The following is a 144,179-nucleotide window of genomic DNA, read 5'->3' as shown; positions in this document are numbered from 1 at the left end:
AATCACATAAAACCACTTAGAACACAGTGAGCTCATTAGAAATCCTCTCACTCTGTAACCCTCATGGCCCTGAAATTTCCTCTGACTTAACAAATAAGGCTAGAAAATAATAAATAAATTATGTTATACAGTACAAAGCAACAAAAAAGCTGTTAAAATATATATACACTAATACACTCAGATATATATTTATATTTTAAAATATATTACATACATATTTGCAATTCAGAGACGAAGAGGTATATCCAGGTTTTTAGGTCCTGGAACTTACACAATTTTTCAGGCTCTGTTAAAAAAATATATTATAACAATAAAATGTCCTCACATGATCACTCACCACCACCCTACATAAAGGAAAGTATATGTGTGTTGGGTTGGGGGGATGGGGCAGAGTGGAAAGATGTAGCAGTCTTAACCAATTGTGATTCACGTTTTATCTTATTTTTGCAAAAATGTATGACCATCTGAACATTTTGTAGAACCCTTCTCAGGGCCTTGGAGAGGGCCCTGATGCCTCCACTTTGCCAGGATTGCAGCCCTATATGAAGAGCAGAGAAGAAAGGAGTGTTGATTCTTTTAAGAAATTTTGGATATAAATATAAGTTATCGGGAGACAGAAGTTATCGGGCCCTTCACACACATGTTAGTACTGAAAACAAAAAGGATCTGCACAGAGGGAATTGCCTATTGATGTATATCATCTTCAATGTGTCTGGCACCCCCAGGCACTGGTCACTCCCTGCCAGGACCCGAATCCAACCACACGACACTCTCACGAGCCTTTTGCACACTCAGGATATAGTTGCATCTGATTTCTCTGAGAACCTGTCACTCGGAGCAGGGAGCTGAATGACAATAATAAGCAAGGCACATTATTTTTGTTGCGAAAGGAAATGGATTTGACTTGGTGAAAATATGGTTATATAGCATATGATCACAACCACTTTTTTAAATACCCTGAAAGAAAATATAGGGAAGTACACTCAAATGTGCTAACTACAGATGCCTTTGGGTGTTAGAACTATGGGTACTTTTTTTGAACTTCCCCCTTACATTTTCTTTAATAAGCATATATTGTCTTTAAAATGGAAAATAAATTTCAAAAAAAATTTTTAGAAAAAAATGCATTAACTTTGTATATATAGATATATACAGGTATATGTGTTAATTAATGCAAGCAATGTACAAGAATCTAGAGAGACTTAAAACTTCCCAAGGCTTCCAGTAAGAATATTTCACATGGAAGCTATTACCAGTGTGGTGTGAGAATCAGAGAATCAATTAATCTTATTTTTGAAAGGAACTTTGTATTAGTTATCTATAGTTACATCACAAATTACCCCAAACTTTAGCAGCTTAAAACAATAAACATTTATTATTTCACACAGTTTCTGTAGGTTAGGAACCTAGAAGTGACTTAGCTGAGTGTCTCAGGCTTAGGGTCTCTGAAGGGATTACAGTCAAGCTATGAGCAGGGGCTTCAGTCATCCGAAGGTTTATCCAGGGCTGGAGCATCTACTTCCAAGATGGTCATCCACATAGCTATTGGGAGAAGTCCTCAATGCCTTGCCACATGGTCCTCTCCATGGGGCTGCCTGATTGCCCTCACAACACAGCGTCTGGCTTCCCCTAGATGTAATGATGTGCATGTGTATAAGAAAGAGAAAGGAGCCACAATACCTTTTGTGATCTAGTCCAGGAAAAGTCATACTATCATTTCTGCTGTATTCACAGACCAATCCTGCAGAGTGGGAGAGGACTAGTTATAGCCGAGGCAGGGATCATTATAGGCCCTTCGACACCATCATGTCCAATACCCATGGGATCCTGGAGAAACTAAAATTTTTCCATAAAGCAAGAAATTGAGATTGTTAGTCAAAGTCATTTAAACCTATCAAGGAAATAAGTATTTGAATTCTATTTTATATGCTGACTTGGCAGAAATGTCTCTTCTGAAAACAATGTTTTAAAGATTGTTAAGTGTAATGTGACTTTAAAATGTTAATTGGTTTTCATTTCTTGGAAAGTTACACAATTTTATTTCCCTCCTTTTAGAGAGATTTAGATAGGCAAAACAGATTTTTTTTAAACAAGACTTTATACTTTTTACCCCCCCCAATAAGTCAATTGTCTTTGTAATACACTCCATGGATTTCAACACATGGAAAATGAGGCTCATGAAGTCAACATAGAAATCATATTGTTAAAAAACAACAATTAGTCTAGGCTCAGTGACTCATTAATCCCAGCACTTTAGGAGGCCGAGTTGAGGGGTTCAAGACCAACCAGGGCAATATAGTGAGACCTTGTCTCTACCAAAACAACAACAACAAAATCTGAATGAAAATTCTGTCTGACTTGGGGGAGTTTCTTTTCTAACAAATGAATTTATTCAGGTTATTTGAAGCCTTTCAAATAACATCTTACATATTTAATGAACTGCTTTTATTAAAAAGAATAAAATTATATGAAATTTGAAATGTCTTTAAATTAGAGACGTAAGATTATAGAAATATAGGGCAATGCATCTTCCAGGCTGCTCCTCCTAATAATAGGACGAGGAAATTTGTCAGTGCTTAAAATTACCTCCAGACTCTTAAAGAGATGAATTCTCCTGTATTCATCTTTGAATCTCAAATGCCAGCAGAGTGCCAGGCACAGAGAGGTCATGAAATATTTGCTGAATGAATGAAGAGGGGAAAAGGGTTGGATGTTTTGGATAAATGATACCACTACAAAGCCCATTCTCACCCTAATTTCCATTCCTCTCCTCACCCCCTGTGTTCCTAACATCCCCTGACTTCAAAGAGAGTCCCCAGGAAAAGAGTTGGCCTTGGCATCAGTAAATCACCAGATTCCCTAATGGCTCATGACCCGTCACCCCAGCAAGTCCAATTAATTCCCTGTTAAAACTGACATTTTAAATTCTGGTCCATAATACAAAAGGAATATGAATCTGCCCAACATCTTGTTTGGGCATCGATTATATTTTCAACACCATCTCATAAATTCTATGCATTCACTCTTTCCCCCAGTGCAAGAATTAAACATGGATCTGCAACCGAATGGATTCTGTCTCCTGCCTTTTGTCCAGCTGGAAAGCTACTTACTAGTTCTCTCATGTCTTTCAGTCCCAGGAATCTGCACTCTGGCTGTTAAACTTCCCAGCAAGTTCAAAGGGGCTCTCATCTCTCCAAGATCTGCTAGTTAACTTACTGCTGCTACATGGCATTGTCTTTGATAATTTAGCCTCTCCTGAAGACGGATTTCTCTCCATCTCAGGATAAAATAAGGTTTTTTGTTTTTTTTGTTTTTTGAGACCAAGTTTCACTCTTGTTGCCCAGGCTGGAGTACAATGGCACAGTCTCAGCTCAGTGCAATCTCTGCCTCCTGGATTCAATACTCTCCTGCCTCAGCCTCCCGAATAGTTGGGATTACAGGCATGCACCACCACCACGCCCGGCTAATTTTGCATTTTCAGCAGAGACAGGGTTTCACCATGTTGGTCAGGCTGGTCTTGAACCCCTGACCTCAGGTGATCCACCTGCCTCGGCCTCCCAAAGTTCTGGGATTACAGACCTGAGCTATTGCGCCCAGTCTAAAATAAGGTTTTATCAAGTTGTCAAAGCCCTGGACTTTGGCACTGTTTCCAAAGGGTGTTAAAACATTCCCAAAGGATGAGCCCTCTTGAACTAAGGAATCACTGAAGGGAAAGGAATGCAAGCAGGTCTGACAGGATCTGCAGCTTTCCCCTGATTTATTGCACCTTGCTTTAGAGGAACTAAATGCTCATTCTGGTGAGTTTAGTGAATATGAGACACTCTCTGTGAATCCAGGATTTCACCATATGCTATTGGGTCATACGTCTCAAAACTCAGGTGTGCTCATCATTGAACTAATAACCTCAATTATTCATTTGGTTTCAAAATGCTTATCCCCAGCACGTACAGTACTGTTTTCTTTTAGGGCTGAGATTTTATCTTACACAATTACAGTTTCTGACAAGCTATTCTGTGTTTAAAGCACATATTTGTTAAAAATTAGAGGTCTGCATCTCCCAGCATGGGGCAGTTTAGGATAAATCAGACCCATAAAAATATAAGGACTATAGCTGATCTTTCTATTATGGTTGTTAGAAAGGTAATTTTTCCAAATTGCAGAAAGAATGAAAATAGAAAAAAGAAAAATATAACAAGTAATGCTAGGCTATTCTTTTGATGTGATTCTTTTTGGTCTTTTTTTAAATAAAATTTTGAATTTTTTCACTTAACTTATTATGACAGATATTTTGCCTTTATTTTGCTACAGAGTCTGCTTCACAACTATGGCTTTCAGAGATCACTTTTCACAGGGACATGTTTTATGAACACTATTAGGCTGGGAATTTTTAAAAGCAAGAAATCCAGATCACACATTTTTCATTAAATTATTTTTTAATTATCAAATGATTTTTTATCTGTATTTCAGAAGATTTTTCTCCCCAGAAATACTCTATAATACATTGTATGTATTTGAGAGAAAACTCTGAACTTGTTTTTAAAGTTTGTATATTCAACCAAGTATCAATGACACTTTTTCATCTTTTTTTTTAATTATTAAAGAATCCAGCCACATCAAGGATCTCGAGCTTCCAGAATTCTGAGTTCTATAGGAAACCACTTAGTTTGAACATCTTCCCCAAGGTATAAAAATATTTCGCCAATCCCAATACAGGGTGAGAAGAGCTTATGAGAATCAAATGAGTGAAACAATGCAGATAGTATCTCACCAATGTCCCCCATGCCCTCACAATTCAAATGCAGCATTCCACTTGCTCGGCTTTAAATTTAATAAAGAAAAGTAAAGCGATGGGTTGGAAGATTTTGGAAATTAAGCAAAGATGAAAAAGGCAATATTGTACATTTGTGTTTCTTTTATATTTGATGTCCTTCCATGTTAGAAAAAGAAAATATGCAAGAGTATGAAGGACAATGTTTTTAATAAAACCTTGGCTGCTTTTCTGTAAGAATCATTGCAAGTAATTTTATCTCTTTAGGGGTCATTTTCAAAGCAAAGGGAAGAAACAAATTGACAGGATCTCATAAGATACTTGGGAAACGCACTCTTTTTGTGCTTTATTTAACTCAGCTAGGGGGAAAAAAACTAGGTGAAAAGGCAAGATTTCACTCATTTATAGTTCTGCTTCACATTACTTTTAAAAAGAAAGGAAAAAGGAAAGGAAAGAAGAAAAAAAAATCCCTCTCAAACCTTATGCCCTGTATCACAGCACTGTGCAGATGACTTTTAAAAGGGTAATAACATGTTTCAGTATTTTTTCAACTGAAATTTGATTAACTGTACAAGTTTTGGTTATGGGTTCTTTAATGAAGGAAGATAATTATATTTATGTTTTTCTGACATGATATCAAAATTTAAGTCAGCATAGAGCCCCTGCTGTCAAGCTAGGCTGCCATTTGAGCAGAAAATTTTGGGGAAAGATTGTATTTTATAGTCCTGCCCTCAGCATTTCAGCTGTGCTTCATTCCACGATACATTTTTGCTTTATGCGCCGTAATAAAAGCAAACCTTCTTGCTCCTTAGAGGGGCACATTTGGTAGATCAAGAGGAGAATGTACTTGGGCCACATTCTCTCCTAGGACGGCTGCAAGGCGAGCTGCCATAGAAACCGAAACGGCACATTCAACCGGTTCTGGGTTTTCTCCTGAAGGCAGGATGTAGACCAGGCTTTTTGCAAGGGTCACTGAAGTTTGCAAAACTTTTTCTGCTCCTGGCTGATTGAGCGAGCCAGAGCCAGCTCATAGCTTGGATTGGAAATCATGTGAAACTTATTTATGCCATTTTTTATTTTTTCTCTTTAACTCACTCTCAGATATCAAGACGAATTTGCACCCAAGTCTGGGGTTAGTTTACAAGCATACTGTAGGCAAAATTCAATTGGGAGTAAGAATCCACGTGAACCAAAGTAAACGTGAACTCTGTGAATCAAATACTACTGTACACCCCTCTTCGAAGCCTACAGGCGCCTGAAAATCTCCCATAAATCCAAGCTGCATTGAAAGGATTTGCTCCAAGCCTTCTACCAGTAGCTTGCATCCACATGCATCAGATTCAGCTGTCTCCTAAATCTGCAAAGTTTTATCTGCCTCACTGTGCACAAACTACTGTCCCAAACTGTATTCAATCCAGATGGGAGGCTTTGTCACTTCCTGACTTCCCTTCAGTTGTAAGGATGGATATTTTGAAACCAGGCAACTAGGAGAACCATACACCACTAAATGGGAAGCATATACTATTTAGGGCAAACTTCCTAGTGGTCCCCAGAAAATGAAGAAATTATGTTCTTCTTGTACCCTGAGTGTAGAAAATGTTCAACTCCCTGGGATATGCACCAGATCACATTCACAAGACAACCTACCATGGGTGTGGCCAGGATCACGCACAATTCTCAGTGAAACAGCTTGATCTCCACACCTTTCTGTCTCACTTATAAGCAAATTAGAATGTAAGTGAGGGTGATTATCACAGGAATACATGTTATCCTATTTTTAAAAATAATTTTCAAATGCTGGTACTTCACTAGTAATAACAACAATTTACTTGTGACAGCTAATAAGACGCATTGATATTTCAACCCTGATCTGCTCAGACCACCACCACTCCTATAAGTACCTCCAATCAGGGAACTTGTCAATCATAAGGTAGAAATTGGTTTATGTGTCTATTTCCTCCTCAGGGACAGGGCCCAAGTCTTGATCATTACTTTACATAAACCAGTGCCCAAGCTATTGCAGGGATGCGATAACACTTATGTAAACCAAGGGAAAGGCACATGTATGCCTAGAATATGTCTAGAAGGATCCCCCAAGAAACTGCCAGCAGTGATTGTCCCTTAACAGAGAAACTAGGGGATCGAGGTGAGACACTTGCTTTTCACTGTTTATTATTTTTTTATGAATTAAACTTTTTATCCAGTATTTTATATTTTCTTGGCTATATTAGAATATTTATTGAATGAATAAACAAATAGATGAATGAATAAGCTATATCCAGGAACACAAGAGTTGACGCCCAAATATTTTTATCTGCACCAACAGCAGTGGCTTTTTCCAACCCTAAGTTTCAAATCCTTCTAGTGACTCACGTCAAGTTGTGTGCCAAGTCAAGAGAGTGCTGACACTCTGACTCAGTGTGTACAGACATTCTTGGCCAAGGAGGAGACAAAGAACTGTCACAAAGGCTAGACTTCACTGGTCCAGTTTTGATTCATTAATCAGAAATGGAAATGCTCACAGTTTTTCTCAGTATTAGACGTTATTCTATCTTGTCTGTGAAGAGCAACCATGGTTACTTCTCAAGATAAAGCTCTATCCAAGATCAAGAAAAATGGCAATTCTCTTTTTTTTTTTTTTTTTTTTTTGAGATGCAGTTTCGCTGTTGTTACCCAGACTGGAGTGCAATGGCATGATCTCGGCTCACCGCAACCTCCGCCTTCTGGGTTCAAGCAATTCTCCTGCCTCACCCTCCCGAGTAGCTGGGACTACAGGCACGCACCACCATGCCCAGCTAATTTTTGTATTTTTAGTAGAGACGGGGTTTCACCTTGTTGACCAGGATGGTCTCGATCTCTTGACCTCGTGATCCACCCGCCTCGGCCTCCCAAAGTGCTGGGATTATAGGCGTAAGCCACCGTGCCCGGACAAAAAATGGCAATTCTTCAGGGAAAAAAAAAAAATCCATTTATCTCAAGTCCCTAGGTTTGTGTCTCCTTTCAGCTCCAGAGAGGTGGCTTACTGTAGTGAATCGAAGAGCACTGGCTTTGGGATCAAGCAGGACTTTCTAACTGTCCTGAATCTCAGAATTTGCAGTTGTATATAAATTGGGGACAAAGGTACCTATCTGACAAGGCTGCCATTAGGCTTAAATTAGCTAATATATTTTAAATCCCTGTAACATAGTGTTCAAAAAGCAGTAGCTATTATTGTTATCATAAAATAGTCTCACAGCCCTTTTCACCCTTTCAACTGACTGAGAATCAACACCAGTCTTTGCTTTGAAACAAAGCTTTGAGGCTTTGGGGCTTACCTATGAGGTGCCACTACATTATGAGCTTAAGAATGTTTTGCTTCCTCCCATAATAAAAATATTCTATGATGTTTTTGACACATTATTTCTATTGCCTACAGTATATAGATTAGAAATAAGCTGCTATTAATACTTTCAATATTCACCGTGTCATCTCCCTGACTGTCATAATCCTCAATCAATCATGTTTGTGCTAGCATCACTTTTTATCCAACCAGGTCAAGATCATGTAATTTGATGGCTGCTTGGGAATTTGTCAGCACTGTCATTTGAAGGGTGTTAGAAAGACGTTGACACTACAATCAGACTCTGTAGAGATTTGCCATGCCAAAAGAATTTTTAATGAGGTGGACTTTTTTTTTTTTGAGTTGGGGGATCCCTTGTCCCTACTCAAATTCATGCTTCAGTCTGGTTCCAAAAGAGTCTAGACTTTTGGAACCACAATCCCCAGATTCCTCAACCTTTGGCAAGTTTCCCAAGAGGGGCAAGCTGCCCTCTAGCTCATCTGGCTGCTGCTATTGCCCAGGCTGTCTGATGACTTGCTGGGCCACCAGGGGCCCTGCCTTTCCCAGCATGGAAGTATGTGACTCTCCCCACACTCCCTGATCCAACAATGCCAAGAATCAGAAACAAGGGCTGGGAGTGTTAGCAGGCCCTGCATGAGTGGCAGCTTAAAGGGCTTGCATTGTGCTTGGTGCACCAAGAGCAGATTGTTATTCTGCAGGCATGAATTAGAGCCTAGACAGAAAGTGCCACGGTCTTGCCCCGGCGGTGTCTTGCTGCTGCTGGGGAAGTGAGAGGGCTGTGGTTGTGCAGAATTCCTGTGGGCCATGTTCCAGGAACTGTCCTTAGAGGGCTCATCAGAAGTGAGAAACATTTGCTTTTTGAATTTCCAATGCCCTGAAATTCCATTAGTTTATTATTTTCCCCCTACCTTCCCCAATTCTCCTGCTGTGAAATGGCATCAATTCATTAATTCTGCTCAAAGACGATTGTATTCTCACAACTTCAATTTATCATCATTTAAAAATTTTTATATTTTGCACAGGCTTTACTAAATATATATCTAGGTTGGAATGATTATCCCCACCGTCTGTTCAGTTGTCAGTCAGACAATACTTCCTGGCAGGTTAGCTACTATAGATTTAGTACAGTTACTGAAAGAATGCAGATAGTCTGATTTTATAGACCTTATTCTATATGATCTAGATCATATAGATCTAGATTCTATAGATCTCATTCAGATGCCACAGGGCTCTGAGGCATCAATCCATGCAATGACTGCCTCTTTCCTCCAGGTATTGAAAAATACAATTCTTCGTGCTTTCTCATTGGCATGAATCCATAACAACTAGATTTAATTGTGTAAAATATCTCAACTTCAAAGTCAGCCAGAAAGGCCTACAAAACCATCCATCATACTGCAAAGTTAAACGATCACTGTTTTTCAACGTCTTCCTGATTTCTCTGCCAACAGAGATGTGCTAGAATCAATATCACACTGTTCTGGTGGTGGGGCGCTAAAATGGCTTTGCAACAACAGAAAATAAATACATCTGGGCAAACTGAATGGTAGGAAATGGTAACCAATGAGATTTGCAGAAACCATTTGGGGGAAAGTTTTTAAAGGACTAAACATGCATATATCATCTCCGCTACCTCACTCTTCCTACTCCCCCCACCCTCACACCACAAAAGTAGAATTCAGTAGCTTAGAAGGAATAGAAAATATCAAGTACAGAGGGTTTCTTTTCTTTTCTTTTTTTTTTTTTGAGACAGTTATGCTCTGTTGCCCAGGCTGGAGTGCAATGGCGCAATCCTGTCTCACTGCAACCTCTGCCTCCCGGGTTCAAGCGATGCTCCTGTCTCAGCCTCCCAAGTAGCTGGGATTACAGACATGTACCACCACGCCCAGGTAATTTTTGTATTTTTAGTAGAGATGGGATTTCAACATGTTGGTCAGGTTGGTTTTGAACTCCTGACCTCAGGTAATACACCCGCCTCGGCCACCCAAAGTGCTCTGATTATAGGCATAAGCCACCGTGTCCAGCATTGCAGAGGATTTTCTAAAGTAGAGTCTGTAGCATTTTCCTGAGGGGGTCATTTACTCACTCCTGCCTCCCCAACCCCTATTCCGAGTCTAGAGTATCAAAGATACCAAAGGTATTGAAACTCTCCTTACACTGACTTATACATCATGCTTCAGCCTCACCATTGCTGGGTGGGGATGGCAGGGAAGTATGCATGAATTTCTCTGAACCGTTTTTCTGGTTCAAGCAAAAAGCAAAGGAAATGAAGGAATCTATCTCGTGTACAGACTATGATTCTCCTCTAAAACATGTGCCCACAAGACTATCATTATTTGAGGTAACCTTGAGCATAATTAAAAACCTTTCAGCACTCTAGTCATATTTCCTGTCACAAGGACAAGATGATACACTGAGAACTGATCAGGCTTAACTGTATTAGTAATGAAAGTAAATAGGACATCGTATGAACATACTCCCCTGTATATACCAGTGTGTATTGGCAAAAATTAACATCCTTCAACCATTCTTGAAAAATATATTTTATTCGAATGATTTCTAGAAGGAACAGAATTAGGGAGATGTAGAAATCTTTCACTCATGCCTTTGTGATAAATACTTTTTGAATATATAATACAGGATACATACACATTATTAAGTAAATGAATGAATGATTTCTATAACTCCCCAGGTCTACTCCTAAACTCATAGACTTTAGTGGCCCAGTATCTTAGAGTAACATTGACAATTAGGCTCAATCAAAGGGAATGTAGTCATAGGCTGTAGTAGATTTTATTCTCTCTTTCTTTCTTACACAATACAAGAAAAAAAATGTGAAGACTGGGGAAAAAAACTGCTTCATGTAGCTTTTGTCCAGGAAGCCTGATGTGCATTTCTGATGGCCTTCCCTCCCCTATTTAAGTTGGATAAAACAGCCTCTTTTGAGAAAATTCACTCACCAAAGCTCTAATGCCTGAGCTTATAAAAAGAGATCCATATCACAAGTGGAAGATGACAGAAGAATGTTAGTAAGAGCATCACAGAGTTTCAAAACTTCGTCCTTCCTCTGCCAGTCTGGAATCCAAATCTAGATCAACATGCTTTTACTTGCAATGTCTTCTCTTCAAAGTAGGAAATTAAATTTTAAAAACAAGGGAACTACTCAAATGTGGGATTTACTTGTCTACTTTCAAACTAAGAGATAATAATGATTCCCTCTCCCATATAGCATTTGAAAAATTGCGGACAATTAAAAAGTCCATGTATTTACCACTTTTGTACTTTAATAGTTAATGCGAAAAGATATTAGATCTGATAGCAATGACTAGTACTGTATTATTCTGTAATATTCACTGCACATTCAGTATTTTACTAGTTGGAAATATTAATAACATTTTAAAAGCATGGTCTCTACCTTGATGGAGTTCACCTGATTGGAGAAAAAGAGGTATTATTTGGTGGCTAGATGTGTGACTACTTACAATTACTCATATTTTCTATTCTGAGCTCTGCCACCCTACTCTAGGTAGCCCTAACCAAATCATTTAAATCTCTCCAATGCCTCAGTATTCTAATTTGTAAAATGGAACTAAGAATACCAGCCTTCCTCAGCTATTCAGTGAAAATTAATGTTTGAAATCTTTAGCTGAAAAACTCTCTGGATGTGCAGAGGGCTACTACACAAACAATAAACCCACATTTGTACACCACTTGGCGTGATTCATACGAGAAGAGACAACTTCCAGTAAGCTCTGCATTCTAAGACCAGGAGGTACATCTGTCCATTGATGATGTTAAGCCCCAGACTCTGTCCAACAGAAGTATAATGTAACTCACATATGTAATCTTAAATTTTCAGGTTACCAAATTAAAAAAGGAATCAGTAAATATATTTTAATAACATATTTCAGCTTAATATATACAAAATATTATTTCAACATTTAATTAATAAGCAATTATTAATGAGTTATTTTACCTTCTTTTAACTGTTGAAATCTAGTATATATTTTACATTGACATCTCAATCTCAATTTGGACTGGCCAACTTTCAAGTACTCAGAGCGCATTGTGGTTCTAGTGGCTCAGCTATTGGAAAGCACAAGTCTAAGAGTCTGCTCCAGGCTGTGCCATCCATTCATCCAAGTGCTGGTTTCTCTTAGGTGGATCGGTTGGTAGAGTCAACTTTAGTCCATTTTCATCCTCTGTACTGTTGGGCTTTAGCACTGATGATACTAGAAAGTCCCTGTTTCCAGTAGCGCTCAGGAGATTAGCAAGATGGCAATGAAAGACGCTCCAGAGAAAACAAATAAATAAATCTCCCCCACTTCTTCCATTCTTTGCCACTTGTGGCAAAGTCCCTCTCTGTTTCCTACCATGATCCCCAGATCACACTTGGCATCCACAGAAAATACACAGAATCACAGCCTCACCCTGAGTCTCCTCTTAAGAACATTATGTCAATTTTAAGTGGTTCCCAATAAAATTAACTAGAATTCAAAGTGTAATAAACAAAATTTTTTTGTTTGGCTTGTTTCGTTTCATTTCATTTCTTTTGGTGGGTGGGGGACAGTGGCTGCCATTGTTGGATTTTTGGATTTCTAGTTGATTGGTTGTTCTTTTAAAAATATTTTTTCATACATGAAATTATTATGGACATGACACATTCTCAATTATAGCCTCTAAACTCATTTGCTTTAGACAAACCCTAACTCAAAAACAATATGTTTTTTTAAAGTCAATTTGAAGTAGCCAAGCCAAAACATAATTTTACATAATGGCTTGCATAGTATACAATACTTAAAAAATAATATGCCTTACATGGAGACATGTTTTACTCTTCTCACTCATCACTGTTGAGAACCTCTGTCCTTTCTAATCTCCAAATTCTGCATTGAAATCCTATATCTTCTCTGCTTCTACAACAAGTCTTGAATGCTGCCTAATCTCCTGCCGTAAGCTTATTATCTGTAACTTTCTTCACAGAACTTGCTGCATTATCTTGAGGTCATCAAATGTTTATTGAACATCTACTTTGGGCAAGCCCATATACAGGGCACTGCAGGGAATGCTAACATAAGTATGAGGAAAGACCTACCTTCAAGCTGCCTATAATCTGGAAGGAGTGGTAAGAAACATGTACCAATAAAGAGAGTGAAACAAAAGACCAACCCAAAGGAGAGATACAAAGAACCCCTCATACAAGGATATACTAGTCAGCTCAGGTTGCCATAAAAAAATATCAGACTGCATGGCTTAAAAAACAGAAAGTTTTTTCAGAGTTCTGGAAGCTAGAAGACCCAGATCAAGATCTGGCAGAGTCATTTCTCTGAGGGTTCTCTTTTGGCTTGTAGACAACCGCCTTCTTCTCACGCATGTGGCTTTCCCTTGTATATTTGCAAGGCTTGTAGACAACCGCCTTCTTCTCACTCATGTATACTCATGTGGCCTTCCCTTGTGTATTTGCAAGTAAAGAAAGTAGTGACTCTTCTTATAAGGGCAGTGATTCCATCAGATCAGGGGCCCACTCTCAAGACCTCATTTAATCTTAATTACCTCCCACAGGCCCTATCTCTAAATACTATAGCATTGGGGATTAGGTCTTCAACATATAAATTTGATGGGGCAGGGGAAACATAAATATTCAGTCCATAACAAAGAGTGTAAGAGTAAAGAAACCCTTCCCAGTTGGGTTGATAAGCAAAGCTTTTACGGTGGAGAATGCACCTAAGAAAGCTATTAAGGTGCCCTCTCTTCTGAGTACTAACAGAAGTCATGCATCAAGAGCCAAATATGTGAAATAGCATTTGTACATCAGTGCAGCTATTTCTGATTAATCTCTTACCCTGGCATTTTGCTTATGTGGCCTTCACCTCTCTACTGAGCTGCAGGCCTACATATCAATCTGCTCACTGGATATCTCTACCTTTATGTCCCAAAAGTATCTAAAACTCACCATGCCCAAAACAAAATTCATTATCTTCCACCATCCCACTTGTTCTTGCTCCTGTCTTCCCAAATTGCTCCTTCCTCATCTTGAATCTAGTCACCAAAAAGGCCTGTCAATCCACTCCTTATCTTTCTCATTCCCACACCCTCCTCCACTGTCTGTCCGTCCATCATTATCTTCCTTTTGAACTCCAAAATATAATAATTATATTATATTTTAATAACAGCTAGCATGTATTAAGAGCTTTCTATATGGCAGGCTCTTGCCTGAGCACTTTATATGCATTGCGTCTTTTAATCTTCACAGCTATTATTATTTATATTTTTCAGATGAGGAAACCAGAGTTGCCCACACACACATTTGCTAAGTGATAGAAGCAGTTTTGAATCTCAACACTCTGAATCCAGAATTTGCCCTTATCATGACCATTGTGGATGCTTGCCTTCTCAGCAGTAAACTCCCTTCTTCCAGACTACTCCCCTTCAATTCATACTTCATTCCATTGCCAGCATGGTCTGTCTAAAATGCAATCTGATGTTCTCACTTCCTGGCTTTGAATCCTTCAATGGCTTCCATTTCCTATTGGATAAAACTCCATGGAACCCAGGACCACAAAACCCTCCAGGTTGTAGCCCTGTCTTTCTCTCCAATTTTATCTCCTTTTGCTTCCTCACCTCAGTCCTTCTACTCTAGCACTTTTAACCACCTACTGTTCTCCATGCTGTGCCTCCAAGCTGACAGATGTGCTGTTCCATCTTCACAGAATATCTTTTCTCATCAACTCACCACATTCCTTCCCATTCAAACTCATGTGTGTATTTTTGTTGTGTTTTGTTTTTGAGAAGGAGTTTCACTCTTCTTCCCCAAGCTGGAGTGCAATGGCGCAATCTCGGCTCACTGCAATCTCTGCCTCCCAGGTTCAAGTGATTCCCCAGGCTGGAGTGCAATGGTGCAATCTCGGCTCACTGCAATCTCTGCCTCCCAGGTTCAAGTGATTATCCTGCCTCAGCCTCCCAACTAGGTCTTCAACATATGAATTTGATGGGGCAGGGGAGACATAAATATTCAGTTCATTACAAAGAGTGTAAGAGTAAAGAAACCCTACCCGGCTGGGTTGATAAGCAAAGCTTTTATGGTGGAGAATGCACCTAAGAAAGCTATTAAGGTGCCCTCTCTTCTGAGTACTAATAGAAGTCATGCATCTGGGATTACAGATGTGTACCACTACACCCAGCTAATTTTGTATTTTTAGTAGAGCCAGGGTTTCACCATGTTGGTCAGACTGGTCTCAAACTCCTGGCCTCAGGGGATCCACCTGCACCGGCCTCCCAGACTGCTGGGATTAGAGACCTGAGCCAACACACCTGTCCTTCCTATGTGTTTTTTAAATCCCAATATGGACAGAGTTTCTATGAATGCACCTTGAAATCAGTTCCTCAAGGAAAACTGCTGATCAGGTGAAAATCACCTACTGAAAGTGAATTCCTGAATGATCAGTTTGTCAAATGACCAACTTATCAAATTTATCAAAAATGTAAAATGTTCAACTATTTCAAAGGTTTACAATAATTCATCTTGGATGGAATGGTTTATACAGCTTTTTGAAGATTTCTGTGAGGCTGTAGTTGTCCAGCTAAATTAATTGATCCCAGGGTCCTGACCCTGAAGTTGCCCATTCTTTTCTCTTTGTGGCTCTGTACCATGTTCACACTTGTCTGATGCACTATCACTCTGTGGGGTAATTATTTCACATGTCTGAGGCCCCCAGAAGATTGGGAGTCCCATAAGGGTCTGGCCAATGTATTTTTGCCTCTCATCCTGTACCCAGCAGAATATGGTATATGGTGAAGTTTCAATAAATATCATATTAAATTGAACCTTAGCCAGTCAATAAATGAGCACTCATGTAATACTCCTTTTCATTCATATAGAAAGGTAAATTATTATATAAAACAATTATTATACATTCTAGAAATTTACAAAGTATATATGTGTATTCGGGCCTGCTCCTGACGTTTTTAGGGCCTGTCTCAAGTACAAATGACAATGCACCTGTCATGTGCCAAAATGTTTTAAAGTTTTGAAAGCAAACTATTAAATAAAAAAATATTGCTGGGTGCGGTGGCTCACACCTGTTAATCCCAGCACTTTGGGAGGCTGAGGCAGGTGGATCACCTGAGGTCAGGAGTTCGAGACCAGCCTGACCAACATGAAGAAACCCTATCTCCACTAAAAATGCAAACTTATCCAGGCATGGTGGTACATGCCTGTAATCCCAGCTATCGGGAGTCTGAGGCAGGAGAATCGCTTGAACCCAGGAGGAGGAGGTTGCAGTGAGCTGAGATCGCATCATTACACTCCATCCTGAACAACAAGAGCTAAAACTCTGTCTCAAAAAAAAAGTCTTTATTCCTTAAAAAATTTAAGCTTCAAAATTATCTGGAAGAAGGGATTAAATTTAGAATTCTCAGCAGCAATGTGGGTCTATCCAACCCCAGACACTGGCCTTTGGTTCCTGGCCCAGGGCTGTAGTTCACACCTCTTTCTATCCCCAGCTCAATTCCACACTGTGAAGTACCATACACACACGCACACACTCACATGGATGCCCAGCTACCTTAAATAGTGCCCCTTGGCTACCTTTTGATGCCACAGTAGTACAACCTATCCTCAGGAGCAGGCCCTGGGATGATTAAGTTTCAATTTAATATAAGATCTTTGGAGCAAAGAAATCCTGGTCCTGTGCAGCTAAAATATTCTTGGCTTACAGCCATTAAATATTATGTTGGAAATGGAAAGGTATTTATGGCATATTAAATTTTAAAAGCAGGGTTTGAAGGTTTTAAGACATCTATATGTTTTATTTTTGTGAAAAATTACATGCATGTATATAAGTGCATAGAAAAAAAAGCCTAAATCAGGTATACATCACATTTATTATAGCTGCTATTATCTCCACATGGGGGGATCAGGTATATTTTTCTTTTTACTTATCTGCATTTTATCTTTCCATTATAAATATACATTATGTTTGTTAATTTAAAAATAATAAAAGTTAAAAATCAAAAACATAAAAATAGTAATGTACTTATACTGGGATAATTTCTACACTGCCTAAGTGAAACATGGTATTTGTTAAAACCTCAGAAATTTAGTACTTCCCATCCAGGAATAGTAGAGGATTGATTAAATATGCCAAAGAACTCACTGACTAGTGAGGAAAATGCATGAAGCTATTGAGACCCCATATTTACAGACATGCACTCATGAGGCTATGAATGTATACATTTATACTGAGTCATATAAAAATACTCAAAGTCTACAGTGCATATGTGTTCATCCTGGTGCCCAGAATTCTGTGGACAGAGAAGTGTTCTGTTCTCTGCAGAGCCTGTCACTAACCCACTGTTTGAGTGTCAGTAAGCTACTGTGGCCTCAAACAGTGGTGTCAGAGGATAAAACTAGTTACCAGCAAGGTGCTTGGAAGGTCTCAGAGAATAACCTTCTCTTTCTAATATTATTGCACAAACATAGGATGTGAAGATATTATTTGTTAATATTCCAGGTAATTTTAAGGATTTTGTGCAAGTGCAGACACACACACACCCTACCCACATACATATGCAAATTGAAAATGGAGGCAGAATGCTTATATGCATGGCATTTCAATAACCTCAGCTGTAGCTGAGTTTTTATCCACTGAGAGTAACCTGTGCTTTGAGATGGAATCAGAATAGTCATGATATAAATTTTCAACAAACTTAGTGAATAATAAATTGATCTAAATATTACCTAAAAGTATTCACGCCATAAATTACTTCGAACTAAACTTCTCTGAACTATTTGGTGTGTGTTTGTGTTGTGACAGTCTTGCTTTGTTACCCATTAAAGTTCTCAGCTCACTGCAACCTCCCCATTCCAGGTTTAAGTGATTCTCATGCCTCAGCTTCCCAAGAAGCTGGAATTACAGACATACGCCACCATGCCCAGCTAATTTTTTTTTTTTTAGTAGAGATGGGGTTTTGCCATGTTGGCCAGACTGGTCTCCAACTCCTGACCTCAAGTGATCCATGTGCCTCAGCCTCCCAAAGTGCTGGGATTACAGGCATGAGCCACTGTACCTCTCCTAAACTCATTTTTTAAAGTTAGTTTTAAATGATCATTTCTTGTCATTTGTAGCAAATGTTACATATAAACAAGGATGTTACATGTCTATTTTCAAGAAATTCTAGCCCATAAATATTCACTCCAGATAAACATCTGAAAAAATATATAGCTCAGTGGAAATTGAGCTGCTTATTTCCTCCATATCCTAATAAATTGATCCATTCAGAAGTGAGAAAGTATTATACATTCAGGAGGTTAAAGCACTGTTATCAATTTTGTTTCTCACAATGCTAAGTTAAATATGTAACTGTCTTTATAAGCTACACAAATAAGCAAACGAGAAATCAGAAAAATATTCTATGATGAAAGAGAATTAAAAATTAAAAATATTGAACATAATACCAGAACATGCCACATTCACACTCAAAATCCTTCATTTATTCATTATAGTTACTTGTCTAAGCAGTTCCCTACTGATTGTAAGGATGCATCCCAAAAGTTGGAGATTAGAACATATACAGTATTATATGTATTGTATATATTATTATATATAATATTAATTATATTAAATTTATATATAATATTAAATTTGGTAGTTGAGTTTATAAGATACGCCTTAGAAGCCTGTACCTAACCTATGATAGAACTGGGCTAGCCTTGGAACCTCAGCACTGGTTTATAACATTGTTATTAAAGAGAAATGCATTTCAAAATACAGCTCAGAAAGTCATTTAACCCCCTCCCTCCACACTTTCATTCCATTTGGAACACAAAAGGAAGGGAACATATGGCTGAAGAATGCTCTTGTACTCTAGAGGTGAGCTGGCCTGTCTCTCTTGCTTGTTTTTTTTTTTTTTTTTTCAATTAACTGTATTTTGTTTTTCTGATTATAAAAGAAACATATGCTTGTTGCTTTAAAAATTAGCTTTCTTTTGTCTCATTTTTCAAAACCTTCCTAGCGTCACCTCTTTTTGTTTTTTCTTTTAGATGAACAAACTTTCTATTCATCTTATTGATTTTCTAAATATATCTTATGGGGATTATAATTGAGATTGCATTTGATTTCTAAAATATTTCAGGAAAAAATAACGTTTATATAATACTGAGTCCTCCTGTAAGATCTCAACATACATCTTTCCTTTTATTTTTTTCAAAGTTTTTTAATGCCCCTCAGAAGAATTTCCAACGCTTGTTCTTACAGAAACTGTACATTCTTGACTGGGTGTGGTAGCTCATGCCTGCAATCCCAGCCCTTTGGGAGGCCGAGGTGGGTGGATCACAAGGTCAGAAGTTCAAGACCAGCTTGGCCAAGATGGTGAAACCCTATCTCTACTAATACAAAAATTAACCGTGGTGGCAGCGCCTATAAGCCCAGCTACTCGGGAGGCTGAGGCAGAGAATTGCTTGAACCCAGGAGGTGGAGGTTGCAGTGAGCCAAGGTCATGCCACTGCACTCCAGCCTGGGTGACAGAGCGAGACTCTGTCTCAAAAAAAAAAAAAAAAAAAGAAAAGAAAAGAAACTGTGCATTCTTTATTAAATGTATGTCCAGGTATTCTAAGGCTTTGTTGCTGTTATTGTTTCGTTGCTACTATGATGGGGAAATCTTCACCATCACATTTCCTAGCTAATTATTTTTGTGGGAGAAGATAATTTTTATATAACTAATCTAGTCACATTGCTGAAATTGCATATTGCTTATATTAATTCTACATCAATGACTTTAGATTTTTCTACATATATAATTACGTCTTCTGTAACTAGTGATCATTTCATTTTCTTTTATGTGCAAAGACATTTGTAATTCAAAAAGCGCCTTACTGAATTTATGAAATTGGTGTGTTGGAGCTGGCTCAGGCTCATACTGTTCACAAGAGCTGATTGTTATATTTTCAGGATTTCTCCAAGCTGGCTGACAGACATCAAGTTGGTAGCTTGAAATCGGTAATGGGTGGGAGTATTCACAACATGGTGATAAGCAACGGCTACAAATCGGAGCTTCCCCTGCTACCCCCACCCCACTGCAGCACCCCTAATTGGTTGTCAACCATTTACTGGCACATCACTGAATTTAGTCCTATTATATCCTAGATTAAAAATAAAACCAGGCTGGGTGCGGTGACTCACTCCTGTAATCCTAGCACTTTGGGAGACTGAGGCAAGCAGATCATTTGAGGTCAGGAGCTCAAGACCAGCCTGGCCAACATGGTAAAACCCCATCTGTACTAAAAATATAAAAATTATCTGGGTGTGGTGGCACACACCTGTAATCCCAGCTGCTTGGGAGGCTGAGGCACAAGAACTGCTTGAACCTGAGAGGTGGAGGTGGCAGCGAACCTAGATCACACCACTGCACTACAGCCTGAGCCACAGAGCCAGACTCTGTCTCCAAACAACAACAACAACAAAACCGTTGTTTTTAAAAGCTTCTAGAGTTGAATACCCAGATGATAATTAAAATTCAATTCAGTGCTTAACAATCTTATCAAAATATTCTTCCTTACTTCTAAGAGCATGAAAGGGATGATACTGCACAGTGGCTAAAACTCTGGCGTTGGACCTAAACTTGAATCTGAATTTCACAAATTTTAGCTGTGAGGAAATACAAATCAAAACCACAATGAGATACCACATCACACTCACTATGATAGCTTAAATAATGCTAACAAGAATCTATAGAAATGGGAACCCTTATACATTGCTGATAGATTATAAAATGATGCAGCCACTTTGGAAAACAGTTTGGCAGTTCTCAAAATGTTAAACATAGAGTTACCGGATGATCTAGCATTTCTTCTCCTAGAAGTAAACCCAAGAGATCTGAAAACATGTGTCTACACAAAAACTTGTACATAAATGTTTGTAACAGCGTTACTTATTATAGCCAAAAAGTGGAGACAACTCAAATGTTCATCAGCTGATGAGCGAATAAACAAAATGTGGTTATTCATTCAATGGAATATTACTCAGCAACAAGGAGAAATGAAGTATTGATATACACTATAACACGAATCTTGAAAACTGGACGTTAGTGAAATATCCAGAATAGGCAAATCCATACAGAAAGAAAGTAGATTTGTGGTTACCAGGGACTGGCAGGGGTGAGGAGAAATGAAAGGTAAGAGCTAACGTGTACAGGATTTCTTTGGGGGTGATGAACATGTTCTAAAATTAGATAGTGGTAATTTACAAGTATATGAATATGCTAAAACCCACTGAATTTTATATTTTAAAAGGTTGAATTTTATGGTATGTGAATTATATATCACTAAAGCTGTTATTAAATATATATATGCTGAGTGACCTGGAACAGATTATCTAACAGCTCTAAGTATTGATTTTTTATCTCTATAGGGTTCTGTGAGGCTTTATCAATAGTTAATAAGTGATAATATATAATCACTATTTCATTAAAAATAAAAACATATGTAAATATTTATATTTATTTAAATATTTATATATATAAAATAACACTGGGCCAGGTGCAGTGACTCATGCCTGTAATCCCAGCACTTTGGGAGGCCCAGGCAAGTGGATCACTTGAGGTCAGGAGTTCGAGACCATCCTGGCTAACATGAAACCCCCTCACTACTAAAGATACAAAAATTAGCTAGGCGTGGTGGTGCATGCCTGTAGACCCAGCTACTCAGGAGGCTGAGGTAGGAGAATCACTTGAGCCCAGGAGGTGGAAGTTATGGTGAGCCGAGATCGCACCATTGCACTCCAGCCTGGGGAACAAAGCAAGACTCAGTCTCAAAAATAAAAAAAAATTAACACCATGCTTGGCGCAGAGCAGGTCCTCTGACTATGGTAGCCATTACCTTAAATTCTTTATGCTACAGCAGACTTCCTTTTTTATGTCTTTTTTACAGTGTATAATAGCTAGCTATTCTCCTCTGCATAATTTATTCATCTTATATTTGAAAATCATAATTATTAAGCTGCCTCTCAGTTCACCTGTCTTCATGAGTAAACCCAGATTTACGACACTTACTTGACTGATAACTTTACATTTATCTGCTTGACTTGATTAATGTGTGTCCTGCACTAAACCATGCATGGCCTATGTCTGTTTTTGTTCAATCCTGAGTCACGAGTGCTAGCCCATAGCCAGACACAGTTAGAGCTCAAGAAATAGTTGTTTAATGAATAAATAAATAGATATATCTGCTTATGAGTAGCCTTCCTGTAAAAGATGGTTCTCATTGAGAGACAGGGTGTGGAGAGAAGGCAGGACGTCATACAGGATATAGGTTGTCATATCTGAATCACCTGGAGTAATTTTTAAGTTAGCTGACACCTTCTCCCCAGGGCATACCATACCAGGGCTTGAAAGGCGCTATCCCAGGGGCAGCAAGGCCCACCTCACCGAAAATACACCTCAAATAACCAGTCACTGGTGATGAAGATTTCCTTAATACAACCTAAAACCTTTCATTCATAATCAGAGATCAAGGTTAAGGTACAAATACCTTCAGCCAGTGTGATATGATAGAAACATCCCTGACTGAAATAGGAGTCAACAAAGCAGAACTTTAGACCTGCCTTTGGAAATGGGTAGATGACAGGAAGGGAAGGGGGATAAGTACACAAGTACACAGGCTGCTGAGAATCCAAAGGTATAGAAAAGCAATAAGCTGCTGAGAATCCAAAGGCATAGAGAAGCAGAGCTGGGGGCAAGCACAAACGGGATAAGGTATTTAAGGCTTCATCTTCATAATTTTGCTACCATCAAGCCTACCCTCTCTTGGGCCCATCTGCTTTCTCCTATCAAGGTGAAAAATGTGCAGGTTTAGGAACTGCCTTGGCAATCAGGTTCAGACTACTGACCTACCCAGTGATGTTTCAAAAAAATAAGCTGAGAGACAGTTTATTATATGCTACCCTAATTCTTATGTCCCAACACATATTAGCTGCTTTTGAACAGAACCCTAATTGCTAGTTCATGTTCACCTTTTGATCCAGTCTGATTCTCAAGACCTTATGCTATATTTATACTCTACTTTCCTTTTTCCTTTCTGTGGAGAATGGGATCTTGCTCTGTTGCCCAGTCAGCTCTTGAACTCCTAAGCTCAAGCTATCCTGCTGCCTCTGCCTCCCTAAGTGCTGGGATTACAGGCATGAACCACTGTGCCTGGCTATACTCTACTGTTGACCTTTTAAACTGTAAAATATAACAAACAGTGCATAGAATGCAAATGTATGGTTCAATGAACTTTATTTGTAAAGTTAACACCTGTGTAACTGATACACAGGTTACATTATATATTACATACATATATGATGCATTATATATTATATATAAGCATATATAATATATAAAATAAATATATATAAGATGTTACATTAGTTTTCTTACATGTAAGTTAAACCTCAACAGGTATGATTTTTTTGTTGTTGCTTTTGTTTTTGACTTTTTTTCCAAGACAGAGTCTCTCTCTGTCACTGAGGCTGGAGTGCAGTGGCGCAATCTCAGCTCACTGCAACCTCCTCCTCCCAGGTTCAAGCAATTTTTGTACCTCAGCTTCCTGGGTAGCTGGGATTACAGGCATGTATCACCACGCCCAGCTACCTTTTGTATTTTTAGTAGAGACAGGCTTTCGCCATGTTGGCCAGGCTAGTCTTGAACTCCTGGGTTCAAGTGATCCACCCACCTCAGCTTCCCAAAGTGCTGACATTACAGGAGTGAGCCACCATGCCTGGCCAATAGGAAATGATTTTTAAAGGAAAAAAAAAAAGAAATGATAAGTTGTAAACACTTCCAAAAGCCCCTACTCGTAGTTCGTTTCCAATCACAACCTCTATATTCATCCCTAAAGAAGTCATTATTCTGACATTTATGATACTCATTTTTCTTACTTTTATTTATGGATTTACCTCCTAAGTAATCATCCCTAAAATAAATAGTTTAACTCTCCCTCCCTGTGAACTTTACATAAATAGATTCATACAATATATATTCCTTTGTGTGGGATCTTTTCTACTCAACCTTGTTTTTAAGCTTCATCCACATTATTGCCTGTAGCTGTAGTTTCTTGATTTTCATTTATGTACAGTATTCTAGTGAATGAATATTCCACAATTTTCTTATACACTTTAGTGTTAAGGGATGCTTGTTTCTGATTTCAGGTTTTTATGAGTACTAGTGCTATGAACATTCACGTACATGTCTTTTGATGTACATGTGCACTTATTTCTGTTGTGTGCATATATAAGAGTAGGATGTTGATAATCTATGTGGTGGTATGTGTAACTTCACCTTTGCTAAATAATGTTAAACTGTTTTCTGAAAATGATTATCCCAGTTTATGTTCTGACAGCAGTGTATGGGATACTTGGTACTATCAGACTTCAATTTTAGCTGATCTCATGAAAAGTAGAATATTATTCTAATTTTAAAAAGCATTTTTTTTTTGAGACAGAGTCTCACTCTTGTTGCCCAGGCTGGAGTGCAATGACATGATCTCAGCTCACCGCAACCTCTGCCTCCCAGGTTCATGCCATTCTTCGGCCTCAGCATCCTGAGTAGCTGGGATTATAAGCATGCACCACCATGCCTGGCTAATTTTGTGTTTTAGTAGACAGGGTTTCTCCACGTTGGCCAGGCTGGTCTTAAACTCCCACCCTCAGGTGATCCGCCCGCCTCGACCTCCCAAAGTGCTGGGATTACAGGTGTGAACCACCGCATCCAGCCTAAAATGCATTTTTAAATACATTTTAAAAATCCATGTTTTTTGGGGGGATGGGGGTACACTTTCTTTCCTAGTATTAATTCCTTCTGAACGTGTCTCTGATGATTTCTTTCCTACTTGCCAGAATTAATTCATTATCTATTTCTACATGACAAATTATAGCAAAACTTGGTGGCTTAACACATTAACCATTATCTCACACCCCCATGTGTGTAGGTCAGGAATAGGGCAGTGTCTTAGCTGGTTGGTTCTAGCTCAGGGTCTCTCATGAGGTTGCAGTCAAGATGTCTGCCAGGGCTACAGCCACCTGAAGGCTTATCTGGGGCCCAAGGATTCTCTTCTAAGGTAGCTCATGTACGTGTCTTGCAGGTTATGGCTGATTGTTGGCAGAAGGACTCAATTTCTGCTCACATAGACATCTCATAGGGCTACTCAAGTGTCTTTATGACATGGCAGCTGACTTCTCCCAAAGTGAGTCATCCAAGAGAAAGATCAAAAAGTAAACCACAATGCCACTTCCTACGTTGCTTGGGCTCATCTCTTAACTCCTGGCCTCAAGTGTTTCTCCCACCTTGACCTCCCAAAGTGCTGAGATTACAGGTGTGAGCCACTGGCCCAGTCAATGTCCTGATTTTAAAAATTATATTGCGGTTATATAACATGTTAACATTTGAGGGAGCTGGATAAAGAGTATGTAAGAATGCCTTACACTTTTCCTGCAATTTTTTTTCATAAATCTGAAATCATTTCAAAGTGAAAACAAAAATAAAACTATTGTGTCTGGATATGAAATAAAATATAATAAATATGTCTTGGCCAAGCACGGTAGTTCATGCTTGTAATCCCAGCACTTTGGGAGGCCAAGGCAGGCAGACCATCTGAGGTCAGGAGACTGAGACCAGCCTGCTCAACATGGCGAAACCCATCTCTACTAAAAATGCAAAAATTAACCTGGTGTGGTGTACACACCAGTAATCCCAGCTATTTGGGGAGCTGAGGCATGAGAATCGCTGAACCCAAGAGGTGGACGTTGTAGTAAGCCTAGATTGCACCACTATACTGCAGACTGGGTGACAGAATGAGATTCCATCTCAGAAAAAATATACATATGATCAGTGAAAAAAAATGAGTAATATAATCACATCAGAAGCTCATTAGTCTCTAAACAGAATAGCTACTGTGAGGAACTACAGTAGTTTTCTACATGGCCTCCATCCCTCCTTGCCTCTAATTCTACCGGGCCCTTCTTAAGCCCCAACACCAGCTATCCATCTAAAACATATACCTGATTCTGTCAATCTCCTTATTAAAATGTGTCAATGGCTTCACATATCTTACAATACATTGATCTTCCCTAGCAGGGAATCCTCATATGAATCCTTAGCCGTAGCTATATTTTGCATATTCTATTCTCTCTTTTTTGCCTGGAAAAGTCCTGATTTTTCTTAGAGACTAATCTCCAATGTCTACTTGTGAAGTTCTTCTGTACCCCTTCTCTCTCCAAATATTATATATCTCCTGTCTCCTACAGCACTTGTAGGGATTTCCCTCGCAGCATTTGTTGTACTGTGTTGTAAGTAGGTGCTTATACACCTGGGTCTTGTTTTGGTTTGTTTAGTTTTGATTTTTTTCCCCATGAGTACTGTTCACTTCTAGAAGGCAACTTCTTAAGCTATATTCATTCTCAGTATCTGGCACAGGAACAGACAAATGGTAGGTCTATTAGTTACTTATTTGTTGCTATGTTAACAAAATACCCCAAATATTAGCAGCTTAAAGCAACCAACATTAATTGTGTCACGTAGTTTCTGAGTCAGGAATCTAGGAGCAGGGTCTTTCACAAGGCTCAGTTCAAGGTGCCAGCCAGGGCTGCATCATCCAAAGACTTGGCTGAGGCTGCTGAATCTGCTTCTAATCTGGCTTACTCACAAAACTGTTGAGAAAAGCCTTGGATTCTCCTCAGCTGTTGGCAGAGGGCCTCAGTTCCACATGGCCCTGTCTATAGGTCACTGAATGTCTTCATGGAATGGCAGCTGGCTTCCTCCAGAGAAAGTGACCCAAGAGAGAACGAGGCAGAAGCCACAATTTCTCCAATCATCTATCTCAGAAGTGACATACCATCACTTTTGTCATATTCTATTGGACCCACAGAACACCACTGACAAATGAGCAAGGGCGCTATAGCCAGCATGTGTACCAGGAAAGAGCCATCTTGGAGGCTGACTACCACAGTCAGCACTCATTCAATGTCTGAATGAGTGAATGAAGTGATCTCCTCGGGACCACATCCCAAAGCACTTGTCAGCGAAGAACCAAAGTGAACTCATTTATCTTACAGCATTCTTGGGTATAAAAATCCATGCCCCCAAGACACTGATTAGGATTACAAACAGCACTTGAGAGAAGTTCCCACACATTATTTACTGATTCTGAATAGAATAACCTTGTCATTTTGCAGGAATATAAACTCAGAGCAGGGAAGATGGGATGATTCACCTGAGGTCACTGAGAAGATCAGATGACCCAGGAGTAGACACTGTCTACTGAGAGTTATCAGAATGAATTTTAGAGGAACACACCTTCTGGAGGCTGTTGAGTTGCTTATAATGCTGAGTCTATGTCCATCTTCTTTAAAGGGAGATGCATGGGTCCAGGGCATGGCCAGCTCATAACACATCAATATATTAAACTTTTCCCCTTTCAAATTTTAAAATGAGACACGTTTTTCCACTACTTCCTATTCTCTGGTATAAAAGCAAACAAATAACTGACTATCCCTGCATATTTTTATAAAATAGGGGATTCTAATATTACTTAATAGCTATTTACCCTCAAGAAGGATTCATGGCCTCATCCCTTATTCTTGTCTTTTTATCTCACACCAGTTCCCTGTATGGGCTGTCCTTTCCTAACTTCTAATATCAACTTATTGTTATTCTACCAGTTCTCTTAGTTACAGCCAAGTCTCTCCTCCTTCAAGAAGATTTCCTGATCCTTTGCTTCAGGGTTTTGCTTCCTTATTGGAACTACCCTATCTTATCATTTGTTTCACTCTTAGAACATTTGACTTGACCTTTAAAGTATTTAGGTACATGCTGGATGTCTCATACATATTTTTATTCTCTATGTCCCCAAAAAATAAATGAATACATTTGATTTCCTTTAATAGAATAAGAATTTAAATAAACCACAGGGGGTCTTTATACTCAAAAACTCTGGGGTAAATTCTCTTGTAATATTCAAACTGTTTTTCAATCTTTGTCTGTTTTGTTTTTTATTGTGATTTCAGATTTTAAAATTATTACACTTTTGAATGCAGGATGCCCATACTGTGAAATTAACAGGTTACATATGTGCAGTATTGATACACTTCCCCCTTAACAAAATTTAATTCACTAATCACATGCATTTCTAAAGCCCTTTGAAAATGTGTGTCATGCTTATGGGTGGCCGCATTCCAGAGGGCTGAATATGTGCTAGAAAAGGAGAGGAGGCTTGGGGGTGGGGAGGAAGCCCTTACAAGGCAAGAGAACTGAGCATGTGCAAGACTCTGTACTAACCGAAGGAGGGCAGAGGAATGCTGTTTTGGAAATATCAAAGGGAATGAAAAGAGAAAGAGAATTGATAGGAGAGAGAGGAGTCTGCCCACACTCAAGGAATCACCCAGAATTCACAGAGGAACAGGGTGTGCTCAAGCAAGGCTGCCCCTCCCTCAGAGCACCACCCTTCAGTGACTGCTGTAAGACACTTCCAGTATCTTTTTACCAGGCCTCACCCTTGGGGATGCCCAGACTAAGATATCACTCTTTGCAGTAAGTGACTTCTGAGATACCAGCTGTTTACCAGATTTACATTCTATCACACTGTTTTTAGAGGTAGTGTGGTATAGGGGTGTTCGATGAACTTGGAAGAATTCTGGCTCTGCCACTTGGAAACTGGCAAGTTACCTGATTTTTTGGAACCTCCTTTTTCTCATCTATAAATTAGGACTAATAATACCTACAATGCAGGATATTTGTGAGGATTATACATTAGTTGGTACTAAAGAAATAGTATCCATTGAAAAGCAGTATAGCATAGTGGTTAAAAGCGTAGAGTCTGGATCTAGACAGGGGTTGAATCCTTGCATCATTACCTACTGCCTGTGTGACTGATTTTCTATGCGTCTCATTTTCCTAATCTATCAAGTGAGGATAATAATAGTACAGTTTCTATCTCATAAAGTTGATGAAGAGATATGATGGTTATAATTCAGAGTCTTCCACTCAGTAGATGGAAGTAGCAGTGATGGTATCAACAGCAGTAGCAGTAATAATTGTTATTATTATTACAAAAGATTCAGTGGAAGGCAACAGTTAAGACTGTGTGCTCTGGTGCTGAATCACTCGGGTTCACACCCTGGTTCTACTCTTTTCCAGCTTTGTGATCTCACAGACTCCATTCCCCCATCCTTAACCTGAGAATAATAATAGTATCTCCTTCATAGGATTTAATGGATATATGAAAATTACCTAGGACAGTGATGATAAACAATAAATATTAAATAATAAAAGTTAGCCAGAACAGTGATGGTAAACAATAAATAGTAAACAATAAATTTTAGCCAGAGGTGATGGTAAACAATAAATAGTAAACAATAAATGTTAGCCATTATATTCTCAAATTTCAATTAGCCATAGCTCCAGTTTTTAGGCATTTCTGTGGGCAGTTTTAAAGCTTGATATTTTATACAATTAAATCAACTTAAAATTTATGTATTATGCAGTGAGTAATCTGTCCTACCAGCTCCCTGGGAAATAAACAGGCTTTCAGCCACAAAAGGTTTTCAGCTGGGTCCCAGCTGACCATCTCTTCAGTCTCGATGTGTATAGCAGATGGTGGACTGCATTTTTTAAAGCACTGCTTCTAAAGGGAAGACTATAAAGCTCTTAGAGAAATAAAATACTCTAATTACAAGAGAATGCCATTGTCTCAGCTGTCTCACCCCACACCTTAATGACCAATACTGTAGAATATCACACAGAGGGAAGAGAGCTCATAATTAGGCACATTGGAGAATCTCCCCGTGTGCTACAGACTGTGGTTTTCAATGACACACCCACTATAAATCCCTTTTTACTTTTCTCTCTGGCTGTACTGCAGTAACACAAGTCGTTCGTTCAGATACCGGAAAGGCTTACAGTCCAGGAAACTTTTTTTCTTGTCTACAGCCAATAATCTTGTAGCACGGTGATATCATCCCACAGTTATGCAATATGACTTAACTGTTGGATAGGTGACAGGAACTCTACTGACACCAAGATCACAATGAAATTGCTTAGCTGCTAAATTAGTCATATTGTACATTACAGATAAGTCACTTTTAAGCTGTGATTAACTGCCAGTTCAAATAGTACTATTGTTTGGATAGGGAAGTCAGGACCCCATCACTCATGGTTTAAATGATCACATCCAGTTTTTCCAGCATCTGAATAATACAAACAAGGTAGTTATCAAACTTCATAATATTACAGGCCACTTGAAAAAGGACTCAGTATGAAAAGGAAACACTTTCTATCCTCTATATTTAGGAGGAATTTTGTACAAAATTTCCTCGATTGTCTTCCAAAATTAATCATTTTAATCTCTTGACAACTTTCCTAATCTAAATAGGATGAAATAAGGATCCTGTTCCTCAATGATGACAAGGATTGTTTAGTGTTGCTTTCTTTTTCTTACACAAACTGGCCTCTGTCCTACAAGTCAACTACACTGTGAAAGGGGACTTTTTACTTTTTACTGATCACAAGCCATGATGAGGTAGATGTCACTTATTCTATAATAGCAATTGTTAAAATAATCCTTAAATCTTCCCATTTTTAGCACGAGTTAGAAAAACTTCAAAAATACTGAAAAGTACAAAAATAAGCAAACTCTCCACAGTCCCACCCTTCCCAAAAGAACCATAACTAAAACTTGGTTATAATTTCTTCTAGCCTCAATAAAGACTGAATAAATACAACAGACTAACAAACTCCTTGCCTGGCAGTGTGCTGAGTGCTGGGCATAGAGAGATAAATAAGACTCCATCCCTGCCCTTCAGGAAGTACACAGCTTACTGTACTGGGGTATGTAAACACAAAAGAGGCATTTAGTAGAGGCTGCAGAGAGCAGAATGTGGGGTGGAAGAGAAGCAGGGAATTATCAGAGCAGATTAGAGAAATCCTAGAGTGGGACTATTCAAAGCATGGTCCACTAGGTGACTGCAGATTTTATAAGCAACCAATAGAAACTAAGAGTCCTTATTTAAAATCTTCAGAGAAATTTGATAGAGTAATTGTAATTCTGCTGAATCTAATAATTTTGAAAATTGGGCTTGTCTTTTATATCTTTTTTATTTCATTTTGGTTGTATTTATTTTATTGTATTTTCAAAAATATCAGTCCACAATGGATTGGAGATTTAAAAATATATAAAACTCTGCTCTCATGATAAATAGTTTGTCCTCAGAGATTCAATAGCTTAGCCAAATGTAAGGTGACAAAACTGGGAAAGCTGCAAGAAAATCAGGTGAACTGGCCACCTTAAAAGTATTTCTTTCCAAGAAATAATTATCTTCAGGAGAGAGTAGATCAGATGAAGGTGAAGCAATCATCATCAAAGAAATAATAGAAGAAAACTTCTCTGAACTGAAAAGAGGTCAGAGTCATTAGGTCTAAAGAGTTCACTAAGGGGCAGCCAAGATTAAAGAGTGCTGTAGCTAGCTCTACTTTCTAAATTTTAAGGGTCAAGACAAAACTCCTGTAAGACTACACAAACTGAGGTAAACAAAATAATCAGGTGGTAAAACAGTATTTTCATTTCTAATAAAATGAAATTCTAATGAAATGAAATTTCTAATGAAAATATATTTCTTTAACAAAAAAAGATGTTTGCTTTCATTTTCTAAATTGAGAGAAAAGAAATGAGGAAAAATCATCCTTTATATACAAATGTAACAATGAAGGTAATAAAATGAAAATAGAAAACAATACCAGGAAAGAGTAACATGGGAACATGTTAATATTAAGAATTTACATACTCTTTTTGATTTGGCCTCAAATTTGGCTCTAAGCTTCCTGGTTGGGGAAGAAGAGATTAGGAATCATAATCATTAAAATTGCTGCTAGGATGAAGGAAGAAGCATATATGTTTCTCAGCAAGACATGTTTTCCTGGAACGGAAATCAAAAACAAATTCAAAGGGTTTACTATTGGGGGCATTAAGTGGTGTGGTAGCACTACCTTCAATAGCATTTCTATAGTAAATGTAGGAGTAAATTTCACATACCTGCTTTTTGCAGGGATCCTCAAATCAGTAAAATCAAGACGTCTAAACATAGTATAGCCTACAGACCTTATTTGATTCAAGTACAGAACTTAAGAGTACCCCTAGAGGAGTAGATAAATGGCATGTCACTTAGTATTCTCTGATTATTTCTCTCAGCCAAGCTTGTATAATAATAGGTAATCTGAGGTCTCATAATGTCTGAAAGTAAGTTACTCTGGTGCTCTCTATTGCTGATTGAGAGTATACAAAACTTCCAGTTTCAAAGGAGATACAGTTGGACTTTGTTTACTTTCAGTACTGATATTAGCATTGGACATCAAATTTGTATGAGATTAGGCTATTAGGCTTCACATAATGAATATTATTTTAGTATGTATCAAAAGCTTTTAACATTCTTATTGGTTTTACTCCTCTTCTGGTGTGCTTGATAAATTTAATAAATATCACAGCACTTTTATTAATGGAAATGGCATTGTTTATCAAAATATTGTTATAATATCCAGTTCTCATAATTATGTTAGAAAAACTTTCTTCATATGTAATCTGTTTGAATGAGCAAAAATCAGTTTGCAAATTAAGTATGTGCATTATGAACTCTTCATAAAGTATATATTTGTAGGTATATATTTTATAAATGATATAATATCTACAAATATATAAGCACCAAAAAAGCATTAGAGAGATATCTAATGTTAACCTTGATTATCTCTGGGTGACAAGATTTAGATGACCTATTTTTTTCTTTTTACTTTTCCATGTGTTTAAGTGTTCTACAATTAAACTGATATTATCTTTGCAAGAAGAAAAATAATATTACTATTTACTTAAAGGCATGTAGGAGTGAAAGCAATTAATGTCTCTATATCATCCCTAAGGCAAATCAGTCAGGTGATCATGATGCCCTTTCAGGGCTTATATGATGACTTTAAGAATTGGATAGTTTAAGAAAGAGCACAATTTGGGCCAGAGACAGAGAGCAACTTGGCCACTTTCACAGCTATTTGACTTTGGGCAAATTTTTAAATTTTTGATTCTCTGGTTCTTCATCTTCAAAATGGAAACTGGATTGTTTTAAACATAAATGAAATATCTGATATAAAGTGACTGGAATGAAAGAGGTGCTCAACAAATATTATATGTGTATTTGCTTGCCCCATTCCTAAAAGGGTTAGACCTGGTTCTATAAATGTTAGTGCTCTTCCCTACAGTGGCTTTATGCAACCTGGCTTCAGTTCAATACTGAAGGAATAGGAGGCTTGGTCTTATTTTTCCCATGTTCACTACTTTAGAGATGAGAAAGGGAGGAAAAGGAAGATTTATTGCAAATCTACTAAATATCAGGCACTATGTTATGTGTGTTACTTTGCTTAAGGAAAGTTTCATATTTTTCCCAAACACTTAAACATCTGTGAAGTGTCTCAAGTTTCTACCTTATTAATACATTTATCTCTTGAGAACTATCTTAAATTATATCACCACTCACACTAAAGCAGTTTCATTATTACTGTTTTTATCCTCAAAGACTCTTAGTTGTGACATAGAAGTTTGGTGGGTTAGGTCAGCATCACAGTTAGGTCACATTTCTAGAACGTCATCTCATAGCATTTGGGACCCTAGAAGTGCACATCTTCTTTTTTTATCCCTTTATTTGCACATCAGTATGTGCCCAATCTTTATTTTTTACATTAATTGGGCAGTATTCTGTCTCTTTAATATATGTTAAATATATTAAATGAACCTCATTCAGTGTGGAAAAAGTCAGACAGAAAGCTAATGAAATGGGTATCTCTAATCACCAGTCCTAGTTTTGAAAATTTGACTAAATTAACCCTATTAAAAAGAATTGAATCTCACCAAATTTACAACACTGGAAAGCATTCCAGTACAAGAATATTTCTGGGTCTGTGACAACTCATTTTCTTTATAACTTTGCCTCAATATTTCAGACAGAGACAGTTAAGCAATTGTAGAGAGGCCTGCAGTGTTTGGGAATGGGGCCTCCCTTCCTAATGATCTATTGCAGTTGTATTGCACATGGATTGCACAACAAAGGTTTCTATTTTCCTACTTTTTTTTTCTTTATCATGTGCCAAGTAAGCCTTTTTTTCTACACTCCCTTAAAACCTGACCCATTCTCATCTTTTATGTTTTTGTCTTCCTGACACAAAACCCTAAGAAGGCAAATTACTAACTGCACCCCTCAAAGCCTCAACTAAATATGATGTAATTAGCCACACAAACATGACCTGCATCTTTTCCCCTGAAACCTTTCCCAGCTATTTGCCCACTAAAGTGTGGTTTTCTGCAAACACATTTCCCAGGAAATGTCCTCGAATGGCATGTGATCTTTCCTTTTTAGACAAGCTGCCTTGATCAGGTATCACCCAACTGACCTGCTTTTTTCTGCCTTTATTTCCAACACAATGTTGTCTCTACAGACTATCAACTAAGTCCTGGTTTTTCCTTACTGAATTCCATTCTCAGCCCTATCCCTACACCACACTTGACACATGCACTAGTTGGTTAACATACGTTTTATTATTCCCTCATGATTCTCGCCAGGCCTCTGAGTGACCTTGAAATCCTGTGGTCATTTCCCCAGTGCTCTCCTCCAATACTTTGGTGGTAAGGAGCTTGGCTTCAGGTTTGTCATCACCTCATTTACTTGTTTAGTTTCTAGTTGGCTGGGAGCCAGCTCTCTGCTCTCTGTTCCACGCTCACCTTGCAAGCTACATATCCAGGTCACAATTTTTATTTATATGTCTCTCACTATTTGAGGGAGTAAATCCAACACAAAGCAGTGAAGATGAATGACAAGGGAAGAAATTAACAAAGGCTCTGGGATGTTCTTAGAGCATGCACTGCAGAGCAGAAGGGGTCCTAGATGCCACTTGGTCCAATTCTATCATTTTACAGACAGTTGACACATCCGAGTTTAAAGTCATAAGCCATTCAAATAAATTAGTACAATAGCTGCCAGGAAGAACATTTCCAAGTTGCTAAAATCTTTGACTTTGAAATCATGTTGACCTGGGTTCAAATCCCAAGCTGTGTGGCCTTGTACAATTAATGTAAACGCATTAATCTACAGTATTCTTACCTGTTAAATGGGGATAATAACACCTGTCTTACTGGTTTGAGCTGGATATATGATTGCTATTAATTTTTAACCAGAATCCAGCTCTATTGATTTTTAGTCAAATACTCTTTACAAGATAATGTTACTATTATGGTTCTAGGGGCAATCTTCCAAGATTTCTAATCATTACTAATGGTCTGACTTTGAACAACTTATTTACAAAACTGTGCTTCGGTTGATTAATCCAAAATATAAAGCTAATAATGATACCTAGTAAATAGGTAGATGTAAGAATTAAATGGATAATCCTTGTAAATATAGCATTTCACATAGAGTTTAGCATGTAGAAAGCAAGAAAGTATTGGATAGTTCCATATAGTCTCAAATGCCCAGAACAAACGAATGATCATGATACTCTCCTGCCATGTACTCTCAAAAACAGATGCAAGGTTATACACTTGGTTCTTTTTGGCCCACAGTGCTTACATTCATTTATTCAAGCCGGGCCTTAAACAACAGGTAGCATTAGATCACATAGAGATGGAAAAAAAAAGGGTTTCCACCAAAGCAACAACTATGAGCAAAGATGAGAAAGGGAAAGGTGCATGACAGGTCTCTAAAACACTAAGTAATTCTGTTTGGTTTCAAAGGCTTTGAATTGCCAACCCCACCTGTAGTCTCACCCCCTCCTTGCTGATGTCAGAAACAAAATACTAATTTGAACATGATTACAATTTTCCCAATTTTACTGTTCCACATCAAATTCAAAATAATGTCCCGACCCCTTAGCACAACCTCCCAGGCCTATCACAATCTCTCTCTGCCTAACTTGCCAGCCTCAATTCCTCTGCTCTGCCAGTTGCCCTCCCTGAACCATGTGCATTTATCTGAATTATCTAACTCACCTTCAGCCCTTTGCATGAGTTGTTTCCTTGGCCAAAAACATTGCACTACTTGGCCTTTAAAACTTAGTTCAGAGGTTGCTTGTAGGAAGTCTTCTTTGACACCCTTTGCCTACCCCTGACACTCCCCCAGCACAAACAAAAGCAGAGTTCCTCCTCCCATAGCATTATATGTTTACCTTATGCAAAACTGGCAAGACATGGGACTCCATGTTTGTATCTCTCTCCCTCTAGAGTGCAAGTTCCCTGACCACAGAGGTGGGGTCTTTTAAGGAACCTACTATGTGCTGAGCACTGTTGTAAGCACTGAGAATAAAGAATAAGAAAGGCAAAGTCCCTAATGTCTCAGAGTTTATAGTATTATGTGGCAAGTCAAACAATTAACAAACAGATACAAGCATAAATAAATAATTTCAGTTAGTGACAAGTGCTACTCTAGTGTACTAAAAAGCAGCAAGAGAGAAGAAGGAAAACATAAGATAATGTGATATAATCATGGCAGAGAACTGAGGAGGAGCCATCGATGCGTGGAACCAATGCAAGACTGCTTGATGCTGAGGGCAGAGTAAGAGCTCAAATATTGGGATTGTGGAGAAAAGGAAGGAGCTCATTGAGATCTAGTTCAAGGATATAAAAGGGATTCAAACTCCCTCCATATAGAAACCAAGAGTACAGTAACTTTCCAGTCCAGGAACAAAAGGCAGAGAAAAGCACCAATATTTTCAGGTCTAGCTAGGTCTGACTTGGGGCCTTAGAAGGTGATAATGGTTTGGATCTGTGTCCCCACCAAATATAATGTTGAATTGTAATCCCCAGTGTTGGAAGTGGGGTCTGGTGAGAGGCGATCAGATCATGGCGGCGGAGTTCTCATGGATGGATTAGCACCATACCCCTTGGTACCATATAGTGAGTGAATTCTCAAGAGATCTGATTGTTTAAAAGTGTGTGACACCTCCCCTGCCCTATCTCTTGCTCCTGTTCCAGCCATGTAAGACTTGCCTACTTTCCCTTTGCCTTCCACCATGATTCTAAGTCTCCTGAGGCCTCCCCAGCCATACTTGCTGTATAGCCTGTGAAACCATGAGCCAATTAAACCTGTTTTCTTTATAAATAGTCTCAGGTACTTTTTTTTTTTGAGATGGGGTCTCACTCTGTCACCCAGGCTACAGCGCAGTGGTACAATCTCGACTCTCTGCAACCTCTGTCTCCTGGGCAATTATCTCACCTCAGCCTCAAGTAGCTGGGACTGCAGACACACACCACCACACCTGGCTAATTTTTGTATTTTTGGTAGAGATGGGGTTTCACCATGTTGACCAGGCTGGTCTCAAACTCCTGGACTCAAGTAATCTGCTGGCCTCAGCCTCCCAGAGTGCTGGGATTATAGGCATGAGATACCATACCTGGTCTAGGTGCTTCTTTATAGCAGTGTGAAAATGGACTTCTACAGGAAGGGTGGCCATAATCTATGCTGAACTAGTAATCTTAGGGCAAAACAGGTATTTTTAAAGAAATGGGGTCTTGCTGTGTTGTCCAGGCTGGAGTGTAGTGGCTATTCATAGATCCAATTATAGGGTACTACAGCCTCCAACTCCTGGGCTCAAGTGATCCTCCTGCCTCAGTCTGCCCAGAAACTGGGACTATGGGAATGTGCCACCTTGCCAGGTTTGATGCAGGTTTTTATAAGCTAACATTCCTTGAAGAATAGTCCAGAAACACTAGACTAAGCCCTGGAGTTGCTGGGAAGCCTCAGTCTGGGAAATACTACTCTCCCCACCCTCACGTCACCACCACTTGGGCACTCACAATGTACATTAGCATATTTAAGGTTCTGAATATCTCAGCATGTGAAAAACCTGATACATTTTTATTTCCCAAATTAATTTGACCACGGTATGCTTTTTCTTTTGTCTTGTTTTGTTTGAATACAACACTGTTTTAATGCTGTGAACCAGTATTTTGTAAAACATACTTTGGGAAACTCTGGTCTAAATCATTCTCCATAACCCGCAAGCCTAATTGTAGTAATTTCTAGCTTCCAGTTCCATTTTGTTCAGTAGAAGCATTAAATAAATAAGGTAATAGGATTTTAGAAAAAATATAGTAATAGTTTGGTTTGTACATGTAAAAGTAGAAGGTGCAAGAATCTCAGTAAGTCTAATTTCACCACATTTATTCATCTTAAAATAATTTCAATAGAACTAAAAATGGCTAATATGTGTAAAGATAAACATGTATAAATATATACTAATATAAGCTTTATGAAAAAACTAATTACTAAAGGTTAAATTTGAATTTGAATGCATTTTTATGCACTGCAGATTAGTCAGATTTTTAAAATTAAAATTAATCATTTCTGTTCAACCAAGTGCAAAACAAATTAAGTTTATTCATCACAGCCCATCTTGCTTATTTTAATTACAACCATTTTAAATGGCAGAACTATTAGGTTCTATAAGATGAATTTTTAAAAAGTAAATACATTAGACTTCATAATAATATAGATACTTAATGGAGAGAAAAACTCCATGTCAAAGGCTAATTAATATTAATGACACTTTCCTAGTAGCTAAAAACAAGACTAATAGCAAATTCTTCCAATATCAGGCTATAATAGATACATATTTCATTGGGAAATTCACTTTATACTTCTTTCATTAGAATAAATCCAACCAAGGCCAGGTGCAGTGGCTCACGCTTATAATCCCAGCATTTTGGGAGGACGAGTCTGGCAGATCACTTGAGATCAGGAGTTCAAGACCAGCCTGGCCTATATGGCAAAACATAGTCTCTACTAAAAATACAAAAATTAGTCAGGTGTGGTGGCTCACGTCTCTAGCCCCAGATACTTGGGAGCCTAAGGCAGGAGAATCGCTTGAACCCGGGAGGCAGAGGTTGCAGTGAGCCAAGATCGCACCATTGCACCCCAGCCTAGGCAACAAGAGTGAAACTCCACCTCAAAGTAAATAAATAAATAATAAATTCAATCATACAAAATTATTGTTCCAACCATTGAAAAATGTTACATTTATAAAGTTCACATATACATCATTACAGTATATAGAACTCATTTCCTAGCTAAGGTTTGATCATAGCCATCTTTGTCAGATTAACTCTTAAGTTTCCATTTTTTTAATACCTTTAAAATTATGGGACATCTTAAATAAAGCTACCTCAAAAGAAGTCACTGAGTGAATGACTGCAAGTAGTTTAGTAACAATAAGTATCAATGGTGTAATTTATTCCCAAGCCAAGTTTTATCAAGTAAATATCAATAATTTGCTACCTTTCCCAAACTGGTCTTTAGAATATTAAAGAGTAGTTTAATTATTCATTTGCTTAATGTACAACTAATAAAATAAGTCAATATCACCACTAACTAGAATTAACCTAAGCATCCCACAAATATTGATTTACATCTCCAGTCAAAACTCACTTTTTAAAATCTACCTTCCAACAGTCAATTGAGAATTACAACTAAGAATTTTACCATATTTTAACAAATGCTTGGCTGATTTTAGCATTTTAATACTTATTCTTTATAGAATAAAGTACTTTTAGCACTCATTTCAATAGACTTTTTTTTAGATCACTCAGGTCAAATAGCAAGGAAGAGTAAATAAGAAAATGGTCAACTAACATGCTCTCTTGACTGTTAAATGTCACATATACAATAAAATACCATGAGCCCATTAAAACTCACATTGTATGGAGAGAGAATGGTCTTTTCAATAAATGATGATGGATCAATTAGATACACATAGGAAAAAAGAATTTGACCTTCTACCTCAAACTATACACAAAAATCAGTTTTAGATGTATTGTAGATCTAACTAGGTAATATGACTTTTAGAATAAAACTTAAGAAAATATCCATGGCCTTAAAATAGGCAAAGATTTCTCAAACAGGACACAAAAAAAGCATTAATCACAAAATAAATTGATAAATTGGACTACATTAAAATTAAGAACTTCTATTTTATGAGAAGTCACCATTAAGAGTGAAAAGGCAAGCCATAGAGTGGGAGAAGATATTTCCACTACAAATCTGGCAAAGACTCATCCAGAATATGAAAAAAAGCTCCTCTAAGTCAATACAAAAAACAGACAACCCAAATGAAGAACAGGCAAATGAATTTGACCAAACATTTTACAAAACAGGATATCCAAGTGACTGATAAACATACAAAATAAAAACCACTACCCAACCACCAAAGTGACCAAAATTTTCCAGCATTTCTTTAAGTGCACATATCATCATTACAATTAAAAATACACATATTGGCTGGTCACGGTAGCTCACACCTGTAATCCATCACTTTGGGAGGCCGAGGTGGGTAGATCACCTGAGGTCAGGAGTTCGAGACCAGCCTGGCCAACACAGTGAAACCTCGTCTCTACTAAAAATACAAAAAACTAACCAGGCATGGTGGCATGTGCCTGTAATCTCAGCTACTCAGGAGGCTGAGGCAGGAGAATTGTTTGAACCCAGGAGGCAGAAGTTGCAGTGAGCCAATATTGCACTATTGCACTTCAGCCTGGACAACAAGAGTGAAACTCCATCTCAAAAAAAACCAAACTCATATTATCTATATGCTCCTGCAGAATTTGTATGAAAAGATTAATAGATGTGTCTTGTCTGTCTAGGTAAAAGAAGAATATCAACTATTACCTTCAATGGTCTTAACCTTTTTAGACTGTGCATATAAAGTGTTGACAAGAAAGTGAAACAAGTAGAACATTTAAACATGACTGCCAAGAGTGTAAAATGGGTATAGCCATTTTGGAGAACTGTTTGGCATTATCTATTAAAGATGAACATATGCTGGCCACATGACCCAACACTTTCTTTCCTAGGAGAGAAAGGAGTACACACATCCACTAGAAGATATATATAAAGATGTTAATAGCAGCACCATTTATAATGGCTTAAGATGAGCAAACAACACAAATGTCCATCAAAAATGGAATGTTTAAATAAACTGTGGTATATTCATACAATGGAATACTATACAACAATGAAAATGAGCGATAGGCCAGGTGCAGTGGCTCATGCCTGTAATCCCAACCCTTCAGGAGGCCGAGGCAGGTGGATCACTTGAGGTCAGGAGTTCAAGACCAGTCTGACTAACCTGGTGAAACCCTATCTCTACTAAAAATACAAAAAAGTAGACAGGCATGGTGACACATACCTGTAATCTCAGCTACTCAGGAGGCTGAGGCAGGAGAATCAGCCTGTCAGGAGGCGGCGGTTGCAGTAAGCCAAGATTGCACCATTGTAGTCCAGCCTGGGTGACAGAGTGAGACTCTGTCTCAAAAAGAAAAAGAATGAAATGAGCCATATACAAAAACTGAATGACTCTCATAAGCATGATGAGAGGTGACAGACAAAAAAAATACTACATACTATTGTATGATTCCATTTATTAAAAAGTCCAAAACCAGGGGCTGAGGGAAGATCTATGCTTTACAAGTCAGAATTATGATAACACTTTCAGCATAGTGCCTAGGAGGGGATATGAGGGAGGCTTTTGAGGTATTACTATGTTCTGTTTCTGGAGCGCTGTCCTAGTCTGTTGGTTACATGATTGCATTCACTTTATGGCATTCGTCAAGCTGCACACTTATAATTTGTGCATTTTTTGTATGTTATACTACAATAAAATTTATATTAAAAAATCTTGTTATACATATGTGTATAACATATTTTCTTTTTTGTTCTTTTTCTATATTTTTTAGATTTCCTTAAGTGAACATATCACCATTGCAAAAATAAAAGATAAGTACCGTTTTTATGCTCCTGTCACAATTTATACAAAAAGAACAAAACAGATTTATCAACATATAGGTGGTCTTGCCTGTCTAGCCAAAAGAAAAAGTTGTAAGCAATTTCCTTCAATAGTCTGAAAATTGTGTCAAAATACCAACCTGATAAGAAATACATCTTATATGAAATAGATTATTGAGGTGCTGTGAAGTAGCCTTGGATAAATATGGTCAATACAAAACTGTCTCTTCAATATCAGGAACTTCTTGCTTTAGAACGTATCTGAAAAACTTCCTCATTTTGCCCATAAATCCTAGCATAGCAATAGTTTACCTGCCAATTGGACATCTGTAATACCTCATCAGAAGTCTAGTGAAATGCATTTTAGTAAGTCACAGGATACTCCAGCTTTCTTGTAATATAAGAAACAAATTTCTTAAAAAACAGCCTGCGTTACATGGCAAAACCCAGTCTTTACAAAAAATACAAAAATTAGCTGGGCATGCTGTTGTGCACCTATAATCCCAGCTACTTGATAGGCTGAGGTGAAGAATCTCTTGCGAGTGAGAGGTCAAGGCTGTAGTAAGCATGATCATGCCACTGCACTCCAGCCTGGGCAACAGAGCCAGACTCTGTTAAAAGAAAACAAAGGAAAGGAAAGGAAAAGGAGAGAGAAAGAAAGAAAGAGGGAGGAAAGAAGAAAGAAAGAAAGGAGAGTAAATGTTTTCTCATTCTGTCCTCTTCTCCTTCTTTACTTGTCTCTTCTACCTCTCCCCCTTTTCTTCTCTTCCTCTTTTTCTTCCCTTTCCCTATTTAATCTCAGTCATGGGATTGCCAGTGAGGCTAGAAAGTCTTAAGTTTAGTTCTCCTAGTGTCTGAAACACAAGTAAAGTGAAGGCCCTTGTTCTAACTGGGAAATTAGCCTCTAGCCTCTCTAAAATTGGAAGTGCAAAAAGAGAAGGGAAAGTGAACAAATATCTGTTTCTTCTTCCCTCTCCCACTGCAGCCCCTCCCCCTTAGTTCTCCAACCCAGGCCTCACTATAGGTCAAAATGTTAGTTCTCCAACCCAGGCCTCACTATAGGTCAAAATGAACGCAGCTGCCAACACTGTGATGCGAGCTTGTTCACATTGTCGGACACTTTTCTCATGTTCACATGATAGGTCACAGAGCAGTAGGGGAAAGGGAAATGGTGATGCAACATCTACTAGCCACGCTAGGGGTGGGGGACCAGAAAGTTGTTATGGAAAAAAAAATATTCAAACGGTGAAATTGAGCTTCTATCAAAGTGGAGAAGAGTGGCTCTTTGCACCACTATAGTGACAGGAAGAGCAAATCAGGTGCTGTGCACATTACAAACAACAGGAAAAAATTGTACAAATGAGATGGTGTATATCCACGTTATCTGAAGACCCTGAAATCCCTCAGATATTAGAGATGACAGCTATGATGCTAAATGCCTTAGGGACTTTCAGAAGAACTTGTACATTTAAAAGGGGTACAAAAACTCGAAAATTTATAGGCATCTTAGAAAGTCCCCCAACAGAAACTCTGAAACCTGCATCAAGACTTTCCATTTTACAGGACAAGGAAGATGGGGGTAGGGGATGGGGTGGTTTCCACCGGGCCCTGTAGAAAAAAGCAGAAAGATCACCTCCTCCCAATCTGCAAGTATCTGAAATCCCCTCATGGAAGATTGTGACATGAGGTTGGAAAACTCAGAGCACCCAGGATGAGACCCCAGGCCAGAGCCAGATCAGCTTGCAAAAGAAGAGCAGGAAGCTCCTTCTCTGGTGCTGCTGGCACACCATCCCCCAGAACAGAAGCAGGAGTGGGAGGCAGGCTGCCTGGAAGAACTAGATGGAAGGAGGAGAAAATGGCCTGAGAATGAGACTATATTTGAGTATTTGATGTCTGAGGGGGGTTTGGAGTGAGGCACAGAACAAATGACTTGATAAGAAAACCACAAAGGCAGATGAAAGACACAAGATAGAAGAGGGGATGCTAACTATAAGAAAGTGATTGTGGGCAGGTTGAGAGACAGCTATTGGGACCAAAGAAAGTTGTCAATGATAGAGAGGAAGGTAGAAATCAGCCTCCAAAGGAGCAGAATTCACTGCAATCCGAAGCCTATATCTGAAATAGATTCACACATTATTCAAGCCCAAGAGTTGTGGTTTGGGGTACCCTTTTATTTGGGCTGGGGGGAGGTGGCAGGAGGGGTTCTTTTTAAATAAATGGACCACAAATTATTCAAAAGATTTTTAAAACTTATTATGAAAACTGAACATACAAAAAAGTAAGCAGAATATAATAAAGACTTTCATGTACCCAGAACTCTGATCCGACAATTGTCAAATCCTGGCCAATCATGTCATTCAACCACATCAATTTTTCCCTTCTCATACTAGTTTAGTTTTTTTTTAAATTATTGTAGTTTTTAAATTTTTAATTAATGGGCCAGGTGCAGTGGCTCACGTCTGTAATTTCTGCATTTTGGGAGGCCGAGGCAGATGGATCACCAGGTCAGGAGTTCAAGACCAGTCTGGCCAACATGGTGAAACCCCAACTCTACTAAAAGTACAAAAATTAGCAGGGTATGGTGATGCACACCTGTAATCCCAGCTACTCAAGAGGCTGAGGCAGGAGAATTGCTTCAACCGGGGAGGTGGAGGTTGCAGTGAGCTAAGATTGCACCACCGAACTCCAGCACGGGTGACAGAGCGAGACTACGTCTCAGAAAAAAAAATTATTGTAGTTAAATAGACTCTCACATTAGTTTAATGCACATTCCAGATACTGTATCACTCCATCAATGAAGATTACACTATTTATCTCTCTGAGGATATAGGAATAAACTCATTTTCTCTTGCTGTACTCTCACAACATGCTTTTGACACCAGGTATATGAGGGTTTTTCCCCACACATCAAGTAAACAATCAGTTCTGCAACAGACATCATCTGGGTGTCTTCTAATTCAAATCAATTGACACAACCTGGAGATTGCATGCGACGCCACAAGTTGAAGGCTCAGTCCTCAAGATTGCCCCACGCCCCCACTTCCTAAGTAAATCCTGAGCCCCTTCCCCCAATCTATTGTACTAATATATTATGTGCACCATAAATGTACTAATATATTATGTCTATATTAGCCTGTGGCTTCTGATTGGCCATAAGTTGCGGTTCCCATTACCCGCTCCTGGGGTTTGATTAATTTGCAAAAGCGGTTCCCAGAATTCAGGGAAACTTACTTACATTTACCAGGGCACATCGCAAAGGATACAGATGAACAGATGCAGAGAGCAAGGCATGTGGGAAGGGGTACAGAACTCTCATGCGCTCTCTGGGCAGATGGCCCTCCGGGAGCCTCCATGTGTTCAATTATCCGAAAACTCTCTAGAACCTTTTCCTCTGGGTTTTTATGGAGGCTTCATTACATTGGCATAATTTGATTAGATAATTGGCCACTGGTGATCAATTTAACCTTCAGCCCCTCTTACCTTGGTTTTTTCCTGTGACCAGCTCCCATCCTGAAGTTACCTAGGGGGCTGCCAGCCATCAGCTAACTCATTAGTATACACAAAGACACATCACTTTGAAGATTCTAAAAATTTTAAGAGCTGTATGCCAGGAATTGGGGACAAAGACCAAATACATATTTCACAGTATCACAGTCTCTGAAAGATAGTCTTCTTATATCTTTAAAAAGTAACCATAATGGGCCAGGTGAAGTGGCTCAGGCCTGTAATCCCAGCATTTTTGGGGGGCCAAGGCAGGCAGATCACCTGAGGTCAGGAGTTCAATACCAGCCTGGCCAACATAGTGATAACTCATCTCTACTAAAAATATAAAATTATCTGGGTGTGGTGGTGCAGGCCTGTAATCCCAGCTACTCGGGAGACTGAGGCAGCAGAATCACTTGAACCTGGGAGGCAGAGGTTAAAGTGAGCTGAAATTGACAAGAGTGAAACACCATCTCAAAAAAAAAGTGACCACAATGTCATTATACCTTAAAAATGTTTACCATCAGGGGATATTTTGGTGGCATTTCTACCCTAAAGCCCCTCCTGTTACTGTACCCAAAAGTGTGTGTGCATTTTAGCAGAATTTGGAAGGGTGAGAAGAAATTTTACTAAAAGAAGGGACCAGGAGGTAAAGCTGTGTCAGGAACCCTGGGAAGGACAAAGACCCAGCAAGAGAGACTGTGTTCTGTGGTTGGTCATAGAATGCAGCTGTGCAGGGTATTGTAAAACTGCATACTTAGCTCTAGACAAGTCTGCAGCAATCAGTAGATATCAAAAAGGCCAACATTGAAACTGCTGCCATTGATAGCAGAAAATTAAGAAATCTATGTAGTAGGAAAAAGGGTATTTTCTGTTCTGTCTCCCCTCCCCGCAATCTATTTTACTAATATATTATGTGCACCATAAAATATTTTTAAAATATATCATTAAAGGATGTGGTTAAAAAATAAACTCATATTTTTCCTCACACTCTAATAGATCATCTTGCACCCCTCACTTTGGAGACCACAGAGCTTGATTGTCACAGTTACTGCAAGTGTAGTCTTTAATTGGATGATAGAGAAATCAGGATTGGCAGGTTGAAAAAGACCTGTGCAAAGGACAGTAGAGGCCAGTGGTCTCAACTCTACTGTACATCAAAATCAGCCTGGGAGGTTCTAAGAAATGTGAATACTCAGGTCTCACCTCATAGTAATCAAATTAGTAATTCAGGAGGTGAAGTCTGTGCATTTTTAAAAAGTTCCTCCAGGCAGGGTTGAAAAGCCACTGGTGTGGGTGTTTAAAAAAAAATAGTTGCTTAATGTGAGGATATCAGTTCTGATTAAAAAGCATTTTATTCTGCTACTTTCTCATCTGTAAGTGGGAACAGTATTTCATAGGGAAGTGAGAGGAAAAGGAGGGTAGACAAACTTTAAAGTAGAAATCAGACCTAATAAAAGAATAGTGAGGTTCTCTTGGAAAAGGATGGTTTTCATTTCCATATTCCAGGTTCTAATTTACTACATCTTAAACTGATCCAAAATTTTGACAGACCTTATTTTCATTCAACCAAAAGCACTTACCCTATTAGATTATTTAAATTATCTAATGACTATTTCATATTGCAATCGTGGCTATTTCATATGTCAAAATAATTAATTCTGGCTACTTATATGTTTTCTTTTTAATCAAGTTTATCTCTCAGTTGGGAAAAGAAACAAATCTGATCTTAAAAAAATAGAAAGACATTTTCTATCTCTGAGGAACTGACTTCATCAAATTATCCTGAAGGGAAAAGCAAGTACAAAAATGTGAACTACAGGCAGCTGGAAAGCAAAATTCTCCACAGTGAATGACACACCAATCCTGCAGGGAAATATGCACCACAATACATTGTTTCCTGTGGCTTCCTGCCTGAGGAACACTGAAGAACAGTACAAATTTTTTCAGAAAAGATTTCCTCAGCTGTCTCATGGATGGATTTAGCACAGGTATTTGATCAAGATGTTAAATCACTGTCAAATCCAAACGTGTATACTTATAAATTTTATATATGTTTTAGGAATCACACATTCCTAAAAATGAAGGTTAAAAGAAACTTGAACTGGATTCCATTTTATCACAATCCTGGAATGCTAAAAATGCTGTGACCAAGTCATCCATTCATTATCTAAGTGAAAAGCCTATAAAATCATAGGCATCTTCGGCCATATCCTTAAATTTCACCATTTTACATTTCACCAAAGTTATATTGGCATTATCTTTTGTGCTGGAAGCAAAGTTAATTGTCTTCTGCAGGATACTTAAAACAAAATGGGCAATCTAAGTTTATTTTATGATATTTAAGAGGCTAAGATGAGCTTGTTCGACAAATAACCTTCCTAGTAAATCCTGGAAAGTCATGAGAGGACTGTGTGATGGTAGCACACACCTACTGTAGATGGCATTGTGCATTTAGCTTGGCCACAAGAAGTATTTACCAAATTGGGAGTGGGTTGTCAAAACAGACTCCAAGGTCATGCAGAAAATTAATATCAATAATTAATATCTTTGTATGGTTTTACATGGTACTTCACATTTTTAGATGATTTATAATTAGTTATCATCCATCCTTGATATGTTATTGCCATAATGCAGGACCTCAATATCTCTTACCTGAACCACTTCCAAATAGGTTCTCATCTCACTCCAGCCAATCCTCACCATCACATGTTCTCTTGACAATGCATCTGGGAGACCGTCACTCCTGCTATTTCTCTATAGAATATTCTACCTCTTGTTTGTTGGTTCTCACCTCCTCCTACCTTCCCATATTCACCGCTTAACACAACCACATGGAGCCTTGTGCCATTCTCCAAACATACTGTTTGGTTCTAATCTCTGTTTCTTCACTGTCCTTCATGAGTATTTTCAATGTCTCTGCCTGAATGGCAAACTCTCACAAGGCTTGGGTGATCAAGTCAAAATTTTATCTCTTCTGTGGAAGCCTTTTTGGAAAGCTCTGTGGTTGGCCTTTCTATCTTTTGTGCTATCTTAACCTTTGTAAATACTTTTATTGTCATTCTTACCACCATTGTCTCTTTCCAAATCTGGGTTCCCCTCTCTCCACTATCACCCCTAAATAGAAACGGAGTCCCTTCAGGGAAGCTACTCTGTCACAGTCATCTTGGTATCCCCAGAATCTGGCAGGGGTTCAGTTAAAGAAACTGATGAGCTCAATTGATTATTGAAAGAATTTTTTTCCTGTTTGAGATAGAGAAAATGGAATAATACAAAGAAGAAACAATATTGCCTAAATCAAAGGTGAGAAATCTATTTTACTATAAGCCAATTATGAAAATGTAAAGATGCTCACTGGTTATATTTTTTAAATATTTAAAATGAAAATATTTTTACTGAATGAAAGAATTTCAATGTGAAAATAGGCACTTCCTGTTATAGGCACTAGACTATTAAAGTATGAGCAGATGTGAGAAGTAGCAACACAGACATGGTTTACTGATCTTTGATCAAAGCTTAGAAGTGGCAGATTGCTCTTCATCAACCAGGATCATTTATTCTTGGCACCAAATTTTGGCACTTAGATTACAGAGGATTACAAGACCACATGGTCCTTGTTCCCTAGGGAGGCCTGTCTTCAAAGGTTGACTTTTCTTTGCCATCCTCTCTCTTCAAGGGGCCTCTCTGGCCTCTCTAACTTAGAGGATTTTTCCTTCCCTCACTCCACTTTTGTGAGTCAGGTGTTAGAGTTAATACTTAGCAAAGAAAATATATATACATATTAAAGTTGATCCTTAGCAGCCTCATATAAATTAACACCCTGGGGAAAATTGCTATATCTATGAATAGTTGCTTATAAACTATGATTCACAGGGTCTCAAGGGAGTTACATAGCAATTTGGGAGACTGTTTGAATGGGGCATGTTTTGACTATTCCATCACCTACAGGTCTTGAGCATTTCTGAAGTCTTCTCATAGTAGTAGGCCATATGTGACACATAAGCACTCAAGTTGTGTCTACAGGACATCAAAATAGCTATCTAATTTGACTAAATAAGTTATCTTTAAAGCATATCTTTCTAGGATAGGAAAACTGGTTGTTTTGTATCATGTAAAAGTTCAAACAAGAAGATATTTAAAGATGTATTTTAATTCCCTATCTGATTGCATCAGAGATGAATATACATCATCATCATATGATTCAAATGATTACTGCTCTGAATCTTTGAGATTACTACTTCAAAGAGGAGGGAACAGATATTTTTTGAGCATCTGCCAGATACTTTATAAACATAAGTTCATTTAATGACTTAGCACATGAGGTGGGTATCACATGGCCCCATTTTACAGATGAGAAAATTAAGATTCAGAAGGGTTGGGTCATTTTCCTTTTTTTTTTTTTTTTGAGACGGAGTTTCGCTCTTGTTATCCAGGCTGGAGTGCAATGGAGCAATCTCGGCTCACCGCAACCTCCGCCCCCTGGGTTCAGGCAATTCTCCTGCCTCAGCCTCCTGAGTAGCTGGGAGGCACGCACCACCATGCCCAGCTAATTTTTTGTAATTTTTAGTAGAGACGGGGTTTCACCATATTGACCAGGATGGTCTCGATCTGTTGACCTCGTGATCCACCCGCCTCAGCCTCCCAAAGTGCTGGAATTACAGGCTTGAGCCACCGCGCCCGGCCTGGGTTGGGTCATTTTCTGAGGACACATAAACTGGCATTTGACCTGGGGTCTGTGTGTCTACAAATCCAGTGCTTTGTCTTCATACCACACCTCTGCTAGAGGCCCACAGAGTTTTAAGGAACCCACATAAGACAGGGCAATGCACGTGACTAAACTCTATGCCTATTGAGAGTGGATTGCTACTCCGGGAAAGGGAATGCCTCATCTATTAAGAAGCTCCCATACAACAATCCTTACTAGAACTTACCATCAAACCAAAATCTTGACTTTGTAAATATAACAAGCAGTTGTCATCACCCTTAGAAAAAACTAATTTCTTCACTTTTGGTGATTATTAGGTCCTTAACTATATGCTATGAAGTTAAATAATTTATTTTTGTTTGCTTTAACCAAATTTATACATGCTCATGGTTTAAATAAGCTTTAAATAAGGTTTGATGTGAAAAATAATGGTCCCTTGTACCTCCCCTCAGTATATTTCTCTCCACTCCAAAGGCAGCCACAGTCAATGTTTTCAGCAATTTTGTTTTGTTTGTTTGATTAATTTGTTGACTGGTGGCTTTGAGGTTTACTTCCACAATTTTTTAATGCTATATTTGCTTAGGTTACTAATTTGATTTTTCAAGTGCAAACATTTTCCATGACTTCTCACTGTGGAATACAAGCTTTCTTTTACCACCCTCTCCCTCCCCTTCCCACACATCCACCCTTCCCATCTTTTCATCCACTTAACTATCTTTATATTAAAATTAGATTAATACTTAGTATTTATGTTATTTAAAGTGAAGCCCTGTAGTATATATAATTCTTCTTCTTTCCATTTTAGCTCAAACTTTTGTTTCCCTGGAGTTGGTTTTTATTGGTTTTAGTAAATATTCTCTGTGTATATCACTAATTTAATCCCAAACTCTCCATCAAATGCTTAACATTTTTTCTTTCTCTTTTCCTTCATCTTTCCTTCCTTTCTTCTCTATTTTTCTTTCTTTCCTTCTTCCTTTTGAGATAGAGGTCTTGCTATAATGCCCAGGCTAGAGTGCAGTGGCTATTCACAAGCATGATCATAGCATACTGCAGCCTAGAACTTCTGGGTTCAAGCAATCCTCCTGTCTAAGCCTCTCAAGTAACTTGGATTACAGGCATGTGTCACCACATATTTCTTAAGATTTCTTATAATCATTCTCAATATTTCTAAAATCTTTCTTAATATCTCTTTAAAATATTCAAACACATCAGAATTCTTTTATGTTCACCTTCTTGAAAAATCTCTCTCCTTTTGTAACATGCATTACCTGGACAGATGGCCCTGGATACCAGGTGGACACTTGCTACCTGAGATGTTCCTTGCTTATGTCCTGGGAACTCCCTTTGCCTGTCTCTTATATTCATTGTCTTCCTTGTTTTGGTGGAGCACATCCTTGAATAGCTTCTGAGAATGAAAATATGAGAGGTAAAATATTTTGAGACTTTTCTATGTTTTCACATACCTAAATTTCTAACTTTCAATTATTTTCTATATCCTCTAAATCTCATACAATTTGTTACAAATCTCTTAAACTGGTAGGACTAAGACTGACCATAGTTTTCCAGTAATAGTCTAAAGAATGTAATATGAGATTTATTACCACTTTGTCATTCTGAATTTGGTGTTCTAAATTCCTCCCTTCCACAGTTGCATAGTGCAGTTCTAGTGCATTTGTCTTTTCTCCCCACGTGTTCCTATTTAGGATTAACACCTCTCAATTTTTCCGAGGTCATTTTGAATTCCATTGTTATGTTCTGAAATGCTGATAACCCTGTCTCTTAACATCAGCCATACTGAGCTTCATAAATATCATACAAATTACTGATAAAGTACACAATATATACTTCTAGACCCTCAAACCTACTGCCATTACTTCTAATGGCCAACTTAAAATGATTCCAAACCATTAAATAATGGAAAAGCTTGACACATATGACCAAATTATTTCTTCATAAAAAAAAGAATGCTTTTGTGGTTGGGAATCAAGATGTCTGAGTTCTAGGGGATTTATCCTATCACTTCTCCAAGGGTGTTCAGCTTCTACTTTTCAAAGGCAATCTCTTTCCTTATTTAAAAAAGTAGGGAGTATGTAATTATTTTTCCAGACCTCAAGCATTCATCCTGTTAATACTAAACAGGTATATAATTACAGAGGCAGCAAGGCATAGTGAAAGAGTACTTCGTTCAAGAGTAAGAAGATTAATGCTAGTTATGCTTACCTGTGATCCAATATTTGTTGGAGCTATGAATAATCTAATATTTATTAATCCATCAAATATATATCAAATATGTTTGGATTTATTAATCCATCAAATAGGTGCTCAAATGGAGCGCCTATTATGTGCCAGGTACTGTGCTAGGCACTGGAAAACAGTGAAAAAGGTAGACATGGTCCCAGTCCTTGTTTAAGGGACAACAGATAATGGGCAAGTAATAACAAGTTGAGCATTATAACTTAACCTCCATGAGACTCAGTTTCCTGTGTAAAATAAAGAAAATAATAACAGCACTCCATATGTTCAAATGAGGTCATACTGTAGAAAAACTTCATAAGTTTTCTTTTTCCAGATGAACTACAGGCATCTTCTGCTAGCTTCTGATTTTTCCAGAGCTACAGAGCGTATCTTACTTATCTTTGTAATCTCAGCAAGTAGTGCAGCACTTGTCAAGTTAGCAGGACTCAACCCATGTCTGCTGAGCAAGCAACAACTCCAAAAGAACACAAATCCATATTTTCACACAATTAAAAGTCTTTTTATTTTCTTACCAAGATAATCCACCCATTCATGAATTTATGAACAATATGCAGTAGAAAAGCATAAAGTAAGACTATGGTAAAATGTTTCCCGTTAGCAAGTATTCATCATCAAAGTGTATATGTTGAATAACTTAAATATTACAGCATTTAAATTTTCATCTATTCAATTTAACATAACAAGTAATTTGTCCCTAAAGTAATCTCTGAGGGCAGAGTATACTTTTAGAATGTTTCACAAAATTATCTGTGGCTTAAAATGCACCTACATAAGATACTCAAAACAAGTGATTAAATATCAAAATGGGATGTGAAGAAAAATGAATTCATTCCTAGCAAAATTTTGCCCTACAGAAAAATTTTCTAACAATGCTAAAACACAATGAAATAAAAACTGTATAAAAATGCCAACTGATTTGCTTCCCAACAAGTCTACAAGATTGATGGACTTTAATCCTTTGGAACATTAAAATTTATATAGCAGACAGTTTTACCATGGAAGCTAACTGTTTTAGATTTTTTTTCCTTTTAGAGGGCTTAAAGGATAAGCTGTGATTTCTGTTTCTCATGGAACTGCAGAACAGAAGGACTGAAAATGAGGCCTAGGAATTGTCTAGCTCAGCCTCCTTATTTTTCAGAGGAGGAAAAATAGAGACCCAGGGAGGTAAGGTGATCTGTCAGTTACAGAGGGGCTAGAACTAGAGTGTCCTCTTCTCTAGGATAGGAAAATAGCAGCAGCCTACCTCAAACAGCAGCCTGGTATCCTGGGAATTTGCTTGTCTGCTGTGTGGAGATAGTCTGGCCCTGGAGAGTCTAATTCCAAGACAGTTACACATACATTCCAGATAAAAATGCATCTTAATTTGAAATGAAATAGAATGACAGACCAACCCCCACCCCCACCCCTTTTTAGGAATAGAAACATAAAATTATCTAATATTTTAAAATCTCTACTACTTAATATAACAGAAAGACCATCAGAAAGCATTATCCAACCACATCAGCAGTTCCCAACACACCAGCCTAACAGGTGCACCTCAAAGCCTACACTGGTCCATTGCTTCTTTCACTTGGCAAGCAGCTACTTTCCGCTTACTTCATTCCCCTGTGAAGAACCTCATGCCTGTAATCCCAGCATTTTGGGAGGCCAAGGCAGGAGAAATGCTTCATCCCAGGAGTTTGAGACCAGCCTGGGCAACAAATCAAGGGACTGCATCTCTACAAAAAATTTAAAAAAATAATTAGCCGGGTCTGGTGGTGCATGCCTGCAGCCCCTCACTATCAGTGGCCCTTACTCTCACATTCATCCACATCAGGTTCAACCTCTTTCTCCTGGCCCCTCCCCCCATCATTATGAGATTTCAAAACAAAACAAAAAACCAGAATGTTGTTCCTTTTCACAAGTTTGGGAACATCTGATCTAGTATTTCCTAAATTATAACGTGGAGTAATGGAGAGAACATACACCTGGGTTTCACTCAGATCCAGTTCAAATGTGGTTCTGATTATAAACTCTTAAGGAAGCCCTCAATTTCTTGAAGGTTCAATTTCTTTATCTCTAAATTAGAGATAATAATGCTTATTCTTCAGAGCTGTTGTAGAGATTAAATAAAAACACATTTATAATGTATTTACCACACTGTGTGGCTCCTGCTAGACACTCATTCCTTTCCATCTTTCAATGAAATTACATTTTCTAGCCTCTGAATTATTGTTCTTTATTTATTAGGTTGGTGCAAAACCTAGCTTAGTTAAAATTAACACATCTTATCAAATATCTGATGTTTTTAAGTAACTTTATTCTAATATGTAAGCTACATGAAACATTTGTGACAAGGTTGACCACTTTATTGTTTATGCAATATTATTCAGAAAATATATGTATTTGGAAAATATTATTTTGAAATATTACCAATTTCTCTTCTCAGTTTATGTAATTCATAATAATTCTGGGATTAATTGCCTTCAAATTGGATATCTTTTTAAGAAACTTTTGTGTCATCTATTGTTATCTGCAGCCTATCGATCAATAACTAATAAAATCATACTGTTTGACACATTTAAATAAAATTAGTGAGTTCATGTTCAGAATGAATATTTGGTCGTATTACTTAGAAAGCAATGTTCTCTACTTATGAGGCATTATTTTGTCCTTTTTGATAAAATCTCATGCTTCTTATCTAAACTAGAAAACATCAACATTTTAATCCATGGTTCTGTGTGTTTTCTGGGACCAATGCGGTTAAACACTTAGAGCCAACTCACTTAGTCTCTCTAAATTTTAGTGTCCCAAGCTAGGTGAATAAAATAATTTTGCATTTATAATAATATCCTTCTTTTACAGAGTTCATAATGCATTGAACTACTCTATTATTAATTCTGAAACATTCCTATGGACTTAGTAGAGGACATCTATTAAACCTAGCTTACAAAGCAGGAGTCACAGCCATGGGCTGAGTGATTTGCTCAAGGTCACACAGATACAGAGTTATAAAGATCGAATGATATCATGCATGGCAAGAGTTTGACAACCATAAAGTACTATATGTGTGCAGGGTATGACCAGATACATGAACAGATCTGTGATGAGTTTTCACAGTTATTGGCTGCTATTCTCAATACTTCTGTCCTTTGACTTTTGGCCAAAATCAAAATAACACATGCCACCAAAACATCTCATAGAGCATAGTGAGTAATAACAAGAAGCTGGGAAGTATACATAATTCCTTAGAAATATGATGCCATGTAAATATTATGAATATTAATGGTGACCCTATTATTAAAGTGTAAAGTAACCTGTTTATTTACTTTTTTAAAAAGAATAAAACAAGCTTGAAATTCTGACCAAACTCTAACTAGGGGACTGACCTCCAATACTTTCGAATCTCTCCTGCTGTATCTACTTAATTTCCTACTTGGCTGGAGAATTATTGAGAAATCTTGTAGGATATTTTAAGTACTTGCTACACAATGCTGGCTATGCAGCTATAGAATATCAGCAAAACTTGTGTGTTATTCTCCCTGATTCTCAGAAATGTTTCAGACTATAATGAACTGCTTCAGAGGGGTCTGAAGGCTTCTAGTGAAAAGTGGTTTAGGATGTGCCAAATACCATGGTTGCTATGAAAATTATCAACCAACTAGAAACATTAGCAATTTTATGCCAAAAAAAACAGTGTTTTAATAATGATTCATTTCTGGTCATTAGCTGATTATTCTGAGTTCTCATTATCCTGAAACTACATTAGCACTAAGGAAAAATACGTTTGCAAATTTGGCTTATTTTATGTGATGGCTATATCTCTCATGTACCAACCATAAATTCTTTGCTGCTGGGACTGCAAATCCTTCAGGATGTAATGGAAAGTTAGTATCACATGGCAAGACATTTGTTCTCATTGCAGAGTGAGGCCAGCTCTGAAATTCAAACCCTAATGAGAGCAAGTATGTAAATGAGAGCAGCCAAACCAAACAGAAGAAAAAAACAAAGCCCAAGGAGTCTATAAAAGACATTTTTAAAAAACTAAGAATTCCTTAATCAATAGCATTTAGACTCTATGAATTCAAAATAGAGCTTTTCCTAATACTTTGTTACTACAGTGACATATCTATAGACCTACACTTAAAAAAACAAAATGATGAGAACTTTTTATCCTTAGAGTGGCTATAGTTTTTAGATTTTTTTATGCAAAGGAATGTCATTTTAGCCATTATACCAAATATTTAAAATATTTCAATGTACCTTGAATTAAACATGATTTTAAATGGCTAGTGTCAAAGTAATATGTATTCTTGATCAAGATGTTAATCTTAAACTTTCCAAATACTAAAGATGCTATTTTCTCAAGGACTTCTACATATGATCCAATACATATCTTTCATATTTTTTGAAAGTTTTGCAACAAATGAAATGCATCAATGAAAAGATAAAGAAACTTTTATCTTGTAATTAAAATAGTTTCTCTCTTTTTTCCCCTTTAAAAAAGACATGCTTACAAAAGTATCTATCTTTGCAGGGAATTTCCCACTTTACCAACGTTCCATGCTTTTCAGCATGTTTATTACTTTACTTTCATAAATATTGAATACAATTGTTGTAGCATGTTGTGAAAATGGAACATTCATTTATTTACATAATACTTACTTAGAATCCAGTATATGCCAGGATGTATTATTCACTCTGAGAATATAAGAATGAACAAGACAGATGAAAACCCTCTCCCTTTGGAATAATACATTTTAGTATGGGAAGAGAGACAACAAACAAAATAAGTAAATAATATATGTTAGAAGGTTATCAGTGTGCTAAAGAGAAAAATCAAGCTGAAGAGAGGGATGGGAGGTAGAGAGGCTTGCGGTTTTAAATAGTATAGTCAGGGAAGACCTCACTGAAAAGGTGACATTTGAGCCAAGACTTGAAGATGAGGGAATTAGCCATGCAAACAGCTTAGGGAGTAAGGAGAAGGTATAGTAACTGCAAAGGTCCTGAGGCAGGAGGGTACATTGGTAAGCTAGAAGAATAGCAAGGAGATCACTGTGGCTAGAGTAGAGGGAGCACAGCACCAATCATGTAGGCTATTGTCAGACTTGACTCTTACTCTGAGTAAGAAAGGAAGCAATGAATTTGAGCAAAGTTGTAGGAATCAGAAAAAACAGAAATGACTTGGATGTAGTCCTAGCAGGAACTGAAGGCATGGTTCCAAGGGAAGTTTGAGTACAAACTAATGTAAAGAACAATTACAGAAATTTGGGCAGAGTTAAGTGTCCAAACAAGGAATGTGGAGGCATTCAGAGGCTAGCACATCGGGACGCCATCACTACACTTTGATCTGAAGCAGCCTAATGAGAGTTAGAGCCGTGGGAGGGGATCTGATAGGGGATGCAGTTGTAGAGGGATGCTATCACTACCAGAATCTCAGCCTAGTTAATCTCAGCCTAGTTCAAAGGGAGGGGGGAAGAAATACCCCAAGTTATTTTTTCTGCTGTCCTCTGACCTCCTGCCAGCAGTTCTCATTGGCTGAACCCAGGAAACACAAGGGATCCCTGGTGATGAGGGCCAGAGCACTCTATTTCTGGAATGGAAGAGTGCAGAGAAGAGGAGGGAAATGACAGAGAAGAGAGAGGAATCAATGATAGAGAAGAGAGGAATCAGGCAATAACCAGCACACTTGAGTGTTACCAATGCTGAAGCAAAGACATCTTCTGGACCCATTTATATATTGACTGCTGCATGTAAAACCAAGAATCCAAATTTGTTTGGAGGAATTTAGATTCATAAAGTCTTAGCACTGAAAATAGTCATGTTCAGTCAACCCTGTTATTTTAAAGAAACTGAGACCCAGTTAGATCATGACCTGTTCACAGACACACAGCTAGATACAATGCTGCGGAGACTATAACAGAACGAAGGCTTCCTGACACCCCACTCTTTCAACTTTGATTCTAATATTTTAATTATTTTTCTGTCCTTGTAATTCCTTTCTAAAATCCTTTTGTGTTTCATAAATTAACTCTTAAAAGTTTCTCTACATTAGTTTGATTCAACTGAAAAGGCACTAATTATTTCTAATATTATCTTTGAAGGCATTCAAATATATACTATTCCCAAGGGACAATTTATCTTTGGATAGCATTTATGAACTATCAGCTATCACAACTCAACAGCTAAAACCATAATCCTGTCTGTTGTTATTACACCTTTACAAAGTTATTTTTGGCTTAGCCTGGAGTCTGTGGGTACATTTTTTAAATATATAAAAGTAATGTATTTAAATAAAAATAATATGTGATCATTGCAGAAATTTTGAAAATATAAAAATACATAAAGCAAAAAAAAAGCCTATTATCTCATCCCTTAGAGATATCTCATCCCTTAGAGATATCTCATCCCAAGTTCTGATGTTATCTCTCCCAAATTCTTTTCCTATGCATACATGCCATTTTTTTTTAAAGCATAATATAATTTTAATTTTTTTACTTGGTATTCTACTATATTTAACATTTTTAAAGATTTTCAAAAATAACAAATGTTCACTTTCAAAATGACTTTGACTTTTGAGAACAGAAGTCAACTAGAAGGTCAGGAGTTTGAGACCAGACTGGCCAACAAGGTGAAACCTCATCTCTACTAAAAATACAAAAAAATAGGCAGGCATGGTGGCGCTTGCCTGTAAACCCAGCTACTCAGGAGACTGAGGCAGGAGTATCACTTGAACCCGGGAGGTAGAGGTTGCAGTGATCCGAGATCATGCCACTGCACTCCAGCAGGGAGACAGAGTGAGACTACGTCTCCAAAAAGAAAAGGAAAAAAGTCAACTAGAAACAAAGTTCATTAATAAAGTGGGCTATAAAATTTGGGTAATATTTTTCTACCCATAACAAGGTGCTATTTTAAAGTAATATGACCAGTATTTGTAAACTTTAATTTATAATTAAATTGTAAAATACTCTAAGAGTTTTAGGATGATATTTAACAAAAATGCAACACAAGCATGTGTACCCCTTAAAGAATTTGTGAAATAACTTTGGCATGCTATCCTTTTCTTTATTTTTATCTTTTTTTTTTCTTTTGAGACAGAGTTTCCCTCTTGTTGCCCAGGCTGGAGTGCAATGGCACTATCTTGGCTCACTGCAACCCCTGCCTCCCGGGTTCAAGCGATTCTTCTGCCTCAGCCTCCCAAGTAGCTGTGATTACAGGTGCCCGCCACCATGCCTGGCTAATTTTTGTTATTTTTAGTAGATATGGGCTTTCTTCATGTTGGCCAGGCTGGTCTCAAACTCCTGACCTCAGATGATCCACCTGCCTCGGCCTCCCAAAGTGCTGGGATTACAGGAGTGAGCCACTGTGCCCAGCCTTCCTTTTTTAGTCTTAATGTTTTATCAGATCTTATAAAACTCCAAATGCTATCAAATAATAATATATTTCAAAAGTATTGGATAAGATAAGCAAACTTTCTTCTTCTTGCTTGGAATTTATACCACCTATTCACATTTACATTGGAGCCTTAATGTAAATGTGAATAGGTGGTATAAATTCCAAGCAAAAAGAATTTAAACCTAGATATTTATAAATTCTAAGCAAAAAGAATGTATACCTAGATGTTTATAATTGCCAAGCAAAAAGAATTTATACCTAGATGGTATAAAACACCTAGATGTATAGGTTCATAGACTCATGGTATAAAACATCTAGGTGTTTCTTCTCCCATGTTCAACTAGGAAAACAGATTACCTTTTTGTGCTCTAGAGAAAGTAATAATGGCCTCTGGTGGCTTTGCTTTAGATTTTAGCTGAATAAGAACAAATTTAACCTTTGTACATATAGGCCTGAAGTTGAGAGAAGATAAAGGGAGATATGAAGAAAGTGCCCAGGCCAGATGTCCTTACCAGTGCTCGAGACCTGTAACCTTGCTAATAAAGAAATAGCCTGTGAAACAGAGTAGAAATCATCTACTGTTAAATTGTAGTGGACAAGGAAAAGGAAGCAGTTTCTAAAAGAAAAGCAACCCACGAATACCAAAATGCAAGACCTTTCTGCTTACCTCTTCCAGAGGAAGTCCCTCTCTCTATGACCCTTTTATGACTACTTGAACTCTTTAAAGTGTCCCTAGATTTGCCTATGCAGATTTTTATCTCATTGAAAAAAAAGAAGTCTCAGCCCTGAGCATCCCTAAAATTAGCTCTATTTTTGACACACTTATTGAATAATTACATTTAAACAAAATGACTTCTTTTTCACTGTTGTCCAGTTTTCTTTTTTTTAAGTGGGGCATTTCAAACTTCTGTCTTTTTTTTTTTTTTTTTTTTTTTTGAGATGGAGTCTCACTCTGTCACCCAGGCTAGAATGCAGTGGCGCAATCTCAGCTCACTGCAACCTCCACCTTCCAGGTTCAAGCTATTCTCCTGCCTCAGCCTCTTGAGTAACTGGGATTACATGTGCATGCCACCATGTCCAGCTAATTTTTTTTTTTTTTGTATTTTTAGTAGAGACGGGGTTTCACCATGTTGGTCAGGCTAGTCTCGAACTCCTGACCTCATGATCCACCTGCCTCAGCCTCCCAAAGTGCTGGATTACAGGTGTGAGCCACCATGCCCACCCAAGCTTCTCTTAAATAATCGAGATCACTGCCTTTAAATTAAAGTTAAGGTTTCATTGAGAAAAAGATTTCTCTGTTACAGGAACTTAGTCATTTTGCAACCAAGTTATTAAATCTCTATAAGAAATGTCATATAGATTGTTAAATATTTCTTCCATTTTGGTATCACACAAATAGTATACTCCTACAAAAAGAAACTTATCTTTGACCACATATATTTAGATGTCTCTTAACATAATATATTTTATAAACTATTACAGGTTAAGAAGATTATTTTTTAAGGTTTCCTTTTCAATGTAAATCATATCATGTTAATCCTCTGCTTATAACCTGCTTGTAGCTTCTCATTACATTTAAAATAAAAAACCTGTTCCTTCACCTGGCCAACAAGGTCCATATGATCTGGCTCTTGCCTACTCAGATGCCCCCGGCTCCCTGCCAAACACATACTGGTTTCCAGCACAAAGCCATTGTCCTCATCTGTCGCCCTTCCTAAAATGCTCCCCCAATGAGCTTGTCCTTAGCTCAAAGAACACTTCCTCAGGCCTACCTGCAGGATATCTGAGTAACATACACTGCCTCCCTCCCCACCTTGCATTGTTGTTTCATTTTTTTGTTAACACTTATGAATATTTGAAATTATATATTTTTGCTTATTTCTTTGGTGATTGTTTCCCCTTCTAAAATATAAGACCTATTTGAACAAGGACTTTGCTTTTCTTGTCTAGTTCACAACTGTTTTCCCCAAGTCCAGCAAAGAGGCCAACATAGTAGTTTCTTAGGGAGTCTTGTTCTGTCCCAGGCTGGAGTGCAGTGCTGCAATCTTGGTTTACTGCAACCTCCGCCTCCCAGGTTCAAGCAATCCTCATGCCTCAGGCTCCCAAACAGCTGAGATTACAGGCGCCCACTAGCATGCCCAGCTAATTTTTGTATTTTTAGTAGAGACAGGGTTTCACCATGTTGGCCAGGCTAGTCTCAAACTCTTGACCTCAAAAGATCTGCCCGCCTTGGCCTCCCAAAGTGCTGGGATTACAGGTGTGAGCCACTGTGCCCAGCCAGGTTTCTAAATATATGTTGAATGCATGAAGAAGTAGAGTTAATAATATTATTATTATTGAGATGGAGTTTCCCTCTTATTGCCCTAGCTGGGGTGCAACGGTGCAATCTCGGCTCACTGAAACCTCCACCTCCCAGGTTCAAGTGATTCTGCTGCCTCAGCCTCCTGAGTAGCTGGGATTACAGACATGCACCACTATGCCCAGCTAAGTTTGTATTTTTAGTAGAGACAGGGTTTCTCCATGTTGGTCAGGCTGGTCTCGAACTCCTGACCTCAAGTGATCTGCCCGACTCAGCCTCCCAAAGTGCTGGGATTACAGGCATGAGCCACCGTGCCTGACCAGAGCTGGTATTATTGTATTTGGAGCTGTTTGTTCAAGACACAAGCTTGATGTTACCATGATAAATTTTTTTCTTTCACAGAAATAAAATATCTCAAATGAAATATTAATACACATATTATTTTGAATAGAGTAGTTAAAGAAATTCAGTGGTGATTACTTAATATGATTGAATCATCACAATAAAATTTATCATTCTTGAATATATGCATTTTTGTGGGAGAGGCTGATTTTTTTTTCCTTGGAGGGTAGAGCCATTGTGCTGATTTTTTTTTTCCTTGGAGGGTAGAGCCATTGTATTGATGAAATACCAATGAAACAAACAAAAATGAAATGTGAATAAGCTAACAATCTAGAATTAGATTAGTTGCTGAGAAAATGTATACAACATGCAAAGAAAAATGATTAGTATCAAAATCTAGAAGCAATGGGGAAGAATCAAAATTCTAAACATTTGAAGATGAAAATATATTCCCATCTAGTCAGTTTAGTTTAACAATAGGTAAAGGCCACAAAATGGGTGTCAAAACAATATCGTTACTATTATTCACTAGGGATTTGATAACCAAAATTAAAACAACCCTCTGGTTAACTTTTCACCTTGATTTTGCATTTCCCTGTGTCTTTAGTTTGGTGACTTTCTTTTCCTTCAAAGATCCCACATTAAGGATGGGGGAAGGGAGTGAATATTAATGCAGAGAAGCAGCTCATTACATGACCATTTTAAATAACACCCAAATCCTTATGTAAACATGGATCATGGGTTGAGCTTTTAATGAGTATGAATGCTTTCAAAGTAGGATTTCAAGTATTCTAAAGTTAAATGCTAAATGTGTTTTGTTTCCAGTCACTAAAGAGCTAGTTATTTTGAAATTAAAGCATAACTGGGAATGCAAGATTCTATCTGTACCTTTCAAAACTTTGGTGTCTATGAATTAAAAGTAGTTCAATCAGCCAGGTTAGAATGACCTTCAGATTATCAGTCCAGGCCATCTAAACTATCCTTCATGTGTAAATACAGTTTAGTTTTTAAGTGCTTTTATTCCACTGCATTATGTTTTCTAAATGTACCTCCCATGCATCACAGCCATTTGAAATATTTGAAAAAAGTACCAGGTACAGAAGAAACAGTCAAGTTGGGGGCTCTAAGAGCAGTAATTGAGGATTCCCACAGCCTCCAGTATGGTCGCTGGGTACAGGAATGCAGCCTGGTAATTGTATTAAGACTCAGTCTTGAGGTTTGGTACTCCAGGGGTCTCTTTACTCCAGTGAGTTAGGCTACCGTGTTCCTTATTAACAACTCTCTATACAGGAAGAATGTGTACTTGCATGTACATCCTGCTTTTTATCATTTAGTTATTTAAAGGCTTTCAATTCTTTGTGGACCAACTTATGAATTACACAGTTTTTTGTTTAGATATAGCTATGCCACTTTTTGTCCTCCACATTGATTTCAAACTGACTTGCAAAAATAAGAATTCTTATTTCTTCATGGCAGTTTGATGTAATGAATTTTATACATTTTTTAAGGGCAAATGTATAAAAGTAGCTAGGACCTTTAAACTTGTGGAAAACAATATTTTTAAGAGAACTATTGGCTGGGCGCGGTGGCTCACGCCTGTAATCCCAGCACTTTGGGAGGCTGAGGCAGGTGGATCACGAGGTCAAGAGATCGAGACCATCCTGGTCAACATGGTGAAACCCCCTCTCTACGAAAAATACAAAAAATTAGCTGGGAATGGTGGCGCGTGCCTGTAATCCCAGCTACTCAGGAGGCTGAAGCAGGAGAATTGCCTGAGCCCAGGAGGCGGAGATTGCGGTGAGCCGAGATCGCGCCATTGCACTCCAGCCTGGGTAAGGAGAGCGAAACTCCGTTTCAAAAAAAAAAAGAGAACTATTACTTTAAACACAAACATAAATCCTTAACCGTCTAAATGAGACTTTTAAAAGTTATAAATCAAATGCTTTTCCTAAGATGTCTTTTTAACATCTTTAGCCCCCTCCTTACCAGAAATTTGTCCACTTCTTCATCTCTTCTTAATTATCTTTATTTTTCCTTTCATCTCATAATATATCCTTTTAAGGGGACATGGTTTTACAGATCACTTTAAGATTTTTCCTTTAAATGTATGATTTAAGAGTGTCATAACAAGTAATCAGGAAGTTTATATAAGATAATATAAAAAGATGAGCAGGCATATAATACTCATTTTTCCAAAAGCACCACGATCAACACTACCCATTGATAACCACTTTAAACATTCTAGTAAATGAATCCAAAATTAAATTAAGCTTTTATAAATTCATCTTGGGTTTAACCATTTGCTCTAATTTATTGATGTAAAACTGCCTCTAACAATTACTGAGATTACAGTTTAGAAAGGAAACATTCCATTAGCTATCTCTGCCACAATAGCATAACATTACACTTCGTTCTGTTACTTTGGCCCACCCCCTTAAGAAATAGGAATGTTATTATGTGGTCTTATTTCACATTCTAACTTCAGTCACTTGGGTTTGGAGGGCACGGTTTCCACTAACGTTAAAAGACCTAGCTCTATAAATTACAACTAAAGACCTAAAAAATCTCCGCAAATTTCTCAAAACATCTTTTGGGATAGAAAGTATTTCTATTCTTTAAAGATTAGAGAACCGAGTTATATGATTTACTGATTTAAGTTCTCATGATATGATATGATTGCTAAAATCTAAGTCTTAATGGAAATCAAGATTTCATAGTAGTAGATATGAAATCTTGATTTCCATTAAGACTTAGATTTTACCTAAATGATGACTGCTTTAGTATGTCAAAGTTTAAGACCCATCCCCATTTTTTTTAACTGCTTAAAAGAATGGCTTTGCCATTTTCTTTGGCCAGGAATTAACTACAACATAATAAAATTTGCCAATACTTTCTTTTCATAGTTGTTCTTTGTACTGGGACAGGAAAGGGTGCTTTATCACTCGTTATGGTTGTTCGTGGTCCAATCCAAATCATATACACCCTGGCTGCTACCAACAGTTTTAGAATAAACAAAAAGAACTATAATGCAGCAGGTTCTACGTTTATAAAGCCTATAAGCTGATTTCGTGCTGAAATTAAAAACAGCCTCAAGAGTTTAAATGCATGCTGGAATCACAGCAAATTCAGGCAATTTGGGAATATGTTGGTAACCCTTAAAGCTTTTTTTAGAATTGACTTCACCCTGGGCAAGTAACCATCCCTTGATGCGTTGTTAGAGACAGCATTTCTGGCAGGAATATAATTTTCTGACTCAATCTGGCTTGCCGTTCTTGTTTAATCATCCCCATTTCTCTGTACATTTTACTCTTCTGACTACAATGGTCAATATTTATTTTCAGAAGTTTTCAAGTGGTTTAGTTCTTCCAGAACTCTTTTTATCCCATCTAACTCTTCTCCAGTCCCCATTCCTAACGCCCTCGTTTCACTAAGATTTTGCTAAACATTAGAAACGAGCACATGACCTCCAGTCTTCAATGTCTCAGAACAAACAGACATAAAAACATTTGATTAGCTCGTTTGTAAGCTTCTCTAGGCTTGGAATTTAAAATGGCCTTTAGTTCGTCCATTCTTAAAGAACCTTCAGATCAAAATTTAAATTTAAAAAAATTTAAATAAAGAAACCGCTCCCTTTTCTAACCTTTAGCCCCGCCCATGCCCCCCCCAACCCAGGTTCCACGCGAAACTGCAGGAAACCGGAGGAGGCGGAGCGGTGACGTCACGACGCCGGTGCGTCACGGAACGGCGGCGGCTGCGGCGCTGGCGGTGGCTGCGGCAGCGGCGGCATTTTAGTCGGCAGCGGCGGCGGCTGCGGGGCTGCTGCTCCTCCCAGCATCCTTGGCGCGGCCATTTCAGCCCCATCTTGGCCCAGCTGAGGGAGCTGCAGCGGCTGCTTCAGCAGTTTGAATTTCAGTTTCTCCAGGGTTTAGGAATTTGGCGCACCGAGGAGGAGCCGAAGAAGCCACCACCGCTACCTCACACAGCCGGGGCGCCTCCGCTCTCGAGCCAGCGGTCTGCCGCCACCGCCCCTCTCTGAGAGAAGCCGCGAGGAGAGGCCGAGACCGCCGTCGCCGCCCGCCCGCAGGGGTGGTTCCCCCTCCTAGGGGAGGACCGAGCCGGCTTTCCCCTCCCCCAGAGCGGGTTTCCGCCAGAGACAGTCGACATGTCCCTGGGGCTGAGCTCCGGCTAGAGCCGGGGAGGGAGGGCCGCCTGCCCGCGCTGCAGCCCCACCGCCCACCAGCGGACCTGCAGCCAGCCCCGGTCCGCAGCTCCCGGCTGAATCAGGCATCTTCGACTCCAGACTCGCCGCTTCAGTCCGAGGGCCCAGAGCTGACGCCGACACCGGCCTGAGGAGCCCGAGCGGGGCAGCACCGCCCCTCACGCCGCCGCCTCCTCCTCCTTCTCCTCCTCCTCCTCCTCCTCCTCCTCCTCCTCCTCCTTCTCCTCCTCCTCCTCCTCCTCCTTCTCCTCCTCCTCCTCCTCCTCCTCCTCCTCGCCCTCCCACTCCCACCCCCAGCCAAGGCCTGCTGACCGCGCCGAGCTGGACTGACCACCGCTGCTGGGAGACGGGAGAGGAAGCAGCCGGCCCGCCCCTGGGTTCGCGCTCTCGCCGCCTCTGAGGGAATTGAATTGAGGCGCCCCGGCTGCGGGAGCTGAAAAGGAAGGAGGAGCCGCGGCGGGTCTGAGACGGGGGCAGAGCCGAAGAGACCAACACAGAGAAGGAAACGAGGAGGAGGATGTCTCACCGGGCGGCCAGCGCCTGGATCAGCCCGTGACTGTTACAGCGGCGGGCCTCAGACCCCAGCGCAGACTCGGACTTTGTTTTTGGGGGCCGGTGTTCTGCCCTCCCCGGTTTCTGGCAGGACCCAGAGGAGCCGGCGTGCCTCTCTGCCCTCCAGCCTTCTTCACCATGTCCAAGATGCCGGCCAAGAAAAAGAGCTGCTTCCAGATCACCAGTGTCACCACGGCCCAGGTGGCCACTAGCATCACCGAGGACACCGAGAGCTTGGACGACCCGGACGAGTCACGCACAGAGGACGTCTCCTCCGAGATTTTCGACGTCTCTCGGGCCACGGATTATGGCCCTGAGGAGGTCTGCGAGCGCAGCTCCTCCGAAGAGACACTTAACAATGTTGGGGATGCGGAGACCCCCGGGACCGTCTCCCCAAACCTCCTTCTGGATGGGCAGCTGGCAGCGGCGGGGGCTGCTCCCGCCAACGGAGGAGGAGTCGTTTCTACCCGGAGCGTAGCTGGGGCGCTTGCCAGTACCCTGGCGGCGGCCGCCACTTCGTCCCCCGCCTCCGTAGCACCCGGTGGCCCCCAGGTCGCGGGCTCATCCGCCGGACCAGTGACTGCAACCCCATCTCAGCCTCCCACCACTTGTAGTTCCCGTTTTCGTGTAATCAAGCTGGACCACGGGAGCGGAGAGCCCTATCGACGCGGCCGATGGACGTGTATGGAATACTATGAGAGGGATTCAGACAGCAGCGTCCTGACTAGATCCGGGGATTGCATTAGACACAGCAATACTTTTGACCAGACTGCAGAGCGGGACAGCGGCCTGGGAGCCACCGGAGGGTCGGTGGTGGTAGTGGTGGCTTCCATGCAGGGGGCGCACGGGCCCGACTCGGGAACTGACAGCTCCTTGACTGCTGTGTCACAGCTACCCCCGTCGGAGAAAATGAGCCAGCCCACTCTGGCCCAGCCGCAGAGTTTTAGCGTTGGGCAGCCACAGCCGCCGCCGCCGCCGCCCGTAGGTGGGGCTGTGGCTCAGAGCTCGGCTCCGCTGCCGCCGTTCCCGGGAGCCGCGACCGGGCCACAGCCGATGATGGCAGCCTCGCAGCCAAGCCAGCTCCAGGGAACGGTGCCCGGAGGACAGAGTTTGCAGCCGACGAATGTAACCCTGACGCAGCCGGCTATGCCCCTTCCTCCGCAGCCGGGCCCGGCTGTCGGCACTTCTGCGACGCCGCAGCCCCAGCAATTCGCGTATCCTCAGCCTCAGATACCGCCCGGACATTTGCTGCCCGTCCAGCCCTCCGGCCAGAGTGAGTACCTACAGCAGCACGTGGCCGGCCTGCAACCTCCAAGCCCCGCGCAGCCCTCGTCCACCGGCGCCGGAGCGAGCCCAGCCACGGCAGCCAGCCTTCCCGTGGGCACCGGCCAGAACGCCTCTTCGGTGGGCACGCAGCTCCTGGGCGCGTCTTCCCAGCCCAACGAAGCGGTGGCCTCCCGGCCGGGACCAACGCAGGGCGGACAGGCCGCGCCGTGTCAGCCGGCTGGAGTGGCCCCGGCTGCTGTGGGAGGCGTGGTGCAGGCGGGCATGGGTTCTGCCGGGGCTGGGCAGCCCCAGTCCGTGCCTCCGCCGCAGATGGGTGGCAGTGGTCCGCTGTCAGCCGTACCTGGTGGCCCTCACGCCGTGGTGCCCGGAGTTCCAAACGTGCCTGCAGCGGTGCCCGCTCCAAGCGTGCCTAGTGTGTCTACCACTTCTGTTACTATGCCAAATGTACCCGCGCCTCTGGCCCAGTCGCAACAGATGAGCAGCCATACTTCAGTCAGCAGGAGCAGCAGCATAATCCAGCACGTTGGGCCGCCCTTAGCGCAAGGAACACACAGTGCACCAACAAGTCTACCACAGTCTGACCTAAGCCAGTTTCAGACTCAGACCCAGCCTTTAGTCGGGCAAGTCGACGATACTAGAAGAAAATCAGAACCCCTACCTCAACCACCACTTTCTCTCATTGCTGAAAATAAGCCTGTTGTGAAGCCGCCTGTTGCAGATGCCCTGACAAACCCCCTTCAGTTAACACCTATGAACAGTCTGGCCACCTCTGTATTCAGCATAGCTATTCCTGTTGATGGTGATGAAGACAGGTATGGAAATTTTTATTTTAAATATTTGATAGAAATGCTTGGCCAACATTGCAGCTTAGGATGCAACTTTGGGAGATGTGTTGTCAACTGAGGTCCTGTAACATTTTTAAATGTAAAACTTAGTGTTTGGTAAAATTGATTGAGGCTGCTGATGCTGTTGTCAAAGTGTGTAATGAACGAATTGGTCTCGTCCCAGTTGTTTAAAAACACTGAAATGGGTAGGGATGCAACATTTGTTTACTCAGAAAGGTGAATTTTAGCTTAATCTTAACCATTTAATGATGATAGCTAGTATGTTATTCTCCCATAGAATTGTCCGTTTCTTACATATGAGTCACACTCGAACACTTAAGGCAGAGAGATTTGTCAGTGTGAGTTTTGAGGCTGAGACAAAATTACTTACAAGTTTTCCTTTCTGGAAAACCAGAAGGCCCTCTAGTGAAAAAAAAAAAAAAAGAAAAATCCATGTAAGGAATCTCCTTCATCTGGAAAGGCTGGAGACCTAATGGTGAAATGTCAAGTCCGGCTTTGAAGATCATAGTTGGTTCAGCCTTTTGATTAAAGGAGGTAATGAGGTCATGAGTCTTCCCAGAGACTTCGCTAAGATATTATTTTTTTTGTTGTTAAGCAAAAAATGTACTGGAAAGATGTTATCTTCCATCAGTCTTTTTACTATAGAAAAGGGAGGTTGAGATCGATCTTTTAACTGTAGTGAAAGCTATGATTTTTGAAATTAAGACTTAAGTTTATAGTGTAAATGTCAATAATTGGTTCCCTGTATTTAGGGAAGTTTTTTTAATGTCTTAAATAAGAATTGGTGCATTGCTACACCAGTACCGCAACAGCTCATATTTGGTTATGGTTTAATGAGGATTTTTAGTGGTTTTGAGAAAATGTCACATGTAAATTGATGTACATATTTCAAATTTTTTAAAGCTGACTTGTTGCAGTGTTTTAAAATTTTATTTAAAAAGTATAGAAAAAGTTTCAGGAATTTTACAATTAGACATTTCTTTGCTGTGGTTTTTGTTTAGCAAGAGGCTAATTTCAGGTGTTTTTAAAAGATCAAAACTAATATGGATTTCCAGAATAATTAGTATGTAGACAAATACAATGATATATATGTTAAAGCTTTTTCTTCCTATGGTTTCTTCTGAGTTCCTTCACGTTTTTTTCTTAACTTCTCATTTCTAATTAGCCTTGTGTTTTTGATATATGCTTGTGTTGGTTTGAAAAATGCTCACTGAAATTTATACATCTTCTCTCCTTTTTGTAATTTAAAGTTCATCTTTTTTTGTAGGTGACTTGCTTATGGGGAGTCTTTCTTCACTTGAGAACTCTTAGAGAATACCACGTGTCCATAAGTGAGCTCAGCTAGCTAGTCATTGAGAAATTTTGTATGGATGGGACTACCAAGTAAACTGATTCCACAAGCCACTCAGAAAAATCCCTCTACTTTTATAGTTGCTCCCATTGTCACACACAGGGACACACCTTTGATTGAGTTTATTTTTTTCACCTTTGGTAATATTCAACAGGCATCTTCCCTTTCTAGCTGCCAGAAGCCAATTTTTTCCTGATAATTTGGTAAATAACCTTTTGCTTACCTCTGATACTGTATGCTACCCCATATCTCTTCAAGAAATGATGACTGGTTTTCTGACCTAACCTGCTTTCTGTACACACACACACACCCCCCACAACCTAAGAATGCAGATTACATTTTCCCACCTCTTCACACTTCTCTGAGTTTACAGCATACATACTTAGATTCCTTAGAACTTTAATACGATGATGAGGCACGAAGCAGAGAGTTCTTTGATAGATGGAAACTCTGAAATGTATTCTTTAGGGTATGACATCAAAAATGCATTTATTTTTCCTCTTACTGTATTAAGAGTTGGTAATCTGAACAATCTCATTGCCAAATTTGTGAAATTTGAACTACAGATACTACTGTATCAGTGTTCTTATTAATTGCAACAGTTAATTCACTGGTGGGTTTTGATGTAATGTGCAGGCCTATTTTAAACATGACACTTCCCTCCCACACCCTAATCATTTAAAATCTACATTGCTTACCAAATGTTCATTTCTAATTTTTGTTATAGTCTCACTGGTTTTTAACTTGACATGCTAGTTTCCAAGATGTAATCTTACACATTTGACTGTTTTGTCACTGGTTCAACATACCTGGTGAAGGAATAAATCCATTAAGTAGAAATAGTTTTTTGTTTTGTTTTTATTTTTGTTTTTGTTTTTTAATAGAAAGCATTGGTTAAAAAAAAAAAAGCAAGGCACTTAAAAATTTCGTGTTTGAAATTAAATAACACTTTTCTAGGCATATATTTAAATTACTGGGATGAGTACTTTTGAGGAGACAGTACTATTGTAACTGAAAATTTTAATTTTTATGTGATTTTGGGTTGCCACCTTAAATCTGCATACAGTGTTATATGTAGTCATTCAAATGTAATATAAAACCAACTAGAGTGAGAGGTCTTGAGTAATTATGATTTAAACTTTGTAAGTAGTTTGACAAATTTCGGCTCCTAAGGAAACATTTGTAAATAAGATGTATGCTTATTTAAAAAAAATTTTTCAGACTTTAGTATACAGTCTATTTCTTTGAGAAAAGGAAGGAAAATGGGAAATTAAAAAGATTGAGGTAGTTTAGGTTGATACATTGAAAACTCTTATCTTGTGATTTTGGTTCCAGTACCTAGTACAAGGTTCTGTATTGGCTCAATTTTGAAATCATTTATAATTAAAGAACCAGGCCTTATAGTAATACATGTTAATACTATCACATCTTTAAAAGGCGATGCTTGTATATGCAAAAAGTTCTCAACTACCATTACCTATTGACTACATTATTAATTACCGTAAAGTTTATCTTTCTGGCCGTTTTCATTAGAAAGGTTTATGGTCAGTTGTTGAGACTCTTGAAATTGATTTTGTGTAAACTGGTGGATGTGATGGTTGAAAATATAGTTCTTAAAGTCTAGCTACTTTTATAGTGAACTTTACAAAACTTGTTTAACACACTTAACAGTCTCCTGTAAATGAGAGGAGGTGCAAAATATTACTGGCCCTTTTGGAAAAGGAACACAGTACAAACCACTTTCCGTAGATAGTCAACCAATGTGAACTCTGTAGGCCGCATTCCAGGAACTCTTATGAATGGCTGCAATTGTGAGCTGTCATCTGTGTCCAAAAGACTGTGGAAAACCTGAATCTAAGGATCCTTTGGTGCAGATATTTCTATGTCTTGTTAATGGTTTTATTTGTGTGGTTTGCTAATGACCACTGATAAAGTATTATCCATTGTGAATGTTAAGTGGTGTGTCCTGGTATGTGCTATAAATACACATTTTGTTTGTACATTTGTATATATTTTAAACAAAATTCTGCTTTTTTTTCTTTTTTTACTCTAAGTGTATACCAGGAGGCAGAACTGTCTTGATCTTAGACCTCTATCATATGAAAGTCTCACTGTATTGAAGTCTCTAAAGATGGGAATTCCATACTTGAATCTCTGTTTCTTGGGAACTTACATTTGTCTGTTGGATTGTGAAGGTAATTTGGCTCTTGTAGGTTTACAGTTGATGTGTAAATCACATACTGGATACTATCTTCTGCCTATCTACACCTTTAAGAGTGGTCTTACTGAGGAGTTAGTAATAAAAATGTAAAATCATACATACATGATACATTGTTTAGTGTAAAAACTGATATTGGGGTATTCATCAGAGGTGCCATACAGATTACTAAAAATACTTCATTCGTAAACATGGCTCGAAATAAAGGAAATGACAGATTTCCAAAAAGCCTTATGATTTTCTGAAGTACCCAAAATTCCCAAATCATGTGCTGTATCTGTAGAAGTGTGGCCTTTTATATTCACAGTGACACATCTTATATAAAATTTTATGTGGACTAAATCATATAGTCCAAACATAGGTAAATTTTTTTATAGAAAACATGATGGCTTATATGTGCTGAATAATACAGATTCCACTAGTTATTTTAGTAACACTTGTTGTTTCTCTTTAGGAGATCACAACCCTTGAACGAAATCACCTTTATGAGAAGTCATTTGATATAGAACTGGTGGTGGGGTTATATATGTTCTCTACTTCTTGAGAATAAATATAATGCCAATTCATTTGTTATTTAAGAATCCTGGGCCAGGGGCGGTAGCTCATGCCTGTAATAGCAGCACTTTGGGAGACCAGAGTCGGAGGACTCCTTGATGCCAGAAGTTTGAGACCAGCCTGGACTACATAGCAAGGCTCTGTCTCTACAAAACATTTAAAAATTAGCCAGGTCTGGTGGCACCCACCTGTAGTCTTAGCTGTTTGGGGATGCTGAAGCAGAAGGATTGCCTGAGCCCAGGAGCTGGAGGCTACAGTGTGCTATGTTTTAATACTGCCCTGAAGCCTGGGGCCACACAGCAAGACCCTGTCTGTTTTTAAAGAAAAAGAATTCTGATAGCACTAATTTGGAAATAGTGAAATATGGTACTGGGTCTAAGAATGGGAGTCTATCTTTCTCTGCACCCAAAAAGATCAGACTCAGTTATGAACGAATAGCAGCCTGCCAATCAAGTACTAATAAATTTGTTTCCTGATAGAGTAATGGTGGTTAGGAAAGTATAAAAGAATTCTGACCTTCCTTTCCTAAAATGGCAGGAGTTGGGGGAAGGGAAGTGTAGAATGATAGCAGATAACCAAGACGGAAGAAAATACAATGGAATGGCATGAAATATAGTCTCAAATAAATAGGAACACTTGTGCATACTGAGGAACAGTGTCCTCATTCTTTCTTTGAAGAATTATTTTAGTCCAGTGTGTATTTCCTTTTCTGAAGATTCTGTTTATTTCTTAATTGCATTACTCTTTAAATACTTACAATATGAGGAAGGAGAAGCTTTACAAAAGCAGGTCTGTCTGGTTAAATGTAGCCTGAATGATATTCCCTAAGTAATTCCTTAATTGGAAGAGCAAATTTTTAGTAAGAAATATCATATTTAAGGGGTATGTGTAGCAAAATTCCTGAATTAGAATAAATTATTTAAGTGTATCGTTTTTTCATCCAAATCAAAATGGGCTTGTGATTTGAGGCTACTATTTTCGATGGTATTGTATTAATTATTGAATCCACAAAGAATACCTGAATCATTGGTATAATGTCTTACCTACAGCAATTCTTGACCATACCAAATTACTCAATATTATATTCTTTTTTTTTTTTTGAGACGGAGTTTCGCTCTGGTTACCCAGGCTGGAGTGCAATGGTGCGATCTCGGCTCACCGCAACCTGCGCCTCCTGGGTTCAGGCAATTCTCCTGCCTCAACCTCCCGAGTAGCTGGGATTACAGGCACACACCACCATGCCCAGCTAATTTTTTGTATTTTTAGTAGAGACGGGGTTTCACCATGTTGACCAGGATGGTCTCGATCTTTTGACCTCGTGAACCATCCGCCTCGGCCTCCCAAAGTGCTGGGATTACAGGCTTGAGCCACCACGTCTGGCCAATATTATATTCTTAATCGGGCATTGCTTAGGGCAAAAACGGGGTCTCCATTATAAAAATGTAGGAACAATAGCCAATTTGCACCATTCTTATACATTATTCTATGACTTTAATAAGTATATTAAAGTCATATAAAAAAGTATATATAAAAAATATATATAAATAAGTATATTAAAGTCATATATAAAGTATGTAAGTCTTATACATTATTCTATGACTATAATAAGTATATTTGATGTATCCTCTTCAAATTTGGCTTGGTAATGTTAAAAGTGTATTGATGGATTGTTTCCTGCATGAAAGTATTGCATAATTTCTACTCTTAAATCAGGTGAATCAAATTTCATCTAGATTGCTTACCTTTCATATTTAAAGCCTCAAATTAGACTTAAATAATCAATACTTAGTTTGATTCTTTTGTACCCAAGCTAATTTTTTTTTTTAAAAAAAGTGCTTCCATCCTTTTAAGTTGTACATTTAATTTTGATGTTAAGTGAAAATTCTGCAGATAACTGAATTAATTTTATTAGTGTTTGCCTGGAACATATACCTACTATTAGAGTAGGCAAGACAAATAAGTAAAGTCTAAATGTTAAATTACTTAAAGCTTCTTTTTCTATAAGCCTTTACTAAAAGAATATTGCTATGTAGAAGATGGAGTTTGTGATTAATGTGTCAATTATTGCAAATAATGATGGCATACTTTTAAATGTTATTTTTAGTTTTAGGCTGTTCGTCTTTATTATTACACAAGTTTATCATTTAATATGGATAAAGGATTCCCAAAGCAAAGTGCAAAACCCATTAATTTCTAAAACAGAGTACTATTTAGTTTTTATCAAGTGGTTTTGTATGTTAAACAAAACAAATCTTTGCTTGGTGTACTGTTTTAGCTAGTCTTTGAAGACAAAACAAAGGACGGAGGATCTGTTTTGATCGAATAAAACCAATAGTGTATTTAATTATGTGTTAACATGTATGAGTGACCATTACAGAGACAGTGGAGTCAGACATACCTGGGCTAAAATCTAACTGCTGCATTTCACCTTGAGCTAGTTGGCATAGATCCTTTGTTTCCCCTTATGAAAAATGGGGATTGGGCTGAGGGCGGGAATCACATCTGTAATCCTAGCACTTTGGGAGGCAGAGGTGGGTGGATCACCTGAGGTCAGGAGTTCAAGACCAGCCTGGCCAACATGGTGAACCACCATCTCTATTAAAAATACAAAAAATTAGTGATGTTGGTGATGGATGCCTGTAACCCTAGCTATTCGAGAGCCTGAGGCAGAAGAATCACTTGAACCTGGGAGGTAGAGGTTGCAGGGAGCCAAGGTCGTGTCACTGCACTCCAGCCTGGTTAATAAGAGCGAAACTCCGTCTCGGGGAAAAAAAAAAAAGAAACAAAAAGAAAAATGGGGATTATACCTACCTGGGAGAGTTTTAAAGGATTAAATGATGTATGCAAGCGATTTGACCAATCTTTAACATAATATATATGGCAAATGTATATCACAGAAATGTTAATATTTCAGTGTCCAAATTGCTCTCCCAGATCACCCATTTACATTGCTATGAATCATACCAAGACTCTTCCATTTTAACATGAAAGTATAATTGTATGGTATTTATGTAGTCAGAAAAAAGGAGATGTTGTTTTAGTCCAGAGGAGTCATGATGTTGTAAGAAGTGTAGGGAATTGTGTTCCAGTTCTGGCTCTTCTATCATTTAGCTGGTTTCTTTGGTCAAGTCATTTAACTTCTCTGTTTTTCTTTTTTGAGACTTTGTCAAATTTTAAGATTCCTTCTAGCCTTATGTATATGAGACCATACATTCAGGTGTGCTTCATGAGAGAATTGCAAACTTTCTTCTTGTCACCCCTTCCCTGCCACTTGACTATTGTGTGGCAATAAAGTTTGCAAATACTCATTAAGTAGGTTGATTGCCCAAGAAAACACTTAAAACAATATGTCAGTCAGTTCAGCTTTCATGGTGCTTTGCAAGTAGTGAGCACTGGGATACAAATGTGAGACTGTTCTGCCTTCCTAGATCTCAAGCATTTTCATCTTGAAAATGATGATCAGATGTATACTTTGACATATATTGTAGGTGGTGATGGAGTAAATATAAGGTGCTAATGGGAACAATTTGGAACATCAGATCAGGTTGGGATTGAGAGGGTGGGTAGTAGACTGACTTCTGTTTAAAAGTTATTCTCTTCATAGGTATTTATATAGTTCAAAACTCAAAATACATAAAAGAGTAAAATTGAAAGCCTCTCTGCCACCTCTGTCCTCCAACCACCCAGTTTCTTTCTGTCCTTAGAAGTAACCCGTTATTATTACTTGTACATTCTTTTGAGGCTAACTCTCGAACTAAATCTTAAAATGGTCATTCAGATTAGGTCACTGCATAGCTTTCCATGCAGAGGTAGAAGGCAGTTTGTATAATGATGTGAAAGAGTGAGAATGTATCATTTGGAAAATGGTATTAATTTGACAGGAGCCAGAGTGAAGGACTTAAATGTCATGATAAGAAATTTAGATTTTTATAGTAAGTTGCTATTGAAGGTTTCTGGAAGCTTTTGTTAAAATATATCTTGAAACAATTTCGATATCCTTTTAGTGATTGTCGCTTGTTAAATTATAATGCTATGATAAAGCTGTGTTAAGGGAATACCTTGGGAGCACTGAGCCCCAAAAATCAGAATTCTTATCTAATGAAATGTGCTAAATATTTTGGTACACGTAGCTCCAAGTTTAAGTATTCTGTTTGTCTCAATATTACCTTGATAATGACAGAACACTTGGTACTTGTTGAGATACTCTTAACAAAATTTGATTTATAGTCAGCATAATTTGAAAACTGTTAACATGCTATATTAAACACAAAGCAAGCTTAGTTGTGTCAGGCCCTATGTATATAGACTTTCATTTGATCTCTTCAACAATTTGTAAGAAAGTGGTCTCTTCCCCCTTTCTTATGGATTAAGAAAACTGAGACTCTTAGAGTTGGAGTCATCTAGGTATTTGGTGACAGAGTATAGACTCATATTCAGACTTTTAATCCCAAAGCCAGTGCTTTTGAATATTCCCAAAGTTAGAAGTTTGTTTTATTACTTGGCAGAAAATAGGTTAAGAGGAAGGAAGGGCTACCATAGTATAGCCACTGATTTGTTATTTTATAACCCCTTACCTAAAGGATATTTTTAATCATTTAAATTCCACAGATAATAGTACTGGAGATGGTGCTTGTTGATTTTCTGCTTATTGTATTTCGCTGGTTTCTATTTAGGGATCTCTGAAGTCGAATTTTGGCATAGATAAGAGAAAGAGGTGTTTGTTGAGTGCTGGAAGTACCTTATGCTTTAAGCTTTGACAATTTTTGTAGCTTAGTTTTGATGTATGGAATGTTTGTGTTTTATTCTCCCTGTTGTACTTAGTTACGCTACAAAGACAGTATCTTGCTAAAACAGGTAGACATGCCACATGCATTGAGTCATTTTCTGATGTAGCTCATATTTGAAAATGTGATGGAATATTGACTATATAAAGTAGGGAGAAAAGAATGTATTTTGTTCAGTGATTTTGAAGAATGTTTACAAATAGGAAAACAGCAATTTTGTTTAGGTGGCTGAAGTAAAGTGTAAACTACATCTCAGTCTTCCTAAAATTGCTTCATTGGCTCTATATTTAGAATGGTAATTTATATTAATATCAAATAAACTATTAGAAAGCTGGTTTCAAATTTTACTTCTTGAGTGGAAGAGAATTTGTGACCACAGCTGCATAAAAGTCAGCATTTCCTTCTAATAAATTTTTAATTTCAGTTGTCTCTTCATGCTTTCAGGTTTCATAGACTGTAACATTGAAATGATCCCATTAATAGCCTTTTCTGTGGGCTCTTAATCTCCTCAATTTTATGCCATTCCAAAATTGAAGTCTCTCTGATGATCAAGCCCTTCAATATTTACAACTGGCTCTTTTCCCTTATACTTCCTTGATCAGTGATTTCACAGACTTGACTCCCTTAATCTATACCTGTTAATCAGTGTGTGGAGACTAATTATTGTTTCTGTTTGCTACAAATTCTTCAGTTTATGTATAACATCCCAGTTGAAGTATCCCAGAAACAAAATTTCATAGCTTATAAGACTGTCTAAATTTTTATCCTTAAAATCTAGACTGTTTGAAGTTTTATATAGTACATAGATTGTATAGCTATGTACTATAAAAACTATGTACTGTGGCTTCTTCACTTTGAATGTACGTAGAAAGAGTGATTGTTCATAGTCAGCTTTTGCAAATTAAGTGTATTCTAATATGTTCTAAAAACTTAGGTCCATTTATACAGTATTTTATTTCACAGGTTCTTTCCACATCTCAGTGTTTACTACTGCTATCTACAAATACGTTCTTTTTTTACTTTTACATTTTACTTAAGAGAAATATTTCACTATTTTGTAAAACTGCTGGAATTTTATAACTGAAGTCATATGACTTCATTTGGAACCAATTTACTTGGAATATGAATTTGATTTAAATTAAATATTTACATTTCCAAAGTCAGAGGATCTAAAGTTCTTTTAAAGAGGCCAGATGTATTGGCTCATGCCTGTAATCCCAGCACTTTGGGAGGCCAAGGCGTGCAGATCACCTGAGGTCAGGAGTGTGAGATCCAGCCTGGACCAACATGGTGAAACCCCATCTCTACTAAAAATACAAAAAATTAGCAGGCACCTGTAATCCCAGATACTCAGGAGGCTGAGGTGGGAGAATCATTTGAACCCAGGAGGCAGAGGTTGCAGTGAGCTGAGATCATGCCATTGCACTCCAGCCTGGGCAACAACAGTGAAACTCGTCTTCAAAAAAAATAATAAAAAATAATAATGAAGTTCTTTTAAAGAATATCATCCTTATAAATATATTGCGAGTACTCTTTAATGAATTTTTAATTCTAGACTTGCAGAATAACTTCCAAGTATACTCTCTCTTATTCTCTTGTATATACTACCTTCCTCTTTGAGTCACTCCATTTAAACTAGAGGTCTCCAAACAGACCTTTGAGGATAGTAAACTAGTTCCCATGTGTTCCTGGGCAAGCCTGTTTTTGTTTTTTTTTTTTTTTTAAACAAAAAGAAACAACAAAAAAAACCTAAGTTGAATGTTCAATTAGTTCAGTTGGTTTTCATTTGATTTGGCAGACTGATTTCTAAATACAATGAGAAAAGTGCCCTGACAGATACATCTTAAGAGGATGTAAGCTGTTAAATAAACAGTAGTTAGAAGCCTCTTAAGCTTTTCTTGTTATTAGCAGGTCTAATCAGTGCCTTTGATTGCCTTAGACCTAGTTAGGAGAAAAATGGAGAAAGGGTTAAAAGAATAGCAAGGAGTTGAAGTAGGGCAAACAATGAGAAATATACGTATTAGATTCCTAATTAATCAAATAGTTACTTTGGTGGTTCTCTGGCATCTTGGAAGTCATTTTTTTTATTGTACTGTTAATTCTGCACAGACGTTTAAGACTACCGCATAATTGCCATATTGTATCTGAACCTGATTTTGTACATGAAAATAATAGCTATTGAGCATTCACTGTATGCCAGGAACTTTACATATAGTCTCAATTTTTCAGCCATCCTTCAAGGCTAGGTAGTAATATAACCATTTAATGGATAAAGAGACAGAACTAAAGAGGTCAGAATTTAACACTGCTATGTGTTTAGCGTAATGGTATAAGAGCATAAACTCTGGAACTAGATTGCCACCTACTAACTCAGTGATGTAAGGCAAGTTCTTCTGTCTGGCCCAGTTTTCTCATCTATGAGATGGGAATAATAATGTTGCCTACCTCTTAGGTAGGGCTGTTGTCATAATTTAGTTGATGAGTGTAAAGCACTTAGAATAGTGTGTGATACATAATAAACAAACATATTCTTAACTGCTGCTGTTCTGCTACAGCATGTGTTAAGAATTTTAAAAGTTATGTGGCAAAGTTTTTGTTAGCTCCCAGGTATACAGGCTGGACTGGAGGTAGGGGAGACCAAGAAGTGTGCTGAGGTTCCCCGTGGAACCAGTCCCTAGATACGAGGTGTATCATACTTAATGAGATAGTCCAGAAGAGCCCGTCAGTTAAGATTCTATGGTGATAGCCCTAGAGAATGGTAGAAATGAAAGATAATTATGATAAATAGGCTTTTAACCCTTAAAGTGGCACTGTACCAGTGCTAGGATTAGAAAGCTGCCAAACAATTCTAGAAAGACCAGAAAAAAACACATAAAAATAATGGATTTTGAAGGTAGAAATGTGTGAAGTCCAACCCAGGAAAGAACTCTTCATTGTTAATTATGAAACCCTTGCTACTTTTAACAGAGCCTAAGAAAAGTTTTTACATTGTGAAGATAGTAGTGTAACTTACTTTATATGAATACACTACCTAAGAACAGCCTTGTTAAACTGCTAAACAAGGTAGATATATATAAAGGCATTTGGTACAGAATAGTGTTGATTAGGCTATGAATTAGTCATATTTATATGCACACACACACACACACACACACAAAATTGGATGCTACTTAGTATTTAGTTTGCTCTGCATTACCTGTTTATTTGAAAACTGTGATTCTGAATTATTGTTGAGATCTGCTAGATTTTGTCCAGTTTTTAATTTCTTTCAAAGTGTTGTTTTAAGCAAACTTACATGGTTTTTTAATCTTTTTATTATTAAAACAGTTACAGTGTATTAGAAATCTAAAATATTCCATCTTCTTTTGAAAAGTAGTGATTTTACTGTACATTCTCAACCTCATTTCCATTTGATTCTCGGATCTCACAGGAATCCTTCAACTGCTTTCTACCAAGCGTTCCATTTGAACACGTTTCAGGAATCAAAGAGCCTCTGGGATAGGTATGAATACTTACATAAGGAATGCATACATGCAAAACTGTATGCATGAATTGCTTTGCACTGTACTGGTTTCTCGTCATTAAAACTGATCTTTGTTATTTTAGGGGGGGACTCACATGGTATCTAGCATGGGACAAAGCAGCAAAATAAACCAAAAGGACAATCTATATAGAAAATAAACATACTTTTCTTTTTTCTGCATCCTGTGTACTTTAAGTATTTCTGTATTTTTGAAGGGTTCACATATTGTGTTGAATTTTTGATATGAAATAGTCACTTTCCCCAGTGTATTTTAATGCAAATGCATCTATAAAATAAACTATCTACAGTTACTTTAATTTTTGTGCTATTTTATGTTTTTTCTATAAAAGCCATAGTGATTGAAAGCAAAATGGTATTTCAAATTATGAAATTGGAGGAGGAACAAGACCAAGGTATCAAAGTAATTGTTGTTTAATTTTTGGCAAGAAACTTTAACTTCAAATTTGTTTGCTAGATCTCACTAGGTCTACATTACTGATTCGTAAGCGCCTACAACAGTTTGCTTTCTTACAGAAATGCTATACAGATTTTATTGTTAACTCTTAAAAATACAAAATGAAGTCTTGGAGATCTTTTATGGCAAAAGATACTTTGGTTTATCTTTCTGCTTAACACGTTTTAAGTAGTGTATGCTCTGTTCAATCATTTTGCTGAATATTTGTTAGCACTCCATCATTTTATGTTTAATTAATAGAAGTTGAGCTCAAACAGTGTTTTTTAAATTCACACAAAGCTTGTTAGATTCTTTTAACTCTGCCTGGCAACGCGTTTGTGTCTTCTGACATAGTTTTGGATAACACTCATGATCTCAACTCCGTCTCTTTCATTAGAAAAGAGTATTGCTAAGTGCATGTACATGTCATATTAAGACATGATACACATTGCCTAGAAATGCTAAAACAGTCTTAATTCTTCGGCTTGATTTGCTTGTGTGTGTCACTCTAGGGAAATTTTCTAACAGTATCTTTTTGATGGTATGTTCCAGAAATGTTTTTAAAGAGTTACTTTTAGAACAGGAAGTTTTAAATTTTGTAATACCGTGTTTATAAAACAAATTTTTTAAAAGTTCTCTAGCCATTTAAATTAATACATAAATGTAAATTGTGACATGAAAATAAATATGAAGGTTTAATCATTCAAATAGTTTTCCAAATGAAGCCAAAATGTGAGTACTTTGGGGTATGCTTTATAGTTTCCCTTAGAAAAAGGAAAAATAGCCCTGTATTTAGAAATGTAGTAAGAGTAGTTTTCAAATGTATGATAATTTATTTCACACAGCTAATTTGTGAGCTGTCATGGTGTCGATATGAATGATACATTTTTTATCAGCGTAGAAAGGTTTGAGTTATATTTTTAATAATTTGAATCTAGTATTAAAAGGTTTCTTTTGTTTCATAATAAAACAACTATAGAAGTTGCCAGAACATCATTTGTTGTTACAGCTAAATGCTCCTTATCTGTTTTCTTTTTTTAGATACCAGAAACTTTTAAGGTATCAGAAATGAGGCAAGTTGCTGTATCTATAGTTTCTCATGGGTTGAAAATATTTTCTCTTCTCCTTGGAGCCTGTTGTCCAGAGCCAAAGAAGTTAGTGGATATTTATCTGCAGTGTGTTAATGCCAAAATATAATTAAATGTAATCAAAATATCAGATTAGCCATTCTTCATTGTAAATTGGCATTGCTGGTACTAAGGTGACAAGCCCAACCTAATAGAAACTGACTAGTGGCTTCCTTTAACTTTTCAACTAGCTTATTAAATTTTCCATTGAAAGGAGCAGTCATAGCTAACTTTATTAGTTTTAATAATCTATACTTTTCAGTTGGCAAATATCTACAGAATTATTGACAGGTATATCAGCTAATAAAGTATCGTGAGACCATTTATTCCTTGCAAACGGGTTGAAGATTTGTGTGTGTTAAGCTATAAAAAATATTAAATATAACTTCTGACCTTGTTTGTTTTGGACATCACCAAATTACATTGTTCATTTTTTACTGTTATAAATTTAGGATTTTTTTTACTTTACTACAAATTTGGCAAATAGGTGTTTGCAGGAATATTCTATTAAAGAGAGACATGGGCCAGTGTGGTGGCTCACAACTGTAATCCTGGCACTTTGGGAGGCCGAGACAGGTAGATCACCTGAGATCAGGAGTTTTGAGACCACCCTGCCAACATGGTGAAACCCATCTGTACTAAAACAAAAATTAGCTGGGGATGGTGGCATATCCCTGTAATCCCAGCTGCTCAGGAGGCCAAGGCAGGAGAATTGCTTGAACCTGGGAGGCGGAGGTTGCAGTGAGCCGAGATTGCATCATTGCACTCCAATCTAGGTGACAAGAGTGAAAAACTCTGTCTCAAAAAAGAGAGACATTTGGGAATTTAAGGGACTGTAAATCCCTAATTATCTTCTATATTATCTATTTATTTTGAGGCATAAATTCATCCTGCTATTGCTAGATAACAAATTTTAGGCTCCTATTTATGAAATGTTGGAAATCATTTTCAGTAGGAGCAGCTTTTAAGTGCCTGTTTTCAGTAAACCTGCCCTAAATTGCTGAATATCCCTAGTTTGATTTTCCTTAACTAGAAAGGTGGGAATCTCCTTTTTCCCCCAGGATTCTTTCAGCTTAGCAGAATATCTTTTAATCTAAATATAAGTAACTAATGTACCTTTCTCATATTGACTTAAAGTTTTTTAATGGCCCCTTTGTTTCCTTCCATATTTCAATTAGAATTAGCAAATTAATAGACTTTTCACCAAGTAGTCTGCCTCTGCTTATATTTAGATATTTTCTCCTTCCATTTATATCCAGTGCTTTACTCAGTTATTGCACTAAAATTGAAGCTACCCTCAAGCCTTCCTTTCCTTTTTTCTGTAGGTGCCATCATTGGTTTCTGTCTTCTCTGTTGGCCATTTGCTGAGTCCTCAGGGAATCAATCAGCTGAAATCATCTTCAAATGTAGGGACAGTAGATACTGATAACTCAAACATAATCCAATCCTTTCTTCAGAAGCCCAAACTGTTTTGAGTTGACTCTTTATTAAAATAAATACTATAGCTTCCATAGTTAGCTTTCTGGGAGATTATCTTACTATGGAGGAGTTAATTTTTAGTGAGATCCTAGTCTATGGCATTTCAGAATAGTAACTTTAAAATTTGACTTCCTATTTTCTAAAGAACAGTTTTCCAAAGTTAATACTTGGCATCGCTTTGTTAAATTGGCAGAATTTAACATCACTATCCTGATGATCACTGGGGAGCAGGTTCTCATTGAGAGTCCTTTGTTTACAAACGCTCAGCCTAAGAATTTATAGCAAACAATTTTACTGTCTTCTAAATACCAGGTCACTAAAGTAAAGGAGTACTAAAGGGAAGGAACTTCAGTTAGATTAAAGGAAGAAATCAGATAATTTATAAAGCTGTAACCCCATTGATAAGCACTTTCAGGGCTTTTGTCTTCATTAAGAAATGCATAAATGTAGTTGAAACAAGTGAGACAGCAGTTGCTAGATGCACCATCCCCTTGAGTCTGCTTGTCTATCCTTATGATAGCACCAGTATTTAGAGAGAAGTTAATAAGGAAAGTAGTAGACATAGTTTACTAACTTAAAATGAATGTCTAAGTAAGTTTATCCTAAATTTTTGGCTTAGATAATTGATGATCTCTTAAATTGTTTTCTACGGTGATTATTCACTTACATTTATTACCTCTAATTTTAAAATTATTGGATAAAAAAATGTGTTCTTATTTAAATAGCCTCAAGTATTTCGTGTCGGGAAAGGCTTCCAGTATTTCCTATCATTGTTCCCTGTGAGATGTTATTTTTGAAGCTAGGAATAAATTAGAACCAAGCTGTTTATATCATAAATACCATTGGTACTGTATGAGATAATTTATTTTGCTTGGCTCATCTTAAGAAGCTTGGGTCCATCGTTAACATCACCAGTAGTTGTTATCCCAAATGGTAAAACTCAGGTTGTACGACTTAGCTGATCTAGTTTTTGAATGCTTGGTGATAGGACTTGTAAAATTTTTTATTGAAGTATAATTTGTATTGGAAAAGTATACCATTAGTAAATATATAGCTCAAATTGAACACATCTATGTAGCCAGTACCCAGATCAAGACATAGAATATTATAAGCCCATTTCATGACATCATCATGCCCCCCATCAGTCACTTCCCCTCCTCATCCTAATTTCTAATGTTTTATATATGTAGGACCATATACTATGTATTTTGTGTCTGACCTCTTTCACCCAGTGTTATGTTTGAGATTCTTTGAGATTCATTTGTATGGTTCTGCAGCGTTGTAGATATGGACTATATAATTTTAAAGAATCACTCAAGTGGATTTTTTGTTGGAGATTGGTATTGGTTAAGTGTTCTCTCTTAGTAATTATGCATAAATATCTTGAGGATATGTACCTGAACCATTTTGTGACCAACTCCAATATATTCCTTACTAATTTGTACCTAGTACTTACATAATTTATTATCTGATTATATTTCAACCTATTCCACTAACACATCTAGTAGAGGATAATCCAAGAAGCTAAAAATTAGAGTATAGATTTTTAATGACTATCACTTTTTATTCTTCCTCCCTCCTCCCTCCTTCCTTCCTTCCTTTCTTCTTTCATTTCCTCCTTCCTTCCTTTTTTTCTTCCTGTCCTTCCTTCCTTATTTTACTTTTTAATTCGAAATAATTTTAGATTTAAAGTTGCAAAAATAGTGCTGAGGGTTCTTATATGTCCTTTACCTAGCTTCTCCTAGTGTTAACATGTTATACAACCTTAGTACAATTATCAAAGTTAGAAAGTTAACATTGATAGAATACTATTAACTGCAGATTTTATTTTAATTTTACCAAGTTTTTTATTTTAATAGTTAGAGAGTTAACATTGATAGGGCCGGGCGCAGTGGCTCACGCCTGTAATCCCAGTACTTTGGGAGGCCAAGGCAGGTGGATCATGAGGTCAAGAGATCGAGACCATCCTGGTCACCATGGTGAAACCCCGTCTCTACTAAAAATACAAAAAATTAGTTGGGCACGGTGGCGCATGCCTGTAATCCCAGCTACTCCGGAGGCTGAAGCAGGAGAATTGCCTGAACCCAGGAGGCGGAGGTTGTGGTGAGCCGAGATCGCGCCATTGCACTCCAGTCTGGGTAACAAGAGCGAAACTCCATCTCAAAAAAAAAAAAAGTTAACATTGATAGAATACTATTAACTAAACTACAGTTTTATTATTTTAATTTTACCACTTTTTCAAGTGTTCTTTTTCTGTTCCAGCATCCAGATCAGGATTCCACATTGTGTTTAATCATGTCTTCCATTTTAATCTGTAACATAGCACTGTTCCTTTATTGAACATAGTGAAGTAACAAGTCTGGTCTTAATGGTGTGGAGAGTTAGTTAACTAAGGTTGCCTTCAAATTTCCACCTTTTCTGCAGTGCTTACTACAATTACTATTCTCACAGGACTCTTTTGTATCACATTATATAAATGTTTTCATCCGTAGTTTCATCTGTAGTTCTTAAGTGAGGGAAGGGGAAAGGCCCAGGGTAAGAGGGGTAGGTAAAGATTGGTACTTAGAGGATCAGATGAAAGCTCTATATATATATATATAACTCGTATTTGGATCCCTGATTTAGATGGAAATATAAGGGCATGGTTATGTTCAGATGACATTAAATCAAGAAAGTGATAGCTGTTGTGGATGACAGCATTTATAAATTTAACTGAAACAAATACAGAAATCAAGAAATTGGAAGAACTTATGTGAATTCAGGGACGTTGACTAAGTATAGTAGAAAAAATACTTAGCTATGTGTGTTAATGGCATTTTGTAGTATTGGTAAATGACAGGGGTGCCACAAAAACCATGGTGATTTTAGGTGATGTTTCTAGAACTAGAGTAAGAAATGATGGTGACTAATCTGTTTTAGTCCATTTCTACAGAATACTTGTTCTAAATACAAAACTAACTAGAAAACCGAATTTCTTTATACTCTACTTGGACATCTGGGGTATTTCAACAGGCAGGCCTGAGTGAGCTTACTATGAGTAAATGGATCCTCTGGGAAATGGTCTTGCCATCACTAGACATAATAAAACTATCTAATTGTTAACCAGGGATGTTGATTTTAAGTGAAATTTAGTTTCAGTTACATTTAAAATGCCTACTCTGGGATTTTATTTCCCCCACTTTCCTAAATGGAAAAGAAAAGCGGTAAGTACAAGTTGGAATTGAACACCTTTGCTTCTGTTTTGTCGTTATTGGCTATGATTATCAGTAAACCTTAGAGAGCTGTGTATTTGCTTAAGGAATGGAAGGCTAGCAAACTAGTTCGCTCTTGTAGGAAAGAATTCCACGTCAGAGGCAGTAAATGTTGGTCTGAATAGAGAAACCAACAGAGCTTCCCTCAGAAGAAAATGACAATAAGATAATTTGGAAATAAGAATTGCCATATATAGTGGTGGTAAATGAAGCCCCACAAATAAGTAGGCACCAGTTATCACCATGCTGATGATTTCAGAAGCATCTTAAAAACTAGTGAATTCTTCATTCCCAGGTGCCAAGCAGAGGTAGAGTAACATGGAGAAAAATAACTCACACATTGCAGACTGAAGAAATTAAGGTTAACTTCACTTAGAAATCATGGACTATATATAAATGGGCGTCAGTCTAGGTCATAGTCATAGGACCATAGGGAGAACCAGGCCTCAAAGTTTTTAAAAGCCACAGTGCTTGGTTATGAAATTGATGGTCTCAAAATACAAGTCAAATTCTTGTTGATGTGGAAATGAGAGTAGTATGTAGGAGAGAAATACAGTTGTATGTAGTGTATTGAATGTAGGTCATTGGGACTTTAATGAAAGATGAAAGAAGCCACTTAAAACTGTTAGAAACCCAAGCCTACAGTAATCTGAAAAGCTGCTTGGGAAGTTCAGTAAATTATTAGATGCTTGGTCATATTATAAATAGTCTTTTTAACAATGTATTATTGTGCCAAATTACAGATACTTGCTATTTAAGGGATTTTCCTGTTGCCGTCTTAAGTGGTTTTAGATCACCTTTTCCAATCAAAAGACTCTAAAGCCTTAAAATCTCAATTTTTTAGAGTAGCTCAGAATGAAGCTAAGGGAAGATATCAGGAAAATTTGCAATTATATGACTAAGCAAAAGTTTGTTCTCCTGTAATAGGTAAATACTAGAAGAAAGACGAAGATTTAGTAACTGCTTTCAGTGAGCTTGGTCTTAATATGGAAAACGGTAAATACATGATCACATAATTGAAAGTGATACCTGTCATATGAAATGTAAGCACTTCATGTCTCCCAAGTACAGCTTGAGAGAGGTGGGCTTTTGAGTTGGAAACTGAAAGGTGGGTAGAATTTGGTCATACATAATTAAAGAACTGAGGGAAAGTGAACATCCAGTTAGAGTAAAATACTGTGCATCACTCTGAAAGTACTGGGCTTATATGATAAGGATAAAGTTAAATTTGGTGGGTATATAACATATTTGAAGACAAGAAAGGAGAGTGGTTAGATTAGAGACAGAGATTCTAGAAAGGTATTGAAGCCTAAATTAGGCAATGGAGATGAGATAGGAATTACAGGATTTTACAACTGATTAATCATGATAGGGGAGCCGTCAAACTAGACTCCAAAGTGCCAAACTAATTGACTGAGGGAATGCTGGTTCTGTTAGGAAGTATTAGTGAAATAATTTGTTTGGGAAGGAGAAAGTAGTGATGAGGTTTTTCTTCTCAGCTGTTTTTTGGATGAGTTGACGAGCTGGTACAAAGTCAAGGTGAAAATACTTGGGATGCTGCTGAAGCTGTAGACTTGCAGCTTGGTATAGAAATTAAAGCTAGAAGAGATTTAAGAATGTTTTAAGATTAGAACATTTTGAGAATATTATTTTCTAATCAGAAAGAAGAGAAATGTCTGAATCTTTATTTTTAAATAATTTTAAATTTACAGAAAAATTACAAGAGTAGTACAGAGAACTCAATCTTCTTACCAGGATTCCATGTTTGGGCAACATGGCAAAACCTTGTCTCTATAAAAAAAATGCAAAAATTAGCCAGGTGTGGTGGCCCATGCCTGTCTGTAATCACAGCTACTTAGGAGGCTGACACACAAGAATTGCTTGAAACCCATGAGGTAGAGGTTGCAGTGAGCTGAGATTGTCCCACTGCACTCCAGGGCCACAGAGTGAAACTCTCTCTCAGTCAAATAAGTATATAAATAAATGTTCTATTTCTTTTATATTGGCTATTACTAATAAACTGAGAGTCAAAAATATGCAGCTTTTTTTTTTGTTGTTGTTGTTGGAGACAGAGTCTTATCCTGTCACCTAGGCTAGAGTGCAGTGGCACGATTTTGGCTCACTTCAACCTCTGCCTTCCGGGTTTAAGTGATTCTCTTGCCTCCCAAATGGGATTATAGGCACCCACCACCATGCCCTGCTGATTTTTGTATTTTTAATAAAGATGGAGTTTCACCATGTTGGACAGGCTGGTCTCAAATGCCTGGCCTCAAGTGATCCACCGTTCCCTGGCCTCCCAAAGTTCTGGGATTACAGGCATGAGCCACCGCGCCCAGCCCAAATATGCAGCTTTTTGTTAACAAAGCATGCAGTTTCTTATACGTATATTTGAGTTTTATGTAACTGGCTTCCACTTACTTTGATTTTCCATCTTTAGAGGGGGCTCTACCTTTAATTTCAGTATCTTTTTCCTTTGCCTTCTTTATAAGCTATTTCTGCTCCTTTTGAAAGGATCAAGGGTATAAAGCATTTGAGAGTAAACATGTTAAAAATACCAATAGCCTATCTTCTTTAGAGCTATTTTTCAAAGTGGTATTAATGAAATTCTTTAAGCCGTGTATTTTGTGTTTATTCTACCAATAGGTGCATTTGATATAATGCATAAATACCAAATACTTTATATATGTGTATATACATATGCATATGCTTATATATGTATGTGTATATATGTGCATATGCTTACATGTATGTATACGTATACTTACGTATATTTAGTCTTTAGCATTGCCGGTTGTGTCTTAAATTACATCTTGGCTCAACCACAGATATATGAAGTTTCTTGTTATTGTGTGTTGTGTGTCTTTTTATATGTGATTTTTGTTTTGTTTTGTTTTTTTCTGTTTGTTTTTTCGTTTTTGATTTTGAGACAGATTCTCGCTTTGTCACCAAGGCTGGAGTGCAGTGGCACATGATCTCGGCTCACTGCAACATCTGCCTCCCAGGTTCAAGCGATTCTCCTGCCTCAACCTCCCGAGTAGCTGGGATTACAGGTGCCCGCCACCATGCTGGCTAATTTTTGTATCTTTTAGTAGAGACGGGGTTTCACCTCATTGGTCAGGCTGTTCTTGAACTCCTAACCTCAGGCAATCCACCTGCCTCGCCTTCCAAAGTGCAGGGATTACAGGCCTGAGCCACTGTGCCTAGCCTGTCTTTTTATATGTTAATTTATTGGAACATACTGTCTTCCTAGCAGTTTTAGTCTATTAGGTGCATTTTGTACTAATTTTTAAAGTAAATTTATCTTTAATATTTTGAAGCTTATTTTTTCAATATGTAACCTATGGAATAACTCTGTGTAATTTATTGGAGGGCATATAGGGTTGCCTATTTCCTCCCTTTCTCCATTTAAAAATAAGTTATTTCTGACCAGGCATTGGTTTATCATGGCTAGGATTTCTCCAAACAATGCAGTGAACTTTTTGAACAGCAGGGTGAAAATATGGCTATATTAGTAGATAGCCTTGTAGAATCTTCAGAATTTTTTTAAGGAAATGTGGTTAAACCTGAAAACAAAATGTTCTATTAAACTACTAAGCTAAGCACATTCATTAGAAAAGCACGTTCCTTTAGGACCTCTTGTAGACCTGTTTGACTTAGCATATCAATTTTCAGGTAATTACTTGGAAATTATAAATCATCCACCTTCCTCCCCTTCACTGTGTTTTTTCTTTTAATGTAGATTCACCTTCTCACAAAAGGAAATGATAAATAACTAGAGGGGAATATTCAGGATTTGGTTTTGATAGCAATCTTGCCAGAGACTCAAGATTATGATTGATAATATTAGCATAGTTTTCTCATTAAATTTTTATTATTAGGAAGAATTCTAATTTTAAATAAATTTGAAAGAATATCTGGTTAATCTGAACACTGTTCATCTGTAACCACTTTAGTTACCCAATTTCATTTCAGATTTTTAATAAGGATGTCCCATATGTTGGAATCTAATGATTTAAACTCTTGAAATATGACCCTGTACTTGGTAACAACTAATTTTGAAAATATATGCTTAGGAAAATTTTAATATATAAGTTTCGTATTTTCTAAAATGTATGCAGCTCTTAAGTCCTGAATTTACCATACATTTGTGTAATGTACACTTTTAAATTTTTTTTCTGTAAGTTTCATAGTAAAATAACTGCTTCATATGACTGGTTTAATTTCAGCTTCCAAAAAGACTTTCCAAGCATTTACCAAAACAAGGCTTTTTTGTTAGCAGGCCCTTTAAATGACCATTTCATCAAAGCCTTGCAGACAAGCAAATTTACCAGCATTGTAGATAAGTATTTCAGGAAGTATTTACTAAATATGACTACATATTTGTCCCATAAAAAGTAAATCTTCAAAAGATTTGTTAAATTATTACAGTATTTTGGTTGTTAGGAGATAAGAGTTTTATTAAAACTTTCTAAAAACATTTGGTAATACATTAATTAAATGATCACAACTTTAAACTACTATTGATCCTCATAAATATGGATTTTTGCCTTCACCAGGTGATTACATTATAAGGCTGTGCTTTGACAGAAGACAAAATAAAGTTGTATGATTTATATTGAAGTCAAATGTGTTGTGAGATTACATTTGGAAAGATTATATTGGAAAAATTGGAATAGTTTTTCAGGCTGTGTGAGAGACTTAAGTGACCATGTCTAATAGAAAAGTTCCATTGAAAGTTAAAAATCTGTAACAGCATGATCCAACCTGTATGTTTGGGTCAAGTATCTTTTGAGATAGCTGCAGAGTTTCCTTTATTTATAATGCTGTCTTTGAGTTTTCTATAGTTTTGTGTATATTGATCATCCTCAATAAGGGCCTTTTTCTTTCCCCCTTCCTCTTTGCCCCTTTATAGTATTTTATTGAGGGATTAATTTAGGCAAAACTGTGCCCACAAATCTATGAGTTTCCTTTTCTGTGGGTTACTGACAACTAAAAATCTAAATGTACATTCTTAATCAGACAAAAAAATGTTATTAATGATATTATTCTTCAGGGATTAAAATAGATGTGCAATTGAAAGCTTTCTGGTAAAGTTTAATAAATTTAGAATGCTATTTTTAATGTAGTGATTTTTGCCACTATTAAATCTTCCTCCAGTTTTCTTCCATGCTCATATACAGATGAGCAATAGGGACCACTGTTATATACGATACATTATTACGTCCGTTATATAAAGCACATAATAAAATTTAATTCTTGCCATTATGTTGTCTATTTTCAAAATTGGAAATAGTAGAGACAGATGAAGATTTAGATATAAAAATGGAATTCTGTCTTATGCACTTAAATGACAGTATAGATGTTACTGATCCAGCCACGCGTGCTATATAAGTCTAGAAACTCAGCTAGGTGTGGTGGCTCAGGCCTGTACTCCCAGCACTTTGGAAGGCTGAGGTGGGCAGATCACAAAGTCAGGAGATCAAGACCATTCTGGCTAACATGGTGAAACCCCATCTTTATTAAAAATACAAAAAAAAAAAAAAATTAGCCGGGCGTATTGGCATGCGCCTCTAATCCCGAGCTATTTGCGAGGCTGAGGCAGGAGAATCACTTGAACCTAGGAGGCGGAGGTTGCAGTGAGCCAAAATCGCTCCACTGCACTCCAGCCTGGGTGACAGAGCGAGACTCCCTCTCAAAAAAAAAAAAAGATAACAAAAACAACTCATATACATGGATATGGACCAAACAATAGAACTCTTAATACTGTTCTACAGGACTACAGAGCTGTCTGTATCAGGTTATGGTGTTAAATCATAATTTCTGAATCATGATCTTAAACCTTTAATTGGTTCCATTTCTACTTTACTCTTTACTAACAAGTATCCTGATGGCCTGAAATCCGTGTTGAAATTTAAAGTTTGAATTTTCCAGATCAAATATGAAATTTATTTTACATTTTTTTAAGTACAAAATATCAGTTGTATAATCATGGTAAAACATAAAATTTTGCTATAAAAGATTTTTAAAGGCTATTTGATTAAAACACTTATTTACTTAAACTCTTTGCTAGAATTTTTTTTAGAATTCAGCATCGGAGGAGGAATGTGACATAATAATGATCGAAAGCCGAAAGTTTAAAAGTTGTGATGCCCTCACATGGTTGGAGGGTTATTCTAGCTTCTAAGGACTGAATGTTGTCCACAAGAGTGTCATCAGGTCATAAATTGGTAAGACTTAATGGCTTAGATTTTATGTATTATACCTGATGTTATTGTATTGAGATGAATATTTATGAACAAAATGAGCACATTGTATAAGAATATAGTATTAAATATAAGTTACAACTTGGAATTTTAAATATTTGGAGTATGTAAGCCTTTCAAAGTCTCTTGAGGCTGGAGGCCATATCTTTGCAGTGGTGTTTAGTAAATCAATTTAAAAAAAGAAAGTGAAATCCTGAATTATAATAAGATTATTAAAATATTGCTATTGCATCTGCTGTAGATGCCTACAGTATAGTGAAGAACCCCAAATTCTTTCCAGGCATTATACCAGGAGATATTTGAAAAATAATATATTCATCTTTTCTTTAAAAAAAAAAATCAGTTTTCTTAATATATAGCTTAATTTTATTGTTTTGGGGGATTTTATTTTCTTAGTAAAAGACATGTTTCCTCTAAATGTCTAAAATAAAGCCAAGAATTTTTTTTTTAATTCTTACATTGAACATACCTAAGATGCCAGTATCACATGAGAATGATGCATTAGGCTGGGTGCAGTGGCTCACACCTGTGATCCCAGCACTTTGGGAGGCTGAGGTGGGCGGATCACCTGATGTCAGGAGTTCGTGAACAACCTGGCTAACATGGTGAAACCTGTCTCTACTAAAAATACAAAAACTAGCCAGGCGTGGTGGCAGGTGCCTTAATCCCAGCTACTCGGGAGGCTGAGGCAGAAGAATCGCTTGAAACTGGGAGGTGGAGGTTGCAGTGAGCCAAGATCACATCACTGCACTCCAGCCTGGGCAACAGAGCAAGACTCTGTCTCAAAAAAAAAAAAAAAAAGAAAGAAAAAGAAAAAGATATATTAGAAGTAATTGCACATTTTTTATAGACCCTGAAAATTAATTGTCTCTCAGAATTATATTCTCCTTAGAAAAAAAAATACTTTGTTTTGTGTTCTTTCTTATTTTGCTTTGTTTTACACAGCTGTATTTTGTAGCGGGTTGGCTGTTGGAAGGTTAGAATTGAGCTCAAGATATGACCTTATACCTTTTAATCTGAAGATCATCATATTTTGCAAATGGAGAAAAGGAGGGTGGATTATTTGTCCAAGGTCATATAATTGTAAAATTAATATTTTCATTAAAGCGTGGTATACATATCCTGCATGTCAGTCAAGAATTATTTAAAATTATTTATTTTCCAAAAAAGCCAGAAGGTATGGGTTGATAACAACTAAACCGGCCACTATATATATTCCAACTTTATCCTTAACTAGAGATACGATATTTTATCCCTTGCCCATTTTTCCTTTTGAATAATATTCTAAATTGTTTCTGATACATATTTCATGACTTCATTACATTCTATAAGCTTAAGTCCCTTAAACCAGTAATTGCAATCAATAGTAGTCTGGAAGGAATTACAACAAACTAATTATCTTTTATTCCATGTACTTTTAAATTTTCTTTATTTTCTATAATCTACATAACTTTGATGATCAGGAAAATAATTTGTAATTTCTCTAGCATTAGTAGTCAGTGACTGGGATTCAAGAGATCATGAACCATGTGGAATTTGGGGTAGAATTTTTTTATGTTCACTTTTCTGTGAAAGGTTCAGAGCATTTGTCAGATTTTTTTTTTCCAGAGATTTCTAGTGAGTGTTTTGTGTCTAAAGGACAATCCTTATTAGACACCTAAGTATGACTTGTGGAAGAAATTTCTAATGAGAACATTGGTCCTATGACTCTTACTGATGTTTGTTCAATGCTGTGCTGGATTATTCTAAATGCCCATTAGACTGATGGGACAAATCAGAGCCAAGCCACATTTAGCTTAGGAATTTCATTCTGTCAGTCTCTGTGCTCAATTGTCAGTTGGATTTTTCTTCAGAGTAGTTGTGTTTTGGCTACTGAGTGTCAGGCACTGTGCTGAACATTTTTGGCACATTATCTCATTTAATTTTGACAAGTTATATATTAATAGATATTTTCAATATCCTCAGTTTACAGAGAAGAAAATTGAAAGCTTAGGGAAGTTAAGTAACTTGCTCAAGTCACATAGCCATTGAGTGGTGGAACTAGAATTCAAATCTTACTACTTCCTGGATCCTGAGTATCAGTATGCTGGTATGCAGAGTAATCTCTAAAAACTCGAAGGATAAGATAAAGGAGAATTTTATACTGTTTGAAGATGGGAATTCATAAATTTGATTTATCTTGAACTTAATTAGCAATGGGTCATTCTCCATTACAAAACTATCTTTTAAAGTGTTTGCTGAAAAACAAATGTTGGAGGTTCCTTAAAAGTCAGTATTAATTACATTAAAAAATAAATTCTTTTCAGATTTAATGCTTATGATTATAAGCAAATATATGGGTATTTTGGTATTTTTTTAGAAAAGTCTTAGTACTTGTTAGAATAGTATAAGTATCCTTAGGAACTCATTCTTTAATATTTAGGATTTATACAGAAAACACTACAAAGCATTAATTAAAAAGCAGCTTTGAGCTACAAATATTTCTTGGGATAATGAGATATATTGCATGTAAAACCCAAATTAAGTGCTACGTGACAGTTTTCCATTAGAATTTAGTTGTGAATAATTCTATTGAGAAACCACTTTTTGGCCCATTTTTAAAGCATTTATCAGGCAAATTTTTTTTGGATACATAAGGTTTTTTGGTTTTGCTTTCTTTAGTACTGAATTTGTCATACACTTTTTGTTGGTTTAATTTTACTCTCAGAGGAGATCCAAACCTTATAACAGCCTTTTGCCTATTTTTAAGTATTCATAATGAAAGGTTGAATCTGCAATAATAGTACTGCTTAAAATAAGAATTTGTTTACTCCTGAGGGATATTGAAACAGTCTACAGATCAAATATAAACTGTTTCTTTAGCACCATGGTTAAAAATGTACAAACAACTTGATAGGTCATCAGAATATGAGAATTCTATCTAAGAGTCTTTTTTTGAATAATAGATTTGTACCCCAGCTTCTATAGTAGTGATATGTTTGCCTTTTCAAAAAAACTGGGAAGTTTGGAAAATAGAGTAATCATATCTAATGCAAGTTTTAAACACAGTTACTGTCTTAGTGTTTGCATATTTCCAGACTTGGAATATATATACATATTAATAGTCGCAATCATGGTAGATAAGTAGATTTTCAATAGTTTTTAAACTATTTAGTTAAAACTAAAGCTAATACTGATATGTGATAGGCTTTGAGTTTTGAACTGATACTTGATATTTTGACAACTGTGATAACATTCCCTCCTGTTTTTCCTTCTACCTCTCTGGTTGTTTTCTCTCAGCCTTTGGCAGGCTTTCCCTTCTGTCTGTTCTTTTAAATATTATTGGAGGTTGGGCATGGTGGCTCATGTCTGTAATCCCAGCACTTTGGGAGGTTGAGGTGGGAAGATCACTTGAGTCTAGGAGCTTGAGACCAGCCTGGACAGCACAGCGAGACCCCGTCTCTTTTGAAATAATTTGTTGGGCATGGTAGTACACATCCTGTGGTCTCAGCTACTTGGGAGGCTGAGACAGGAGGATTGCTTAAGCCTGAGAGGTCAAGGCTGTAGTGAGCCATGATCACACCACTGCACTCCAGCCTAGGCAACAGTGAGACTCACTCTCAAAAAACAAATAAAGGAGTCCTCAGAATGTTGTCGTCTTACATTCTTCATCAAGAAAAGAGCATACAGATGGCTTCTGTGCACATACCATCTTTATGCTATAGGAAGTAACCTGTATGCTCTAAGGTACTCAGCCTTGTTGCTTCCAGCCTAGGCATCTGTCCTTACATTCAGACTTCCCTGATCTCTCATAGCCAGTTAATCACAAAGTACTACCATGTCTGCCTCCTGAGTGTTTGCCAGCCTGTCCATCTCTTGTCTGCATTCAAGGCACTATCCTTTCTTATGTGAAAAATGCAACAACCTTTGACTAGTCCTTGTCATTTGAGTTTCCTAATGTGGCTAATTGCACCTACTGTTCTTTTTACTTGGAACATTTCTTTGTACCTGTCTTTTTCTTCTCTAACCAACTGTAGCACTTCCCTACTAATTCTTTCCTGATCCAAGAGCTTTAGTATGTGCCCCCATAACACCCTCTAGAATCTTGCTCTTAGCACTTATCACACTTTCATCTTGTGTATCTCCTGCACTAACTGTAAACTCACAAACTCTGAAATTATGTTTATTTGACGTTGTATCCCCAGTGTCTGATAAATGTTTAAGTCCATTACAAACCCTTTGGGATGTAGCATCACAAAATTTGGTATCTGAAAATAATGTTAGAAATTATTGTATACAATTAGAGGCAAGAATCAAATATAGAAACCACAGTATCTAACTCTTAAGTCAGTGTTTCTTGTATATTTCGTGACACTTAGATTTTGACCACTGTAAGTTATTACTGCAAGTTATTAGGTAATAGAGTAAGTGTTTACCATGTGCCAGATACTTATGCATTATCTCGCTGAATCCCAGTACCTGGTCCTATTATTTATTGTCCTTTGGAGAGGCTAAATATTAACTTTTCTAAAATCATGTCAGTTTTGGTGCAGTGACTCAGACCTATAATCCCAGCACTTTGAGGGTCCAAGGCAGGAGGATTACTTCATGCCAGGAGTTCAGGAGCAGCTTGGGTAAGGCTATCTCTACCTGCAAAAAATATAAATTAGCTAGACATGATGGCACATGTCTGTAATCCCACTGAGGTGGAAGAATCACTTGAATCGAGGAGTTTAAGGCAACAGAGAGCTATGATGGTCCCCTTGCACTCCAGCTTAGAAGACAGCAAGACTGTATGTTATAAAATAAAATAAGATGAGAGCTCTGATTCAAACTTAAGTACAACTCCAGAACCAATGCCCTTTTATTTAATACTACCTCTCAATTTGTTTTCTGAGTTTGAATTATGAAACTGAGTTAGAAGGGAATTTAGTGGTCATTTATTCTAACCACTTGTGCTGTAATTGGATCATGTCTACAGTGTTCCTTCCAAGTTGTCATCTAGCCTCTGAACACCTCCAGTGAGGTCTTACTTTTGCATCCTGGTCTCTTTTTTTTTTTTCCATTGTATCTTTAAGCCCATAAACCCTTTTTGTAAAACAGAGAATCTTAAAATGTGAAACAGAAAAATTAGATGATAGCCATCACTTAAAGCATATATAAACTGCACTAAAAAGTCTATGGAGACATTGAAACTGGGTACATTCTCTAGTTATTTCTGTATTTTCATAGCTGCCATAATCAAAAATGTGGTTTCCAGTTCATGGCCATAAGTCACTGGTTTTAAAGTTCTTTTTCAAAATGAATGAGACATTGCTTAATATCTTAGCACAAGGTATGTTTCTGTATTTCCTTTTGAGTCTAGTGATGATACAAGGACTTCATGGGAAACCTTAATATGTGACCTGATCCACCAATATAAAAAGAGTGAAATGAAGTTGAATTTCTTCAGACTCCTGGATCTAGTTTATACAGAACTTTCATTTATTCATGAGTCATGCTTAATGGCATGGTAGTTTGAATTGTCTTTTTTACCTGACCACAAGCCTTTAGGTTCTTTTAGTTCTTCCCTTTAGACTTAATTTTGATTGACTGAGGAGTGAGATTCGTCAGCTGAGAGAACCCATCAATAGATATTTATGAGGCATGATTATACAATCAAGCTTTTCACCAGTTTTACAGATAGTTCCTTCTTAAATGCATGATTCTAATGTAAAAAAGTCTCTGTCAAGGTTTCTAAGATCATTAAGAGTTTTTAACATTCACTTTAGTTATCCATGAAGTCTTCTGTGATTTAGTTACCACCATGATTGGTACCATGGAATTGCCACGTTTCACTGGCCATGGCAGCAGTAACCTGGAAATTCATAAAGCCTAGCCCGATTCTGTTCCTCAAACTTAAAACCATTTTTCCATTTACATCAGTTGCCTATATCGTATAGAAACTGCTGCACTTTTCTTATTTCTCAGTGGGCAACAACCAAATGCAAAGAACATCAAAAACCTACCTTTATTAGGGAGTAAAAAATTCTCAAGGTTTGCCCATATTTTACTGTGTTCCAGCAACACCCTTTAATTAGTTTCTAATAGTTTAAATAGCTGGTTAATTTCTTAGATCTTTATCCTGGCTTGATGAGCCCAATATATAACATCTGATTATACCAAGCTTATAAAATATAATTAGATAACGTATTGTAAGTTGTATTTCATTTTTTTTCTTCAAGTAATATGTTTACTCTCAATTATATGCAGAGTTGTGTTGTAATAAGTAGACCTTAGAAATGGACAGTTTCTGCTTTTAAGGTTTAATTCAAGAGGAGCATTTGATAAAGACAAAAAATTATTTATGGACAAATCCGAGATGTGGAGCCTGTTGCCAAGAAAGGAAGAAGGCTAAGAAAAATGTAGGTGGAGCATTCCATCTCAAGTGACAGTCTTATCTTTGGAATCTTAATTGATTTAACAGATTTCATGTCATGATCTAAGTGTAGAATTCATCATAAAAGAATTCACACAAACTATTGTAAAATTTTGTCATTCACCCACATCCAAAGTTATTACCTGTAAGAATTCAAGGACGTGTATCTAGACTGAAATGATAAAAACTTGGCTGTTAAACTTTTTGTCTCTGAAAATATGCCTACTTGATTACAGGTTTGCTTGAGTGAAAAAAACCGAATGACCCTTAAGATTTTATAGTAGTGCTACTTTTTTACTTTACACCAGAATCCCGTTTTGAATAAGGTAATTCTAAAATAGTGATTCTCAGCTAGGGTAATAATTTGTTTAAAAGCAAAACAACACTTTATCTTACTTTACTTATTTGCTTTTAGTAATATTTATTGTTGAATTTTCATATAACACTACTGAAGGAAGACTTGGGATATTTTTAGTTAAATACCCTTTTTGGAACTTTTTATTTGAATTAAATCAGTTATATTTCAGTGGCCTTTGGAAAATTTTCCCACAGTAAGTTATTTTACTCTAAATAATGAAATATCAAGATCCCAAAGATCCATAAGAATGTTATTAATGTTCAGTCCACAAGAATCCTATGTTTAATAAGCCTTGTAAATATAAATCTCAAGTCAAACAATTTTTATTAACATATATTTTGTGGCTGCATTAAGTCTTTGACATTTAACTAATTGAATAAAAAATTCAACTAAATATTAAGGCATAACTAGGATTTTGTTATTTTGGGTGAAACAAAAATATAAAACCTGTTTCTTAATACTAATCATAACTGATTTTTATTCATGTTTCACTGCCTCAGGAGGTTAACTCTTCATTTCCCAAGATACACTGGGAAAGTAGACCTTATAAAGTGTCAAAGTCCAAATTGATCCAAATGATAAAAGGAACTAATTGGGTTGTTGTTAAGTGTGTACTGTTGTAAAGTCTCTCATAATTCTTATAGCAGTCCTTTAAGATATGTACAACTCTATCCCACTTTATAGTTGAGGAAAGTAGTTTCAGTATATTAACTTGCTAGGATCATCCCACTAGTAAGTGAGTGGAGTTTGGATTAAAAGTCAGCTAGTTTAATTCTAAAGCCTGTCCTTTTAAGCTATTTTTTTATTTGAAAATTCAGCTTTTTGCTTAGGCAACTGCTGAGCAACAAGCTGTCTTGCATCCCAGAATGTCTGATCCCAGAATGAAGGAGAGAACAAAAAGTACTTCAGACAAGAGACAGTAAACTGAAACATTGACAACTTTAATTCTTCAGGGCCTATATTCAGTGTTGCCTTTATGTTTATTGAAGGTAAAAAAAAATTAATGGCTGGGTGCAGTGGCTCATACTTATAATTCCAACACTTTGGGAGGCCACAGCAGGAGGATTGCTTGAGCCCGGAAGTTTGAAACCAGTATGGGCAGCAGAGTGAGACCTGTCTCTACAATCAACACTTTTAAAAAAGAAAGTGTTGTAATTATTTGCTCAAACCCAAGCCACTATAATTTTTTTTAAATCCCAAATGCAAAACATTCATTGATTTATTAAAAATACTAGGCTTTCCCCCACCCCCAATATATATTCTGTTCATTTCATTATGGAATGATAACCATGCTTTGAGCTCGCTCATTAGTCTGGATGAGAATCAAGCAACTGCCCCTTTAAAAACCCCATGAGGCCGAGTGTGGTGACTCACGCCTGTAATCCCAGCACTTTGGGAGGCCGAGGTTGGTGAATCACCTGAGGTCAGGAGTTCCAAGACCACCCTGACCAACAAAGTGAAACCTCGTCTCTACTAAAAATACAAAAATTAGCCAAGCATGGTGGCAGGCACCTGTAGTCCCAGCTACTCAGGAGGCTGAGACAGGAGAATTGCTTGAACCCGAGGTTGCCATGAGCCAAGATTGCACCACTGCACTCCAGCCTGGGTGAGGGAGTGAGACTTCGTCTCAAAAAAAAAAAAAAAAAAAAATCCCATGCATGATATTCTTCTGAGTAGCCCTATTTTGAAATGGTTCCTTGACAACCTTTATTTATTACTGTACTTGGACTTTGGGGGACAGATTTGGAAGGTACATAAAGTAGCAAAGAAAAACTAGTTAATAACCCTGGAGCAAATTCTAATCATAAAATCCTAGTGACTAGTGTAATACAATTTTATTTTGTCAAATATATTGTCCATAGAATTATGCTTTTTCTAGAAAGCTATTTTAACATTTCTGCACTTTCAAGAAATGGGCATAAAGAAAAGAAATAGGCAAAATTAAGATGAGCAAAAATTTACGTCCTTTTCATGGTATTTGGCTTTTGGTATACAAATAAACCAAAGGGAATATAGTCTCATTTTTACTTTAGTCAAGCCTCATTGTAGAAATGGAATTGAAAAGATACTTAAACAAGGCATCTAAACACGAATGACATTAGTAGAAAGAAATAATATGTAGAATACTTGAGAAAAAGGAGGCAAATGTGAGGCCATTAGATGAAAGGAATTAATAGTATTCCTAAGAATAGTTTCTTCCCAAGCCCTTTTTTTCCCATGACTCTTGACATGGTAGTGTTCTCCAGTGTTTTGGCCCCACTTGTCCTTTCATTCTTTAAGCAAGTTTGTCTTCTCCTATGGTTTGAGTTGCCTACCACATTCTTACAACTCTCCTAGGCCAGAAATTACACTGGAGTTCTCAATACCTATTTCCAGCAGCCTTCTTTCTGTATTTCTCCAGTAGGATCTACATTTCACATATCTCAAAATTCAGTAGTCCCAAGTGAAACTTAAATTTACTTTCTCACCTTTATTTGCAGGTTCCTCCACCACTCACTCCCCACCCTACTTTATCCCCCACAAAATCTAGCTGCCTTTCTGTGATACACCAACCAGCTCCTAGTTGCTCCAAGAATAAAGCCGCAGGCATCCTTACCATTTTCTTTGTCACAGATAGTCCTTTCCTTTATCATATCACTGATCTCTCAATATTCTGTGTGCTTCAGTTGAAACTTCCAATATTTTCTAATCCCTCTCACCCTTTTTTCCTCTGAGGTACCAATGTACATCTAAGTCTAGGTAACGGTCAGTTTTATACTATTTTTCCAGTCTCCAAGAAATAATTTAAAGGAGCAGGTACTAGTGTCAAATTTTTTATTTGGGCTTACATCCCTTGGTATGTATTCTTCACTCCCCAATAATACACTGTCATCAGATTAGCTTGTTGCACATGCTGTGTAAACAGTAAAATGAAATCTCTTTCAAGAGAGCCTGATCTAAATGTTAAGTACATCAGTATCAGGGAAAATGCCACCCTCTTCATATACCTTTCTCCTGCCCTTTCTTACTCTGAGGAAGGAAATAATCTTTTCATCCTGTCAAACCTTGCCTAATGTTAGTCTACTAAGAAATAATGATTTTGTCTAATAAGAAATAATGCTAGGTAGGGTGACTGGTTCCTGTAATCCTAGCTGCTAAGGAGGCTGAGGTGGGAGGATTGCTTTAGCCTAGGAGTTAGAGACCATCCCGGGCAACAGGGTGAGGCCCTGTTTCTAAACAACAAATTTTTAAAATCAGCTGGGAATAGGGGTGCACACCTGTAGTTCCAGCTGCTCAGGTGACTGAGACTGTAGCAGGAGGATCACTTGAGCCCAGGAGTGTGAGGCTGCAGTGAGCCATGATCACACCACTGCACTCCAGCCTGGGCATCAGATCAAGTTCCCATCTCTATAAAAACAACAACTAGCTAGCGCACAAAGTCAGATATCTTAAATAAATGTAATTTCATATTCTTATATAAGTATTAACTTGAAGTAATAGGATATTAATTAAACTTAGGTTATTTGGAATATTTGGACTGTAATAGTGAAACTACTGTGCAGATTTTACTCTTGTATCAGTCTTTAATTTTTCCAGACTAAATTCTTATCTCTTACATTTTGAATGTTATAATAGATTTTTAGTTCAGCTAGTTTTAAAATGGCTCTACAAGAAAAAGTAATTATATCAGAATTTTACTACCATATATTAAAATGATACCCCCAAAACATCATAACTTGGATATATTAAAGAGATTTGGAAAAAGAAGATCATGTTTATTTTAATCTTGTATATATATTTTGGGGTACACATTTTTAATATAACATTTTTATTATGTAAGTTTACAAACGTTTTGTGTAATAGATGTTTACCACAAATTTTTACCATTTGCCTACCAGACTTACTTTGAATAAACAGAAATCACTGCACTGGGAACTTAAACATTATTTACACCATAGTCATAGATATAAATTATATGAATTCTAAACAAAGAAACAGGATTTTTATAAATCACAAATATCACTTATGTTGATCGTTGTTTTTTTGTTGAATATAGTACCTTATCTTGCAGAATGAAATAGTTCCTAGAGAAAATGGAGTTGGCACCTCTTCCCTCCTTTCTCCCTTTCCTATTTTCTGTCATTACTTTTTCTGTCTGCCATTTGTTCATGTTTGGAGTTTACACTGTATAAGATAACTACTTCATGAGTTATTTTTATTTTGGAACATGTTTTCATTGTTCTTCAAGATGTAGTAACAGTACTCTTGCTTTTATCTCTGTCCCATATCTGCCTGCCTTCCCAAACAGCCACTTTCTGAATGTACGTATATCCTTCCACACACTTTCTTAATGTGTGTATATCCTTCTTTATGTGTATATAAGCAAATCAATGTTTATTATCTTCCTTCATGTAAATGATAATATATTGTGCACACATCTGTACCTTTTCTTTTAAAGATCTCCAGAATACATTGTTCCCATCCTGATCAGGACTTAGAAAAGTATCTTGATGGTTTTTTAATAGATGCATACTATTTAATTGAATGGATGGCTATGCCATGATTCATTTAACCAAAAGTGTTGCTGTTATAAACAGTGTTGTAATAAGTAGTCTTGTTAAATACGTTATTTGCCATGTATATAAAATATCTATAGGATAAATTCCCAGATACATGATTGCTGGCTCAAAGAGTGAATAAGTAAGGGAAGGTCTGGAGAGAAGAAAGGGAAAGGGATAGAAGTCTGTTTTGGAAAATAGTATTACATTATAGTTTTAATTTGTATTTTTATTTTATGAGTCGGATGTTGAGTATTTTTTCATGTCTTTCTTGTGAATGTTCAATGTGAATTCTCCCCATATTTCTATTGGGCATCTGGTCTTACAGATTTCTAGAAGTACTTTATTTATATTTTAGAAAAATTATTAGAGATTTTTTGATTTAAAAAAAAATTAGGCATGCAGTTACATAGTCTTCTTCCAGTCCAAAGTATTAAAGAAATTCTAATTAAATGGGTTTCTTTAAAGTTCTTAGTATAGATGATATGACTGACTCTAGACAAAGGGGGTCAAAGGTAGGATGATGGACTTTAGATTGCATACTTTTTAATCTACACTTTACTGGCTAGGAATTTAACTAAAATTAACAAGATAAATATAAAATTTGTTGAGGGCATTGGTGAACAAGGTTTTTGTAGAAGATGCTAACAATAAAAATCATTATATAAATATTTAACTGGGTTTTGAATAGTTCCTTGGGAAAAGCATTCATCACACTATTGCAGGATTGGCTACTTGAGAAAAGTAACAACACTTAGTTTTGTAAGTAGAAATTTTACCTGCTTGCTCAGGATGAATAATAGCTTTAAAATAACTTATTGTGTGTTACTACTAATAATAGCCTCTGTGGGCCATTTTGGAGGGTTTTTTTAAATCATGAAATTAAACATTTTGTTTTGCAATGGTAGAACTGATGGTCAGTAATTAGAATAACATTTTGAGTTTTTAGTTTATTAATAACTTCATTTAACTTTTATTCTTAACCATAGAGATTTGCATTCAGCCAGAGATTGTCTACATGAATTTTATTTATTTAGGCCCTTTTTGAAAGGAAAATTGTTACTTGTTCTTAAATAAGTTGTAAATATTTTTTTAGTCCCCTCTTACAGAAGAGTGGTGGATTTTTAAAATTATATTTAACCTCACAAGCTTGCTGAACTGTAAATTCATTTGTAATCAGTGAGTTGCACTTTTTAAATTTTCTTTCTAGAAAACAAAACATGCATTTGTTAGAGAAGACGCAAAATGTTACTCAGGTTAGAATTACTGTATTTTAATAGTAATGATGCTATTTTGGGAGATGGGAGTGGGTGGAATAAAGGTTATAGATGATTTACTAGAAACAGTATATGATTCCTGAGGCTCCCCAAGAAAGGTATAGCTTCCTTCTACTTGTAAATTTCTGAAGAATCAGTTTTAGTTGGTTTGGGCAAGGGGGCTTGAGCATGAAGTATGCAGATTTACCAACTCAAAGGAGTTTATATTACAAAAGTTTGATTCTATAATTTGGAGAGTTCCTTTAGTGCGTTTATAGTTGTGATTGTAACTCAATGCAAAGTGAGAAGAGTCTGAGTAAAGCAAGGCATTTTTTAATTTATTTTTTGCAGTATTCTAATTAAAGATACATAAAATTTTTAAGACATCTTCAGCTTTCTAACAAACCAGAAGAACATTTGCGTTCTTAGCAGTTAGGTAAACTGTATTGGCTATATAAAGATCACTAAGCACAAGTGCCTTTTCTAAGAGGTTCCCTCCTTTATTCTCGGAGCTGAACCTCTTCTAGGAAGTTGCCAGATAAGATAAATGGCATATTCTGAGCATGGTTTAATCTTTGGATTCTTGCTTATGGTTTCACAACTTTACATTTGTTACTTAAAGTGCTCTTAATATATATATCTCTGGATCAATTTTGGTCACTAGAGATTATTTTTTCAGACTTACTATTATGGAAGAAAATACATGTGTTTTGACATTGCATCCAGGTTTGAATCCGGTTCCTAGTATTGTGTCTTTGAGCAAGTTACTTGACCTCAGTTTCCTCAACTGTAAAATGAGAATGTTGCTCAGGCTTGTTGTAAGGACTCACTAAGATAATGTGTGCCTGCTCTAAAGTAGACAATCATTAAGTATTCTTTTTCTCTGCCTTGTTGATTTGTTAATTAGCATTTATATCAAGGGGAAGACAGAAAGACAAAGTAGTCAAACTGTCCATTTTGTAAAAGAGAAGTAGTCATCTTATTTTTCTAGAGACAGGTCTGGATCTGTCGCCCAGGCTGGAGTGCAGAAATGAACCCCAAACTCCTGGGGTCAAGCAATCTTCCCATGCAGCCTCCTGAGTAACTAGGACCACAGGCTTTTATTTATTTTTATTTTTATTTTTGTAAGCAATGGGTTCTCACAATGTTACCCTGGCTGATTTTTTTTTTTTTTTTTTTTTTTTGAGCCGGAGTTTCGCTCTTGTTACCCAGGCTGGAGTGCAATGGCGCAATCTCGGCTCACCGCAACCTCCGCCTCCTGGGTTCAGGCAATTCTCCTGCCCCAGCCTCCTGAGTATCTAGGACTACAGGCACACGCCACCATGCCCAGCTAATTTTTTGTATTTTTAATAGTGACGGGGTTTCACCATGTTGACCAGGATGGTCTCGATCTCTTGACCTCGTGATCCACCCGCCTCGACCTCCCAAAGTGCTGGGATTACAGGCGTGAGCCACCGCGCCCGGCCGAATTTTTTTATTTTAAATAAGTAGCCATGATGTCTCTGTCCACATTACTGCAGATAAATAAAAAAGTTGGTTTCTCGTAGATTTTTTAAAAATATGAGATCAAGGCTGGGCAAGCAGCTCAACCTGTAATCCTGACACTTTGAGAGGCCGAGATGGGTGGATCACCTGAGGTCAAGAATTCAAGACCAGCCTGACCAACATGCAGAAACCCCATCTCTACTAAAAATACAAAATTACCCAGGTGTGGTGGTGCATGTTGTAATCCCCACTACTCAGGAGGCTGAGGCAGGAGAATTGTTTGAACCCGGGAGGTGGAGGTTGCCATGAGCTGAGATCACACCATTGCACTCCAGCCTGGTCAACAAGAGGGAATCTCCGTCTAAAAAAAAAAATCAAGTTAGGTTACCTTTACTAATTTTAATTTGTGAAGTTGGAAATTCTTCATCTGTCCTCTTGCTTTCTCAGTAACATTGCAAGTGATCTCATGGTAAGAGTAAGGAGACCTAGGAAGAAAAACTGTGGTGTGGGGAGCCCATTAGGGTCAATTAAAAGATGAATAGCATGGAAAGCCACCCTGTCTTACTGTAGCATTGATACTTTGAGTTTTACTTTTTCTGTGAGTGTAATTATAATTAGCTTTATTTAAACACTAAATTCGAGCTCATTTCGTTGTTTTGGAGCAGCAATTCCAATAATTAAGTATTTTCTTATAGAAGTCTTTCTTACTTTCCACATCTCTCTATTTCTGTTCATTCTCTCCATATCCACAATTTTTAATGCATCTATAAATGCTAACAAAGGTTTGATTTTTATTGAAAGAATGATTCATAGTAAATAGAAAGTTTATTTTAAAAAATTACCTTTTGACTTTAGCAATTACAGTTTACCCTGATAGTTTAAAAAGGAAAATTCTAAACTCATTTTTCTCTCATGCTTCTGTGGCAGTAATTATAACACTTGATTTAAAATTGAATTACTTCAGTTTGATTGTATATACATATATACACTAATCTGAAATACATGATTTACTTATACTACCACCATTACAGGGTTATTTGGTTTATATACTTTGTGCTGGGAGTAATGACAGCACTTAAGCTCTTCTTAGGGAGCTTAAGTTTGGAAATTGGTTAACCATCAAAATATAAGGTGCTGAATGTAATAATTAAAAAGAAGAGGTATATTATTATAACATCAGGTGAAGGAAGGAAATCACTGATTCTGCTTCAGTTGACCTTTTTCCTTTTAAGAGAGAGTCAAATCTCACTATGACAACTTTGAACATAATAGAAAACATGTGATAACCTCATTGAAACAATATTTTTAAACCATATTCTGGGATCTTAAAATATCTTATTTGCGTAAGACTACCATATTGGTATCTTCACTGTAAAACTGGCCGTTTAAAGCAGTGGTTCTCAAACTTTAGTTTCTGTCTGAATTGCCTGGAGAGTTTGTTAAAATAGATTACAGTCCCCACCCCAAGAGTAATTAATTCTGGGGTGTGTCCAAATATTTACATTTCTAACACGTTTCCAGGTGATGCTGATGCTTCTGGTTCAGGGATTACACTTTGAGAACTGATTTATCTGAGCTCAAAAAATTTTAATGCCTTTCTCATATGAACCATTAATTGTTTCAAATCCAATTACTATCAGTATACATTCAGTTACTATGTGCCAACCACTGGATTCACTTACTCGAAAAGCTGAAGAAGTTAAGGAACTTCCCTCAAGGAACTCAATCTAATAGGATCAACAGCGGTAGTATTATAATACTCAAAGTAATCACTGTCTGTATTGCGTGCTCAGTGTGCCAAGTACAATGCTGAGCATTAAACTCATTTAAACCTCACAAATGGTATATAATCCTTATTTTAGATAAAAAACCTGAGGTCTAGAAAGGTTAAATAATTTCCCAGAATTCATACAGTAAGTATATGGAGGAGCCAGAATTTGCTATTTTTGCACTGTAAAAAATTGGTGAAGATTGGTAGACCCCAGAAAGGATGGAGTAATTGGCTCTACCTTAGAAAATCAAACAGCATCACAGAAGAGATAGCACTAGAGCATCTTAAAGGACATGTGTAAGATAGCCAGATGAGTTAGAACTGTGAGCATTTCCAGATGAGGGAGCAATTTCTGCAAAGCCAAGGAAACTCAAGAGAATATATGTTCCACAGACTGCAAATAGTTATATAAGATCATAACACAATAGGTAGAGATAGATGAGGAAAACAGACTGTATAAGGCAGAGGTCAAAGTCATAAAGGTTTTTATATACCAGGCTAAGAAGTTTTAAAAATAGAATTAGGCTTCTTAATTTTTCCTCCTATAACTTTCATCTGTAAGCCAGCAGTTCTCAAAGCATGGTCAAACTGTAGATTCCACATCATCTGGGAACTTGTTAGAAATGCAGATTCCTGGTTCCACCTCATGCCTACTGAATCAGAAACTCTGAAGCGGAGCCTAGCAATCTGTGTTTTAACAAGACCTCCAGATGATTCTGATGCATGCTAAAGTTTGAGACCACTGCAGTAGGTTATAGAATTCTTATATAATAGCCTTCAAGACAATTAAAGGTCACTATAGTGATTAATAATTATATTTGATATTCTGTTAGAGTACAACACCTAACAGAGTTGAAATACTAATACCTTTTAAGGGATACATCTTCATCATGATCTATTTTTACCTTGCAAACCTGTTTCTTCTGTTGTCATAAAAAAGGTCTTAGGACAAGAGTTTGTTAGCTCAGCATTCAAAGAATAGCATGCTAATTATTCTTAGCTATGGGAATGATTTTAAAACTTCCTGACTGATTTTAATTATCAAAAAAAAAAAAACCCAGTAAACCCTTTTTTGAGGGTTTTGGGGTTTTGTTTTCTACTGCTTGTTAGTATATAAAACTGGTATTGTAGTTTGCATTTAAAGTATGCTATTTAAACCAAATGTGTTGAAGGAATCAAATGATTTAAGTCATGAAATGACTTACTTTAATTCAGTCTTTCTTTGCCATGTAAATAAAAATACAGAAAGTATATTTTTGAGATTCTCAAGCAAACTAATCTAAATACCTGTCACTGTCTTTTTTCCAAAATGTGTTTAGTATTTGTGGTGAATATATCTACATGGTATCTGGCACTGAAGTACACACTAAAGCCTTGTGGTTTACATAGTGGTTCTATAGTTTATAGTTACATATAGGCATAATTTGCACAGCTCACTACAGTCATTTAAAGCCCAGCACATATAAAGTATTTGTTAATGATCCATAATCCTTTCTAGATATTAGGTATACAAAACCTCTTTTCATCTTAGAAATAGTAGCAGCAAGAAGTGAAGGTAGTATACTGTAATTAATGTGGTTAATGCTCAAATAAACGCAGTGGTCCATGTAATGATTCAGGGTTTCAAGGATTTAGAAGTGGAAAGTCCATTGAGATCCAGGGAAGTTAAATACGTGATTTGCTGATGGTCATATAGGAATTGAATAGCAGAACCAGGATTATAACCATTTCTACTTGGATTGCAACATAAAAGGCACAACTACATAGGACAGAGTATTTTTGAGCCTCAAAATGATATAACATTGTGGGTCCACACCATCTAAAGTAAAGTAGTCTCCAGGTATTTTAGCTCTGAAATCTTCTTAGGTGGAGTATACTTTATGAAAAGTATTTAGTAACATATAAAAATTATCTTTTTGTATTGATACAATAAGCTAAAGTTTCAGATTTTTCTTTATAAGAGTAATTTTAAAACCTAATAACATTTTAAATAAAATTTAAAAAAAGAAAAAGATATAAATTCCAGCTGTTCTTACTACTTAATACATGATAGAATATAAACCACCAAAGAGGACAATTATTTAGCCTTCTGTGATATTATCATACAATTGCTAAGGTGGTATTTGAACTTGGGATGTGTTTACAGGCTAGATAACTTTTCAGTTATTTCCAGGAAAAATTGATCTAAACCCACATACCTTATTGGGTGATCTTTTCCAGCAAGTAACCTACAATCAAAGACTTGTAGGTTGGCCAAAATGTTGAGTTTGTTTTTTGTTTTCGAGATGGAGTTTTGCTCTTGTTGCCCAGACCGGATTGCAGTGGTGTGATCTCGGCTCACTGCAACCTCTGCCTCCTGGGTTCAAGCGATTCTTCTGCCTCAGCTTCCCGAGTAGCTGGGATTACAGGCGCCTGCCACCACATCCAGCTAATTTTTTTATATTTTTGGTACAGACGGAGTTTCAACATGTTGGCCAGGCTGGTCTCGATCTCCTGGCCTCAAGTGATCCGCCCACCTCGGCCTCCCAAAGTGCTGGGATTACAAGTGTGAGCTACGGCACTCAGCCAAATATTGAGTTTCTTGTTAACCAATCCTGCCCAAAAGCTCTATGAATCATTTTTAGAAGCCATTAATTTTTTTTAACTAGATGATAAAGTATAAAACTTATAAGAAAAGTCTTATTAAGAGCAGGGACTAGAAAAAAAAAGTCAAGCCATCATCTGAATTTTACATTGGAATTTTTACATGAAATGCAATTAAAATATATAGTTGATTAGTGAAGAAGTTTAAGAGATAAGGAGAGGGCACTGCCCATTTAAAATGTGTCCTTTTAAAACCACTAAACAGGGCCGGGCGCAGTGGCTCATGCCTGTAATCCCAGCACTTTGGGAGGCCGAGGTGGGTGGATCACGAGGTCAGGAGATCGAGACTATCCTGGTCAACACAGTTGAGACCCTGTCTCTACTAAAAATACAAAAAATTAGCTGGGCATGGTGGTGCGTGCCTGTAATCCCAGCTACTCAGGAGGCGAGGCAGGAGAATTGCCTGAACCCAGGAGGCGGAGGTTGTGGTGAGCCGAGATTGCGCCATTGCACTCCAGCGTGGGTAACAAGAGCGAAACTCCATCTCAAAAAAAAAAACCACTAAACAGGAGAAAGTCTTAATAGAATTGGGAGTTTTAAAGTAGCATAAGTATATCACAAGCAAATTAGATATTTTGTCACTACAAAGGACTTGTAGAAGTCATCTATTTACTGAGACCTTCATTTTAGAAATTAGACCTTTTGAGTACTGAAATTGTCAGAACAGACTTAATAAGCTATTTTAAATTACATATTTAGTTTTAAGTGAAACACAAATGTCTTTTACATTCTTTTAAGAGTTGGAAGGAAGGTAAAATTTTTAAGAACAATTTAATAACATATTCTAATTTTTTCCAGTGCATCTGGGGGAGGTGTTGTAGCCATTGACAACAAAATAGAACAAGCAATGGTAAGTAAAAGTTTACAGTTTTCCTATTTCATAGATTGTTGGTTGTATGGAACACTTAGCTTTTATCAATTTTAGAAAACAATTTATTTAAACCAAAGATTACCAAATCATGTTTTTTGATAATGAGATTTAGTTGAAGATGCTAGAACATTGAGAATGTTTAGTCTAGAAATACCAATTGAGTAAATATTTCTCCTAGTTGACCATCTCACATATCATTATAATTGATAAGAGTCATTGGTGAGGGGGCATACATAAAGACAGTATGTTCCCCAAATATTTCAGCATTGAAAATACTTTAGAGCAAAAAGAGTATTAAAGCAAAAATACCTAGAAGTCTGATTCAAGTAGGCTGTAAGTAAGCTATGAATAGACCAGGCACAGTGGATTGTCTATAATCCCAGCACTTGAGCTGAGATGGGAGGATCACTTGAGGCCAGGAGTTTGAGACCAACCTTGGCAACATAGCAAGACCCTTGTCTCTACAAAAAAAAAATTGGGTTTTTTTGTTTGTTTTGATATATAGTCTCGCTCCATCGCCCAGGCTGAAGTACAGTGGCACAATCTTGACTCACTGCAACTTCCGCCTCCCACGTTCAAGCGATTCTCCTGCCTCAGCTTTCGGTAGCTGGGACCACAGGCACACACCACCACAACTGGCTAATTTTTGTATTTTTAGTAGAGACTGGGTTTCACTATATTGGCCATGCTGGTCTCAAACTTCTGATCTCAGGTGATCTACCCACCTCGGCCTCCCTAAGTGCTGTAATTACAGGCATGAGACCTTACAGGACTGTTAGTCTCAAAGTATATATTTTTTTAATCCTACAATTTTAAAGTCTGAAATTACAGGTCACTTTATCTCTAAAGCAGTAATACAATTAGTTAACATCAAACAGCTTTCCGCTGGAATATTGTTCTTTGTTCTCTTGATATACCATTTTAAACATGTGATTTTAAATTTTTTTTTTTAATTCTAAGCTTATAGTTGACAATTTAGGTAGCTAGTATTTTTTGGAAATCATCCCAAACTTTGAAAAGATTAAATTCTGGGCTTACTGCTGTAATTGGTAACTGGATTTTTTCCAACCTATCTTCCATAGGCCTAGTCAAGATGAAGCAGAAACCTTAAAGGCAATAGCAGGAAAACTAACATAAAAACTTATAAGACACCAAGTAGGCCAGAACCAGATAGCACCACCTTTACCTTTTCATTCTTTTTGACATTCCTAATTTTGTTTTTCACAGGATCTGGTGAAAAGCCATTTGATGTATGCAGTAAGAGAAGAAGTGGAAGTTTTAAAGGAACAAATAAAAGAATTAGTTGAAAGAAACTCTTTACTTGAACGAGAAAATGCACTGTTAAAATCTCTTTCAAACAATGATCAATTATCCCAACTCCCAACCCAACAGGCCAATCCTGGTAGCACTTCTCAACAGCAAGCAGTGATAGCACAGCCTCCGCAGCCAACGCAACCTCCACAGCAGCCGAATGTCTCCTCAGCATAAAGCTTTCTTAAGCCTCATTAAGAAAAAACTGAAAGCAATCTATCCTTGTGTGCCACTGGTGTTCTTTCCACTTTATACGAAAGCAAGTAGCCATGCTTTGGTTGTGTGTTTGGCCTTTTCAGTATTAGACAATCATTCTACAAGAGCTTTTCCTCTCTCTGAGATGTCATGCAGCGCTGTTGATGTCCAGTTCTATGTCATCAGTACACAAGGAGAATAATAGATGGGGTTTATTAAAGCGAGCAAAGTCTGCATTTTACCTGGTGCGCATGAGTGGGGTCTTTAAGAGTTTTTGGTGGCTCTCCCATGTTTCCTATTACCCATGGATTTACCCTGAGCCTTCCTATCACATTATAAATAACAGTTCATCTAAAGAGCCACTTTTCTTTCAATATCAGTAACATTTGCCTACATAGGTTTTCATTTATTTGTGTTTTATTTATTACAGGGCTGCTATTTTCATAATGTACATGAACAATGTCACAGAACTTTTTTAATTTTTTTGAATATAAGTATCAGTAAAGGAAGTGAAAGACAGGATTGCATTTAATAGATAAAACGTTTAGGCAATAATTGAACAAAAGAATCCTGGCATATTTCTAACACTAATGGCAATTTACTTTTGGTATTTATTTTCAGTAGTAAAGACCCAGCTTGAATGTAAATTTTGTATAGTGTAAGTATGAAGAACATTAGTGCAACTGTACAGGTAGTCACCAGTTATTGTGATATAATAAATAATTGGGCTATTTTGATGAAGAAAACTTTGTTCATTTGTTTCTACTTTCTAAGAGAGAAATTGCCACAATTCCTCTGCTTTTCAACATTTCGTATGACTTTTTTTTTCGGGTGGGAATAAAAAGCTGTGAAATTGTTCAACCTACTTTGTAACCAAAGAAGCAAAGCTGTGTAATGGAGTTTGGTTTTTTTTTTTTTTATAATGCACATTCTTTATGTATTTTTATTTAGTGTTTTCTCAGTCACAATTTTCTTTGCTGTCTAGCATGATCTGCATGACCTATATAATCTTTGAACCACTTTCGTACCTCATGTTTTTATCCAGCACTCTTATTGTAATATGTACTAGTCTGTGAACAATGTCAAATAAAAGAGAACGAACAGGTAGTTTGGTGGAGCTGAGCTAGTGTACAATACACTAGTTGTAAAAAAAAAAAAAAAGTGAGCCATCTTTTGTTCATTTAAAATGGTGTTTTGAATTTCGTATGCAGAAAACGTTTTGTTACATTGCAGATTTTAATGTATTTAATAAATGGAACATGCAGATTAAGTGCAGTGTATACTGAGTATTTAAATTAAAATGTACATTTCATAAATACAGTTTCAAAAGAAAGCATCATTTTGTGTATACTAACACATTAAGTATATGTCAGAAATTGATGTATAAATATATATTTTAACACATTTTCTGAAATTAAACTGCAGTTTTGTTGAAATATTTGGCTCTATATGTGTTCAAAATTTGACTAGATTTGTATTTTCACAATTCAAAATATTCCTTAAAGATCTGTTATTAATGACTTACTGAGAGTTCTTAAATTTTCAAAGTAAAACAATTTAAAGAATGCAAGAATAGTGAGCAATATTTGTACTCAATATTCATATTATGTTAGTGATACTTAAGTAGGAAATCCTCGTCTACCAAACTTTTACTTGAATACAGAAAGGTGCCTGTAGAAATTAACATGTGCTGCGTCTGTAGCCAGCTAGCTAATCAGTTAATGAGAACCAATCTCCTTGTTAAAAGACGTGTTCATTTGAAATAAAAATTAGATTAGCCACAAACAAGAGGCATAAAATTGGGATGTACATGAGATTGCCAAATATTTTCTATTGTAGTTGTGCTGCAAGACATTGAACAAATGTTAATGAATAACAAATAATTAAAGGAACCGAGTACATAGGCTTGAATAAGCAACCCTAAGGATGTGTGGTAATTCCCAGTAGAACCCCTACAGGTGAGCTAATGGAATGTGAAACTTCACTGTTGGACTGAATTAACCAAAAGGTTTGCTGGTTGTGCCCCTCCAGTGCTAACTGTGATACGTGATATTTGATACAGGTGGAGAATCTTAGAGTTGAGATTTTTGTGAAAATAGATTCCATTTTGATTCTGGGGCTGGAAAAACACTACAAACAAAGTAATAGTCTCCAAGGAAATGAATAATGTGTTAAGGTTGAAAATAGTAACAGCAGTTACTACTTTTATATTAAAAACAATAGAAAAGGAGAGAAAACATGGGTAGTTCATAGAAGATATAAATGGCAGTTTCTAAAGGTTCAACCTCTAGTAACCTAAGAAATGCAAATTAATATTTTCAATGAATTGTAATAAGTGTTCTAAGAAGCAGGAGTTAATGCAGAAGGACAGGCTTTCCTATGTACTTTTAGAAAGTAATTTGGCAATATGTATCAAGAGCCTTAAATCATAAGCTTTTCAGTGTAATAACATGGGAAGATACTCAACTTACGGTGCATTGTTCAAAAATGCAAAATTATTATAGTGCCTGCCCTCTGCTTTCCCATCATCCCCTCCTTCCCTCAAAATCCAAACTACCCTACTGTCAACCCTTCCCCTAGCTGATTGTTTAGGATCTTAAGTTAACTTCCAGTTCAGCCTTGGAGATTTAGAGTCTCCTGCTCCAAATAGCTGTAAATATTAACTGACTGAGATCCCAATTTGGAGGCACAGTCTTACAGGAATGCCATCTAATTCTCTCAGTGGAATGTCCACACACCAAGGTCCCATATAAGCTTTTCTGTTTTAATTTAGCCAGTAAATCATAAGTAGAAATTTTTTTGATATGGTAATTGCCTACAATTCAAACCTAACTTTCCCCAAAGAAAATTTATTTTGGGTTGTTCCTGTGTGATCTCCCAGCTTGCCACACCAAAAACAAATAGTAGGGGTTGGAAGGCATTAAATAGTTTCCTTAGCCCCTAAGTGTCCAAAATGGCTGAATTTTTCCAATTCTATAATATCCTATGGTAATTAGAATTATTGCGGCAGCATCTTATAATCAAGCCTCCAGTGATTGGGGATCACAATTGCAATTATTCACAATAATTTTCATAGGTGAAAGATTCCAAGTTCCAAACCTGTAATTCATGGACCTTTTTTGAAAAAATGGAATATAAAAACTAGAATCAAGACATGTTCTTCTTGAAAATTTATCTTTGCAGAACCAGAAATAACTAATTGTGTGAAAACAATTTTTAAGATTTCAAGTCACATTTTTAAAAGAAGCTTTATGGCTCAGTGGCAGGCGCTTTGTGACATGGCTCAATTTTCTTCAATAATCCTATGAAAAGGACAAAACCCAGCCCTCAAGATTCACAATTTGAGGACATAATAAACCAACTAATAATGCTGTGAGAAATACTTGTTACTGTATGTAGTCAAGGATGGTTTTGTCAGGGTAGGTTTCCTCGAAAAACGTGACACCTGAGTCTTGAAGGTCGTAAGAGCCAGAAGGAAGGACGTTCGAAGCACAAGAAAAGAGCACTCAAAGGCTTAAGAGCATAAACAAGGCCCCTAGGACAGCCACAATTTCATTGGAGACAGGCAGGCAATGACTTCACAGACTTAGTAGTTTGGCATCTATCTATTCAGAAAGATTTATTTAATGGTTTTAAACAATGGGATATTGCGCTCACATTGTGCTAGATGTCGTGCACAATTCCACTGGCAGATGGGAGGCAGGTTGGCTGAAACTAGAAGCTGAAAAATAATTTAGGAGGGACGATAATCTAGAAAATAAAGGACAAAAGGGCAAAATTACATAGGCAATTTTGTGAAGCTCACGAAGGAAGCTTGTCTTGGGTCTTTGTGTACCATTTTCCTCTCCACAGTGAACATTCCATTCCTGGTATTAGGGGCCAACTTCCTTTTTTTTTTATTTTTATTTTTTGAGATAAGAGTCTTGCTCTGTCGCCCAGGCTGGAGTAAGTGCAGTGGCGCAATCTTGGCTCACTGCAACCTCTACTTCCTGGGTTCAAGTGATTCTCCTGCCTCAGCCTCCCAAGTAGCTGGGATTACAGGCGTGTGCCACCACATCTAGCTAATTTTTGTATTTTTAGTAGAGACAGGGTTTCACTATATTGGCCAGGCTGATCTTGAACTCCTGACCTCAAATGATCCCCCTCACCACCTCCTGGCCTCCCAAAGTGTTGGGATTACAGGCGTGAACCACTGCACCTGGCTGCCTATTTTCTTGTCTCTCCAAGAACAAAGAGTCCCAACTCAGACTTCAAAGTTTGACCCAGTCTTTTCCTTCCAACAGTCATAAATCTGTGAAACGAAAGTCTTTGTTTTCTGTTAAAGGAATTTCAAGAATTTAACAAAAGAGTTGGGGGAATGGAACCTTTGCTGTCACTATGGCTCTGTGTCACTTCTACCCTAAAGGTAAACTAAATGTAATCCTTTTATGGTGACTAAGATTAAGATGATTCCAAAGCCTTTTCCTAAAATCTATTCCTTGCTTCCTGATAAGGATAATATGGGTTCTGGCCCCACGGCAGGTATTGACAGCCCAAGGCAGGATAGGTTTTGCTGGGCTTTAGCCTTTGGTTCTTTGATATAGGTCAGTCTAGCAGGCTTCTTTTTAATAAGTCCCCTGCCTATCCAAAACCAGACCTTTTCTCCCACCTCCCGCTTCAAGCATCTTAATAATCCATATTTCTATTTTCTAGCAATACTAATAGTTTATTATTTAGTGATGTATACTTGTACCCTATTTACTCCTTTTCAACATTTCAGAATACATCTTTGTCATGTATTTCTGTAGCAGTTCACAGAATTTCTACAGCAAGATCTCTTTAAATGTATGGCTTCCCTTCATAGGTTGCAAGGATTACTTTATAAAAGTGCCATTGTAACTATATCTTTTGTGGAGTAAAATTGGTATGACATGCTGTGTTCACAGATGAAAATGCTAAGTGAGGCACTCGGAAGCAAGTTAAAGTTGACAGACCTTCTTGCTTTTTTTTCCCCCATGGAATCATCAAATAAGAAAAATAAGACAGATTTTCAGATTGGTGATGGCAAAGTAAGAAGCTGGTATTTTGAAATGGCACAGTCCACTTAGTTGTTGAATTCATTCAACATACCTGGTTGGTGAGTGAGTTGGCTTTATTTTTCATTCTCAGCAGGGAAACTGATAGACTAGGCAGTTTGGGGAATTTTCCCATTGTCTTCTGTCATGAGTCCAGAGTATCTTAAGTTTACAGACTATGACATTGTCCACAGAAGCCATATTTACATCCCTTTGGAGGGAAGGAAAAGGTGTGCTAACTTAAATCATAAAAACAACTGAATTTTAAAACCAGGCAAATGCCACAGTTCAACTTTTCTATGGAAAAGTTGAGTTTGTCTCTTCATTCTTTTGCATGCCTACAGTATTTCCATATAACAATTGTAAAGTACTTTTGCCTGCTGCAATCCAAATGTTATCCAGATCACAGTTCTTGCTGTCATTTCACAGGCGTGCAACATATCTATAGATAGGTCATACCCGAAGAAAGATCAGAGACAGCAAGGGAACATTTTCCCCAAAGTTGAGACTGAAATAATAGCAAGTCAGTGTAATTCTTGTTTTCTTACTAGAAAGAAACATGTATGACTTTGTTATCCCTATAAGTGAAGTTTTCAAGAACTTTGGGTTTCACTTTTATTTTATAGAAAAAAATGTTGACATGCAATTTAATTCTATTTCAATTTAGGTGCTGCACCTTGTACTGGATGTTTGGGGATAGAAAGATGAGTGAAACATGATTTGTGTGCTCCAATGAGCTCAGCCCAGTGTCAGTGTAAAAGTTAAAGCGCCATATTGTTTATTCAGAGTATATGTTATAGTTTGTGAACCTGATATCATTTGTTGAATGAAAGGTTTATATAAATCAACAGTAATATTGTCATGCCATGTGAAAATGCTTTGATACTTCCAGGAAACAACTTTAAATCACCAGAAAGCTTTAACATCAAATAATACTTTCAGAAGGAGGGAGAAAGCCTCCTACCTTGACATTGAGCCTGTGAAGTATTCCCTAAAAAAGAGGAACTCATCTGAGAACTAAGTTTACACATTTTTAATACTCTTAAGTTGTAGATAATGGAATTGATATAAATCAAAGTTAACTAGAATAAGATTCATATGTCATGAATTATATTGTCTATTGTCTCATAAGCAACACACTTATTATCTTGGCTGACAAAATCAGCTACCATTTAGTGAACCAAGTTAAAAACTCAGGTGACTGATGCCAAAAATAAATCTCTAATAGAGCTGAGAATCCAGAAACACAAATATATGTTGAGAAAGTAATGAAAGTGTCATTTTAAATGATTAAGGAAAAAATGGATTATTCAACAAATAATGTGGGATAGCATAACAATTTAGAAAAAATATAAAATTAGGTCTTTCACAAAAATTAATTCCAGCTAGACTAACAGTTAGTGTTCTACTTTTTGGTTACTCCCTTTTAGAAATTGGAAGCTATGTACCCTGTCCCTGTGAGAATGCACATAAGCAAAAACTTTACAAATAGTTTATGAAGAAATGCTCAATCTCAGCAAAATAAGGGAAGTGCACATTGAAACAAGAAACCATCTCAGATCCAACTAATATTTAGCATGCATACAAATCTAAAGTTGGAAAGGGTGTGGAAAAACAGGAATACATTGCTGGTGAGCATACAAATTGGCACAGCCTCTTTTAAAGTCAATTGTGTATCATTAAATTTTTAAAAGTCACATACCCTATGACCTAACAATTCCAACTTTTAATATACCCTAAAGAAACACACATGTGTTAACAAGACAGCTTGTACAATGATGTCAATTGCACCTTTGCTTGTACAGTAGACCCCCTTATCTACAATTTCACTTTTCGAGGTTTCAGTCATCCAATGTCAACCATGGTACAAAAATATTAAATGAAAAATGAAACGAACATGAGTTTTAAACTGCACAGCTTTCTGCATAGTATAACAAAAATCTCTCACTATTCCTCTTGATCCTGCCTGGGACAGGAATCATCCCTTTGTCCACTGTATCCACACTGTGTACACTCTCTGCGCATTGGTCATTTCTGTTATTAGATCATTAAAAAAACATAGTACATAGAGGGTTTGGTACTAATTCATGGTTTCAGGCATTCAGTGGGGGTCTTGGAAAATATCCTCCATGAATAAGGGGGGAGCTACTGTAATACTATGAAATTGGAAAAACCAAAACATCCATCAAAAGGATGGAATATGGTCTACATGATGAAACATTAAGCAACAATGAAAAGGAGAGAGTCCTACATGTCTGACATGGAAGGATCTCCAGGAGACAATGTTAAAGTTTGGGCAAAAAAAATTGAAAGACAATACCTGTAATGCATATGATACCATTGATGTTAAATCACATTACACACACACACACACACACGAATACTGTATAGTGTACTTCTACAAGTACATATTTGTGTATTATATAGAGAGAAGGTCTGGGAGGATACTAACCAAACTGTTAACAGTAGTTTGGTGGCGTGCATTAGCTTTAACTGTAATGTTTGATGTTTTTGAATATGCATTTATGTATTGTTTGTGTAATGACAAATTAATAAATTAGAAATAAAATAAAATAATGCATTTTCTTTTTGTCTGCTAATATTTCCACTGGTACCTGGGGTCTCATGTTCAGCATCTTCCCTCCCCAGGAATATCTTTCTCACTCTACCTGTTTCTTCTGCTTTGCCTTCTCCTTCAGTATTTATACAGGCTCAATAAGTAACTGACCAATAAATAAGTAGCCCACACCCCCAACGGAAAATGAGTTCCCTCCACTTGCTTTTCCAGCTCTCTCCTCTTCCTTTCCACTTTCTCCTCTTCCACATGTAGCTCATCACAAACGCAGTCTCTGCCACTGAAACTGTTCTTGTCAAGGTCACTGATGATCGCATCGTTGCTAATTCTATCCCATACATTTCTTATCTTGTTGAACTGCTTTACTCCTAATTTCTCTTTATGATCATTTCATTTCTCTAGTAGTTTTCTATCTCTTCATTTTCTAACCTTCCTTTAAAAAAAAGGAGTTTCTCTTATAAAAAGCATATAGCTGAATTTTCTTTTTTGAACCAGGCAACACTTCATTCCATAAAATAGAACAAGTGTTCCCATTTTTCTTCTATTATAGAGATGAAGTTTTGCCATGTTGCCCAGGCTGGCTTTGAACTGCTACATTCAAACAGTCCTCCCACATCAGTCTCCCAAGTAGCTGAGACTACAGGTGTGCACCATTGTTTCTGACTTGAATTTTTAATTTCTTAACCCAATCTGTCTTTTGATAGAAAAATGTAATTCATGTCTGTTTCATCAGTGTATATTTGGATGTATTTCTGCCATCTTACGTTTTTTCCTTAAAATGCTTTCTTAGCACCCTCCCTGACACACACACACACACACACACACACACACACACCTTCTTTCGCTTTTCTAAGCTTTCATTCAGTTGTTTCTTGTTCATTTTTGATTCCTCTTTTGGTTGGGAAGTTATACATTCCATATGCATTCTTCCAGTGGTTACAATTTTGTTTATCATTTTGTTGTAGATTTCTCAAGCATATACAAAAGTGAACAGTAGAATGAACTCCCATGTATTTATCACCTAGCTTAAACAATCACCTACAGATGCCCAATCTTGCATTATTTATACTCCCACTCCTTTCCCCTCCCCAAGGTACTCAAGATTGTCACCTCCCACAAGGGAGTTCTAAGAGGAGGAGGAGAATGTAAGCCCCAGGAGGGAAGTTCTAGGGGGAGGAGGAGAAAGGGCTCAAGGACCTACATATGGGGTTTAAAGTGAAGAGCCTAGGAAACTTGGGTTGTGAGGGTGCTAATACTTAGAAATAATCCACAATCCACTGGATTATTTTGAAGGAAATCCAAGATATCATAGACTTCATCCATATATATTTCAACATATTTCTCTCTAAAGGAAAAGGATTTTTAAAAAAAAATTATAACCAAAATACCATTATCCCACCTCAAAATTAATAATTTCTTATCACCAAAAACCTACTCAATGTCAACATTTCCCTGATTATCATAAATTACTTATGGTTTGAATGTGGGTCAAAATAAGGTCGACACATTGCAATTGGTTGGCATGCCTCTAAAGTCTCTTTTAATAAATAGGCTCCCCATACCTCTTTTCCCCTGGAAATTCTCCAAGAATCTGTTATTTGCCCTATAGCTTTTTCTGAAGTCTGAGTTTTCCTAATTGTACTTTTGTAGAATCCTCTGTCCCTATATTAGTTCTAGACATTTAATCAGATTCAGATTTATATTTTGTCAAGATTAATTCATAAGTGGTGGTATATACTTCCATCATATAAAGTCTGTCTCTATTTTGTGATGTTGGAAGCACTGATAATCATTACGTAGACCCATTAGCCTATTAATTCTATTATCCCTTCTCACTCATTAGTGAAATATTTCTCTAAAAAGAAACTTGCCCTTACCAACTATTCAGCTACCCTGTGGTAGAGTTTGTATAAGAAAGGGAAAGGCTTAATTCTTCCTTTTATTTCCCAGTTTTCAAAATAATGAGTACCTACAAAAGAATAAAAATAAATAAGGCATGATTAGGGAAGATATTTTATTCTGGGAAGAAGGAAAAGAAAATGTAGTGAGTTGATTTAGGACTCTATGACTTAGGTGTTGGTAGAGGGAGAAGCCAGGAAATAACCCCCAAAAAATTGATAATAGGAAATAGTGACCTGAAGATATGTCTGTTTACTGCTGAGTCTGGGAGTAACTTATAAGTGAAGAGTACCTTGAGGGAGGGAATGGGGGTGGGAAGCCCATATCTGGGAAGAGAAGCATATCTGGCTCACAAGAAGCATCTGCAGCTAGGAAAATCAGGTCCATTACCCCACGAATTCAGAGAGTGAAGAGTTACAGAAATGAGCAATGAATTTTTGTGGGCTTACTATCTGCCAAATGGAGACTAGACATACTCTCCTTACAATCTGACCATGAATCAGGAAGTTTAGTAAGAAAGACTGCATGGATTAGGTAACATTTAGCACATGCAACAATATTTTTTTTTTTTTTTTGAGATGGAGTTTTGCTCTTGTTGCCCAGGCTAGAGTGCAATGGCGCGATCTCGGCTCACTTCAACCTCCACCTACTGGGTTCAAGCCATTCTCCTGCCTCAGCCTCCCTAGTAGCTGGGATTATAAGCACCCACCACTACGCCCAGCTAATTTTTGTATTTTTAGTAGAGACAGGGTTTCACCATGTTGGTCAGGCTGGTCTCAAACTCCTGACCTCAGATGATCCACCCGCCCTGGACTCCTAAAGTGCTAGGATTACAAACGTGAGCCACTGTGCCCAGCCAACATGCAACAATACTAAGCAAGGCAATAAAGATCAGCAACTCTGGTGCTGATGTGTTCTATTGCCTCTGGTAACTATGTCTTGATTCTCTCTGGAGACCAGTTTTGTTACTATCCTCATGGTCTTTCCCATAAGGAACTCACTAAGTGGTTTCAGTGTTGGGATACTAGCTTAAGAAGCTAGGTGGTCAGCATGAGGACCTAGGTCTGTGGGACCCCTCCTATTAATGACTCCTCTTACCTACCATTCTTTAGCCAGCATTGTTGCCGGTCCTTCTCCCCTCCCCCACCCATTCCATCCTGCCCCCAGTAGTCTATCCTTGCTAAAGTATTCACTGAGAAAAACTGTAAAGGGAGAGTCCTTTCTCAGAAATATCAGCTTTTTTTAAAATGGAACTTTTGAAGACCGCCCTGTTCTGCTCCCTGGAGAGAGTGAACAAGTAGAGACTTGGCAATAGCTGTGGTAACACCGCCAGCCTCTTGCTTCCAGCAACCTTGAGTTCCAAACCTGTGAGTCTTAGCTTTATATTCACTGACTTCAGCTTCCCGGACCTGTCTCAGTTCAGCATTAGGTAATGGCTGTGATGATAGCTGACTCATCTGGGAATGTAGCTTTCCTGGAGGCTTCCTCCGCTCAGATAATCACACTGTGGGGTGGGTGGGGGGGAGAAGGTTACAACAATTTTTTACCCCAGGATACTCAAGAATGTCATCCCCAAGAAGGGAGTTCTAAGAGGAGGAGGAGAATGTCAGCCCCAGGAGGGGAGTTTCAGAGGGAGGAGGAGAAAGGACTCTGGGCCCTACATATGGGACTTAAAGTGAAGAGACAGGAAACTTGGGATGAGAGGGTGCCAGTACTTAGAGACAGAAGCTGAGTGGTGTCAAATGGAATGAGCTGCGAAACTTCAAACTGGGCCCCACTTGAGGGTAAGTTCTGTAAGAGTAGAGACTTCTACTTATTTATTCAGTTGTATTCCTGGTACCTAGTACAGTGATGCATTGCTTAACAACAAGAATACATTCTGAGAAATGTGTCATTAGGTGATTCTGTCATTGTGCAAACATTATAGAGTGTACTTACACAAATTTGGATGACCTAGTCTACTACACACCTGGGTTATATTGTATAGCTATTGCTGCTAGGCTATAAAACTATACAGCATGTCACTCTACTGATACTATACTGTGACACATGGTAAGTACTTGTGTATCTAAACATAGAAAAGGTACAGTCAGGATACAGTATAAAAGATCTGAAATGGTGCAGCTGTACAGGGCGCTTAGCATGAACGGAGCTTGCAGGACTGGAAGTTGTTCTGGGGGAGTCAGTGAGTGAGTGGGGAGTGAATACAAAGGCCTAAAGCATTACAGTGCACCGCTGTGGACTTTACAAACACTATACACTTATGCTACACTAAATTGATTTTTTAAATATTTTCTTTTAATAATAAATTAACCTTAACTTATTGCTTTTTTTTTTTTTTTGAGACAGGGTCTCGCTCTATCATTCAGGCTGGAGTGTACTGGTATGATCAAGGCTCACTGCAGCCTTCACCTCCTGGGTCCACCTCAGTCTTAATACAGGCATATGCCACCATGGTTGGCTAATTTTTAAATATTTTTGTAGAGATAGGGCTCTCCACGTGTTATTCAGGCTGGTCTTGAACTCCATGCCTCAAGAGATCCTCCCACCTAGGCCTTCCAAAGTGCTGGGAATACAGGTGTGAGCCACAGTGCCAGGCCACTATAACTTTTTAACTTTATAAACTTGAATTTCTTTTTAACTTCTTACTCCTTTGTAATACCACTTAGCTTAAAACACACATTCTATAAGTGTACAAAAATATTTTCTTTATATTCTTCTTATATAAGCTTTTCTCTATTTTAAAAATTTTTAATTTTTAAACTTTTTGTTTAAAACTAAGACACAAACCCACATATTAGCCTTGGCCTACACAGGGTCAGATCATTAATATCACTGCCCTCTACCTTCACATCTTGTCCCACTGGAAGGGGTCTTTAGCGGCAATTAACACACGTGGAGCTGTCATCTCCGGGATAATAATGCCTGAAGGGCCTGCCTGAAGCTGTCTTACAGCTACTTTTTTTTTTTTTTCAATAAGTAGGACTGCACTCTAAAACATAAAAAGTAGGGTATGGTAAATACATAAACCATAGTTGTTTATTATCAAGTATTATGCGCTATATATAATTGTGTGTGCTAGATTTTATACGGTTGGCAGCACTGTGAACATGTGAGTAAATTGTTGCCCTATGACTTTGCTGATGGCGGCCCACAGCTGACCTAAATGTTGTTATGCAGCACATGATTGTACTCATTAAATGAATGAATGAGGGTTCACACCTATCTTACATATTCTTTATTCTTGAGTTTTCTGATCTCTAAACGTAGCCTGAGATAACCAAATCATAGCCTTGTTGTGAGGATCAAACAAGAGAAAATATGAAAATCACTTAACTGGGATCTGGCCCACAGCTAGCATGCGGTAAATACTGGCTTTTGCTTTCTTTCTCACCTCTTTCTAGGCATCTGGTTGAAGCAATGCTCTTTCTTCTCATTGCTTTTGGACCAAAAGCTCTGGAGAAAGACTAAGCAATTTTTAGGCCCAGTAAATAGCACCTCTGTTAAATCCAAGGTCACCTAGATAGGTTTAATCACCTTCTCCAAATAATAACACTACCAAATTTTACAGCACTCCTGACAAAAATCTATTTTTCTTCCTTTGTTTCCCCCCGTTTAAGACAGGGTCTCATTCTGTCACCCAGGCTGGAGTACAGCGGTGCAATCACAGCTCACTGCAACCTCAGCCTCCCAGGCTCAGGCGTATTTTTCCTCCTTTATCTCTTCAGAACCTCACAACTACCGTAGTAAGCCTGGAGAAAGCAAGTGTTTGGCTCATTTGACAGATAAGGAAACAGGTTCAGAGAATCCAAAGAGCTTGTGACCTGCCCAAGAGCTCAGATCAGATTCGTGTAGAACTAGATTCCAGGCCATTGGACGCTACAGCCCACGTTTTTCTCCCCATTGGGCTTAAATAGGTCAGAGGTCACAGGAAGAAAGAACTCCTCTTCTGGAACAAATTATGTTGAAACTGTACCCAATTTATTCCCATTCATTGATTCATCTACTTGATTTCATTAGGCAGTTCTGTGATTCAAGAGATGGCCATCTGGGCTGGGCAAAAGAGAACAATACATGACAATATACACTCCTTGAAATGAAGAAAGGTAAGTTTCCATCCACAGAACACCAAACAGATTTCAGTCAGAACAGTCTCAGTTCAAGAGGACGGGTGCTGACTGTTTGTTAGAAATGTGTATTTTCTGGCTAGGCGCAGTGGCTCATGCCTGTATTCTCAGCACTTTGGGAAGCTGAGGCGGGCGGATCACTTGAGGTCAGAAGTCTGAGACCAGCTGGCCAACATGGTGAAACCTGTCTCTACTAAAAATACAAAAATTAGCTAGGCATAGTAGCACATGCCTGGAATCTCTGCTACTCAGGAGGCTGAGGCAGGAGAAGTGCTTAAACCCAGAAGGTGGAGGTTGCAGTGAGCTGAGATCATGCCACTGCACTTTAGCTTGGATGACAGAGCAAGACTCCATCTCGAAAAAAAATACAGGAAAAAAGGAAAAGAAATGTGTATTTTCTTAATAAGTAGCACATGTTCACTAAAATATTTCAATAAAGAAATTAATTTTTTTAAAAAAGAACAAGGCAAAATCTCCCCTCTCTATTCATCTGCAATCCCACTCTGCAGAGTAAAACTCTACTGAGCTTTCTCTGCACATAATTGAGATACATACACTTTTTGTGTTTTCATTTATCATAAATGAGATTATACTAAACATATTTTTCTTCAACTTGCTTTCTACAAATCTACAGTAATCATGGACATTTTCCCATGACAGAAAATAGAGATTGCCTTTATTTTTTTAAATAGCTGCATAGTGTTATATAATAAGCCATATTACGACATTCCCCTACTCATGGATGTTTAGATGGCACTGAGTTTTTTCTGTAATCAAAATTGTTTCTCTATACATCTTTGTCTAGTTAAATGAGAATTTCTTTAGAATAAGAGTGGCCATTTCTGGGGTCCTTTACCTTCACATCATGTGAATAAGATAAATCGCTAAGTCATGGGTAGGCCATTTCACTGTAGAAAAGTAGAGACCTGAGGTTCACAAAGGGGAAAGCTAGGGGTTTTTTTTGATATGTAATTAGAGTAGAAACTCAATTCCCTAGCTCCAAAATCCAGATTCCTTTTACCTTTCAAATATATATGTATATGTATATATCTTCTCTTTTCTCTTTTTTTTTTTTTTTTTTTTGAGTCAGGGTCTTACTCTATTACACAAGCTGGAGTATGGTGGCGGGATCTCAGCTCACTGCAACCTCTGCCTCCCAGGCTCAAGCAATCCTCTCACCTCAGCTACCCAAGTAGCTGGGATTACAGGTGCATGCCACCACACAGGCTGATTTTTGTATTTTTTGTAAAGACAAGGGTTTCTCCATGTTGCCCACACTGGTCTGGAACTCCTGAGCTCAAGCAATCTTCCCACCTTGACATCTAAAGCAATAGGATTACAGGCGTGAGCCAATGTGTCCAGTCTAGCCTCCAAATATATTGATATTCTGATAATAAGATGCCACAGGGCTACATATCTTTTATTTGGACCCTTTGTGTCCCTCTATTCCACTTAGCTAAAAAGCTAGCTATCTCCGGGGAAAAGGCCAGTGAGTAAAAAAGCAAAAAAAGGCTAGACCGCAGTGCTCCAAGGAGACTAATCAAAGCACGTAAATATTGTTTAAAATATCCCTTTAGGCTGAGCATGGTGGCTCACGCCTGTAATCCCAGCTTTCTACAAATCTTTGGGAGGCTGAGGCGGGCGGATCACCTGAGGTCAGGAATTTGAGACCAGCCTGGGCAACAGGGTGAAACCCTGTCTCTACTAAATATACAAAAATTAGCCAGGCCTGGTAGTGGGCACCTGTAATCTCAGCTACTCAGGAGACTGAGGCAGGAGAACCACTTGAACGGGAAAGGCAGAGATTGCAGTGAGCTGAGATGGCAACATTGTAGTCTAGCCTGGGAGACAGAATGAGACTTGTCTCAAAAAACAAATAAATAAAATATCCCTTTAATATATTTTAATCACATATATATTTATTGAGGTATAAGTTATACACTAAAATGCATATTTTAAATAAAGTTTTGTGAGTTTTGAAAAAGTATACAGCCATGTAACCACAACCATAGGCAAGATGAAGAGTATTTCTGACACCTCAAAAAGTTCCCTCCCGCCCCTGTGCAGTTGAGTCTCATCAATCAACTGCCTTAGGCTATTTTTTTTCTTTTTTGACAGTTTACGTTTCTCTTTTCTTGAATTTCATATAAATGGAATCATGCAGAATTAATCTTTTGGACTTGGCTTTAATAGAGCTCAGTACAACATTGTTGGAGAGTCATACATGTTGTTTGTATCAGTAATTCACTTATTTGTATTATTGAGTGGTATTTCATTGTAGAAATATACCACAATTTACCCACTAATGATGACTATTTGGGTTGTTTTCAATTTAGGGCTATTCTGAATAAAGTCGCATGAACATTCATGTACAAATCTTTGTATGGACATACTCCTTTCATTTCTCATGGATAAATACCCAGGAATGCTTTGTATGGTAAACATATAGGTAACTTTAAAAAAAAAAACAAAGCAGGCACAATAGCTAATACCTGTAATCTCAGCACTTTGGGAGGCCAAGTGGGGAGAACTGTTTGAGGCCAGGAGTTCGAGACCAGCCTGGACAACAAATAGAAACCCCATCTCTACAAAAAAATTTTAAAAGTAGCCAGGCATGGTGGTGTGCACCTGTGGTCCCAGCTACACAGGAGTCTGAAGCAGGAGGATCATTTGAGCCAGGGAGGTAGAGGCTGCAGTCAGCTGTGTTCACACCACTGCACTCTAGCCTGAGCGTCACAGTGGACCCTGTCTCAAAAAAATAAAATAAAATAAAACTTTATAAAAACTGCCAAAATTGGCTGGGCATGGTGGCTCATGCCTGTAATCCCAGCACTTTGGGAGGTCGAGTTGGTGGATTGCCTGAGGTCGGAAGTTCAAGATCAGCCTGACCAACACGGAGAAACCCCATCTCTACTAAAAATACAAAGTTAGCCGGCATGGTGGTCCATACCTGTAATCCCAGCTACTCAGGAGGCTGAGGCAGAGGGTGCAGTGAACCAAGATCGTGCCCTTGCACTCCAGCCTTGCAACAGAGCAAAACTCCGTCTGAAAAAAAAAAAAAAACTGCCAAAATATTTTCCAAAGGATTTATACATTTTACAGTCTCATTGATAGTTCCAGTTGCTTCGCATTCCTGCTAAGACTTGGTATTGTCACCCTTTAATGTTAGACTTCAAAGGAGTGTGTAATGGTATCTCATGATTTTAATTTGCATTTCCCTTATAATAATGTTGACTATTTTTTCATGTGCTTATTAGTCATTATGTGTCTTCTGTGAAGCATCTGTTCAAATCTTTGGTGGTTTGATTTCTCACTAATTGTAAAATGTCTTTATATATCCTATACACAGTCTTCATCAGATATAAGTATTGCAGATATCTTCTCCCAGTCTGTGACTCACCTTTTCGTTTCGAGCAGAAAGTTTCCATGTGACAAAGACCAATTTATCAAAGTTTTCTTTTATGGTTCACATTGAGTCTAAGAAGAAATCTTTTTTTACCCCAACATCGTGAGGATTTTCTCCTATGTTCTCATCTAGAAATTTTACATATTTAGTTTTTACATTTAAGTCTCTGATCCCTCTTGAGTTAATTTTGTATATAGTATGAAACAACAGTATGAATTTATCTTTTGCCTATGGATGTCCAATTGATTAGGAACTATTTGTTGAAAAGATTATTCTTTCTCTATTGAACAATTTTGGTAACTTTGTCAAAAATTGACTAGAAATGTAAAATCTTTAAATGTAAACCCTATTTCTGTCAACTCTATTCCATTGAGCTATATGCCAGTATAGCTGTGACTTCTTTATGCCAGTACCAGCTGGGCAACATGGCAAAACACCTTCTCTATTAAAATACAAAAATTAGCCATGCGTGGTGGCACATGCCTGTAATCCCAGCTATTCTGAAGGCTGAGGCACAAGAATCACTCCAACCTGGGAGGCGGAGGTTGCAGTGAGTCAAGATCGTGCTACTGCACTCCAACCTGGGAGAAAGAGCTAGACTCTGTCTCAAAAAAGAAACAAAAATAATTGATGAACAAAACATATTAAACATCACTTTTATTTCTTTTTTCTTTTCTTTTCTTTTTTTTTTTTGAGATGGAGTTTCGCTCTTGTTAGCCAGGCTGGAGTGCAATGGCGTGATCTCGGCTGACCGCAACCTCCGCCTCTTGGGTTCAGGGAATTCTCCTACCTCAGCCTCCTGAGTAGCTGGGATTACAGGCACGCGCCACCGTGCCCAGCTAATTTTTTGCATTTTTAGTAGAGACGGGTTTTCACCATGTTGACCAGGATGGTCTCGATCTCTTGACCTCACGATCCACCCACCTCGGCCTCCCAAAGTGCTGGGATTACAGGCGTGAGCCACCATGCCCGGCCCTTCTTTTTTTTTTTTTTTTTTTTTTTTTTTTTTTTTTATTAAATCTGAGTTAGTTTTGTTTCCAGGATCAATTCTATTTCTTTTTCTTTTTATTCATGTCAGTTCTGAAAAACCTTGTTGACTTATTGGGTAAGAATGGGAGTATTGTTACATCAACATCAATCTTTGATTCTATGTTCTATGACAAAATTTACATAGTAATTGCTCTTCAGATATTATTTTTCATGATCAACAAGCTAAACACTCAATTAGGTCTTTCATCAATTTTGCTGAAATCAAAAATTGAGAAATTCCTGCTTTGAAAAAGGACTTGTTACCTAGTCAATAAAACCTAAGGTGATATTTCAAATTGTCTATTTGTTTGGATGGTTAGACTCCAGGGCAAGGTCACACAGTAAGTACAGTATGGGAGATGGGGGAAGGAGTGTGCATTCTCAGTAGAACAGTGTTAGAAAAGAGTACCCATGGAAGTTGAAGATATGACAATTTATTGCTTTAAAGCTATTCTTGCCTGATTTCCTTTTTAAAGTCTTTGTACTCCACTTCAAAGACCACTTATCTAAAATTTTCTTTTAAAGTATGCTTATAACCAGGAGCAGTGGCTCATGCCTGTAATCCTAGCACTTTGGGAGGCCGAGGTAAGTGGATCGCCTGAGGTCAGGAGTTCGAGACCAGGCTGGCCAACATGTTGAAACCCCATCTCTACTAAAAATACAAAAATTAGCTGGGTGTGGTGGTGCATGCCTATAGTCCCAACTACTCAGGAGGCTGAGGCAAGAGAATCACTTGAACCTGAGAGACGGAGATTGCAGTGAGAAGAGATCACACCACTGCATTCTAGCCTGGGCAACAGAGTGAGAATGTCTCAAAAATAAATAAATTAATAATAATAAAATACGTTTATAATGCCCTCCAAATGAGTCCATTTAAAAATATATCTTAAGAAATAAAGCAGTGGTACATAAAGCAAAAATCTTAATGGTTGCCAAGTGACTGAAGCATAGAGAATCCCACCATAGTGAATAAAGTACAGGCTTTGATATCAAACAGATACAAATTTAAATTCTAGGGACCTTGCACACATCACTTTACCATTCAGCCTCAGTTTCCTCATCTGTAAAATGGCAATACCTAGTTCATAGGGTGTTTTTAAGGGCTAAATGAGGTAATATATAGATAAATGCTTCTGTAGACTACAAAACAAAGCTATAAAGCCTTGTTGAAAGTAACATATTTCCCCCTATCCCCCAGTATTAATTGAATTAGTCATAGATAGTGCAGGAGAAATATCCTCCCTTGGGCCTAAGTCCTAGGCCGAATAACCCAGACTCAAGAGTTGGACTCTGATATCAGAAATCAGATCCAAAAGTTAATTTCATAGAATTTTATTAGTATTTTATTTATTCCCTTGCTAAATATGATGGTTGTGTTCTAAATCATAAAGCTGCAGAAAATACCAAGATTGCTTCCTATCCCATAATACCAGGAAACAGAAGGAGAAAACTGCCTCTTGCAAAAATGTGTGACTATTTCCTGAGTGCACACACGACTGGGAGGCACACACCTCTGTCTCACTGCACATCCTCTCCTGTAAGATGGCTCCATTGCTAGGTGTCTTATCTCATAATTGCCACACATATTTGAGGTTATTATTTGATGTTTATGGCATTATGAAACACACACAAACTCTTCCTCATGAATCTAAGGCTGACAGAAGAAATGAAAAACAGTCTTATAGTTCAAAATCTGTGTGTGAATTAAAAGAGCAAAATGGTTAAACATAAAAATGAATGATAGTACCCATAAATTTCTAGAAAAATCAACAGAGACCTATAAAAGATGGAATAATTAAGGTTTTTTAGAGCATGTAAATCAAGAATACATAGAAATTGTAAAATATTTGTACTCTGTCCATGCCCTTCTTTCTTCTGTTACAGCATTCTTGTATAAAAAAGTGGGATTTTCTATATTATGCTATGATGAGACAATATGTAGCAACAAATCTGACATTCTAACACATGAAAAATTGTTACCCGAAAACAGTATTGCAGCAATTACACTAAGGACAAAATGGTCCCAAAACACTATTATTTTAAGAATTTGCCTTTGAACAAATTTGCCTCCACCTCCTGGGTTCAAGAACACCCTATGAACTAGGTATTGCCATTTTACAGATGAGGAAACTGAGGCTGAGTGGTAAAGTGATGTGTGCAAGGTCTTTGTTATAAGAACATTTTATAACAAACAAAAATATTTTATTAATCTCAATATAAGACTTACATTAATCTTAGTAAAAAAACAAGGATTTTTCATTTTATTATTGTTCTTGTTATAAAGATTTTCAAATGCAATACATTATTTTTATAATTTCTTGTAGTAATAATCTGTTCAGGAGACATTTTTCAGTCTCTTCCAATCCAAGCACACATTATCTGCCTTGTGATCTTGTAGATATTCAGTTAAAATACATTCTAATGTTTAAAGTGTTCAAATACATTTGGTAAATGTTAAACATTTAAAATCACCTAGATTTTAAAATGCCCAAAAGAACTGCCTAGATATGTAAAGATACACGTGAATATTCAGGACCTAGGTTTACTGAAGAATTATGGAATACATCAATAATAATTTTATTTACTAAAGTCTATATGCATTAATATACATACTTAAACATCAGAAAAATATCCTCCAAAGTATCAGTGATGACTACCTTTGGGCTGGGGCACAGAATAAAAGGGGTATCAGAGGATTTTTAGATTTGTATACACATTTTTATTGAATATTCTTATAATGGGCAGACATAATTTTTCTAACATAAAGATGTATATTTGATTAAAATCAATTGGGAATACAGTTTCAGCAGTAAGAAAACGAAGGCAGTTGTGGCAGTTACTTTTATTATTTATTTATTTATTTATTTCTGAGACAGAGTCTAGGCTGGAGTGGAGTGGCGTGATCTCGGCTCACTGCAACCTCCACCTCCCAGGTTCAAGCAATTCTCCTGCCTCAGACTCCCGAGTAGCTGGGCTACAGGTGCACACCACCATGCCTGGCTAAGTTTTGTGTTTTTAGTGGAGACAGGGTTTCATCGTGTTGGTTAGTCTCAAATTCCTGACCTCGTGAGCTGCCTGCCTCAGCCTCTCAAAGTGCTGGGATTACAGGCGTGAGCCACCGCACCCAGCCTATATTTTATTTAAAAAAAAATTTTTTTTTTTTGAGACAGAGTCTTGCTTTGTCGCACAGGCTTGGGTACAATGGTGCAATCTTGGCTCATTGCAACCTCCACCTCCTGGGTTCAAGCAATTCTCCTGCCTCAGCCTCCCGAGTAGCTGGAATTACAGGTGTGTGCCACCACGCCTGGCTAATTTTTGTATTTTAGTACAGACAGGGTTTCACCATGTTGTCCAGGCTGGTCTCAAACTCCTGACCTTGTGATCTCCCCGCCTCAGCCTCCCAAAGTGCTTGGATTACAGGCATGAGCCACCACACCCAGCTGATGGCTACTTTCAAAAGTGAGGTCTTAGCCTACCAACATCTTTGAAATCTGCCTAATCCAGCAGTGAAGGAATTTAAGAGCATCTCCTCTGTGCTTTCTTCAAGTTCTCTCAGTCCAAGAGCTGGGCACTCCTGCCTAAGGAATAGATATTCTTGATATATAAGACTCATTTCAACTAGCACTTTTATCTGCCATGTTCTTGACTTGAAATGCTGTAGAAAATTTCAGAGTAAACTTTACAGAAGAGAATCTCTTAGTCTCAGCACTCAAAATGAAAGAAATATTCAGATAATTCTTAGCCTTTTGAGTTCTCTTTTAAAATGCTTACTTCCCTTACTTATACTTGGTTTCTCTGTAACACTGTTTTCTACTCTGTGAAACAGTTATTATCTATACACTCTCTCTCTCATCTTCATATTTCTTGGTAAAGTGTTTCTCCCACTTACCTGATCACAAGAGTCACAAACCAAGGATGTTAGTTAAAAATAAGATTTCTTTTTGGTCTTCCCTCCCCAAGAACTGCTTAATTATGATCTGTGAGGTATCTTAAAATCACCCCAGGCGATTCTTAGGATCAGGTCAGTTTTAAAACATTGCCTTAGTTAAACAAATATCTAATAGAGTTCCCACAAAAACACAGAATAAGTAACAAAATACCTTTATGAGAAGTCTAGAATCCAGTTAGGAAATTACAGTACCCCCCAAGCATAAAATCAAGATCAGCTGCACTGAATTGGGTAAGAAGAGCAATTTCACTTTACTTGCATCAGCCCCTCCCCCATGTTGTATAGCTCAACAATGAGAGGGATTGGGACTCTTTTTGAGGAGTTGGAGGAGATGGTGTGGCAAAGATCCAGTGTCTCTGCTTTTTCAGTATAATACCCACAGAGTTTGCTTCTATCTTGCCTTACAAAAAGTGCCAAAAGAACTGGCATAGTCCTGATGCCTCGGGCAGCTAAGGGGACAGGCACTTTCCCAAGGCCAACATAGCTATGAGAGGCTTAGAGACAGCACAGAACTGAGGGCCCTCCTACAGGAGGGAGGAGGAAATGGAACATGCCCCCAACATCCCCTGCCTTTCAGTGTACTTCCCAAAGAACCAGGCTCTAACCCACCTCACACAGAGAGTTGAACTGACATAAGATATTTTTTAAAAGGTTGGGGGGCCAGGTGTGGTGGCTCACCCCTGTAATACCAGGACTTTGGGAGGCTGAGGCGAGTGGATCACTTGAGGTCAGGAGTTTGAAACCAGCTTGACCAACATGATGAAATCCCATCTTTACTAAAAATACCAAATTCGCCGGGCATGGAGGCACATGCCTGTAATCCTAGCTACTTGGGAGGCTGAGGCAGGAGAATTGCTTGAACCCGGGAGGCGGAGGTTGCAGTGAGCCGAGATCGCACCATTGCATTCCAGCCTCAGCAACAACAGTGAAACTCTGTCTAAAAAAAAAAAAATGTCAGGGCATGTTGACTTGCTCCTGTAATCCCAGCACTTGGGAGGCCAAGGCAGGTGGATGAATAGGTCAAGAGATCGCAACCATCCTGGCCAACATGGTAAAACCTCGTTGCTACTAAAAATTCAAAAATTAGCTGGGTGTGATGGCACACCCCTGAGTAGTCCTGTAGTCCCAGCTACTCAGGAGGCTGAGGCAAAAGAATTACTTGAATCCAGCACACGAGGGTTGCAATGAGCCGATATTGTGCCACTACACTCCAGCCTGGCAACAGAGTAAGACTCTGAGGCAGCTAGGAACAGAGACCCAGAACCCAGAATCTCTAGCTGGGATAACTGGTGATGATTTTTTCCCAGTCAAAGAAAGTACGTAAAGAATAGGAGAGGAAGCTATTTTTTTCAAATGTGCTAGAAACCGATGTAATCTACAAGGAACATAAAGAATCAGGAAAACATTATACAGTCAAATGAACAAAAGAAATCTCTAGTAACTGACCCTAAAGACATAAAGATTTGCAAATTGCCTAATAAGAAATTTGAAATAATAAAAGAAGCTCAATAAGTCACAAAGAGAACACACATTGACAACTTTAAAAAATGTCAGAAAAATAATACATATACAAAACAAAAATAGTAATAAAAAAATAGATGTGATAAAGAAGAACCAGACAAATTCTGGAGCTGAAGAATTTAATAACTGAACTAAAAAATTCACTAGACATTCAATAGCACACTTGATCAAAGAGAACAGAGAATCAGCAAACTCAAAGGCAGGTCATTTAAAATTACTGAGATGAGCAAATAGAAAAAAAAGTCAGAGTGATGGAAGCCTCAGTAAACTATGAAATACCATCTAGTGGTGAACCAATATACACATTATGGGAGTCTTGAAACGAAGGAAGGTTATTTAAAGAAATAATATGCAGCCATGAAGAAGAATAAAATCATGCCCTTTGCAACAACATAGATGTGGCTAGAAGCCATTATCATAAGCAAATTAAGGCAGAAACAGAAAACCAAATATTGCATGTTCTCATTTACAAATGGATACGCATGGACAGGAAGATAAGAATAACAGACATTGCAGCTTTAAGTAGGATAGATGTTAGTTATGAGTCTTAGAGACAGTTTTTTACATGTAAAGAAGTTTTAATTCTTCCCTCATTTATTAGTTTCACTAGTGAATCACAGATTTTACTTAAATGATTATTATTTTGTAAAATGCAATCTTTTTCCTTGTGCTTCTTCAATAAAAATTTCTCTAAAATAAAATTTAAAAAAAGAATAACAGACATTGGAAACTCCAAAAGGATGGAGGGAGGAAGGGAAACAAGGCCAGAAAAACTTCCTATTTGGTACTATGTTCACTATCTGGGCAACAGAATCATTAGAAGCCAAAACCTCAGCATCACACAATATACCCTTGTAACAAACCTGCCCAGGTTGGTCTCAAACTCCTGCAGATGTACCCTGTGTATCTAAAATTAAACATTTAAAAATAAGAATTAAAAAATTATAAAATAAATAGTGATTACAAACTTCTCAAATCTAAGGAAGGAAATGGACATAGATTAATGAAGCTCAAAGGACTTCAAATAGAATAAGTCCTATAAAGTCAGCATCAAAACACAGTCAAATTGTCTAAAGTCAGGTATGTGCATACACACATGCATACACACATGAAATCAAGCAGAAAGAGAAATTTTGTTTTTGTTTTTTGAGATGAGGCTCACTCCATCACCCAAGCTGGAATGCAGTGTGCAAGCATGGCTTACTGCAGCCTTGACCTCCCCAGGCTCAGGTGATTGTCCCACTTCAGTCTGCTGAGCAGCTGAGATTACAGGTGTGCACCACCACAACTGGCTAATTTTTTGTATTTTTTGTAGAGACAAGGTCTCCCTATGATGCTCAGGCTGGCCTCAAACTCCTGGGCTCAAGCAGTCCTCCCACCTTGACCTCCCGAAGTGCTAGGATTACAGACATGAGCCACCGTACCCAGCCTCAAAGAGAAATTTTGAAAGCAGCAAGAGAAAAGTGATTCATTATGTACAAACCCCCACCCCAACCCCCTGCCCTGTCAAATGAGACAATCAGTGGATTTCTTGGCAGAAGCCTTGCAGACCAGAAGAGAGTGAAATGATATATTCAATGTGCTGAAAGAAGAAACTGTCAACCAATAGCATTATACCTGGCGCAACTGTTCTTTAAAAATTAAGGAGAAATAAAGACTTTCCAAGGCAAACAAAAGTTAAGAGAGTTTATGACCACCCAAACTTGCCTTATAGGAAAAGCTAAAGAGAATTCCTACAGTTGAAATAAAAGGACTGATATGGTTTGGCTGTGTTACCACCCAAATCTCATCTTGAATTGTAGCTCCCATAATTCCCACGTTATAGGAGGTACCCAGTGGGAGATAATTAAATCATGGGGGCAGTTTCCCCCATACTATTCTCATGGTGGTAAATAAGACTCATGAGATCTGACGGTTTTATAGGGGGTTTTCCTTTTCACTTGGCCCTTATTCTCTCTTGCCTGCTGCCACGTAAGACACAACTTTCGCCTTCTGCCACGGTTGTGAGGCCTCCCCAGTCACATAGAACTGTGAGTCAATTAAGCCTTTTTCTTTATAAATTGCCGAGTCTCAGATATGTCTTTATCAGCAATATGAAACAAACTAATACAAGGACACTAAACAGTGACATAAAAGCATATAGAAGTATAAAGCTCATTAGTAAAGGTAAATTTATAGACAAATACAGAATACTCTAATAGTATAATCATGATATGTAAGACATTTTTAGCTCCAATATAAAAGTGAAAAGACAAAAATATTAAAAAGTACTATAAACACAAAAAAATGTATTAATGGATACATGTAAAAAGATGTAAAGTATGACATCAATAACAAAGTATGTGGAAGGCAAAGTTACAGTTTTTGTAAGCAGTTGAAATTATCAGCTTAAAAGAGAAAGTTATCATGTTTTATGTAAGCTTCATAATAACCACAAAGAAAATTCTATCATAGATAAATAAAGAAAAAGAAATAAAAGAATATCACTACAAAAAGAAAAAACAAATCACAAAGAAAGCAAGAGAGGAAAGAGGAATGAAGCAACTACAAAAAACGAAAACATTAACAAAACATCAATAGTAAGTCCTTGCCTATCAGTAATTACTTTAAACATAAATGAATTAAATTCTACAATTAAAAGAAATAGAGCAGCTGAATGGATTAAAAAATAATGAAATGAAATGATATGCTGTTTATAACAGACTCATGTTAGAATCACAGACCCACAAAGGCTAAAAATGAAGGGATAGAAAAAGATATTTCTTTGTACCATTGCACAAATGGTAACCAAAAGAGAGCACGAATGGCTATACTTACATCAGACAAAATAGACTTTGAGTCAAAAACTGTCACAAGGGAACAAGAAGGTCACTATGTAATGACTAAAGGAACAATTTATCAGAAAGATATATTGTTATAAATATATATGCACCCAACATGAGAGTATCTAAGTATATAAAGCAAACACTGACAAACCTAAAGAAAGAAATAGTCATATAATAATAATAGCAGACTTTAATATCAAACTTTCAATAATGGATAGAACATCCAGACAGAAAATCAATAAAGAAGCAGCAGAAAGAAACACTATATTACAAATGGACTCAACTGACATATTCAGAACATGACACTCAACAACAGCAAAATACACATTCTTCTCAAGTATACACTTGTATTCTCTAGGATAGTACACATTTTGGGTAACAAAACAAATCTCAACAAATTTAAGAAGATTAAAGTCACAGCAAATGTCTTCTCCGACCACAATGAAATAAAACTAGAAATCAAAAACAAAAGAAAAAATTATAAAATTCACAAATACATAGAAATGAATATACTTTTAAATAACTATTGGGTCAAAAAATCAAAAAGGGAATTAGACTATATCAGAAGACCAATCAAAATGAAACAAAACATACCAAAACTTAGGAGATGCAGCAAAAGCAGTACTAAAAGGGAATTTCATAGCACTACTATCAATACTTCTATTCAGCAAAGAACTTAAGTCCTAGCCAGAGCAATCAGGTAAGGAAAAAATAAAAGGCATCCAAGTCAAAAAGAAAGAAGTAAATTATCTCTGTAATTATCTCTGCATATAAAAAACATCAAATCTGGCTTAATCTTTGAATAGTAAGATCAGTAATCTCCATACATTTTGGGATCACACACCAGTAACAGGAAAGCATTTTCGAACATGCACCCCCAAATTTGTACATTTACAAATTATATACTTGTACTCAGTCAATCCATATGTCAAATATTAGTAGAGTCTAACATTTTCCCTTACATTTTAGATGGAAAATTATAAGTAAAATTTCTAACATTTCCTCCAGCTTCTCAATGGATCATCTTTCCCATGTCTCCAGGACTGCATGCTCCACCTTTGAGACTCAGACACCCAGAGAGGTTGAAAGAGTAGCCCAAGTTCACACAGCTGGCTTCCAGTGAGGCAATTTTATTTTTGTTTTAATGCTCTTAAAAAATAAGTAGATATGGGCGCAGTGGCTCACGCCTGTAATCCCAGCACTTTGGGAGGCTGAGGCGGGTGGATCACGAGGTCAAGAGATCCAGACCATCCAGGTCAACATGGTAAAACCCTGTCTCTACTAAAAATACAAAAAATTAGCTGGGCATGGTGGTGCGTGCCTGTAATCCCAGCTACTCAGGAGGCTGAGGCAGGAGAATTGCCTGAACCCAGGAGGCGGAGGTTGCAGTGAGCCGAGATCGTGCCATTGCACTCCAGCCTGAGTAACAAGAGCCAAACTCCATCTCAAAAAAAAAAAAGAAGTAGATACTTGTTAAATAACAAGACAATGCTGGCTTTTTATTGTTTTTCTCCGATTTTTAAAAAATCCCCAAGTGTAGGCCGAGCATGTGGCTCATGCCTGTAATCCCAGCACTTTGGGAGGCCAAGGCAGGTGGATCACAAGGTCAGGAGATCGAGACCATTCTGGCCAACATGGTGAAACCCCATTTCTACTAAAAATACAAAATTTAGCTGTGTGTTGTGGCGCATGCCTATAATTCCAGCTACTAGGTAGGCTGAGGCAGGAGAATTGCTTGAACCCGGGAGGCAGAGGTTGTAGTGAGCCAAGATCACACCACTGCACTCCAGCCTGGCAACAGAGCGAGACTCAGTCCAAAAAAAAAAAAAAATCCCCAAGTGTTATACGAAGAAGTGCGACATTTTTGTCAAAACGCTACCAAGTTTCATATAATTTTACCAAAGGCTCAAACGTGGTACTAGTAATGATTCACAGTGCTTATGACATGAGTTTCTGTTAAGCAGGCTTGTTCTAATACCCCCCATTACTTTCTAGTTCCAATGCAAAACTGTGTCAGACATTTCATCTGAACAATGAGACTCAAGGAGAAGTTCAGCTCATTACTGGGACCTGGCTTCTAACTTCACTGCTCCAGTTCCTGGTAAATAATAAGAAGTGAGCTGCAGACCGAGTGCCATTTCTTCCTCTTTGTGGTGAGCTACGGTGACTGAAACTTTTGGATCCTTTAATAGGCAGAAAGCAGGGTCTGCTGTTACCTCATGTTCCCAGAGAGGAAATTTTGTCTTAGTTCCTATGGTAGAGCATCTTCACAGAGCTCTAATTTGGCACACGGGCATGTGACTGCTAGCACACACACACATGCACACAATAGGTTTGATTGTCAATAAGGTTCAGGACAATTATATAGTCACTAGAATTATGACTTCCAACTATTATGAAATGAGAAACCCCTAAATATAAAACAATAGAAATAAGGCTACCTGACCACCTGTGAATATTAACTGTATCACCCTCAAAGACAGCATTTCAAAGTTACAAAGAGGGAACTTCTAAAACCCGAGTTTTTAAAGAGGTTTGGTTTTCCCACCCCCTTTCCACGGGTTGGGAAAAATCTTTCATTTTGGTGGAAAGAGAAATCCTCATTCTGAAATTAAACTTTGAAGTTTGAAAATAAAAGAAGAACCAATTTTCAGTTCAGAAAGGGGATGGTTG

General features: G+C 37.5%; 1 protein-coding gene across 4 annotated transcripts; it reads left to right on the top strand.

Moving 5' to 3' along the window:
* The first annotated feature begins 66,178 nt into the window (after positions 1-66,178).
* TSC22D2 (TSC22 domain family member 2) lies at positions 66,179-116,557 on the top strand. Of its 4 annotated transcripts, XR_013528541.1 has the most exons (5): positions 66,179-69,258; positions 81,630-81,701; positions 94,104-94,260; positions 113,543-113,594; positions 114,843-116,557. XR_013528541.1 is itself a non-coding variant. In XM_035278575.3 (4 exons), the coding sequence occupies exons 1-4, from the start codon at positions 67,298-67,300 to the stop codon at positions 115,101-115,103; spliced, it is 2,346 nt and encodes a 781-aa protein (XP_035134466.2). In that variant the 5' UTR covers positions 66,179-67,297; the 3' UTR covers positions 115,104-116,557. The 4 variants fall into 4 exon arrangements, 2 of the variants coding, with proteins under 2 accessions (XP_035134466.2, XP_035134467.2); XR_013528542.1 differs by lacking the exon at positions 81,630-81,701; XM_035278575.3 differs by lacking the exon at positions 94,104-94,260.
* Positions 116,558-144,179: the final 27,622 nt, after the last annotated feature.

Source organism: Callithrix jacchus, chromosome 17, assembly GCF_049354715.1.
Source record: "Callithrix jacchus isolate 240 chromosome 17, calJac240_pri, whole genome shotgun sequence".
Taxonomy (NCBI): Eukaryota; Metazoa; Chordata; class Mammalia; order Primates; family Cebidae; genus Callithrix; species Callithrix jacchus.
Note: the sequence above shows the minus strand (reverse complement) of the source record. Positions and strands in the feature narration are given on the sequence as shown.

Bases quoted from the DNA above. Each gene is read 5' to 3' on its own strand.
- TSC22D2 (XM_035278575.3), top strand. From the start codon at position 67,298: ATGTCCAAGATGCCGGCCAAGAAAAAGAGCTGCTTCCAGATCACCAGT. The intron at 69,259-81,629 runs GTATGGAAATTT...CGGATCTCACAG, and splicing joins GTTGATGGTGATGAAGACAG to GAATCCTTCAACTGCTTTCT. The intron at 81,702-113,542 runs GTATGAATACTT...AATTTTTTCCAG, and splicing joins TCAAAGAGCCTCTGGGATAG to TGCATCTGGGGGAGGTGTTG.